We start from the raw sequence: 122281 nt of genomic DNA, 5'->3' as shown, positions 1-122281 counted from the left end.
TGACCACAGTACACAAACACCTGGAATACCACAACATTGGCCACAGCACACAGACACCTGGAATAAAACAACATCGACCACAGTACACAGACACCTGGAATACCACAACATCCAGCTTGATTATACAGACACCTATAATACCACAACATCCAGCTTGGTTACACAGAAACCTGGAATACCACAACATTGACCACAGTACACAGACACCAGGAATACCACAACATCCAGCTTGATTATACAGACACCTGGAATACCACAACACCGACCACAGTACACAGACACCTGGAATACCACAACATTGACCACAGTACACGGACACCTAGAATACCACAACATCGACCACAGTACACAGACACCTGGAATACCACAACATTGAAGACACAACACAGACACCTAGAATACCACAACATTGACCACAGTACATGGACACCTTGGATGCCAAAACATATATCTACAGTATTTGGATGCCTGGAATGCAAAAAAATCTCAAGCCACATTATTTACCACCTGGCATGTCCCAACATTCACCCACATTGCCGTGTTGTTCTGACACTTTGAATGCCACAACATCCAGCCGTGTTGTTCTGACACCTTCAATGCCACAACATCCAGCCGTGTTGTTCTGACATCTTGAATGCCACAACATCCAGCCGTGTTGTTCTGACACCTTCAATGCCACAACATCCAGCCATGTTGTTCTGACATCTTGAATGCCACAACATCCAGCCGTGTTGTTCTGACACCTTCAATGCCACAACATCCAACCGTGTTGTTCTGATATCTTGAATGCCACAACATCCAGCCGTGTTGTTCTGACATCTTGAATGCCACAACATCCAGCCGTGTTGTTCTGACACCTTCAATGCCACAACATCCAGCCGTGTTGTTCTGACATCTTGAATGCCACAACATCCAGCCGTGTTGTTCTGACATCTTGAATGCCACAACATCCAGCCGTGTTGTTCTGACACTAATACGCCACATCCTGCCATATTATACACATGAAATGCCAACTTACAATGTATGTACATAGTGCAACACTGACCGTGAGGCCTGGCATACCACACATCCAGCCACCTTTCTCTTGAGACTGGATATGGCATCCTGCCAGTCACGTACACGTATGTGTTTGCAGACACCATGCATGGAACGCACCCAATTCCCATTACAAGTCAACCCAATCTTCACGCATAAACACTAGACAACGCAACATAAACTGTTGCATTATCCACACAACAAACACTACCTCCTCCTGTTTTACAACAGTAGATGGACCTGTAATATTTGTCACTGACCAATGGTCTATTGTTTTTGACAAGCACATCTTAAATAAAAACTGGCACTGGCTTTTTTTTGAACATATGACACCAATGGCCATGGGTTTTTGACAAGCACAACATCTTGTTCAAAAACCACTGAGCCAGCCTGACCAAGAATAAAATCAAGTATATATGGTACACTTCAGAACACCAGTCAACTAGTGTGCATACATTGTGTTAACTGTTAAGTGCATAGGAAACCTAGTGGCCTAATGGTTAGACTGTCTGCCTCGATGTAGGGGGACCTGGGATCAAACCCAGGTAAGGTCATACGAAAAACTGAACTAAAATACTAAAAATCGTACTAACTGATACCTTGCTTTGTGCTCAGCATGAGGTTAGAGCAAGGAAATGAGGCTGGTTTGTCCGGTATCACCATAATGTGACTGATCTATTTGGGGTGTCATGTCTGGTGTCTTCAGCATGATACTTTAGTGGTGGCAAGACGTTAGTGACAGACACTACCACCAGAAGACAAGTATATGTAAACACACTGAATGACACATCATCATGTGACTGAAAGTGTCATCAAAGTACATCGTAAAACCCTAAGAATAATACATATGAAACCCCCCCAAAAAATAACACAGGTAAACCAATATGTAGAAGAAAATAAAGTGTCTTTAAGACCCCTGGTTAGTTGTGTTCTTTTACAGAGAGCAACCCGGTACATCACAAAAGTAACTAAAATATCTGATAAAAATAATTCAGGGCTTTAAATTGTTAAATTGGCCAAGTAAATTTCTTGAAAAAAGTTATTTAACTGCTTTAGATAAGCGGAAGAAGGAATAAATATAAATAAGTTATTTTCTCAATGAATTCTTATCTTCCTGATGACCAGGTCATTATTGAGTGACCACATCTATGTAATTTCATTTCACTTTTTCCTTCAAAAAAATGCCTATGAAACTGCAGTCTGAAGAATCAACACATTCTCACACACTGACAAGATTCTGAAGTGTTTTATAAAAGACGATGAACAGGATTTCAGTCCTGACAAGTGATAATACACAAATCATAGCTGTACATGTGCACACACACACTCATGTACATGTACCATAAGACAGACAGATTACAAAGATGTACACAAGACATTACACATGGTACCACTTTTAATATGAAATGAACAGAATACTGTAAAAATCAGAATACAAAATAAGACACTGGCAGTATCAATATACAACTGTATTTTAGTCTGTACAAACGTAAGACTGTTCAGAGACAATACAAAGAATAACAGTACAAAATTATACACCCTGGCTTTTTTCATTTCTCATGGACGGCTAACCAAATATCAAGACACACTCATACAGTTAAACAGGACATGTATTCATTTGCAGTACAACTGACTACATGTCTTTTTTTTTTCAACCTTTCAAACTATGCTGCCAACAGTGAAAGTCAATGTCTCTGTCTCTGACTTGTATACAGTAACATCCAACAGTGCATTAGCATAACACATTCACAATGAAACTCAATGTCTTTGTCTGGAACCTATCAGTACATATACAACCAACACAGTATTAGTGTGATTCCTTCATACACATCCACAGTGAAACTCAATGTCTTTGTCTCGAACCTGTTTATCAGCACATGTACAGCCAACGCAGTATTAGTGTGATTCCTTCATACACATCCACAGTGAAACTCAATGTCTTTGTCTGGGGCCTGTTTACCAGTACATATACAGCCAACACAGTATTAGTGTGATTCCTTCATACACATCCACAGTGAAACTCAATGTCTTTGTCTGGGACCTGTTCATCAGTACATGTACAGCCAACACAGTATTAGTGTGATTCCTTCATACACATCCACAGTGAAACTCAATGTCTTTGTCTGGGACCTGTTCATCAGTACATGTACAGCCAACACAGTATTAGTGTGATTCCTTCATACACATCCACAGTGAAACTCAATGTCTTTGTCTGGGACCTGTTCATCAGTACATGTACAGCCAACACAGTATTAGTGTGATTCCTTCATACACATCCACAGTGAAAATCAATGTCTTTGTCTGGGACCTGTTTATCAGTACATGTACAGCCAACACAGTATTAGTGTGATTCCTTCATACACATCCACAGTGAAACTCAATGTCTTTGTCTGGGACCTGTTTATCAGCACATGTACAGCCAACACAGTATTAGTGTGATTCCTTCATACACATCCACAGTGAAAATCAATGTCTTTGTCTGGGACCTGTTTATCAGTATGACAGCCAGTACAGTATTTGTGTGATTCCCTCATACACATCCACAGTGAAACTCAATGTCTTTGTCTGGGACCTGTTTATCAGCACATGTACAGCCAACACAGTATTAGTGTGATTCCTTCATACACATCCACAGTGAAACTCAATGTCTTTGTCTCGAACCTGTTTATCAGTACATGTACAGCCAACACAGTATTAGTGTGATTCCTTCATACACATCCACAGTGAAAATCAATGTCTTTGTCTGGGACCTGTTTATCAGTACATGTACAGCCAACACAGTATTAGTGTGATTCCTTCATACACATCCACAGTGAAAATCAATGTCTTTGTCTGGGACCTGTTTATCAGTACTTGTACAGCCAGTACAGTATTTGTGTAATGCCTTCATACACATCCACAGTGAAAATCAATGTCTTTGTCTGGGACCTGTTCATCAGTACATGTACAGCCAACACAGTATTAGTGTGATTCCTTCATACACATCCACAGTGAAACTCAATGTCTTTGTCTCGGACCTGTTTGTAAGTACAGCCAACACAGGTTGTGTGATACCATTGGTCACAGCTATCACACTGCACCTACAATAACAAAGAAAAGACAAATGAACTATTCATCACATTTATACTGAATAAGAATTTAAAATGATTTTTACAGGTACACACATATAGTCTGGTTTCTCCATGGCAAATGACAAACAGATTCCAGGATATCTTGCCAGTGTGAAGCTGAAAATGAGACAATGCAAATTCTAATACATGTATTTACTCTTATCCCGTATCAGATGAAATACTCCCCTTTTCATTGGACAAAACGGTCACATACAGATATGTCCTCGAAATTGATGACAACAAACATGTCTGATGAATAGGTTATCTCCCTTTGCTGGGTTGTGAATACAATGGTCACATCTTTGAAGCGATTCAACTTATACATCAGTCTTCTAAACTGAATTGATGGTTCTTTGCAGGATGAGTTCGTTACAAGATTACTCAGTGATGGAAATATATGATGTCTTTAACCTTCATAATGAGGATTACAGACACCATATACAGTGTACGTGGGTATCCTATTACTGAGTAACCATATAACTAATATTATGAGCAAAATAAAAGTAAGTCCAACATCATATTTTATGCGGAAGGTATGGGCATTTAATAACACTGCATGAATTGTGGAGACTCTTCAAAAGTATGCTTGCCATATATGTACATGTGACTAGAACAGATGTACTGCTATAATCACTGTACATAGCTGAAACTGGACAAAGGCTCAACATCATTATGAGCAACGTAATAGTGATAAATGTTGAACAGTCTCCATGTCAGCTTCAAAACTCAAATCTCATAATCTTTATTTAACAATGGTTACAACAAATTAACATTAGCCAAAGGCTACTTATGTCGAAAGGACAAACAATGACTGGTATGATAAGAAAACAACTGTGTAAATGACATCCAACATTATTTTTTCCACAGTTTTTTCTTTCTTTAAAAGAAAAACATAATAAGATATTTGGAAAAGAAACAGAGCTTTGAACTCTTCAACTGTGTCCACGACCTTCCTTTCTGGAGGCTAGACAACTCTGCACCTTGGTTGCTAAGAGAGTTACATGTATACCCATATGCTCTTGTTTTGTATTTAGGTAAACTAACAATAGGGTTATCTTGGAGGTTGTAGTGGCTCTCCTTTATCTCACCACTTCAGAGAAAACCATATTACATATAAATTCGAGTGTCCTTGTCATTTTCATGATGTAACACTTACCCAACCTATTTTACTGGAATTGGGTTTTTGGCAATCAAGAGATGCACAAGTGGCGACCTCATACAACTGCACTTCATCTTCATTATCTGTGCTTTTTTTGAATCTCTTTTTCCTCCTTCCTACAATATGAAAACCATTTCGTAATTTATATCCCAAATTCTAGAATGTTGACTTAAATGCTCTTGTTTTGTTATTTTGTACATCAATTTTCTCATATTTCATTGCATAAAATATACATATCTCGTAACATCATCAGACAACAAGTTACTGTGTTCAACTGTGAAAAATTGCTTCTCAAAATTTTGAGAGAATGTTACCTGCAAACTTCCATATTATTGTTGTTGAACACTAGATACACAGAGGACATTGCTGAGTGAAGGTTGAGTATCATAAATACTTTTCCAATGAGAGGTGAGAATTATAACTCACGAGATGCGGAACATTGAAAAATATTTACTGCTTTCGAAAAATATTTATTGCTCAGTGACAGCTTTGCGTCTCTTGAGTTATCGTCCTATCCTCTCACTCAACAAAATATTTATGATATTCAACCTTCACTGTGTAAAATTGTATTTATTATTTATGTTTTGAAAAAGTTTAAACAATATATTTTGCTGTGTAATGTATTTTGGCTTGTTTATATAACGTGACGTTGTACATGACATCTTGTAAGACATTGTCTCGTACTGTGTGACATAGGAATGTTACTGAAGTTGACTGAACTGGTATTATGACCTCAATCCACAGAGCTTGGAATGGATCGTCATAAAACAAAATGTCTCTTTTTTGTCATCATGGCATCTGGGTGTGTACTATAAATTATATTAGTGATATCTAACTGAGCCAATGAGTGAAGGAAACTGAAAGACATCAGTCAATAAGTGGTGAATATTTTGTAGATGTGTTGCAATTTGTAACTTATTCATGGCCAGAAACGAACAATGCAAACGTAGACAGACTACAATTTGTTCAAAATGCCTTGGCTTGTTGCCCTTGATTTTTGGAACATTACAACAAAAGCATTACACTTCTGTTAACATTTAATGATGGCACCACAAATGACACTGCGACATTCTAAATGCATAGAGATAAGCTGTGAACATTTTCCTTACAATATTATGTTGGATAATCATAAATAATTACATGAAGAATAATTAAAGTATTAGTTTCCACAATAGAAACTTCCACAATCTTATACAGAAAAAAAGCAGTTTGCAGACAACAATTTTTACTGAAGACTGAAATCACTGTATTTCACCTTTACGGGCCCATAATGCACTTTCACATGCTTGGAATTTATATCATTCCTTTCCAATGCCCTTTTTAGGTAGGTACACTTGTATATGAATTACCTCTCCTTTGGCAGTTCCTTTTGTGTGGTTTTTGCGATACTGAAGCCATGTTGAGGGATAAATTACCATCTACAGAATCATCATCACCATCTTCACTAGCACTGCAGGACACAAAACCAGCATCACCAGGAAGTCTTGGGCTTGTGGAACAACTGCAATTATGGCAAACAGACAACTTGTGCAAAACAAGGCTAATCTAACCTGTGAGAAATTATAAACATCAGCATTATTTCATCAGACAAAATCTGACTGACACAACTATGGTTTAACTGTAGTACTTGAAAAAACCTCACTTATACAACAGAGGTCAGGTTTAAGGGTAGTCCACAAGAAACTGAAAAATGAGCCAAGCTTTAACCTAAAAACTGAAAAACAGCCAAAAAGGGTTCCTGCTAGGCATACATGTAAATGGAATACATGTAGCAAAAGCTCTCTTTGTTTCAAACAAGGCCTTCTGTTTATTTATTTCACTGGTGTTCTGTACCATACTCAAGAATATTTCACTTAAATGACAGCCGCCAGCATGCTACACACTCGGCCACCGAGGTCCCCCACAAGGGCTTCCAAACAAGGAAAGACAAGCAAAGACAATAGCCATCTTATGGTCCTATAACATTCCTGTATTTTACATCACTGTCAGTTGTTCACTGCTGATGGAGAAATTGGCATAGATCTATCCTATATAGGATATTACCAGTAGTGATGACATTAAAACTTTAGTACTGGGATTAATACATTCACTACATGTACAGTACAAGCGCATTACTTTCATGTTGCTTTCCACATCAGCATTTTAGGAGGAGATTTAGATTAAATCCTGTCTAATAATGCTATAATTATGATAATACGTGTACACTATCACTAACAGTTGGTAACTGGGGATGTCTACAGTTGCTACTTTTGAGAAGGAAGCCAAAAACTTCCATTCAATGCTCCTCCTGTGAAAGGTGTACTATGCCTTTCACCATTATTGTAATCACATTTTCTGATATACCAATGTTTAAGTCAGATAGAACAAGCCCAATGAACTTTACTCCTGCCAAGTTTACCCTTAATTCAACCCACATTTCGACATAATGTTCCTCTATCACCAGTGGCTTAACAGCAGACACTCATAAATCATACTTACCCTTGAAGGTGTTCAGGAGAGGCAGCCCCTGGAAAAGTCAGCTGAATTTTGCATCCAGCAATCACCTGTTTTCCATACAGAATGGGCGTCTGTGATCCGTTGGACATATCAGGAATAATAGGACTGCTAGACCTCTCTTGGTTTATCACTGATGTGGATCCACTGAGCAAATTAGAATCCTGAGCACTGATTGGTGGGTCAGCTATGGCTAAGTCACATGATGAGGTCAGGACAACATATGCCTGTTGGTCTGTGTCACTGCCACATGATGGATGCCCACTGTCATTTCTCTCAATAGGCGCCAGGCTCTGGCTGTGCGGACGGTCATCCTTATCTGAATCAGAGTCATCTGAAATATCCAACACAATGACCGAGTCATCTTTACTTGCTGATGAAGCAAGCTGAACTGGGATGTTTTCCACTGAACTGTCTTCCACTGGGGTCCTGAGCAAAACCGTAGGCGAGGCAGTTTGATTTCCTGGTTCACAAAATGGCACTTGTTTGTCATAGCTGTCTCTCCTGGAGGCAAACTTATCATTGACGATGCACTCTGATCGTCCAGGAATATCGTCACATTTGTCTGGGTGTTCAAACTTCAGCTCGATCTTACACAGACTGTCTTCTTCACCAATGTCAACAGACTTGACAGACTTGCTACATGGTTTACTCCTTTCAAACTGAAGGAACAAATAATGTATATCATTTTTGACAATTGAGAATAATTTCAATACATACATGTATAATCTTGGTATTTATTTATTGGTGGTGTGTGCCAAACTTCAGAGTATCAGATGATCTTGGTAACATATTACTGTAATTCTTCAACCTTTTTACATGTTTGCAAGATGTTTATTCAAGCATATTCTCAAGGCATTAGTCTAGATTGATAAAATTATACTTTTTGTGAAGCCCTGAAATTGCCCAATCAATACATGTGGCTTTGTTTCCAAGTCAAATTATAAATGTACACAACACGCCCTGAAAGTTGCTCTTTCATACGTGAAAAGGTTGAAGAATTGGGGTAATATTTAGGGTAATATCAGCAACTGTTATTTTTAGTGACTGAGTCAAACTCCAAAGGCTTGGAACCTGCTAACAATGTCCAGCATTCTTCATTATTTCACCTAAAGTTTAGCTTTTTTAAAGTGACAAATTCTGCTTGATTCTGATTCTTTTATCCACCTTATATTTATTTATTTATTTGACTGGTGTTTTACAATGTAAATAACAGGATAAGTGAATATTTCACTTATAAGCCGGTGGCCAGAATTGTGGTGGGAGGAAACCGGGCAGAGCCCAAAGGAAACCAACAACCATCTTATAAGGCCACTGACAATGAACGGTTGATTTACAAAGTCTGAATAATTTATTTTATCAGACAAATTTAAGTGTTGGCATCAATTGTATCATTTTAAGGCCTTTATGTGCTTCTGAAAGCACATAAATATCAACCTTTGTTATTAGTTTTCTACATGTGCATGTACCCTATTTCTTCTAACTATCGTCTTGTCAAATTCCTCAGGTGGACTAATAAAAGGACTAATGGATGTCATAAGCCCCCCCTCTCCGGCCATATGTGGAAAGGTCTGCAGCAACCTGTGGATGGTCTTGGGTTTCCCCCAGGCTCTGCCCGGTTTCTACCCACCATTATGCTGGCCGCCGTTGCATAAAATATTCTTGACAACGGTGTAAAACACCAATCAAATAAAGAAATACATGTCAGCCCCCTTCAGATGCTATAAGTTAAATGCTACAACTGCATAAAATAACACTTATTTTCATCTGACTAGTCAAATTGGATGGGTCAACTCAAGAATGGTATGGTAGCCAACACATAAATGAGTACACATAACTACTGACACTAGAAGATGAAAATACATACAATAAACTGGAATTCAGAATTGGGCTCAGGTGCAAAAGATCCAGGTTTGATGCTCATTCCTCTGATATGTCCAAAAGTGACTCTGTCATCCAGGTGTAACGAACACTTCCCATCTACCTGTGTGACATATAGGGAATACCATCATGCTACTGGTACAAACAACTGGTTTTCATAATGCGTTATGGACACATTCATAGTCTATAATCAGTGTTCAGCTCAATATACATTTATATATATTATATCTGAACAGTTATGAGACAAGTGTGTGTACAATGTCAATTGTCAACCTAATATGCAAAAACTTTTCTGGAACTATTACTAATATATCTAAATTTAAATCTCCAGACCACAGTCTGGTCCAAACGAGGAAATTAGTTTTTGATTTGAAATCTCTGGCAAAGTTCAAAGATTGGTGAAAAAACAATTACTGTATTTGTATGCAAAATGTCTTGTGACTCAAAAAAAAGTAGTTCAAACCAGATTTTCAGTTTTAAACATGTTCGTTTCTTTGTCTTATTTTTGATGTTCATCATATCAAAAACCATTCACTCCCTCCTGCTTTGAACATGTTCTCTCCACAATATGGCCTTAATATTGCCGGTGTGGTGTTAAGCCATTGTCATTCATTCATTAATTCAAACCAGATTTTAAGCGTCTAGTCTCCACCACATGACATGGTACATGAAGCCTTGCTGTTTGTATGTCTGTATGCTTGGGGATTTACATCGTACTCAATACTATATATATGACCATGAGGAATCCTAAGATGTGTGATCCTTGCTGGAGGACCAAAGGCATAACAAAGCATTGGCGAGTACAAGTTTAAAATTATAAGTGTACTTGTATCTCCTCTTCTGGCCACTCCCTGACTGACTGTTGCTATCGCAACAGCCAAATGGTCATTCATCAATGCTCTCATACACATGAATGCAATTTCCATGAATTTGGCTGCATTTTTAGGTCATGTGCTTGTGTGACCCATCATTCTTATTAAGTTTACAAAAAATGTGCCTTTATATCGCCACCCTCAATTATGATCAATACTCATGATTACACTGTTAAAGCCAATCAAAAAGTAATTAATGCTAGAAGTGGAACGAGGGGCAATGAGATAGTTATATGGGCTCAAAAACTGTGGACAATCCATCATTCCGTCACCATGAAAAAGTGCTGAAAAATATCCTCTGCACAAGTATCTTGCAATCAAATAAGATACTTTGGAAATGAATGCTTATTAATGGTCGTACATATACAGTCTGTATTAGACTTCCTGCAATGCCTGTTAGCTTCCTGTAGATACAAGTACAACATAATGGTTACTAGAGAGAACTGATCATCGAAGCTGGAACAAATTTACAAACAGTTGAGCACAGACACACAAAAACAATCTCAAGCAAGGTTTCATTCAAAGGCTAAATTTTAGACCAATTCGAAAAGCCTGGCCAATATATCACCCAAACACAAAATACTGCGCAGTCTGATATTAAATGCATTAGGACGAACAAGCAAAAAACTGTATAACCACACACATCCCCTAATTATATCTGTTTGAGTGGGTAATTTAAGCCATCAATAAAATACTGTTTATTAAAGGTTACTCAATCAAGCCACCAAAAAAGGGTCCAGCTTTAAAGTATTTAATGGATTTTTTTCTTTCAATGTTAATTTATTTAGAATACACTTTCCATTAGGTCAGATTACGCACTACAAAGAATTTTTGGAGGAAGGCCTAGTTATAGGGAAACCTATAACTATCATAACTCTCTGCAGGTTGCTGCCAGACCGTCCTATGATGAGGTACGATTAGAGACGAAGGCAGTCTGAGCATGACTTAAAGGTGAACTACACTGCTTTAAATTGTTGCAAAAACTCTTACCAACAGGATTCTTCAGTTATAATATCTTGGTCAAAACAATTCATTAAATATTTTAACATAAATTATCCTGTGTAATGTTGTACTAAAATGTTTTTATCTCCTTTAAGTCAGTCATGTTCACAAAAATGGAACAGATTTTGTGAAGTCGTTAACAGTCAGATGAAGTACCAGGGCAGGTTTGATGACACGATCTCCCGAAATGCCGGGGCAAAATCTCCCCGAAAAACCATAACTTTTTAAGCAAATTATAGACTTACATATCTGTGCAAGTCATTTCTGGTACACAAAAATATGCAACAAATTATGCACACATAAAAAATTAAAGGAAAATGTAACATGCTCATCCCCATGTATTAACCCCGGAACTAAGCTCACATTTACATTACAGTGGCTGCATGACTGCCTTTAAAATACCTACAGAAGATAACATTTGTGTATACACGTACATGTTTGCATTACATAAGACTAAGACGATAATCACAATAGAATTTCAAACTAACCCGTATATCATTAACAAAGGTTCCGTTCAGTCCTAGGTCCACCAGAACACATTCACCATCTGCTTTGACATAGATTTCAGCATGCCGTCTTGAGATGAAGTTTTTCATTTTGGAGGAATCCAGGAAAAATTCGTTTGGTCCCCCGTTTAGGTAACTCCTCCCAAACCTCGCACATCCGTAGCTGAGCCTATAAAATACATTTTATTGTTGTGTAAAGTAAGAGATATAAGTCTCATTAACTTATCAGGAACAAGTTATTTATAAGGAAATAAATGTCCTCATAAATTGCTTTTGGTGCTGAAATTTCCTTTTCTCCAGCTGGTATCTTGTCTGGTACCTTGTTTCCTGACAGCTGCACTACTTCAAACAGGACACATCAGGGACCACACTAAAAAAGAATTCTTTTAATGCTGCAGAAAGAGAAGCCTATCTCCTGCCACCTCTCACCTTCATGTGCAAGAGCTTGGTGTGAAGTGGACTATTTTCATCTTCCTGCAAAGCAGATGATTTTTATCCGTGAAGAACAGCCATTAGCATAGTGAAAAGTCTCCATCATGGAGAACAGTCGGCAAAGGTTCGAGAGGGCAAACATGGCTTAAAAGTTTTGCCATGTTAAAACTTACCAATTTGAGCAGAACACAAGCCAATTTGGTTCATTAAAACTGCATTCACATGGACAATGGATTGCCAATTGAGTAAATGTCAAGTAGAAAACATTACTAAGATTTAAAGTGCCTATAGAAAAGTACCCAGCATTTTTGGAAGGGACCTCTGTTTATGGACATTGTATTGTTTGTATACAGTGTCTAATTCATTAGGCTAAGTGTTAAGTACATGCATTTTGTAGGCAACACTGGAAGTTCAGTAATCCTCATGAGCTATCAACTACTTGTACTCCAGGTTTATCTTTGAACACTTACAGTACTACGTACAATATATGACATGTGGTGTATGCTGAGAGACCAAACTGGAGAACAGGCGCATCAGATGACAGTTCCTGTGCTGTAATCAGTACAATTTGTCCGACATTACTTTGACGTTAGGTTCATGGCTGATCTCTTGGCTAGAGAGGAAGTCAGCATGAGCTGGACTTGAACTCACAGTGACCCTATCTGGGAGGATCCTGGGTCATTGCTCCGTGCTGGCCTGCTAATCCCCTCGGTCACAGAGGCCCCCCTGCTGTAATGAGGCCAGGTCTAAATTAAAAGGGGAGAGGATGACCTTCTAGCTTTAAATTGGGTACCATTTGCGATGATGGTATGTATGTTAGTTCAGCAACCATCAATACATATTCAAAATCTTACCGGTCCTGTGGTGTGCTAACACTGTAGTTATTTATTTTTAGGTTATTCTTCCCAGATCAGCAAGACAATTATTTAATTCCTTCATGATCAACACCCTACTCTGGAATAGACAGATGATGGAGCAACCTACATGTATATATCCCTATATTGATTACTTTCTTACTGTTCAATGCCGTATACTTGAATACACAGATGAATGTACGGCATATATTTCTCTGTATATCCATTCATGCTGGGATGGTAACTTTTGAGTATTAACTTTGCGTATATATCTGGCATATTAGTAACATGTTTTAGTTTTGACTTATTCTATGCCAGACAAGGTTCTGTGAAGTGTCATGTGAGTTGTAGATACATGGTCTGTGTATCAGCCAACACCCTGACGTGACTACCTGACCTGGTCTCTCATGTGCCGTGGTTAAGGGAAATCTTACCTCCCCTCTCGTAGAAGAAGGATCTGCTGTGTGCCGTAGTTATTTATTTTTAGGTTATTTTTCCCAGGTCAGCAAAACCATTATTTAATTCTGTCATCTTCTCTTGAATAAATAGATGATCGTGCAGACTATTATATTTCTCTATATTAATCACTTTCTTCTGTTACACACCATACAATGGTTTAAAGAGATAGTGTGTCTTACATATATTTAGTTACTGACCAAGGCTATAATGATATTATCTGACATAGAACAGCATGCACATGTATTCATCTTATAAATTTTACTGCAGCTTATACATGCATACAGCGCATGCGCCTCTCCGAACGTGTGTGCGCTAACAGGGTAACCCTGGCGGGGCATTGGCAGTTTTGACTATTGTCCCCTCAGGTGCCTCACTGAGGGCTTTAAGATTTGAACCCTGTTGAATCCATCGAGGCAGGTGAGGCTACCATCTGAGCTGCACCATACAATTTACGACTAATGAACTATAAAGCGTCCCTACAGTCCCGAATACGTAATGATGTTACAAATGAAGAGTGTGATGCTTATGTGATCTAGTATTACACGAAAACGATAAAGGAATTCTGAATTCATTTTCAATTTCAGCAGGAGTCTATGTAAACCACTACAACACAACTGAGTCAGCTCAGCGGGAATTCCCCGATAGCAATAAGTGTTTCAGCGGACCGTACCTCATGATATCCTGGACATCTTCTAGAGACTTTGGGGGACCTATTCGCCTTAACTGATACCCACAGTCGATAGGATCCCCCATCCTCAAACTCTCACTTTCCGTTTATCATTGACAAGGAAGAAAATATCGAAATTACCGCTACGACGTGCGACATGACGAAAATCACACTGCCTCTCCCACTTCCGGGATGGCTCCCAGAGGTAGTTTCCGTAGAAAAAAATAAAGCAAAAGTAATAATAAAAATAAAAGCGATAAAGCAAAGCAATCAATTAGATGAATGTTATTATTCTGTTAATTTCTTCATTTTTTACAATTTCAATTTAACTTGCATAACACCACACAACCACAAGTACACAAGCGCAAGGCCAAGGTTGTTGAAAGGGAGTGGTCCGTGAGTAAGATATTTCAGATTATCGAGCCTAGTAGGATATCAAATGCATCTGTACTTATTAGGTCAAAGTAAAGTATTTTTTTCCTTCAATACAATACTTATTTATCTCCAAAACGTTAACAAGGAAGGTATAGAGATCAAATTCCTTCCAATACTGGCTAAATAATGAACACTCCCAAGTAAATAATAACAACACCAATGGATGACACCGAGAAACTCGGCGGACGAAGTAGCCGTCCTACATCCTCGGATTCAGAACGTACCTCGATCAGCATGTACAGCAACACTCCTCTACATGCAGCTCACATTATAGATCACAAAGCTCAAAGATATCCGCACAGTATCGTCTGGACGCCCATTCCTTGCCTCACGTAAGGACTACATTTTCTCCATGTTGTTGTTGTTGTGAGAGCATGGACTGCCGCATTTGGCAGAAGCTCATCGTCTGTCATCATGAAGTTTCCTGAAGTTCTGGTGCGTGTGAACTGAACTGAAACATAGACAAAATTCTAAGAGTTGTAAAGTTTATGGCACTGCCTTTCTGTTGACCCACTGATAGATTTGTCATTGTGCAAAGTAACATTTCAGTGATTGTAGGTGAAACGAGATTTAGGGGGGTAATTTTATTTAACATTAGTTGCGTAAATTTCGAAACTCTTATTCATTCTAAATGGAGCAACTTTTGACTAGAGCTCTGGCTTGCCATTAGGCTCATTATAATATCTGCTGTAAGTTCTAGTCAGAAAATTTGGACTATTCATTTCACCCCCTCAATAATTAGAGCTGATTAATTTATTTTTTGTTTCAAAATAATGAAGTAGTAGTGTTAGCACTACTTAAATTCTCAGAGCTCTACAGTCTATAGCTTTCATAATCCTATTCATCTAACCTTTTGTGAACATGCCTCATACTTGTAAAACAATTTTTTTTTTCCTATTTGGTTATTTGTGTTATCTCATTTGACCCTGGGTAAATCTGAACTATCTCCAGTGAAGGGATGGAAACAGTTATGTGTGGCAGCCATGCTAAAACATTTGAACAAAACAAATTCATTTCTGCTCTACTTGAATTTGAACTGCTTGCAGTACGGAGAAACTTGGCAGAAGTATAAGTTGCTTTAGAAATTTAAGGCAAAGATTGTCTGCAAAAGGCAAAATAAATATATGTGTGGTATTGAAAGATCTGGATTGGAGATGTTGATCTGTCGTAGTTTCCAGACCTTGCCATTGTGTGTTTGCATACATATATTCCTAAATTATTTCTTTACCTTTCAGAGAAAAAAGCATCTGGTAGGTTATATATATTTGAATATGTGCACTTTAAGTGTGAAGCTATAAAGTCAGGTGCATCAGAAGTTCTGTGAGCAACCTGCGGATGGTCGTGGATTTCTGCCGGGCTCCTCCCACCATAATGCTGGCCACAGTCCAGTGGTGAAATATTCTTGAGTATGGTGTAAAACACCAATGAAATAAATAAATAGATATAAAGTCAAGTGAGTTTCGCAGTGGGTTGGGTTGACTGCTGCAAAGTATTAAAGTAAAAGCAGTCTTTCTGGGCTTCCATCATACATACATGCAAGTTTACCCTACTAACCTTTGGTCTGTATCTTCCACAGATGGCTGTTTCCAATTATAGGTCACATGGGCATTGCCATGACATCAGGGGTGATTCGTGACTTTGCTGGTCCTTATTATGTCTCCGTAAGTACTTATAAATATATTATAATGTGTTCAATTGGCAACCTGTCCTCAGACATGTCAGAATATTAAAACTGAATGTTGATTCATTTAGTTGGGTATGTTGCAAAGTGTGTTGTTACATACTACTGTATTTAGACATACTCTGTCTGTTTTAAGAACTGTTCAAAGATTCAGTGTCTCATGTTTCAGGAAGACTGCATGGCCTTTGGAAGACCAACAAAGTAAGGATATGCACATGTGTCACATTTGTGTTGTTTAACTTTTGATTACTCTAGATTTAAAACGTAAAATTTCAACAAACTTGACCAATAAACTACAACTTTTGATACCATTTGTAAACAAAATTCTTTAGATTTTGAAGAGTAAAATGTAAAGTTCAGGTAGGGGAACTTCACAGAAATTATATAATAAACTGTGCAGATCAGGTAACATGCCTGTAACATGACTAAACATGCACTCTATGTCTATGGTCGAATTTGTTGAAGATTTAGTGTAGATTATCTTACTGTAAGTTCACATGGCTGCTGATATAATGCTCATGGTATTGAGGATAACAATGAAAATGTTTAAACCAAAGTTAGTTTAAAGTGGTGCATATAAGTATGAGATACATGTTTAAGCAGAAATGAGGAAAATTTTATTAGACATGTTGATTCCAATTTACCATTTACCCCACACTTTATGCCATGTATTGTTGGCAAATACTTGTATTTGTACAGTAAACATGCTTTTAAACATCATACAATTTTTTTTTTCCTCCGGCCATACGTGAGAAGGTCTCTCAGCAACCTGCGAATCGTCGTGGGACTTCCCAGGCTCTGTCCGGTTCCCACCCACCAGAATGTTGACCGCTGTCGTATAAGTGAAATATTCTTGAGTACGACATAAAACACCAAACAAATAAATAATTACAGTTTTTTATACCATTGTTAGAGATGATAATTTGATTTGCTTAGGGTGTTATTCTTGCATCGTCACTTAATTAGAAGTTTTCAGGATAATATAATAAGATCAAGTAAAACCTAAGCTATTATTCTATGCTACATAATTTTTAAAACCAAGGATACGGTAAATGACCTACAGTTTCGCATGTGAGTTGCTGTCATTTACTTTCGCACGATTTGAGTTGGCGGCAAGATGACACAAGAGAGTGATAATCCCCATGCCCATTTCATTACCCTACATGGCACTTAGCAGCTAAAGTGACAGTGACTGACAGTGCGGTGTACAGGTCTCACAACTAGCAGGCCTAAATGTACATCTCTAAATATACCCATGAATAAAATCGAAAAAAGTATTAAGACAGGCAGTGTCTATTACAAACGTTGTCTGAAAGCATGCCAGGCCAAACAAGGAATGTACATGCACAATGTACACTGCAGACAAACTGACTACTCGGGGTAGGCGTACGTAGAAGTCACCTCACACCGCTATTTGTTGAACGGTTGTTTGCCTAGAGCCCCCATTATGAATATGTGTACAAATGTATTTTAGCTATAAAAGAATTTCACCAAGAAATATATGTCATCAGCTTCCTGTGTCCATCTAATTCCAATTTAGCATGTCAGTTGACATGTACATTTTGTTTTTTGCGGTTAAAACTGTCCTCCTATTGCAGAAGAGTTCCTTTTCCTGCATTTTTATATCGGGAACCTCCATTAAGCACAGAAAACCATACTACATGCAAGGTTTCCGAAAAGTACCACGATTTACTTTTACCCCTTTTCTTTAGCACTGTGTGGGATTCAGCCACATAGGGAGACAGGATTTGTTTGAGTTAATGTCACATTTAGGAGTTTGCTCAACTCCGTTACTGGCTTTATAAACAAAATGTGTTAGGATTTCTTGTATACAGTTTTGCCCAGATGTGATTTATGTGTTGCCAGCGGCAGATAAAATGATTGTTTTGCCTTTCACCAGCAAGAATCACATGATTCATGGGTAGACTCATGGAAATTTCGAGCCCTGTGACTGCAAGTGGCATGATATCTACAACATGTAGATAAAAGCAATCTGTATGACTAAAATTTCATCTGAGGGGACTTGATTAAATATTAAGTAAATTAAGTATTCATGGTTACATAATACGGGTAGACGTTGACAGTCTTTTAAATTACTCCAGAATGAACAAGAAATGTTTAGTGGCAGCATTGCAAAAGCAAGTGTGTAGGTGTCGCTTTGATTGCAGTTTGACCTCCTCATCTCGTCTGCTGATAGGCTTAGTTTGCAAGTATAGATTTGTTGTGTGCTAAATTCTGGTACAACTTTGTAAACGGAGAGCCCTTGCATGTTAAAAACGGATATTTGACATGACACTCCACATGGATAAAGGTACTGGTTTGTCACACCTAATCTCCAGAAAGGTTTCTCCCAAATTCCCATTTATCACAAAATAACGATAATAAGACAGTGGACCTGTTGCGAAGTGCGTGTACTAAAATTATTATGATTAAACTGGTGGTAGGAACATAGTCTGACTGCTCAGTGAAGCGTGAGCTTGTTTATTACACACCTGAACTGGCGGTATAATCCCCCGACCATCCTTGATGCTCTCCAGTGGTGCTCAATCATTAACAATCACAGTTAGCGCAATGAATCCTGGCATACACTTTCCGAGTCCCAGTGCAAATCTTTATGCGATTTACCATACATTTATGTAGTTGTGGTGTAAGACTGGAAAGAAAAGTAAACACAATTTGAAACAGTAGTCACTTTATAACTTTCTGTCAGTGATCTTATGTGAACAGGTGTGTATAAAACCGGTTGGTTTATTTCTGAAGGTTTACATTTGTGTGAATGTCTGCTAAAATCACAACAAAAAATTTATAGTATTCATACTTACGCCCTAAATGACCTAAAATTTCCCCTACAACTGCGTGTGTTCACAGGCAGATAAATGTCACAAAATACATGTATTATTTTTGTTTGCTGAAACTTACTATTTTCCAGTGGAAAATCTTCCCATGTTTCAAGCAAACCTAAAAACACCTTTCTAAACTCAGTAGAACTCTCAGAATCAGGAAAAGTGGGCCAGTTAGTCATGGAGGAAATTTATGGTCATTTAGGGCAGGTGAAATTTTCTGAAATATACATATATCATCATATGAGGCAAAGTGAGTATGCTGACTGCAAATCCTGCTAATGTGTGAAAACTTCTGTTGGTGTGATTAATGAGTTGTCTCCCCTGATGATAGATACTGGCAGCTGGACATGAGTCAGGTGAAGGGGGGTAAGGACAGCTGGGATAGAGCGGTGGCTGATGCGTCTGAGGAATACAAGCACAGAATGGTAAGTATATCGCTATCTGGTGATCATCATCTTGGCCACTATTCAACAAAATAGTGGGCTGGGCTGATCACTACATGCGATACTTATTTACCACTAAGCATTACAACCCAGTTCCTCAGCCTTTTCACATATGAAAGATAAACTTTCAGTGCAATTTATGTACATTCTTTAGTTGATTTTGAGACAAAACTACATTTGTTGGTTTGACCAATATAAGGCCTTCACGAAAAGTGTAATTTTATCAGTCTACGGGGAATAATGCTTTCAGAATATGCTTGAATAAACACTTTGCAACATGTGAAAAGGTTGAAGACTTACAGTACTGACCATTGATATGACCAGTTTGAATCCATTTCCCTCTGGTTTGATTATGTCATGTACTCAACTTTACATTTACGTGTAATTTACATCTAGATGTTCAAGACTTACTTCACCAGGCACTAGGTACTGCAGTCAGTATGAGTGACACTGTCAAGTAAATAAAATCTTTGAACACAATTTTTGTAGGCATCTATTGCACTCAGTAGATTTGCAAAGCTGAGTAAAGTTAAACGCGCAAATTATCTTATTTTGAGGCGAAATGTACACAAATGGGGTATTACAATCATATTGTGTGTCACAGCCTCAAGCTGTAGGATATGCCTGACTCAGGTAGCTGTTGCCTGCCTAAGCCAGGTGTGAATTTTAAACCCGGGTAAGCGTGATGTGAAGGTCTAGTTATGACTACTTGACAACAAAGTTAACTGCCAAAACTAGTTGATCCAAAAGCAGTGTGCTCTTCTGTTCTTTGCTGCTAAACATGACTACAGAGCATCTACATATTAATGCTCATAAAGGCGTAGCTCATGAGCAAAATTGGGAGACCCAGGATGAAACCCAGGTCAGATCATACCAAAGATCCTGCATGGTACTTGTTACTACTTGGCGCTCAGCACTGAGAGTTTAGAGTAAGGAAACATGACTGGTTGGCCTGGTGTCAGTATAATGTGACTAGGTGGGGTGTCATGTTTGGTGTCTTCTTCAGTGGTCCTGCCACAAGAAGACACAATTTATGTACAAAAACCTAATTACTCCTCCTCGACATATGACTGAAAAATCGTTAAGTACGATGTTAAGCATACATATGTGTATACATGTACACAAGCACAGCAGGATACCAGCAGAGAATGAGGAGTTAGAATCGTCTTGTCTTGCTTGTGTAAACAGTAACTTGAGTGAGTAGGATCATTCTTTCAGTGTTTTTTTTTTCTAAATTTTGAAGTAATTTATATAGATACACATGTATAACTAACATAGAATATAGTGCATACATTTGGAATATTTCCAGGGTTCTAATAAACTTAGTAATATGTTGTAGTATTCATTTGAGTATTGATGTAAAATCTGTGCAATTGCTGTACTTGTGCTCATGTATTGTGTTTTCAGCACAACTTGTGTTGTGACAATTGTCATTCACATGTTGCCATGGCGCTTAACCTCATGCACTACAGTGACAGCTCTACCTGGAATATGGTCAAACTCTGTTTTCTCATGTTGATCCATGGCAAATATGTCAGGTGAGTACACAGGACTACATTGTCTTAAGGTTCTTTTAGAAAACATCTGTATATTTATAAACAAATGGGCCAGAATTTAGTTGTGAATATGCACATAGCTTATTCTTAAGAAGTCACGCCCTGCATAAGTGATCATAAAGAGTTTAATTTGTTTGTTCAGGTGATTGCTCTACCTGTGATAACTTTTAAGATAGATTTTCCGAAATTATATACAAGTAGTTTAAACCTTTGAAATATGAATTTGCTTTTGGTTTGTTTTAGGTGGTTTTAAAAATACCCCTCTTTTATTTTGTGATTTTGGGTGTGATCATTAAAAAGATTTCGTACACTTTGGATAGAAAGTTTTGATCAAAAAATATCTGGACTTGGTTCCAAAGTGCCAAAAATGACCAGAAAGAAATACTTGTACACAGAGATTATGTCATAGAGCACAGGCGTTCAGTAAGAGTTCAGATGATAAGGGTGGTATCTCACAAGGTGCTGCTTGTATTGACTGAAGGATTAGCATACATGTAGAACAAAATAACACAAGGGGGCAAATCTGTCATTGATTAGTTATCACTTTAATTCATGACTGAGTGTCTCGTGTATTGGAATTAGTCTTAGGGTAAATATTAAGAGTGGTGCCCTAAGGGCCATTGTTGTGTTAAAGCCAAAAACTGTTTATCATAATTAGATTGTTTAAAATCGTGAAATATTAATGTCTCCTCCACAGTGCATGCGGTTTCATCAAGACGTGGCTGCCATTTTTTATAATGGTGGGAGTGATTTTAACCATTGTTCTGGCCGTTCAGTTGTAACCTGGGCAGGTCAACCTCTCAACTCGGATTTCAGGGAATTAATCGTCACCACGAGCAGAACAGCGGGAATCCAATCCCCTACCTGCTCCTAGTTACTTCTGCCTTTCTACACCCACCTTTTATAGACCTTACCATTGTCAGGCCTTGCATTTGGCTGAACATTCACCTTAACTTTCATCGGCTTAAAGTCAATCAAATTGACAGAGATAGTTGCTGTGACTAGTTTTTCATAACTTAATTAGAACTGCACATGTAGAGGCATTAATTGTAATTTGTTGTGCAGAGATGAATGTTTCAGGAATCTGAATTAAAACCAGATCATTGTAACCTGCTAGGCTAAACAACAATCTAGCTGTTTTCCGTTTTAAGAGAAGCAGGTTACGGGCGTATGGGATCTGATTTTAAACAGATTGAATGTGTCTTGTGGCAAAGACTGGTGATCATTATATCTGTAAATTTCTTCGATTTAGTTTGTTCAAGGAACTTTAATAATTATCAGAATTATCATGAAAAATTCCAGGTAATAGATTTTTGACCATGGCACAATTTTCAGGTATCAAACTGGACATCACATAGAGTTGTTTTACTTTGTAACCGTATTTTCTTCATTTGGGATTGGGTAGCCTCCGCAGGTGAGAGGTAAGGGTGCCAGTGCCATGCAGTGACTCAGGAGCCTCTCGTACGGTTGCTGTGAGTTCAAATCCAGCTTATGATGGCTTCCTCTCAGGTCGTGTGTGGGAAGATCTGCCAATAACCTGCGGATGGTCATGGACTTCCCCTGGGCTATACCCTCTACTTCCTCCTACCATAATGCTGGCTACCGTTGTTTAAGTGAAATATTCTTCAGTACGGCAATAAGACCAATCAAATAAATAAATTAAAAAATATAGATAGAGAAAAACACAGCTTCTCAGAAATCTGCCACAGTTCTAAACTTGATTGTTTCTAATAGATTAATACTTTTTAGTTTTCAGTGTAGCATTGTGAAAATATGGTGATGTCCACAAATCCCATGGCAGCTCACCTGCAAACTGATAGTTGGGCTGCAGTTGAAAATGATTGTTGTCATAGAGGATCATTGATTCTAAGCTCATGGATTCAGTGGTTATTTTGTAAAGTCTACCATACTTTGCATCGACATCATTTTGAATTCTTATGTGGAATGTGTTAAATTTCCTAGATGAACTAATTGGCATCTGGTGCAAGAATATCTTTTTCAAGGGAAAATTATTCTAGGTGGCAAATATTTGGGGTTTGGAAGGGGAGAGTGTGGGGAAGGGTATGGTGACCTTATCTGGTTTTATTGTTATTCTACCTTTAGATTGTTCTAAATGTGGTATTCATTTTTGTGACGTGTTCTTTTTATCTTACAACATGTACAAAGACTACGTTGTTCAGATGAGAAATGAATATACAGTTCATCTAGTCACAATTTGGATGGATTTACATGTATGAACTATGAATCCATTTAGACTTCTGCATGAAAATGGAATAGAAAATTTATAGATCTGAGAGATGTTAATTTTCTTTGAAAAAATTTCTTGATTTGTACTTTACATACATGTTTATTATCAGTATGTCTCAGATATGTAAAATCGTTGTGGTGAATGTTGTAGATGCGTGTACCTGTACAGTTTGGTCTCCCTTTCAGATGTATTTATGTGTTGCTTTTAATAAACTAATTTCAAAATTTTGCTTCATTGAACTCACAAAAAATTTGAATTTCTGAAATTGGATTCCTTTGAATGATATCTACAACATGTTCCACAGATCATATGTTTTGGTTGGACATTTGTACCAGATGTGTTAGAAGAGCCTGTGTTGTGTTGACAGTGCATATGTAAACATAAGACACCCTGCTTCTAGTACTTTGCCTATCCTTGTTAACAACCATGCGCTACTTTTCCCCTCATGCCAGAGATTCTTTGTAGAGATAACAGGGAGTTGATGTCACAAAACTTTGTGAATTAAATTTCTGTGGAATGTTTTTCAGAAACCGTATTGTTTGGAGGCTTTTAAGATTATCCTGAAAGTGTGATCGGAATTTGAAGAAAAATTGTTACCTATTAGATCACCATGTTGATTTAATGTTAAAGGGAGAAGTGAGTGCTAGGCAAATGGGAATTATGGGGAAAATTGCAAAAAAAAAAAAAATGATTCAGAAAGCTTTGTGAAAGGATGCCTAGACTATAATCTGTGGCTGTGTACATAAGACAAACCACTGCTTGTTCTCTTCTTATACACAGTGAATACATCTTGACCAAATTAAACAGAGTTATTATTCCCTTTAGAATGTGAACACTTGTGAAGTTGACAGGCTGAAAAATGTTATACTGGTAATCCACTTTGGTTGCTGTCTTATGCATAATTCATTACCGGTAATCTAATTCCATGGGTTTTTGGCTTTTTTGCTAATACATGTACATTGTAATAGTTTGTTAAATTAACTTATTATATGTGTATAGGTTTTGCCTGTTCGCTTGTTGTGTATTTACTCATAGTTTTACTCAAATGCTTATCAAGGTGTTGATATCGTGATCATGGGTTTGCTCATGTAGGGTGTACAACTTTTTATATTTATGTTGAAAATTATTTGAGTAATTGTGTTGAAATTTAATATTTAGTCATAAAAGTTTGTGTTGAAATGTAATTAGGCTTGATGTACATTTAGAGTCTTTCGTTACATATTACATGTGTATTGATTTTAGGTGTAATGTAATCTATGTGTATTTATGTCTTCTGAAATAAAGAACAAGTGTAATCAGAAGTCTGAATTCGTCTAACTTGCATTCATCTATACAATAGTTACTTTCTTGACTTTCTCAGAATTTATCACAAATATGTGACTGCATGTAAAACTTGGTACTGTAATACGGTGTTCTTAACAAATATCAAGGTATTTATCATGAGAGCTATATAAGTTATGTTGTGGTGTTTTGGTGCCCTTTGTGCACTGGTAGTGGCAATGGGAGATTCAACAAGCTGCACAGGAAGCCAATAGATAACAGTAGAACACACCCTTGTCTTCTGTGATGTTGCAGTGTGTGTGTATTTCATGTGCACAGATTTGGACTGTCTTGATACAGGTGGAAAGGAGTTTTGTGAATTCCGCATTACATTATCTGTCCTGATATGTTACAATGCTGGACACTGTCTAAATATCTAGGTTATATAATATTAAATATTAATACTTGGCTCATTGTTATATAACATAACGTGGGCAATAAAGCTATTATTACTCTACAAGAAACCTCTTCTAGCTGGACTTAGCCCATGTTACAAACACTGCAGCTCAGGAAACCTCTTACAGCCGAATGGAGCCTAGGGTTTTGCATATAGGAACACTGCGCTCAAGGGACAGCTAATGCAGTTGTACTGAGGCCGTTCAAGAGAACCCTTTTGCAGCTGGACTGCACCCACGGAGGAGCACTGCACCTCATCCGAACCCTCTTGCAGCTGAACCGAGCCCATGGAGAAGCAATCCAGCTTAGGGGAACCTTCTTGCAGCTGGACTTTCCATGGAGGAGCACTGCAGCTCATGCAGCTGGACTGAGTACATAAAGTAGGAAGGGAATGTCTAAATATAATGTTTAAATGAGAAAACCACCTGCAGCTTGACTGCATCAGCCCATGGAAGAGCCTGGCAGATCAAGAGAACCCAGTTGCAGCTCCTAAAGTAATCCATCAGAAATGAGTTTGTGGAAATTTATTTTTAAAATGTCCCCGTAGACAAGTAATGGGAAATTTTATGAAGATGTGACGTCATCACTTGGATGTAATCTGAATAGGTCACCTTAGTTTATGGTCAGGTTTTAAGCTAGAATGCTTTCCATGGTGCTTCAAAAATTCTCAAATATTAAATAGTTTCAAGGAAACCATACCTAGACATCACATTAACAAGATCTGATGCAGATTTCCTCTAGGATGGGTATATCCAACCCTCAATAATGTTGATTACAAATCTAAGTAATGAATAAATCAGATAAACTGTAAGAAAGATTCAAGAGTTTTTTTGCAAGTTTTTATTATTTCCACCAATGAAGACCACACTACTTTACAGTTAACTGTATTACATGACTGCACACAATGGTCATGATTGAAGTTTCAACATTCAATCCTCATCAATCCACAATGGAGAAAAAGAAACTCACTGGATAAACGGTGTATTTTTTTTCCCCCTTCAACATCTTCAATTCGTAAATCTAAACCCGACGATGGTCATGAATGAAACACTACAGGCTTGTTTACGCCATTACAATCCACCACAGCAATCATGAACAATATGATTAGAACAGATCAGATGGCTTTACATATCATTTGGGCGGAGAAGATTCAGTTAACATGTGGGGACATTCATCCAACAGCAGTGAGCATCCCTTGTAGACAGGTACCTGGCCAATCCTCCACCACGTACTCTGCGCTCTGCTGATAGGTCCTTGGCTTATCATGCCAAGTGTTCATGACTGCTGATATAGTTAGCAAACACTAAGAAGCTAACACTAAGAAACTAGCACTAACACAGATTCTCTCTTAGTTCTGAATAAAGTCAATTCCTCACGATTACTGGTTTCCAACTGACGACTGGAGATGCATGCTAAAACTCACTGAAAGCAGAGGTTGTACCCATCAGTAAGGGATGCACAAGCTGCTGTGTAGAGAATGGGCGGGTAATACATGAAGACACTGACACACGTACAATAATGCTGTAGCAATATTAAGAATAGTTATGAATTACATACATGTACACGTGTTTACCTTGAATAACATTTGGATACGCAAAGGATAAAAATGTCACAACTCCCAGTCATACATTTACACAGGCTTTTATTCTCCCACTATTGCCGGAAAAAAAAAACCCAACTTGGTTGTTGACCAAGGTAACCTAAATAACCATAAATTTTGTCCATGAATAACTTGCCCATTTTCTTACTGATTCTGAGAGTTTTATTGGTCTATTGGACTTAAGGTTTTCTTAAAACATGGGATTATATTCTACTGAAAAATTGTAAAAATCCAGCAACAGAAGTAATACTTGAGACATTTATTTGCCTCTAAACATGCACTTTTGTGGGAAAAATTCTAGGTCATTTAGGGTAAACACATCCTTTCCTTGTAAAATGGCTATTCGACCTCAATAATAAATGGCAGTGGAAATTTCAAGCTTAATGTAAGCTGACATGCCAATCCACCAGACAGTGCGCGGTTTCCTGCATATTTATTACTACTTTGACTTTACAGTAACGCAATATTGACCCTCATTCCATCTTCTGGAACTGTCAACGTCACAAGACAGGGATTGCTTTTTTTTTTTGTACCCTGTAGCCTAAATGCAAAATAGGGATGAAATACATGTATGCCTACCGATGTGGATTTTTTTTTCTTTTTGTTCCTTGTAGCCTAAATGCAAAATAGGGATGAAATACATGTACTGTCATGCAAGGTGCAAATTATCCATCTCATTCTTTTTTCAACAAAAAATAATCATTACATTAACAAAATTGTCAAATAGATGAAAGTGGGTATACTTTATATGTACATATATGTAGCAAAATATATGCACATGTTTAAAGCAGATGCTAACTGTGTAAAACATAGCTGTAAATATCATTATATACAAACATCCTATACCTTCTGTTTTTCATGTTACCAAAAGTTAAAAATTGTTTACTCCTGGCTTTGAACCCCAACCATTATAGTGTAAATTCTACAAATGCGCATTATAAGACAATTAAATATAAAGTTTTTTTAGTACATTTCCAGTTTTATACAAGCTTATTCCAAACATTACAGATTTCAAGTGAAGACCAGAGATGATAAAATGCATGGAGAAGATGAAAAGTTTGAAAACAGATATAGCTGTCAGTCACACATCTACAATTATTTCACAGCAAACATCAAGGGACATAACTCTGCCAAATGCTCTCGCACAACACAGTGATGAAATTACAGCCAATAAAAGACTTCCACGCATATATATATTTATATTCAATTGGATTTAACTGATGAGTAAGTTGGCAATGATCTTATAAAACTTCCAATTCTTCCCGAATTTAAACAAAATGAATTGCATTGTACTCTAAGTAATGGATATCTTTTGTTTCACATTACGTTAAAACTTATTTTGTGGCCAAACATTGCCCAAAATGGACAATTATATACACGCAAACATAATGAAGGTTGTACAATGTATAACTCATCGTAATATAAATGCAAAAAGAAAAAAAACTGACTCAGTTGTTGAATCCCCTGTAAATAACTTCAGCTTCTTATTTTTTCCCATGTAAGGTGACAGAATGTAAACTTACACAAAACTTACAACTCTATCTTCTATTTATTGTTTTTATTCATTTATTCATTTGATTGGTGTTTTACGCCATACTCAAGAATATTTCACTTATACTACAGCGGCCAGCATTATGTTGGGGAAAAAACCAGGCAGAGACCCACGACCATCTGCAGGTTCTCTACCTTCTAAAAATCCAGAAAACAAAGCTGAGTATATGTACATAATACAAACAGTAATGACCATTGTACACACGTCAAACAGTACTTCACATCACCTGTGAATTAGTAACAGTCAATACATGTTTTCTAACTTATACATGTTGCACTTCCGTCAAGCTTCCTCATTTCCACGCGATAAGACAGATCAGAATCAACGGCATACAAGCTGTTCAACCAACCAAATTCCATTGTAAAAGGAGAGTAATTACTAACAGATAATATTTCTGTAACGAGAAATAATAAAATGAGAGATGGTCCTCATTTTCCAGTGAGACTCGTCGTAAAGTCATGGCAAACACATGGCAATTTTTTCCAAAAACACCAAACACGAAAAAAAAAAAATGATTTTCTGCTACTGAAGTATGTTAAATAACTCCACTTTACCCTCTTATTTCAACGGTAGGTCAGTCTAAAAATAAGACTTCATTTGTGGAGGGAACAGCGCTTAATTTGTATCAACTGTTCTCTCCTTTTTCTCTTTTACCACATTTCTTGCCTGCCCTGTGTAGTTTTTAACACACCATGTTCAGATTGATTTATGTATTTGATTTGTGTTTTATGCCATACTTGAGAATATTTCATTTACACGACAATGTCCAGCATTATGGTGGGAGGAAATCAGGAAATGGGAAAACCCATGGCTATCTGCAGGTTGGTGACAGGCCTTCCCATGTTACGGCCAGAGAAGAAGCGCGCATGAGTTTCACTTGAGCTCACAGCGACAGAATCGGTGAGAAGCTCCTGGGTTTTTCAGACGGACTTCAACAGAACTATATATACGTATAAAGCAGCATCAATGTACTAACTCACTGTGCTTTGTACATAGTAAAATCTGTGAGCAGACGTGCTGTCCACATTATTGGTGAATTAACCACTTGTTAACTTTGCCCTCAAGTAGCTGAGAAAGCTGTCCCATAAACATTCTAAGATCTCATGATAGAGAATTGCAGAACAGATGGAACATGTCAATTCCATCAAGAGACAGAATGTTAAAATAAAAGAACACACATCTAATATTTGCATTCCACCAGGAATTAGAGTAATAAAACGAGAGTAGTAAAACTTCTAATATTAGCATTCTACCATAATTACAAGACCTTCCACTTTTGCATTCTACCACAAGATAGAACAATAGAGTACTATAGCAGACATCTCATACTGGTTTTCTAACATCCACAGACTCGGAGAAAATGAAAGTGGTTATCTGACAAAACGAAATTCATACCCTTAAGAGACTGATTAAAAATTGACTGACACTTCTCAAAAAGAGGAAAAATTAGCCAGCCCTCGTGTTGAACTTGATACCAGGCCATTAAAACTTGGCACTAAATATCCTAAATATCAGTACCTCACCTGCACTCTGCAACAACTTTTCCCAGCTTCCTACTGATCAAGGTAAGTACAAACTGCTACATTTTCTATCTGCAGTCTGTAGCGTTTAACATGCAAAGGGCGAAGAGCAGACATGCATGAGATATTCACCCTGTAGTTTGCGTTCGCTCCTTGGTGAGATAAGACATTTTGGTTACAGTTACACAACTGTAACATCAACAATGCAGCTCATGCAGCAACAGAGCTTGACCTTGACATTCAAGTACAAATGTATGTACATGTAAATTTCTGTGCACATAAACAATACATTTTCTTACAATATTAAGAAAAACAAAATGAAAACATTTTTCACCTACACATTTGACCAAGCTATGGATAATACATGTATTTTGTACAGCCTGTGGGCATATATCCAAGGCATGTTCCATATGGTCATAGGGAGATTTCAAATACATCTGAGTGAGTGAGTGAGTGCGTGCTAGGGGTTTAACGTCGTGCTCAACAATTTTTCAGTCCTATAATAACGAAGGAATCCTTACGGTGTATGTAATGTACCTCCTTGTTGCAGGACGGATTTCCACCACCCTTTTATCTAGCGCTGCTTCACTGAGACAACTTACCGAAGGCAAGTAATCCGCCCCGTCCGAGCCATTATCCTGATACGGGTCAACCAGTTGTTGCACTATCCCCTTCATGCTGAACACCATACTGTTACCCCATACAAGAATCACCACTGTTACAATCATCTTACAGATAACACCACATTTGTCATCATTGTGCAACACCACCAGAAACACTGTTGTAATAGGCATGATGTTTCTGTTACATGTACATTGTACACTTATATCATCATCCTGATAATGGAGTAATGGTGTCAGTGATGGCACTGTTACACTCATCCTGCACTGACAATGCTGTCAGGTAGATGCTAGTACTGCGATAATCAACATTCAATAATATCATCAATGGGAATAACATTGACGCATTATATATTTATTCTTACCATTGCACGTTGGTTACTACGAACATTTTAGAATAATTTTATAACATTCTCACTTCATGATGTCACTGTTAACAACAAAAAATAAACAAAAAACATGACGATCATACTGCAGACAGCATTTCCTACACTTGTTTGTACGTGTGTTTGAACAATCTATCTTGAACATCTACGGCTACATGTAAATTAGCCATTGTGCATGTACACTATGGCTCCCATTTGATAACTGGTGTATATTAGGAGTATGAGTACAATCCGATACATAAGTGTACTTATGCAGTACTACATGTAACCTGTAACTTGGAAACAAACACATCACCTGAAATTATCCATACTTCTACAGGAAGTAATAAATTAAGGTCACATTAACACGGATGACTCAAAATTCATTAAAATCATCCCAGAATGCTTCGAGACACTACACCTCTATCTGCATTAACACTGATCTATGTCTGAAAACACATCTGTACCTGTTTTAATGTATCAGGATTAACAATTTGTACATGAGCATTGTATCAAGCTTAACAACTACTTCAGTTAGCCTGCGTACAGTGTATCTACACTCTACAATGAGTACTAGCACATGATTTGCTACTGTCATGTAAAGTCAACGCTATTATTAACTATGATATGATCTTAAAAAAGGTTTCTTTGACATTTTCCAGCATGAGATGACAATGGTGTTTCTACACCAATAAAGATTTGACTAGTGACTGGAGTACAAGTCCTGAAGAATAACTTCCACCTGTACATGTCATCCTAAGCTTATCAACTCACTCTGTTGTCACAAACACTCATAATTACATCGCATTTTAAAGATAGGCAAAGTAGCTGTAAATCAGTAACAGTGTTCAGAATTTCAAACTGTTAATACGGTAAAACAACATCAAAAGATCCATCTACTTTTTACCACCATTTAATTTTGCCTTTTTTATCTATGGGCAGCTTCTTTTTACTTCAGATTGTTTGTTTTTTTTTTGTTTTTTTTTTTATCTCCTTGGAGTTTCCCACTACTTTTTTCCTCTTTTCTCTCTTTTTCGCACATCCTATATCAAAACTGCTACTAGTATAATAGTATGTATGTACATGTATTTCATTTAATGCCAGTTTTAAATAGAAAACATGAACAAAACCAATGAAAGAAAAGAACACTGTGGCCTAATAAATAATGAAAAAAAACCCCAATAAAAATATGATTTTTTAACACTTCAAACCTATGTCTTTAAAAATCTGTCAAAATCCTTTTGGGATTTAAACTCTTTCATCATGCATACAACTATATCTAACATACACCTGTTTTAAAACCACAAATCTACCCACAAGATTTTACATGTAGCCTTCATCACACACATTTTCTTCTCTGGTCTAGAAGTGTGCCCAACCAGTTGATTGGCCTTTCAAGATACCTTCAACAATTAAGAAAACATCCTAAACTAGATTGTTCTCAAGCTTTGGCTGAATCCATGAGTTCAACTTCATCTTTGGACGAGCCTCCCAGGTTGACCGTCCTGGATTTGCCCCGGGCACGGCCCATGGACACAGACTGGGCAATCTCCTCAAATGTTTTGTTCTTCGTCTCGGGCACAAAGAAGAAGATGAAGAGGATGCTGGCCACGAGGATAACAATGAAGACCACAAATGTGTAGGGTCCAGCAGCCTCCTGTGGAAGTGACACACAAAAATCGCTTACAGAATACATGCATATACTTAACACTTTGAACACAGAATTTGTTTTTATATTTGAAACAATCCAAAAAATACCACACAAACCTCAGAAGACAATTCCCTTTTGCACAGTAGCAGTGAATAATATCTAACAACCATGACAACCAATGAAAAAAAAAAAATGAAAAAAAAAAAAACAGTCAAGGACACACATTTACCATAATCAGGTGCAGGTTTCAAATAAGTTTGGCAACAAAAGTCCTTCAAGGTATTATCAAGACATTATCAAGAGGAATTTATGGGTCTTGGCAAGGTGAACAATACCAAAAGTATTCTTTTGCTTTTGCGTTGCCTTACTTTTGTGAACATAACTTTGGTACCTCTAAAGGACTTAAAGTGAAAGACAGCACCTGATTAATGTTTATGTCCACTGAAAAACTACCATTCAAAGTATTTTAAACCGACATTAAATATTTTTTTAGATTTCTTTCAACGCAGTAAAAGTTTAGTGAAACTTCATCTTGTCACAGCTTCAGCACGTCTCCATTATCAACAGCAAGGTGACGTCAAATTTACTCTAGCTCTCTAAAGTCGAAGGTATTTCATGTACCATAATAGTCTAAGCAATAGACTAGGGCAGATTAAAGTTGTGAACTTTGGCGATGATGGACCAAGTGATAAATAGCTTTCTCAGAAATTAGACGTACTGGAAGAATATTTCTTCCACTGCTTGAACTGTTGATACATTGTCCCTACTATATCATTTACAGAGTTTACGAGTAGCCTGCAGATGCACGGCCGGGGTATTTCTGGTTAAGTCGTAGCTTCCAGAGGGACTGTCCTGGTACAGCTATTCTGACCCTTCTTTAATGTTTACAAAATTACGATAGGATCGATGTACAATTGGATTAATGCTCAATTCTGACACAAATGAAAATAAATCTAAGCACCACTGAGGTTGATCTAGGGATTCGACTGTCGCTGGATTTTATACTTCAATTTTGTTGAGGTGGCTTCTAAGATGACAGCAGTGCTGATCTAGTTATCGTGGATATCAAATAAGCACTTCGGTTTAAACACGGCGTTTTACTGGATTTTACAAAAGAAAACAGGAAAAAAAAATCCCTTGTATGTGAGAAAGGCAAAGGGCAAAATTTTAATTCTTCAGTTCTAATAAATTCAGAGAAAAAAAGTGGTATCATAAGGTTTAATTAATTTTAAGCATGAATCGATGAGATGGCGTCTTTTCATTCCCATAAACCTTTGGCATCCCTGATGAATTTTTCACTTACTCTGACATCTGTTATTTAGCAATTGCATTCTGACTACAGACTATCATGAACGACAAAAAATGTATTTGTATAATTTGAACAGCGTGCCTAAGTACATCTAGATCTAGAGACGCGGTTTTTGGCCGAAAAAGTATGCTGCTATCTGACATAATTTGTGATACCGTTGTTGAATATTACACGGCTTTTAAATCAACTGAGTTTACGTCTGTGGCAAAGAAGAATACGTACATGTAAATTATCCATAAATAATACAGACCTGTCCCAGAACACTGCGTAAAATGGCCCTTTTGCTACACGTAAATAAATCTTTGTAAACAATCTCAAAATGATGTTTTATACAGTAGTTCTGTGTTATCATATGTGACTTCATGGAGTGAATGGATAAAGGCTACATCACAGCCTAGGCCGTGCAATCTGATAGCAACGTGTTTTACTGGATTAAATTCTCAAAATGGATGCCTCGATTCACACTAGCCATTTGAGCACTATTGTCATTTTGTTATTTGGTGAAATCTCATTAAAATAATAAAGTATGATAATTTTTAGAAAGTTTGAGTATCCTGTTTTTGATTGAAATATGTTTTAGCCAGACGCTGTCTTGCCTTCAACAAGACTTATGAATAAAGAAGTCATTATTTAAATAAAATGTTATCAGAATTTTGCCCTTACACATACATATTCCTTTACTTGAGCTATTGTTATCTGTGAACTAGTGAAAAAAAAGCTTAACTTTGCAACTGTTTACTTCAACAATGTGTCCTTGGGTGAAATGCAACAAGGTCTGAGGGCTATTAAAAAGTAAACCAACGCTTTATCTGCATATTCATAAGCTCAACCGGGAATCTCAACACTGTTATCACATTACAAAAAATTCTTCATTATAGAATGCCAAACTATGTATTGCTGGGCGAAACAAAAAGGCATAAAACCTAAAAAATTATTTTGCCATGCTTTAGTTTTGTGAGATTAAATCTCGCACTACTATCAGATGGTGACCTTAAACTCAGATTGCACTTTGGATTTTGTGCCCTGAAATGTCTTGCAATCTTACCTGAAGGAATCGGAAGCAAAGAGCTAAAACGAAGTTACACATCCACTGGAAGACGAGCGCGACGCTCATGGCAGTGGAGCGAGGGGCTTGGCGGAAGAGCTCGGAGACTACGATGAAGGGGATGGGACCTGCAGTGAGAACACGATCAGATCAGGTGATTACAACATAGCAAGTTCAGTAGCCAATAGGAATCAAATGTTTAGTTTTAAAAATGACTGGTTTCCGCACAACTGTAAAAAATTTTAAGGTGATATGAATCCAAGTCAGCTTATTTATTTCTTTCATTGGTATTTTTCATCTTACTCAAGAATATTTCACTTATACGATGGCAGCCAGCATTATGGAGTAAGAAAACTGGGCAGAGTTCGGGGGAAACCCACGGCCATCCCCAGGATGAGCTGGACTTCAATTCACAGCAACTGCATTGGTGAAAATCTCCTGGGTCATTACGCTCTGCTAGCGCTCTAACCAACTGAGCCACGGCGGCCCCCGCCACAGCATTGATGAGAGGCTCCCGGGTCACTGGGCCTTGCTGGCACGCTAACCACCTCTGTCATGGAAGCTTGTTGAATGAGCAGATTAAATACATGAAACTTGAAGACTTTGACACAATTATCCTACTCACCGAGCCCCAGAGCAAATCCCACCACGTAGGTGTGCATACAGATGATGCTGACGTAAGCCATAGCATTAACCTTGGCCTGCAGGAGAAAACATACATGTTGGTGTATCAGGTGTGCTTGATCCAAGTATTGTCAAGTCTGAAGACATCTAAATACATTACAGATGTACATATTATATCCCTTTCTCACAGCACGGCCATATCAGATCAAAATCGGTGACTGCTATCCACAAGCACTTCCTGAAGTCGCTGCGTGAAAAAGGACCTACATGTATGCATGTACATAAATCAAACTTTTCAACCTTCTTGACCCCTGATCTAACAGTTCTGATTATGAAAGTCCATTAAAGATGGACAACTGGAGGTTCTGATTATGCAAGTCCATTAAAGATGGACAACTGAAGGTAACAATAGGTTTCTTCTAAAGCTGTTTGTTGGACATATTTTATTAGGGGATTTTAAACTTACCTCCATATGGTTTAAAATTTACATAACGTTTATCCTGGGCTTTCGAAATCAGTATACAAAAGGAAAGCCTATCTTAAGAGTAGATCCTTGTGCCTCATGTCGTTTTAGTTTCGAAGCTCGCCATTAGCGATTTCAGAGATTCCACCCAACAGCAGCTTGCTCCTAAAAACAAGCTGTTTAAATGGGTGGGTGACCTTAAGGACAATAATTTGGTAGGGAGTTACCATTCAAAATCCTTAATGAAGCTCTTAAAAAGTTGGTTGAATTTTATAACATTTTCATTCAAGTTTAATTCATCTTAACACTATACACAGCAGAGGTACAAGTGAGATATTTACTGAAATTCAATTATTCCAGCTTTTCTTGGTTTGAGGACACTTTCACTTCAACCCCTGACTCACATTGGAGCCACTTTGGAACCCCTGACTCACAATGGAGCCACTTAAGCTGTTTCCAGAGAACCTAAGCCCCTGAGACCAAATTGAACAACCGCATTTTTCAGATAATACATTTTGTTCAATAATTCTGAATGAATTAAATCCACCATACATGTGTATACTGTCACTTGGAAGTTTTATGTGATGTTTGATTTAATTATACTGAGAAAAAATAGTGTTGGCACACAAAGTATCCTTTCAATGGCTTTATGTGCTTATAAAAGTGTTGTTTTCTTTTTCTTGCATACCAAACTTTAGGTGAAATACAGCTTGTCATGCACAAGGCAATCAATCAGGGCACTACAAATGCTACCCAGGGAATGCCACATGTCAAGCCTGAAGTACTGTGCAAGTTTGGTCTCAATGTCACATTAAAGCGGAAGCTAAGCGGAAACGCCTTACCTGAAGATTAAGTGAGATGGTAAGGACAAGCATAGAGATGGCCATGACACACATAGGCCAGATCAGGAGAGGTCGGCGGCCTGCCTTCTCCATGAGAGGAACCTGTAAAAAAAACCAGCACAAGGATAACACAAGCACAGGTACTTCTATGATAAGCCTCATGTAATGAGTCTGAGGATCCTGTAACAAAACCACCCCATGATCTATACAACTACACATACTTGTAAAACAGGTTTAACGGATAATCATACATGAAACGTTAGGATGTGTCGTAACAAATATACATTGTGAGTACAAAAAAAAGCTTCCTTCTCCATCTTGGGACGCAAAATATAAACTACTGTTTTTTCTAAGGCCCCAGTGGTCAGTCCAAAAACTCAGTAACCTGCAGTCATGAAGTTAAGGGTGATAGCTGTCAAAACAACTTTGAGGTGGGAAGAGCCCAAATGGGTGGCGCTACACTTGTCCTGCATTCCCACCAACTTCACTGATAGTTTCATGTCAAAACTTTTTTTAACAACTACTGACAGAAATTATGAACAAAACAGAGGGGTTATTAAAAAATAAAATATGTGTCAAAATATTTTAACAGCTTTATATTTTTGGCATAACATTCTTCACTGCCCTTATAAAAACTCTTTGTTTTAGAGTTCATTTTCCTCAAACTGCTACCAGTCTGCTCCATGAAAGGAACCTGAACCCGACAAATAAAACTGTGATAAGCTTCACATCTTCTGTGTTCCTCAACTACATCAGCTTGAACAGTGAGAGGAAAACAGAGAAAACAATCGACCATTGGCAACTCTGTTTCTAACTGTTTTTCCTATAAGCAAACATCACTCAAGGAGACATGGGATGACACATGGTTGTTATTACTTAACGATTTAACGTCACGCTCAAGAATTGTTCACTTTTATGATGATGGTCAGCTTTAGGGGTGGACGACCTCTGGCAAGTTACTAACGACTATTTCCCCCTGTGGGGTGCACCCCACATAGATGGAAGGCAAGTGATCTTCAATGATGGATGCTACGAACACAACTGGGTTGTCAACCACTTAGTTTTAACAAGACCTCACAAGCAATTGACAAGGGAATCTACAAATTCCCCGTCTAAAGTCAGTTTTGAGGCTTCACCTTGAACCTCCCAGCGATTGAATAGCAAATGCTACAGGCCTAATAGTCATACTGTTTGAAACGAAATAAGTGTTTTTTTTTTTTTTTGGCTGTTACTTGTGAACATACCGAGATAATGGTGGTGATGACATTGATGGTTCCTGTACCAACAATAGCGTATGGAATGGCTGATTTAGCTACACCGGCTCCAGTGAAGATAAACTCTGAGTAGTAGAACACCTAGTAAAAATAGATCACATACAGCAATGTCAACCATAGTAAATCTGTTATAACGCAAATGAAATGCTTGTTTTTTATTTCTTAATACACAGCATATGGTAGGGTCAAACTAATAAAACCAACAAAAAAGCTTCTAGGCTTTCTTCTTGGGGCGTGAAAATTCTTTAAAGGGATACACTGATTGGCTGGCAGTGGAGATAAGCTTTCCTGGGTTAATTCTTGCAGCTATGGTCACATTTCAATAAATGTACCATACCTAAAATTCAGCTGAAACAAGGGATAACTTGCCTATCTCTCACACCAGCCAATCAGAATCGATTCTGTACACCCTGAAACTAGAATTTCCTCAGGCCCCATTGGTCAGTACAGAAATTAAGTAGCCTGCTGGGTGACAGTGATAGCTGTCAAAACAACTCTGTTGGAGGCAGAGCCCAAACTGGCAGCGGTTAGCTGGTCCTGCATTCCCTGTGCATTCAACAATGACATTTTCAAATATTTTTGACCACTGACAGAAAATATGCATAAAATGGAGGGGTTATTAAAAAATACAAAATGCACTGCAAAAACCAAAATTTTTTCCTCATGTTTTTACGCACATCTTTCTTCAGGTACCTTAAAAACCATACTCTTCGCTTTATGGTAGCTATTCATGTATCCTTCAACCTGACAAAACATACACACAAAAGAAAAATTCCAAGTGTAGATCTTCTTTGTATCTTACCGCATTGATTCCAGACCACTGCTGCGCCACCTGCAGGAGAACAGCAATGATGAGAGGCATCCTCAGTTCAGGGGAGGTAAGCAGCATCTTGGCAGAGAAGGCAGGCTGAGCCATGGCCTGTTTGCCCTCTGTTCTCATCTCCTCCATATCCTCCTCTACATTCTCTGTCCCTCGCAGTGTTACCAAAGCTGAGATGCAAACCAGGAGAAAAACATGAACACAATCCCTTAGCTATGGTACAGTTCATGACATTTAACCTAAATGCACATTGCACAGTTTAGATTGAGGATATTGCAAAGTGAAAGTGAAAGGTACCATAAATATTACTGGAGAGAGATCTGGAAATGATAACCAATGAAATGTTAAGTGATGCATCTTTCCAGCTTTCATGAGAACAATATTTATGGTATTCAACCTTAACTGTGCAAAATCCCATTTATTTTTTATAATTTGACAAAATCCTGATTTTGAATACCAGAAGAAGTTTGGGAATGTTTTTTTTTAACTGTAGGCGTATACTCAGTAGTATTGGTTACACAAAACTTTATAAAACATGTTTTAGAATGTCATCCAGACGAGTGCAGATTGGAACATCACGTGTCAGAATGTATCTTTTTCGATGTCACAGCATCTTGGTGTGGAATATAATAATGCATTTACAAATGTTTTATTTATTTATTTATTTGATTTATTTATTTATTTGGCGTTTTACGCTGTACTGAAGAATATTTCACTTATACGATGGCGGCCAGCATTATGCGCAGGTTGCTGGAAGACCCATTTACAAATGTGATTTTTCACCTTTGTATAAACAAAAGACATTACTAAATTTATCCTATCATTAAAATTGTTTTATTATTCCTTTATTATAACAATGTGCACTGGAGAATACAGAAATTCCTTGTCCAATGCTGGAACTGAACCCCAGGGGCTGGGAGTTGCACATCTTATCACTGAACAACCCCCAACTCCCCTAAAATCAATCAAAAGACTACAGTGAAAATGTGCTGCTTTCATCCTAGATATTAAGCAAATCACTTCATTAATATTTCTGACTTTTGCCATGCCGGTATTTCTCGCCAAACCCCATATTGATTGGAAAAAGAGTTTTTAATAAGCTGAACAAACATGAATTTATGAGTTATACAATGACAGCCAAACACATGACCTCCCCATTAATAATTCTCAGTTTTTCATAACCAGTACTCGTCATAAAACAAGATCAGATATTGATGTGAGATGTGAAAGGAGCTTTTAGTAATGCTTGCTATATAATATGAATTTGTCAGTTATGCTGTCATAGCCGTACCTTTACGGGCACCCTCCTCATCCTTTTTCTTCAGCAGGAGAAAGCGTGGGCTCTCAGGGCAGAAGAAGAAGAGAACAAGGGAGATAACACAGGGGATACCCTGGAAGCCAACAAGGACCGGCCACAAGAGCTCAGTACCTGAAACAAAGCAGAAGAACTCCATGCTGATCACTGTTTTCTAAATCACAGAGTACCAGACTCCAGGTTCTGGACTTGATGAAACCAACAAATGTTAAGAAAAGGGATTTCCCTTTTGGTATACAATATGGCATACAATAAGGCTACATATATCTGTAGCTAGTGTGAGTGTGTAGGTCGCACGTTCTGACTTAAGACCCGAGTTATACTCTACACTTCCAGTGAAAGGGGGTCCCTCCTCTCAATCTTCACATTACTATGGACATCCCACTGTGACAAGATGGTCCCGATGTCTTAAAATTGATACATGTAATGATGAGAGAAGCAACAAAACACGAATAGCCGTTGTGAGAACTTACCCATCAACGTGCAGGACAAAGATCTGGGCCAGAAGAGCAGACGTATTAAGAACTTAGCAGTCAACTCATGCAGGCCGCAGGCCTGGGCCAGAAGAACAGACGTTGTGAAAACTTAGCCATCAATTCATGCCGGCCAAAGATCTGGGCCAGAAGAGCAGACATTGTGAGAACTTACCTATCAACCTGTGCAGGCCAAAGATCTAGGCCACAAGAGCAGACGTTGTGAGAACTTACCCATCAACTCGCGCAGGCCAAAGATCTGGGCCAGAAGAATGCCCACAGTGATGGCCAGCTGGTGACATGTTCCGATGGCACCTCGGATACTCTTGGGGGAAATCTCCGCCAGATAGAGGGACGCTAAGCTTATACTACAACCTACAATGACAGAAAATAGAGAAAATAAATTACCAATATACATGTAGTGTATTATATTTATATGTTATTGAATGAATACCAGCTGATTTAGCGGAGTTCCAGAGCTGAACTATGCACAGGTCATGTTTCCATAGTGTACTTAACGAAAATTCCACATTAACCAGTATTACACAAGGGAGCAAAATGTAGTAAACTTTAAATAGTGAGAATTACAATTTTAGACAAAAATGTAAGACAGTGAACTAAAAGTTCTCTCTGAATGGTGCTGGTACGTGTACAGAGAGAAAATCTGCAACATTTGCTTATTTCATTCTTGATTTTACACCAACATGAGACAGGAAACGAGATGGAAATCAAGAAACAAAGTTTAATGTTTGAGATTTTTTCATTTTTTATTCTTGCTGGATTGTTTTTTAATGTTACACTCAAGAACTTTTCACAATTTACACTATGGAAGGAGAAAATCTGATTGCCCAAAGGCCCCTATCAATATTTCTGATCCACGTATCTAGACCGTTGTTTGCAATCTACAAAATATATCAAAAGATGATTACACCCAAATACATACAACAATCAAGATACTGTAAACACTATCAAATTCCAAGTGACTGAAAGTTATGGGAGCAGCCATTGCGCAAGTGGTTTTTTATCAATGTGCTGAAAAATGCTCTTATGAAATTAAACTGGCAGAGAAACACTGTAAAACAGGAAGTTGTCAATTTAAAGTATTCTAGTTTGTACCAAAGAAAATGGTAAAATGAAGAAAAAAAATTGCCCAAAATACATGTACAGGATTTACTTGAAGCTGTTTCAAAATACACGTACCATGAGATTGCAACCCATTTTACAGACTGTAAATAAATCATGATTTTTGAAACTACAATGAAAATGTTTCCAATTATACAAAACCAAAGGAATTTGAGTATCTCATACCCTAATGCATGTTTTAAGACCAGCACAGATTAGCAATGGATAAAAAAGAGATACATGAAAAAAAAAAATGCATACAGTGTCCTATCAAAGTGGATCTCTTACATCGGTTACGGTTCCTTATAAACAGTCTATTTAATAGACAAAGCAGACTGGATTTGATGCCAAAATCAATTCCCAAATTGTCAGCTATACTGTAGAGCCTAGGGATGGCCTTAGAGTACACAGCTGTGGAAGTGTGTGAATGTAGGGTAACAGATGGATAAGGAAGTGTACGTGGGCGAGCCACATTGATGTTCAGTTGTGCAGAACCTGTCTGTGTTTGAGACCAATCCTACTGTGGATTTTCTCATAGATTTACAGAGATTAAGATCTTGTTGATGTGAATATCGAATAAAAAGTGAAATATTCACTCCATGAATATCAAAATTACTTCAGATTTATACAGGACAGGTGTGCAAGCCCTTTTAAAGGAAATTCCAGTGTACATGTACCTGTATCTCATAAGCTTCTTAACACAGCAGTACCTTGTACAAGAAACAGTACACATACAATAATATCTGCATAGTGCATACATTCTACAAAAATCAGAAAGCAACAACACGGCCAAAACTTCCATGCTGACCATCTGAACCATGTTGTATGATGCATGGTTTGAAACATCACCCATGCTGTCCCTCTTAACCTGACAGTATACACAGTAGCCTACGCTCAAACCCACTCACAAACATGTACACGCACAAATAAGACACAGTCGAATCACCTCAACGTGTAAAACATATTGGCTAGTCAAGGTTATATGTGAAGGGGTTACGTGCAGGATGGGCAGCGCCAGCCTACGTGTTGCTGGTGAACAACACATAAGCCTAAATAATCAATACTGCCTACCTTACACGCAGGCAGGGTAATACTGGTCTCTAAAAACCCATCCAGTTAGATGGCTCTTAATGTTGTGGATTTCAATCAAATGAGATTGCCTATTTTTGGCAGCCCAAGGATATTTTCGTCCTTATGTCAACAAGTCCATATATTTATCACTGAAGACGGGACAATGAGCAGGAAAATAAGGAAATTGCGATGTCAATTCCTTCACGAAAGGAAATTGACTGTACAGACATCATGAAGTTAAGCCACAGAATGGAAAATGTAGGAATAATTTCACATAGGGAAATGTGTCTATATACCAAATTCTGTTACCACTGCCATCTTGGAAAGATTTAAAAGATGTGCCAGTGAGAAACTGTTCACAACCTGAGCTACACACTTCTTTTAGGAAGCTCAACAAGGACTGGATGAATCAGGGACATCCCCAGAGAGGCTGAGGTTAATCTTGAAGCTCCATTGGTAACACTATTTTTGTAGTCTCTGGCATCGAAATCCTGCATAATCTCACACAATGAATGTAATCCCTGACAACAGCCATCCTTAACTGACTTCTGTTAAAGATGAACAAGTGTCAGATTGCTCTCGGGAATAAGTCACTGTAGCATCCTGGTTGTAATCATAACCCTGTATTCATAACCTTGTAGTGCAACAGGCTTGTTAAATATTAAAATACATGATTCCCCTGGCAAACATGCAGAGCTTTGGCTTCAAAATGTCATGCCAAATTATCATAATTTATTACAAACATGGCTCAAATCTATATTTTGGACAGAATTCATTCATAATAACTTTCATTTCTGAACATGAAAATACAAATTAATTGAATTTGCAGAAATCCTGGATTCTTATGAAAGATAATATTATTACATATACCTTATTACACATATCTTATTACACATACCTTGCTCTCAAAATGTACCCTAAATGACCATAAATTTAGTCCATGACTAACGCCCATTTTTCCTGACTCAGAGTTCTATTGATTTTAGAAAGGTGTTTTGTAGTTTGCTTGGAACATGGGAACATTTATTTGCGATCAAAATGCACTTTTGTGGGTGACATTTTATAGTCATTTGGAGTGTTTGCTATGATTTGCACATTGGTTGTGTAAACTGGTGATAACCTGTCCATTTATGTACCAACATATGTACAAGAAATAACGTCCAAATGCTCTCAACACCTATCAACCGTAAGCACAATAAGCCTGGTTAACATGTTAAACATAATGATCTTTTAATTCCCTTCTACGACTGCAGCCAGCATTAAACTGGTCAGAGCCCGGCAGAAACCCACAACCATCTGCAGGTTGCTGACAGACCTTCCCACATACGGCTGGAGAGGATCGGTCATTATAAAGAAATAGACGTACTGGTCCTGATGGACTTTGGAAAATACCTGTAGGTTAAGATACCAAGAACTCAAATTTGATATAGACTCTTCAAGATCTTATTGTATGTTTAGCAGAAATCACAAGATCGATGCTGATGAACTGACCACTGTCTATAAAAATACCCCCAGACACTATACTGGCCAACGGCGAAATCAAAACAGAAAAACAGTAGCCATTTGAGGATCTACATCAACCAAAGCATTGTGACGATGAGATTTGAAATAAAACTATCCCATAATCAACCAGATGCCAGTTTCCATGGAAACAAGATTAATTAGCACCTCGCTGAGTGTTTTTGCCTCAATGGTTTAATATTCCTGTAGCAGTGGACCAAACAAAGTGTGGCTTTTCAGTGCAGGAATCTGAGGAGGCCATGCAACAAGCTGGCTTTACATCGTAATTACAGTCTGACTGAACAGCCGCGGGCAGAAATGGGTACTTCACTCCTCCACCAGGATCTGGCTATCTAGTATTATTATCAGGTAACTTGGGTATGCATAATGCCTGTGATAATTACTCAGTCATCATCTATATGTAACTGAATGCAGCATTGGGGATGATAGAAAAGGACTGCCCCACAGTAAAGAGAAAAAAACAGAACAGATGCTGTCATAAATTATGTTGGGCTGGTCATGGGGCTGTGTGGTTATTTTACCCCTTATCTATAATGCACGTCAGAATTATAATTGACTATAACCACAAGAACAACCTCACAGCGCCCTATCTCCATCACAGCCTACAATAATGGATGATCATACTGGCATGTGGCCGATTTATCTGTTAGAAGATGTGGAGACTGCTCCTGGTAACTGAACATGTTGTATGTATACTGCAGGCCACATTAACCATCAGCAAGGCAAGCTTCCCATAGCGATAGACATGTGGGCGCACAGTTTCATTCTTGTAGTAATGCTGTCTATTGTAAAGTTGTTTATTAATAATAATAATAATAATAATCGAAAAATGTAATTTGACTTAAGATGTCAATAAATAACCCTATCATAGGTTTGACCCTCCGGACTTTGTTGGCAGATCAACCCTAATATTAGATCGTTAAGCTTATTTTCAATCTGCAACGTTACATGTCAGGAATTTAACAAACTCCAAATTTTTAATCCTGAAACTGAATATTTTAGTATTTTTTTTTTTTTTACCAGAAATCAACATTTCTTGCATCCAGTATGTAAAAATAGAGTTTCACTCAAGTGTAGGCATGACCTGGCAGGGAAACTAAGTGGGTACACATGCAGCACCTTCTGTAATATCACTTTTAGATATTAAACCTCATAAACTAAAACTCCCCAGATTTGTTTTTATCACCTCAAATCACACACTGCATACTAAGTAGGACCCAAACCGAAGTCAGAACAGCATCCCTATTCCATACAAAACCCAGTCTTTCTTGTTACCTAAATCAAAGTGATGTGGACAAGTGACGGAAAGTGGACCCTGTTTAATGACCTACAAATGCACCGTAACTTCTTTTTTGACACAGTCAGCACTGAAATATTTTTTTGCAACTGGTGTACTGTTCATTTGTGTTTTTTAAAAGTGACAAATAATTTATAGAATAAAGAATGGGATTTACCCCAGTGGAAACATTTAGTGAAATGTCTTTTTCAGTTTTATTTTTCTTTGTGACGGTGAACATTTTACCAACCTGCAAAAATGTGAAAACCTGAACTGAAACGTTACTTGGTTCAAAGGCCTGCTGTGGTCAACTTTTCTCCACAACCTATGTTGTTTGAATTTCAACATTGCAGTAAGCATTGCTGATAAGTTCACCTACCATTGTGAATGCCCACAACTGCTCTATGAGCGATCAGCATCTCTGGTGCCATGGCAACCTTCGTCAATCCACCCAGGACACTAGCTATGATCATGACAACAGACACCAGCATACACCCACCACGCCTGAAAGTAACAATGGTGATATCAGTAGTGAAACCCAAACATTAGGAGTGAGTGAGTGCTTGGGGTTTAATGTTGTACTTAGCAATTTTTCGTCATACGACGATGAAGGAATCCTTAGAGTGCATGCAATGTGTCTCCTTGTTGCAGGACGGATTTCCACCGCTCTTTTACCTAGTGCTACCTCACTGAGGCGACTTGCCAAAGGCAAATTAGCCGCCCCACAGCCGCATTATACTGATACGGGTCAACCAGCCAATGCCACAAACATTAGGCATTAGTCATTAGAATTTTGGTGTTCACTGAGAGTGACAAAAATTTTAATTTTCAGATAAAACACCTCCATGTATTGAAAGTGATTATATCGGCAGCTTTATATTTGGGTGATTATAGAATTGGCTTACATCTGGCTGTAAGTCAAAAACCGTTATACCGAGGAGTTGGGGAAATTTTTTTCACAACTGGAAAGGAAGGGATTTTATGCTGTCTTTGCATCTGTCTATTAAACAAACTTTCAAATACCAGCCTTCAAAGTTCAGAATCACTTTTTGGGGTCAGATTGTGGTCAGGGACGGCGAAAGGGGTCTCTCTCACTCAGTTATCTCAGGGTTGGGGTTAAATGTTAAAATGTTAACCGCTGTACGAGAGAGAGGCTGAGCCTGGTCGGTCTAACTTTCGACATCATATCCTTTAACATTGATCATTTACTCAAGTTAGAGAGCTTTTTTTTTCTTTTGGCTATGTACAGTGTGCAAGTACATGCATGTGTAAAATTAAACTCACCTGCCAAAGACATCAGCAATTTTGCCGGACACAAAGGCACCAATCATGCCAAACGCTACAAAGATGGAGACCGTAACTGACCACAGCAGTTCTAGCTGAGCTGTGGTCAAACCTTCTTTCTTAAAGGCAGTGCCGTTGACAGGTTGGGTTGAGACATTCAGTGGGTTGCCTCCACGGTCATAATAAATGTCTTGGTAAAACTGACGAATTATCTGTAAACACAGATGCAGGTCGAACAAACAAATGAAACTGAAAATATATCTGGTACAAGTCTCACAACACTGGCCGCAATGCTGGCACATACCCCTTACAGCGTATGTTCCACTCGCTAGGTTTGCTTTACATCACTGCAATCACTAGTTTAGCTGGACATTTGAAGCCTGGGTGATGCATGTAGGCTTGTTTAGGCTTAGCCTTACCATTATTGAGCTTGGGCAGAGCTATTTATTCAGCATTCATCAATAAAATTGCTTCAAGTGTTGGTTAGAATCATATTGCACATACTTTAGATAAAGAAAATACAACTGTACAAAGTATAATTAGAAAGAAAGGTTGAGACGGGATTTTCCTGTTTTCTGACATCACTTCCTGCCACACTGACCTTGGTGTTGTTCAAGATATCTGTACAAAATTTGCTAGTCGTGGCAGTGGTGTAAAGCAAATGTTAGAGAGCGGTGCATGCACTGTTAGGAGTATGATGCCGGGATTATTTCAGTATAATTATAAATCACTATCATTTCAAATCATTGACACTTGTAAAATGCCCTAAAGGTGAAAAAAAAATAAATAAAAAAAATAAAACATTCTTCCAAACTTACAGACAGAATGGTCCCTATTGCATTTGTAAGAGGGCGCAAAAAGCCATCAACATGCTATAAGAATTATAAACAAAAAATGCGAAAGCTGACTGTTGAATGGACTTACCGGTGCAGGTGTGTTGAGTACACCAATGTTATATCCATACAGTAGAGAGTTGCCAACCACTGCCACAGCCGTGCTTAACACTAACATCAGAGTCACCCTCCCATCCTGATAAAAAAAAAACACAACAAAACAAGTAAAAATGAGAGGAAAGTAATATAGCAGCGCCCCATAATCTGGCATATTCACAATCATCGTGCACAGATACTTGTAACAGAGTCAAGTATGTTTTCATAATTTCCAACATGGTTTATACATTTCTTAAAAAGTTAAAGGTAATACACTTTCCCAGCTCAATGTGACAACGGATCATCTTTCATTTTCTAATTTTTAACAGGTTTTTAATTCTCGCCAAATTTATTCTTTAACCATTTTATTTATTTCTTTGATTGGTTTTACACTGTACTCAAGAATATTTCACTTCTACGATGGCAGTTAGCATTAGGTGGGAGGAAACCGGGCACAGTGCAGAGGAAACCCACGACCATCCGCAGGTTGCTGTCAGACCTTCCCACGTACGGCCGGAGAGGAAGCCAACATGAGCTGGACTGTAACTCACAGTGACTGCATTGGCGAGATGCTCCTGGGTCATTACTCTGCGCTAGCGCCCTAACCTACTGATCCACAAAGGCCCCTATTCTTTAATCAAGGTATGTGCACTCTACATGTACTACAGGTATACATACATGTATGCATCTACATCTACCCTAAATCTTCAAATTCGACCAGTAAAGAATAATTTTAGATGCAATTTGAAAACAAAATTCATTAGATTTTAAGAAGTAATAAAAAGAGTTGTATACATGTAGGCAGGGACATATATAAATGTGCCAGAAATTATAAAATAACCTAAACAATCCAGGTAACATTTCTCTCACATGTATATGTGACAAAAGTGCTCTATGTGTGTGGTCCAATTTCTTGAGGATTTAAGGTACATATTCAAGTGTAGCAGACGTATTTTAATTCGCCGTTCACGACATCTGTGCAATTCCACTTAAATTTTTCTACAGGTCACATGTACTTGCACATACTGTATGTATATACATTCCAATTTGTTTCCCCAGTATTATTCCACACTTGCTGACTTTCCCCAAATATACTTTTCATCATTACTTGATTAATAGTCTCTAAAAAGATGTACTGATAATCAACATGAGCATATTTTGTCCATTACTCATATCCTTCCTAAAAATAATATCATAGTGACATGTTAAATCATGGACGCAAAAGAGATGGAGGCACAACTATGAGGCCTCAAACTGTTCAGTGTAGGTTTCATACACCATTGGTCGGCTCTCTGTTGTGACAGGAGATTAGATCTGTCTGGTTTGGTCAGGCCTTGGCGCAGGAGCACATGAGGCTGTCTCGGGCAAACAGCCGTCTTGATAAGGACGAAGCAAGCTTGTGGAGATCTGCCGACAATGCCTGTAATTTTGTGTAATTCGGTTTGTGTTTTTTGGTTGAAATTAAAATAAATAAATGTTTTGGACACTGAAACCTGTCGTATATTGGCATATAAATAGATTAAGACAAAGACAGGACTGGCTGGCGTCTATACGTAATATTAGTTTCTTTGAAAATAATGCGAGTTGTTGATGGTTCTTCAATTAGCGTCCTTTATGCCTTCTACGCCATAATACACGGTAATTTTAGGAATTATAGGCCTATATGGTTACAAAAGTTGATCTAGAGTTACTGAAATTAATGGATTTATCAGACCACCTTATTACGATATACATACAGCAGAAAATGCTACACAGAGGCAATTCGTGTTTTCTTAGGGGAAAGCTCCTTTTCTGGGCGAGTCTAGCTGATCGTCAGTAATGTACAGTGTACATCAAAGTGGGACTGCATGAAGCCTTTTCATAATTCAATAGATCAGCATGCAGTTGGCAGGTCATCAAACCCGACAGGCAGAGTAGTGCCTCCTTCTATTCTACCTCCATAGTTACATACACACTTTGTACAATACATCTCTAAACTCTGCTGTCAGTTGTCTATATAAAGCTAAAGTTTAACCACATCAAATTTGGCAAACCAAATCAGCTAAAAATTTCTTGAAGGCTAAATGCCTCTTTGTTTCTGAGCATCACCAAACATATACATAATACCAGACAACACAATTTACATAAAAACATGTGAAGTATTAAATGGGTTTGTCATTTCGTCTTGTCAGAAAACTTTAGTTCATTAAACAAAGAGCCGAATAAACATGGTCACCAATATGTGTCTTAGAACACAACAGCGTGTAGAATGAAGAGGAAAATTCCATATATTCTGACAATACTTTAAAAAAGATGAGCAAATCATAACTTTCATTCAATATTCAACAAAACTGCTGGTAAACTTTTCATTATCACATGCACTCAACTCTAGCACCTTTACTCATGATTCATACTGGAATACCAGTACAGGTATTCCTTCATGATAATATTTTGTTCTTCCTTTCGGTAGGAATGCAATATTTACGGGAGGACATCGATGTTTCCAAAAGTTTCAGAAAAGTGTCAGGAAATTCAGCATACATGTAGAAAAGAGAAGTTTTCCAATCTGATTACATGTACTTATTTATTTAAATGGTGTTAAGCCACACTCAAGAATATGCCACTCATACATTGGCAGCCACTATTATGATGGGAGGAAACCAGGGGAAATCTGATTATCAAAATAATGAATATTCATGCATAATACTTGTCATGTAAAAATCTTGAAATTCCAGTGTAATTCTCTTGGGTTATTACGTATGGTACTTTGCATGTAACTCAGTGCATGCTGTATTACTACAGGACGTTGGTCAGGCACATGCAGATGTATCTTTATCAGTACATGACATAAGCAGACGGTTTTTCTCGGGACTGTGCCTTCAGTTTCCTTCACCCATAAATCTGAAAGTCACCATGTACATATACTTGTAAGTAAAATATCACAGTACCCCATTAAAACCCTATCAAGAAAATAAAACAAAACAATAAGAAAATATCAGTTCAGAGTGGCAAATTTATTGTTGATTTACTCCACCCACATATACACAGATTTCATCAGAAAACTGAATCGAGCTCTGGCAATCTGCCATAATCAATACAATCGCAGTCTGGCGACTGCATGCCACGTGTTCCACAAAATACACACCTCCCTCAGGGTGTGTTGGGGGTGTGTGGACCAACAGCCAATCAGAACTTGTCATGCTGCCAAGCCCCCCCAGCATTCATGCTGTAGTCACGACGACCCATGACATGAGTTTTTCTTTATTCCTTTATTTACATGCGCCCATTCAGACATGGTCCCTGAATGTATGTTTAAATCAAGTGTGTATGTATTGGGTAGTCCCACACTCTTGTACATGGTTTGCTTCCAAATAGAACAGTTCATCCTAGTACACCATACTTCTGGACTAGAGTAGACTACATGTATATGTACATGTAAATTTTATAACTGCTACATCCTTATTGTGTGCACTTCCTTAATACATGAAATTTTCTTCCTCAATACATGAAATTTTTCTTCCTCATGAAAATGAGTATGCAATATCCTCATCACAGACACAAAATTAATTATCCACCTAAATTTTAAAAATTCATTGATTAGTTTCTTAAAAACTGCATTTTAGCTAAATTCTGTTTCAACACTATACTTTTATTTCCACGCATGCATTTCATGTTTCCCTGCCTGCAGTTTACCACTTACGTGTAGCAGGCATGCAGTGCATAAATATGCCATGTATGTGTACATGTATGTGTACATGACATATGAACATAAAAAACTATATCTATGTGTATACACACACAGAATCACATAAAAAAAAAACATCACACAGAGCATCAAAGTGTTTTGTAGTAAACATGTCGTAAAGTTTGTGTTTGTCACGCAATTACGCATACACTTTGAGAATTCTCAATGTTTTTACATCACGGATAAGTCACACAGCACGCAAGCCTGTGACTTGCCAGCCAAATATAATGATATACATGCCACAACCACTTCTAGCACAGCCACTGCCAGACAGGTTAAGAGCTTGTGGCAGAAGACATCTATGCTATTTAAGGTGTTCAGGCAAAGCAAGCTTCTGTTGGCAACATTATGCTTTTTTTCTGAGCTTGTTTGTCTTTGTTCAACATCTACTTGCAGCATTAAACTGAACTATTGACTTGCCACAGGAAGGAACAAACATCAATATTCAAAGATGCTTTAAGGATGTAATTTTTTACTGTTTTCGCTTGTGGCTTGTGAAATGACCATGTACAGATTCAATTATAAATGCAGGCAATACATCATGAATATGAACTGACAAGTTTTATATTCAACAAAACTGAATGCCTAAACACATGTACTTTGTGCAAAAATGTTGTTCACATTAAACCCCAAGCACTCACTCACTCAAAACGTTGTTCGCTGTTTATTTTCTTAATTTGCTTCATATGAATGCTACTTTTTTTTTTAGATTGTTGGATGTCAAAAACTTTCCCAGGTTCAGGGCTTGTTTTTTATACACTTAACAATGTAAACCCAAATTTCATCAAAGATGAGCCCAAAAGTTTATAAAATGTGAAACAGTAGTAAGAATTTGGTGTTTAATCTTCTATTAATTATTCAATTTGCCTGCATGTAAATGTATGCTCAATGTCAAGGTAAGCTATATGACATGTACATGCACTGAAGGTACAGGCACAAGCACAGAAGTACATACACGTACACAGGAAATGAAGGCACATGTACATGCACAGGCACAGAAGGTACGTGTACAGGCAATGGGAGTACATGTACATGCACAGGCAATGAAGGTACATGTACATGGACAGTCAATGAAGGTACATGCACAGGCACAGAAGGTACGTGTACAGGCAATGGGAGTACATGTACATGCACAGGCAATGAAGGTACATGTACATGGACAGTCAATGAAGGTATATGTACATGGACAGTCAATGAAGGTACATGTACAGGCAGAGAAGGTACATGTACAGGCAATGAAGGCACATGCAGTCATTTACAAGTAGGCTTTTCACAGCCACTGTGCCACCTATATGCTCACAACAACGTGCCCACACGTGCATTTATGACCATGTACAGCAATACAGTCACATGTACATGTATATGTACATGTTAATATGATTCTGTATATAATATTTTCATTTTCACAAATATCTACCCAATTCCACATGCGTTTTTTTTTTTAAAAACCTAGACTGTAGTACATTATATGTATTTGTTGGTGAGAAAACCTCTGCCCATTCATGTACTACAGATAGATTTTGCACTCATCCACCCTTCACCAACTACCATTCATGCCGCAGACAACTGAATACCCTTGACATAATATCCGTGAACACTGCCCTGAACAAAAGTAAATCTACCTGCACCGTGTACCAGTGACACTCATCACTGAATAAACACAATCCTACTCTCTACCCTTCAGTTTATTCACTATTACTTTATAATAACAGCACTCAAAGACCATAAAACTCACTCGACCAATTACATGTATGTTGTCAAGGAAACTTGAAAACGCTACATAGGTATTTACCATATGCAAGTGCCATACCAAGGACCAATCAGACAATAGTAAATCTGATCACTGGAACCAGAAATTTCCCTTAAATTATCATACTATATAGCTCAAACAATAACGATGAAAACTGTAACCGGAAACAAGGAATCCAGAGCCATTGGCCTAACCCTTGGCATCCATGTTCTAACCCCTGGCCCTAGTCAGGTGTCTGAGTGTTGTTAACACACACTGACCTTAACCCTCAACCTTCGAGTGTGGGTCTGTATTTGTTTACACCTGGACAAAATGGCAAGTTAGGGTTCAGACAAAGGGCAGGTCACTCTGGCCCCTCTGCTTTGTACTGCTTGTTTGCTCAGGGTTTACAGTTTTTAACACTGTTTTATGCCAAGTGAAAATCACTCAGTTGTCTCACCAGGTGAAAGGATTGGCTGTGCTAATAACTGAATGCAGCAGATCAAGAATCCCTTTCAAGGCATTATCAGGTACAATAATATATTTTTAATGAAAATCTGCAGTATTTCCACTTGCTGGATGTTGCAGTACTGGATGCCTGTCTCACCCTTTTCATAGATCTACACATGTGAATGTATTGCACTCTATTTACAAGGATATTTTATTATAAGGCCTCTGTTTATATATTTAATTATACGTTTCTTGTTACACTGTTTCACAAAGCAGACAAGCTACTGAAGTGCAATAATTATTAATATTAATTAATAATTATTTACTAACTGAAAAAAAATGTATGTGAATTCCAGGAAAAATGTTGTTTGACAGCTCAATCCTGCTTCTAATTTTAGATGTGAGAAAGTCAAATAAGAAATAACAATTAACAGTGGTCAAAATACTCTGATACTAGCCAGTGGCCAGTTCATGTTGTAATGCAATTAGGAATGCCCGGAGGAAACCATGGCACCTCGGACAAATGCTCTAAAGAGTAACTAACTCCTGTCTAAAACTTAAAAGCCACTTGAAACCAGTAGCTGGTGATTTAAACATACAACTTGAATAAACGTAAAGCCTTGTGATGTTGTGGGTGGATTTGAATTACACATCACACAAGCTCCATACCTGTTCTCATAATGTGGATAATGTGCACCTGAGTAAACGACTTCTGGGTACATACAGACAAAAAGAACAATCAAAAGATACCCTTAACTTCCACCTAGATCAATGCCACATGACACAGCACGGGCAGATTCATAATCACCAGTTGTTCTCGTGAAGCTGATCCCATTATCAATCATAGTAATCAGGTTCCCATGGTAACTAATTCTGTACGGGGATAAAATCTTTGAAACTGAACACCCTGTTATGTTAAGGCCTGACAGGTCACACAGTACATGTATGTAATCACTTGTTAATGGGAAAAAAATATGCAAATTTCAGACAAAGGGTAGAAAAAAAGCTACCAATAACTTACATGCATGAAACTTCCAATGTTCCAAGTCGGCGAATGGCCAGGTTCAAGTTTGAATCTGAAAGCCTTCATGTTCACTTTTACAGGTACTGCTTAAAAAGTTACATGTAATGGAGTTTTCAAAATGGTAGTTTTTTTCATTTGAATGAAAACAGCCTCAGAAATGTACATATTTTACACTAATGAGGACTTTTAGCACAGTCTTTTTATCTTCAGTTTCAGCACCAAAAAAAATATTTTGTCATATTTATTGGCCTCTAAAGATTGCAGGGGAAATTTGAGATCATTTAGGGCATATGTACTGTATGCTTCACTAGACCAGGTCAGGTTAAGTACATGTAATGTAGGTCTGTAGGTTACTATACATGAACAAACATGTATTATCACCAGTCTGTAGAGATTATCTGGCCCATTGGATCAGGTCAACTTTGGCAGGTGAATGGTTTGTTCACGCCTCACTGGTGTTAAACAGTAGCTTATCACAAATTATCTCAAATCATCACAATGCTATAATGTTGTAATTTACCTTAACTACACCCCGGGACAGGGCAAAACCTGAGTGCTGTGCAAATGAAACTATGTGAGAATTACACAAATACCAATAAGTACACGTATCCTAGTTACTGACCAGTGCTGCAGTTTCATTCACTCACCCTTTTCAAACTGACCTGCCTAAAGTCACTAATTCAATTTTGATGCAGACTTCAAACATTTACGCAAACATGTACAGTTTTAGTCCAAGCCAGGACTTCTAAATAAAAGTACAATGTCAAGCCAAGACAGGATTATTTAGATGTACATGTATAGTACATGTATGAAGTATACACTGGGTTCTACAGTCCTGTCCACCCCAGCTCAATGTGCCATACAGTAGACCTGTTCCCACTGACACACTAAAACAAACAGGCTTTCATAACTACAAGTTCATGTACAGCCAGACACATTCTCATAAAAAAAGCAAGCCCCTGAGGATACAATCTGCCAGTGCGCTAGCACTAAAAGAGGTGACATTACAAAAGTCAAAAACAAAGTGTAATTATGTCTGTTACACATGGAGTAAATTACATGCATACGTGTATGGCCTACATTATCAAGTTTCCCATGAAAATTTATCCATTATTACCTCACATCAGCACGTACACAAATTTACATTTTTACTGACCTATAGGTTGACTGCAATATTTACAATTGTTAGTACAGGTTTTAAGATTTAATTACCAAAATGTTCCCTACGTAGCCAGACTGGTTTGCCTGACATACCCATCACTGTACATCTGGATTAACCAATGTTCTGTGACTCCAGGTCTTCAGCAAGAACACTGCTAATCAATGAACTAGCAAGGACCCTCATTAATACTCTGGGGGGTTGTAACTGTACATCTCTTTTAATCCAGCCAGTGTTAATACTTGTCATACAAGAACTGATCCCCTCAATAGTTGAATTCAGGTAATAATTAAATATAATTAAATTTTATCATGTACAATAATGTGGAAATCCACTATATATGTAGATGGCAATAAATGTCGATCACATGCTATCAGCTAAACTTCCCATGAATGTACACTCTTACACAGCCTTAGTCACAATCCTGAGAACATAGTAAACATGATCAGAACTTTGGAATAATGAAATTTACACATGAAAGGAAATTTGGGACATACACAAAGGGATGACCTCTGGTATAGCCAGAACAGTACTTTGAGGCTGAACCACCTTTCTACAGCTAATAAAACAGCAAACATTTCAAAGCAGCCCTTTCTACATAGTATTGTTCATCCCTTGAATGCTATTGCCACAAGTTACTGCAGACGGAAAATATCATTTGCAATGTAGAATTTCAACGAAATGGACATTTACCATCGGAAACATGCTGCCCCTAGGTTAAATTTTATCTCCTGGAGAATAAACACTCAGTCCTGAATAATACATCTTGCAAGATTTCAGCTTAAATTAAAGACATGAATGTGAATGTGGTTTCTTGAACTACATATTCACATCACATGGCCAGATCAGTCTACTAACTTTAAACCTTAACACACCATACTGAAAAGAAAATAATTTTGCATTGAAGTGAAAAAGGCTGATTAGTAACAACCAAGGGTTGCTGGGTAGAGTGGCCAACTGCAGAAGGTCAAGACATGGACAGATATTTCACTGTCATTAAGTAGATGGCACCAACTGCCCACTTCACAAAGTAAATGTAATGTTACGTGCACTTAACTTCCATGGCGACCATCACTGTAGGAGGTATAACATGTCCATGGTAGTTATGTGAATGTAGCATCCCCCCCCCCCCCCAGACGAGTAAACCTGAAATTACTCATCTAACAGTTGGTATCAATCATTTAGCAACCACAATCTTTTGTTCAGGAACAGCTAGATACCTAACATAAGAAATAATATGAGAATAACAACAACAGATTCCAACCATGACTTGGTCTATTACTATTTTTTAAAACAGGATCTGTTATCATAATGTCTACCTGCCCAGTTCTATACCATCGTAATACTCCAGCCAATGGCAGAAGTCATTTGAATGTCACAGTATGTTAATGCTAAACATGAAGGTTAAACTACAGTCACAGAACTTCTTGCCATTATACACACTGTTAAAATCCATATGTAACAGATAAATGTGACTCAAAATGATGCCTATGTCACAAAATTTTGGCTCTTCCTGCTGACCAAAAAGAAAGTGTTGATTACGTTCGAGACTTGAGAAGACAAAATGTTCCTACAGCGTCGCTAAAGTACAGCCAGGTACGATCGCGATTCTGGGTTTTCCATGAAGCCCACATATACACATGCAGTTTTCAGATAGGTGGCATGTCTGAAACTAGCTCATTTCAACGTTCACACGACTAATCTCAAAACAATTTCGAAAGTAAATTCATAATACGAGTTAATATCATGTCAAGGTCAAATTAATGGAGGTGTGTCTCTGTAGACGTTTTGATTGGCCTTGGTTAGACTTTACTACTGTCATCCTGGGCCGATACGAGTGCACGAAATGTGAACATGTTCAACGTCAGCCCCATGCAAGAGACCGTGTAGACCGCGTCCCTCACACGTGTAGCGTGCACGCCTCTGATCTAACAACGATCTCAGCTCCTGGATGAACAGAAAACGATACTCACCGTTGATTCTGGCATTTTGAAGACTGGTTAAGCTTGATTCGTGCAATCGTCCGTTAAATTCCCACTCCTAAAAGTGTATTTCTATCCGGTGACCTTCGCTTAGCCTTGAGCTTGCTCCGGATAAATTTACAAATGGTGATCTGGAAAACACAGAGTGAGACTGGTTCATTCAACGTGAATGTAGCGTAGCGTACTGTGCTTCAAATCTCGTTGAATACGAGATCACGATTGAGTACAGGGCGCGTAAAATAGTCTCGGCGAGGCCATTGCTATAGGGGTGAATCGTCATAATCCAACTAAATGTGTGCAAAAATAAAAAGAAAGGAAAGAAAAAAAAAGGGAATCAGACTTCAAGTATGTGGTAAAATCCGGTACGGTGAAATGCACTTTCTTAAACTTTGCTGGGCTATGGAGGTACATATGACTGGGCATGACACATCGTAATCCTTTAATCGTAGTGGACTTCTAAAAGACGTACACTCATGTGAAATTGTGAAATTTGAAACTAAATAAGTAAAACAGGCCTATTTAACACTATGCTCCAGCATATCTAGTTTGAATGTATTGTTTGTGTACTAGAGAACCGTGTAAGAAGAACTTGAAGAACGGTAGTACAAATTTAAAAAGGAAATGAATAGGCGAAAAGTAAAAGTAAAAATAATAAAATAAAGGAAACATTGCTACTACACGTATTTTTGGAAATTTTGAAAAAAATCTAAATCTAAATATTACGCCATACAGTCTGAAAAAAAAGATAATGGAAGCGACCGTGTTGTAACGTGTGTGTGTGTGTGTTTTTTTTTTTTCTCTTTTTTGGTTTTTGTTTTTTTTTTCCAAACGTTCCTTTAGCGGCTCCAATAGACATTGACAAAAATACCTCCAAATACCTCCATTGAAAAAAATACCTCCAAAATAACTATAACCATTAAGCAGGTAGTATTTAAGAAAGGTACGAGTACTTATACATTTGCATCAAAGATGCACGGTTGAATATCAAAACGCTGATCTTATTTTCTGTTTCTGCATGTCAGTTAATACAATGATCAGGTTTTGTATTTCGGTTAGATTACGACTGTGTGTAAACAGAAGAACGTGTCTGTAATGTGGAGGAGCCCACGTACCCTTTCGCAGCAAAATGGGCAAACCCTACAATGAATGCTATAACCGTTGGCGTAGAATTTATCACATACATCATGATAACATCGGCGTACCGTATTTCATCATTCCAAGAAAGAAAACAAATGTATACAGAAAAGACAGACCTGTTGGCTTACGAAAATGCAATAAACACTGAGTAGTATTTAAAGTCAGACGAAATATAAATTAAAACAAAATGTCAATTTTACCATCACCATAATTGGACAAGCGGCGTCATCAACGACGAGTGTCCAATCAAATGCTTGCTATTCAACCACACCTTCGACATGCCCCCAGATGACGTCTGAAAGGCACAACATGCCTGGTTTGTTTATAGGGACAGCTGGTCTGCACTTTTTGACAGAAGTGTGCTTTACAGGGAAATATAACCAGCTGTTTGTCGGCAACATCTGTACGGCAGCAGATAGACAAGCAGTTCGGGACAGTTTCAACTGGCACCCAGATTATTAACATTCAATATATTGATTTTCTTTGAACTTCCACGCAGTAACATGTATACGTATTCCCACGGTCTGATACATGGTATGTACATGCACAATATGACATCCCCATCTCGATAAAACATATCAAACAATATGCTGAACAACAACAACATGTAAAGAAAAAAGGAATCTTCGACTCTAATAAAATTGAAGGCAGATAAGATTTACGTACATACACAGGCCTACATGTAGTATAAAGAGCCATGTACACGTATATCGACAGAATCAATGCATGAACACAGGCAGCAGTAAAGCATGGTCACTTTTACTTTAGCTGGGACGTTTTATTCTATTAGTTTAAAAGTTAAAAGACCCCTTACATATCTAAAATGTAACACTGCGGACACATTCACCAAGGCTTAAATAGGTCTATACACCGGGTGAGCGGCTGCGGGTTTATCCAGTAGGCCGAGGCTTAAATAAAGCCATCTTTAAGGCTATACATAACTCATCAGGCCTCATAAATATACATCTATATATGGGCCGACACACAGTTCTAAATTTATTATCTATATAACTAAATATTATTTGAACAGACGCCACTATTAGGCCTATATACACATATATACAGACCCTTAATGCGGGCATGAATCTTCATGTAAGAAAACGCTGACATTTACATTTATTTATTTATTCAGTTATTTGATTGTCAGTTTTATGAATAGCCCAAGGAAACCACAGTGTCTGGGTTAAATCAGCGAACTTTTCTACATATGACCGACTTTATATATGTACACCCTGGAATTAAGATAGTCTTTTTATCCCATGTACACCATGTCGTTGGAAGAACGTTAACTGCGCCAACGGCTTCTCAAGCAGTCGTCGAGCATTTAGGCCTACATTGTCACCAAGGCCTCATCAAGAGCGGCGAGAATCTACAAACTCACTATCCATGCCCGGGTATGCAAAAAGTACCATGAAATCCTACATATGTAATATATAAAGAAACCAACTCACAAGATTCAGTTATAACCTCTATTCACTATATCGAGATGAATACCAGGAGCAATCATAACTGACACATCTATGTCTTCATAACCGTTCTTGACAATGCACTTGCATCGGAAATGGTTTTAAATTTATAAGCCTATATAGGTCTATATATAGGGAAGTTTTCCAGAAGGTGAGACGTGCCAAAAAGTCTCCGGTTTCTTCCCTTAAATTCTTGTCCGGAACTTAATTGTCGGATACAGATGGGCTTTGAAATGATTGTTGCTCAAAGAAAGGGTGATAAATCAGAAGGGTCTTAGTCCGTTCCTTTTCTAAGAAATCCATATAAAATGAAAAAGCGCACAAAGGAAAAGCATTCTGGTGCACAACTATACTAGAGGTGGGGGTCCTACACCTAATTTCATACGCCTACCCATTTTTACCAATGTTATGCTGCTACCAGACCAATCTGTGAACAATAAAATGTCTTAAGACTGGTAGTATATAATACCCAACAAGGTTCCTGTTTTCCTAATATATAGGTTTGTTGTATTACCCACTAAAAACGTACTTACACGTCACGCATTTACCAAATAGCATCAGCCAAGTTTAATATTTACCAAGTGCACTGAGATCCGGATTTCCAACATTTGTTTAGGGATGCAGTATGCAAGGCTTCCATCTATACACACGTACGCTATATAGAAACTAGAGTTCCGGGATTAAGACAAATGAATATACGTTTAGGCGTTCCTAATCACATATGAAGAGTGAGTTCTACACGGAATGGGTTAGCTGGGAGGGGTGCGGGTGGGTTGGTTTTTGTGTGTGTGTGTCCGGGAGGTGGGGGGGGATGTCTATTTTACGACTATTTCGACCTTGTATGACATATATATGTCGCTGTGTATTTGTTATCATGCAATGTCATCCTGCAAGCTTTCATGCGTGTCTTTGGCACCTTGCCATTGATATCAACACCCGGACCCTTCCTCTCTGAAATAATTATAGAGCCATAACATTGATATGTGTGCTACTTAGTATTTTTTAACACGCATATAATTACCTTCAAAGGGGCATAACGTCCTACAGAAGGATTGTACATACAGTCTGGTAAATGACGCCATGATGTGTATATAATATGTGTTACTCGAGGCTTGGCGCTGGTAATTGACAAGGGGTATATAAATTATACATGTATATGCAACATAAGCTGACACTGGAATCTTTGCACATACTTTGTGTACAAAACAAAAGCCTCTGCTTTCGATGGAAGGCATGTTACTGCGGTTCCCGTAATAATGTGTGCGCATGGAAACACAGAAAGGCAACTGTCACATGGTTATTATTTCAGATGTGTAATACAAATTTTATTACAGAAAATAGTAACTTTATAAATATTGAAGTGATTATCATGAAAATTTAGAAACGACAAATTTAGGTCATAGGAAGGATATAGAAACGCTCTGATGAGTATAAACCTCTAATTCAGTATTCAGTAACAAATATCAGACATTGTTATAGGTTATAGGCAACTATAAACTTTAGCTCGAACAAAAGGGCCAATACATTCCTGCTTATATAACAGTTAATATGGGACCTGTTCATGGGAGTTCTGGCGATAAAACGTGAGACCCCTCAGCTAAACCAAGGGATAAAAGTAACCTATAAGGGCTTTGGTGCTGACCGCTGACTGGCTACCGCCTTTCCCCTGATATGTATATAAGGCTAACATCGTCTAGCCAGATTGTAATTGCTAAATTTTGAAAATGGCATAGGCCTAAGTTTAATGCTGAAGCCCTGAACACCTAAAATGGAGACTTTTTGATTTCGTCGGAGCTGCTTTCCTACTATTCTTGACATAGGTCCTTCTCTAACCCATATTAGGACGTGTTGATGGACTAAGCATTTCGGTGGACTAAGCATCCCGGTGAACTAAGCATTCCGATGGACTAAGCATCTCGGTGGACTAAACATCACAGTGGACTAAGCATCCCAGAGGCCTTGTCCCTTTGCATTGTTTTCATGTTACAGTTTGCTAAATGTGACGGCAACACAGCGTGTCGAGTAATTCTAGACCAATGATATCTAATAAATTGCTTTTAACATCACCGCAAATTTTGCATTTTAGGCATCTACACATGAATAGTTAGAGTAAAACCGTAATTGAGGTAAATTGAAAAGGGGTCGGATTTCACCAGTTACGTGTGACCCTTTGCGAGCTATCACACTATTGTCAATACTCTTTTATTCTATATATTTTATATGTGCAATTCCATTGAGAGGTTTAGCTATACAAGCTGCATCAAACGGTATAAGATTAAGCTTTGTTGCAAAATCACGATGTTTCACTAAATTACATGTTATAGAACGAAATTTCTACAAATAATGCTACAACTGTGTGCTGTGAGACTCATAGTTTTGAAATTTCATGTCAGCGACTCTTTGTGTTGCTATCCATATGCATCGAACACACCTCGAAATGAAAGCAATACATATTCAACTCGCCTTACAGCCTCAAACTGCTGCCGAAGCTACAAGTCAGCCTGATCTATGCAACACACACTACCACTACCGTCAACCAATGAATACTGAGTACATGTAGTAGCCTGATGTACAGGCCTGTAACCAAGGGCATTGATGACGTATTTGTACACATCACCGATGCGTACATCGGGACCCACTTTTACGGTGAAATGCAGCATACACGCCAAGCTTGCGAATAATGTACGCGCCTGTCAGTCAGGCTCTGTGACGTCACGCTGCAGCTTGCATACCATCTTGTCTATTTCAGTCACAAACAAACAGCCGAAACTGAAAACTGGTGTTAGCAAGTTCTGTTTCCAGTTAACTTAAATGTCAGTTAGCATCGCTCCTTACCGTTATAACCACGTGCTTTTTACGCTCCAACACCTGTGAACTGCTGTGGGCGGGGGGAGAATGTTACGCCGGGAGTTTTGCTTGGAACATTCGGGTTTAAAGGTATACTGACTCAAAACAACTATTTTAACATCGTGAAAGTGATAAGTGTGCTAAATTCCATGAGAAGGAATTCTTGAGAGAGCTGAGCTTATGTCAATTAAGTCGGAGCATTCAGGTACAAACTACCATGTATATAGCGGTATATAACTACTGACAACCGCACCAGTAAATCATCGTGGTCTACACATCATATAGCATGAATGGACATCACTCTGGGATATTAAGTATACATGTAGTTAAGTTTTCATTTATATTCCAGTTGAAAATGATCTAAAGGTTTTGAAGCTTAGGGGCGGGGGGATGGGGAGGGTGGGGGCATTGTCATGAATAGTAGATGTGGAGAACCTGCTTTGCAGAATACTTACCTCAAATATTGATATAGGGCCTGTCCTACATAGGAATCGTATAGGCTGAGTTGATACAGTAACATGAGTTGATAACACGGAGACATCGAACGGGTTGAGGCCGAGAATTTCAGACGTTTGTGATTTACATGTATATGTAACTGTACAGCGTATGCAGATAAGTCGGATTGTAGCATTTGTTGGATCCTATGAAAACTCCGATGATTTCAGTCTACATCACAAGATAACGATTCAAAAACTGGTATGTTCAGGAAACTTCAAGTTTCTTAAATTCTGCAGTGAGCATAACACTCTAAATCTCTGGCGATTGTTGTATCTAATTCTGTTTAACCCATGTTTAGGGGAGTATTATAGCATCCATGTTTATTACATGAGCTTCGTGCTATTATGAGCAGCTGAAGTCAAAGCGCGACAGAAATATACCTATATTTGCATTCGACCTGGAAATTATCCACGGAATATGAGTTCAAAATTTTAACTGTATGTCATGCCTAAAATGTCTGCTTGTCCCGTATCCTTGAAAACTGATGACTACTTTTCTCATACATATCACCAGCAATATTTACTATCAATGCAGTATTTCACCTGATTCTGCTTAAGAGGCGGTACGACGGGGCGTGTCCATTGCTACCCTTGATAGTTTACAACGCTATATGTGCATCACTGCATTGTTTAACCTGATTGTGCTTAAGAGACGACGGGGCGTGTTCATTGCTACCCTTGATAGTTTACAACACTATATGTGCATCGCTGCATTGTTTAACCTGATTCTGCTTAAGAGATGGCACGACGGGGAGTGTCCATTGCTACTCTTGAGTATATGCATGAACAATCGGAACAAATCCTGACAAAACGCCGGATTTCAACCAGTAACCATTTCCAAAGTGGCACACTGTCCGCACTGCTCTGGTTTTAGTCTCTAGGATACTGTTTTTCATTTCACATTTCATCATTGAAAAAAAAAGACAGGATTCAAAATGCTGTTTTCAACATTATAGTTAGTCGAATTGTTTTTCTCTCAGTTACCTTCTTCAGCAAGGTTCTTAGAATAGAAGGCATGCATGACATATAACAAGACATGCATGACATATATCAAGACATGCATGACATATATCAAGACATGCATGGCATATATCAAGACATGCATGGCATATATCAAGACATTGCGCTTTGCCCACCAGTTAGCCTCTATAGGCTGGCTTTGATTTATTTGAACGGTATTTTACGCCGAACACATCTGCAGGTTGCTGCCGGTCCTTCCTATATACGAGTTGGGAGGAAGCCAGCATCAGATAGACTTGAGGTCACAGTGATTGGTTAAAAGCTAAAGCCTCGTCCAGACTACTCAACATCACTCAATTGTTGTTGACTCAACAGGAGTCAACTTGAAGTTGAATCAACAAGTTGAGCCATGTTGAGTAGTCTGGACGCGCTCTTCAACTTCGTTCAAAAACACCCAACACCATCCAACGATGCTGAATCGGAAATGTGCTCGTGTATTTTTTTAGTCAACCTGATTGAAAGTAGCCAATCAGCGGGAGTGTAGAAATAACGTGACCGTCTTAAGGCCAGTGACCTGGTCAAAATGGTGGCACCAAAGGCGAAAGAGAGAAACTGGTCTCATTATGTCACAGTTTCGTTGATACAGGAGTATGAAAAATACTCTTGGGTTTACAACACTCTCTCTAAAGATTATAAAGACAGGTTCAAAGGAAAATCATTGTGCCTTATGCATTGGAGAGAAAGTTGGGAATTTCTCGAAAGTTTGATAAAAAACACACAGCTCAACATACGACAACAGTGTTGGACAATGTTGACATATCTGATTTGTAGTGTGGACGTGATATAAATAAAGCGTTTTTATTTTTGGATGTCCCAACAACTGACTACAGAATTACATAAAACAGTTAATATCCCTGTAAAAATATTTTCAAAGTGTCGTGTGATGAGATTTAAAAATTTCTTTGATCACAGATATGGATCAAGTGGTGGTTGTGGCTGATATCACGAAACAACAATACTCACTTGCACATACACACACAAAAAGCATTGGCTACAACAAGGGCTTTGTTGTCAGAAAAAAAGAATCAGTAGAAGTCTATTTTAAATACAGGTGTTCGAGACGTGTTGGTTAAGGACTAGGTACTAGAAGAATTTCTATACACAGAATGTACAAGCATTGCCGGCAGAAATGTTTTAATGTACTGACAGTTTGATATAACACACTGATTTGGAGCGCGCACAAAATTATGGTACAGGACATTTCACTTGGTTTTCAAAGATCCATTCAGCGAGCGAGAAATTTTTTTGGCATGATCCACAGTATGATCTAGAACAATGATCCTAGAGCTAATATAACGAATATGTGATCTACGATCACATGGTCTAACGTCATGTGATGATAGACTGACTTGGACGAAACGTCAGTTTACCACAGCTAGCTTTTCAGAGCTGTTTCCAATGACTGTTTCGGAATATTATTCTGTTTACAAGATTGTGTTTTTTTTAACGACACTACTTTATTATATTTCATTTCTCCCATATCCTTGTTTTGTGGTTAATGTTGGTATTTGTTTCAACTGATAACAGGCATATGTGGATGAATATCGGTCTTCGAGTTAAGTGGCCTGAAGTATCATAACTGGAATTTTTTTTTGCAAAACTTGTACCTGAGGCAACCGGATTTCTGCCATGGGAGTGGAGACGCAGTAGGCTTCTCTCAGTTAGTCTCACGATAAACGACACAGACACTGGGTGCTAAATCATATCTTCTATAACAGGATACATCATTTCATGACCTTTCGTGCACGCAAACATGGGACTAGATGACAGTCGCTGTTACATTGAGTGTCTGTGGGAACGTCCTGGTCGTAACCACGGGTCGTCGCGGCCGGTACAGTACATGTGCCAAACCATAGCCGGAGATAGAGACTTAAAACTGTGAACGATTCCTGTCATGTACGGCATTTGCCGTAATGTCTGTAAAATTTGGACATCAAATTTAGGATTTTAAAGTAAAACTATTACCGCTGGAGATTTTATAATATTTTGGCAGTTATACGTAAACAATTAAGATAACGAATAAACAGAATAAAAAATAAAATCTTGAAAGTCATGATTTGACCTTATACGTTTTGTTTATCTTTTTTGTTGCATGATCGTTCTGCATAAGTTGGTGAAATTGAAATTTTTTGTTACGCATTAGATATATTTAAAATAAGCGATAAATTTTGTTTCCACAATCTAACAATGGCGAATAGACGAATTAGAAGAAGTTTTAGAATGACATAAGAGACTATTACAAGTTCTTTACGATGTACATGTAGGCTATACCTATTTAGTGAGAAAACAGGTCTTGCACACCTCTAGCGCAAAAAAAGATAAACAATAAGTATAAGGTAAAATCATGACTTTTAAGACTTTATTTTTTATTCTGTTTATTCGTTACCTTAATTGTTTACCTATAACTGAGTGATTTATTCATTTACATGCACTTAAGCGTTCATTCATATCTCACATCGATATCGACTCATTGTCCTTTTGTTTATGCCGTCATATATATGCACGCTGTAGTGCATGTCCATAACATCAATTGTACAGTATATAGACACAGTATATACACATGCAGAAAACCAGGGCAGCAAGAACGCAGCATCTCTTACCAGGGGTTTTCTCTCAAAGCCTTGACCCTAGACTAGGGTAACAAATGTACGTGTTTTAGTGGCTGGTCAGCAGTATACCCCTAATAGGGCACTTTACAAACCAGCAGGCCATGAATAAATAAGCGTATAATATATTCCACTTAATAATGAAATGTTTATTTATTTATTTATTTGATCGACATTTAACGCCATACTCAAGAATTTCTCACTTATACGATGAGGATCAGTTATATGATTTGAGAAAACCGAAAAGCAAAATGAAAGACCTTCTCAATTCTTGGATACAGATCGAGGATGGAAACTCAAAGAACTCTAATTTATATATCCGGGTATTCAACCTGATGAAAAGATCGAGTTATAAGATCTCTCTAGACATAGTATATAATGTCAGTGATGGTGTGAGATTGAATAACCACAATGAAGTAAAGCTGTGTTGTGCTGTTCAGTTTGCAACAACAGTGGAAGATGGGAATACATGCAAATGTTCATCTCCAGGTAATTGACGCGAAACACATACAACGTGAATCGTAAGTTTTCCACAGCATTTAGAAAACATCCACATGTGATGGTGCTACATAGACAGCAGATAATGTATCAGGTCAGATACACATTATATTTGTCATATTAGGATAGGACTTTGAAGTAATGTTCATCTCAGCATTACATCAAGGCGGTTTTACAGCTTCTGATCGGTTGAAAGTGATTGCTTAAATGTTACAATAAAAATCGATTACATAAGGACGAAATATGCATATTTAAATAACAGCCTTAACGTCCAAAATCGAACCTAAGTTTGTACAGCGAGGTGATTAGATGTTTTATACAAATCCTCTAAAAAGATGACTGTTGTCATCATTCCAGCTGTTGGTTTTCTTGAGTGATGGTGTAACAAACGCACTGCAGTGAGGCAACAAACGCGCTGAAATGCCACACTGCTCAGCTTCCCATAGTCTGAGTACACTGATTGTCGATTGAGGGATACTTGGACACGCAAAATTCATGGTTGATTGATACGAAACTATAAGCCTATACAGTCAGAGATGTGCGCTGCTGTCTAAATGGTAAAGAACAGATGGCGGCGCGAATGAGCGCTCCATTGACATATATATATATAAATCTACCTGATCAAATCCATGTCGTATATGCAACAACTCCTCTTCCCATAGATGCACACTATTTTGAAGTTATAAAAAAATTACAACGGGGCTGGTATATATATCTATATGTTGAGCAGCTATGAATATAGCTTATCCAAATATTTCTCAACCAACAGTCAGTGTACTGGGTCTAAACTTCCCCACACTCTAAAATGGACCAAACCGTGACGTCACTTATGTGACTGCCAAAACGAGATAAAAGACATCGGGTACTTGACATACAAACCTGAGTTTGTAGGTAAGAATCAGTAGACCGTAAAACATACACATTGTTTAGCAGATATTATCGTAAGTACGATCTAGTATTTACTGAATGAATGTACTCTAAGCTGACGTACTTGTCAGCTTAGAGGAAAACAGGGGAGTTGGCTGTTTTCTAGTGATAAGAGGCCTTTCCATGGCAGGGACATGTACACGAGTTGCAGGTTCGGAACCGGCCTTGGACAGGATATTTGAAATACACTTCTTGTGGCCTGAAGCCTTTGTGTCAGTGAGCGGGCGACGGCACTCGTGTGGCGTGTTGTGTTACGACACATGTGGCATTGTTCATCAATAGCTTGCCGTAAGTCGGCGGTTAACCTCATCGTGTTCATGGAAACTTTTGGACAAAGAACAGCAACAGCAACAAAATAAAATAAATAAATACTAACCAGTGTGGTACACGTTCCCTCCATCGCCATAATAATACTGATAGTAATCAAGTTTTCTTTCCCATGTATGGGACAGTCCTATACCAAAATACACTATAAATTACGTACCAGAAATCGCTTAAAAACAATCTATGCCTCGAAGCAGACATTTGCATACCAGCCATCAACCAACATGGACGTTCCAGGGCAATATGGCCAATTCACAAAACGATGTTTAGCACAAATCACCACAGAGCTAAGAAACTATATAAAGTACGAAATTAGGACGAAATCATGCAATGAGAAGCAGTCAACAGTTTTCAAAGATGTTGGAAAGACGAAAGGAATATTCTAGGCGAATAAATAAAATCAGTATTTGAATCGTGTACCATGCTAGTACATAATTTGTCGATTATAAAATTCGTACATGTATCTCAGTTTCGCTTTGTTTATTTATTTAATTGATTGGTGCTTTACGCCGTCAGTTTCGCTTTGATTGCAACAGTTCCTAGCCCCAGGTTAAGCGGAAGTTACATACTATAAAAGCTAATTGTAGTGCTAATTAACACTATAAAAGCTCATTTTCATACGCCACATATTTATAGATCATTTCAGTTTCACAATATATGGCTGTTCATAATATGGTAATTGTTTTCAACGAAATGTTTTTCACCAAAATGTATAACTACCCGCTACTGCTAACTGACAGGTGGAGATTGCTCCATTTGCAGAGGGTCACATTTAACGCCATTGATAGACAATGTGTAACATCACATTAAATATGAACTAAAGCTTCTGCTATTATACTTTGACTTTGGAGAACTGCATTAACCGCTGTGTGTGGCTAAAAATGTAAATATAAAATATAACTTAATACCAGTATTAGCTAGTACACATTCGAACTACTGGGCCCAGAAGCTAAGTCGAACTTAACGATTGGTGACGTTAATTGACGCGGACATTTCTCATTTTCAGGCATAATGACTAAGACCGAATTTCAGAAAAGTGAATTCAGAGCTAAAGTTAAACTTTAGTATATATTACTAATTTTATGGTCCCAAATACTGAAATTAGAATACATGTACATTCGTCAGAACATCATATCCATTACAGGTACAGACGGTTTTAATTTTGCTTGTCGAAAATCACGTTTCAAAATTTTACTGGCAAAAGCAACTGTGAAATCGACTACAGATCTAATTATCTCAAATATTTCAAAAGATTTATTATCCATAGTTACTTTGCACGTTGAGAATGTTTCTATATTGTCCGACAGACAACGTTATAACGCATGCATGGTACCCTACGATATATAGGTCTACGGTACCGTAATATTGCTAAGATATATAAGAGACTGGATAGCAGTTCATTCATGGTATGTCTCTGTCACAAAACGTAGCACTAAATTCGGCGTATGTCATTTATTCACATTCATATTGACAGTTATTTAGGACCTACTAACATATGTACGTGTGTCTTCAGCTGAGTGTACATAAATGAAACTGTTACTTACATTTTCTCTCAAACATTTGGACACTCATTAACGGTGTTCAACATGTACACACAATTAGGTCCCTTTATATACGTACGTATAGCCATTGCCCATAAGTAGAGGTCGCGGACTATTTAACGATTGTTATGCCACTGGCTTTATTTGCTTTCAGTTATTTGAAATTATTTAGTTTTATTTTCGATTTATTTATTTATTTATTTATTTATTTATTTATTTATTTATTTATTTATTCACAATCAGCAATAACCCATTTATAACTGGTATGATAACGATCATAGAGAGCAATAGGTAATACAAAGTAAAACAGGTCAATAGCTAGATATGTATGTACGTTGCCTTCAAACGCATGCGCCGGTAACAGTTAACTGTAATCTGTTGTGAGATAACTGACCAATGTTGTTGCAGGCGATAGTTTAAGCGCCTTCCTTTTTTTTTTGCCAAAGTCAAAGTAAAGAAAAATATAGAAACAAAAGGAGCGATACCATTGGCCCAGTATACCTGATCCACTGAATGGCATATCCATGGAGTACAAGTTTGGAGTGGATCCAGTAAACGTAGATTTATTAGGAACTTTGGCACACGATAGAAGAACAGTAAGAAGACAATGGCGGGACTTGCCTCCGCGTGCGCTATCATCTGACAGATAACACAAGTGTGAACAAGCTCACACAAATATGTACAGTCTGGATTAACGTCACTTTGAGGGCATTAACCGATTTACTATAGGCATAAATACCTGTGTAAATACCCATTTCGGATCCAGATGTCCCAAGGCAGTAGAACTGCATGGAATTCGTCAGTCCTTTTCCGTGCTGAATGTCGTTAGGGGGTTCGAATCTCACACACACTTAATTATTCGTCAGCAGTTTTTTTTTCGTTCATGATGTTTTCAGGATCTTTACAAGAATTTTCACTTCCACAAAATCGAAACAAGGTCACATTGCACAGTACTAATTATGTTAATCCACAAGCAAAAATGTGCAGGACAAAGCAAGTAAACTGCAAAGTACTCACAAAAGCAAATGCACCATGTATTTTACGTGCTAAAGCTGGTGTGTGGCAAAATACCTAACATTACCCGATCTATCATCATGACAACATGCTCGGTGTTGTCTGTACTTTCGGAAGACTTGGATATCAATGTGACCAAACACAAAGGGCACACGAGCTTGTTGTGGTTACAAATACACATAGACACAGACATACACATGTACATATAAGTGTGAAATTCTACCGAAGAAAGCCATTTTAGACCATTTGCATTTCAGTTCGATACACCATTTATTTCTATACACAATGTACAACCGCCTTACTGAACATCCACGTTGTGAGAAGTGAACCGTCAGTATAAAGATTTGGCGTTCCTCTTGGTCTCCAATATAACCCTTGACTTTGTTATATGTACATGTACGTTGGAGAGGAGAACCTATTGTTTACTAATTGTTGAGGGTCACCATCGTTAAGTTAGGAAAGTATAAATATGAAGCATACAAGTCCATGTACACGTATCGCCTATCGCGCTGGAATGATTTCCATTTCAAATGCTTCCAAGTCGATACTGTTCAATTTGGGGGAAGCTCCAAGTGCTTTATATTCTACTAGTCTGAAAGGTGCGTAGCCTATTTCTGACTGATATTTGTAACAATAGACTGTTATTTCCGTGCGACCAGACACACTTTCCCGTGGCTAGGTCGACCATATATAAACAATAGCTGTAAGGTACTCAGTGTAGGTCACATCCTGTGATTAACATATGGTTAACATATGCCAAGGTAACATTATGTAAGCAACTGTGTTAGAGTTCCATGTGGCTAACACACTGAACTGTGTTAAGATAAGTAGGACGCAGAATAAGGGTGCATTTATTGATTTATTTATGTATTCATTTATTTGATTGTTATTGAACTACCAAGTAAAAAAATCTCTTATACTATATACATGTATCATGGTTAGTTTTTAAGGGTGAAGTTCCAGGAAATAAACATCGACCTTTGGGACACCATTGACTAACTCTTTAACATATTAATTAGTAGATGACAAGTGATCGTGAACAACTGCCGCAGAACAGCGTAAATGCCGTCGACCACTTAGTGTAACCAAGGGCTCACGAACAACGAGTGCAGAAAAAACTAGAAATATCTTATACAAGCATCCACGAACACGGCTACGACGTGATCCCGAATTAGTGGTTCATGTCTACATATACCCACATGTATAAAGGCCTATATTCATTTGTGCATGGTCCTCCATGGCCGAAGGGTTTAGTATGCCAGCACGGCACATTGACCCAGGAGCCACTCACCAAGGCGGTCGCTTTGAGCTCCAACTCTTGCTGGCTCCCTCTCCGGCCGTACGTGGGAAGGTCTTCAACAACCAGCGGATGGTCGTGGTTATGCCCGATTACCTCCAATCATAATGCTGGCGGCTGTCGTATAAGTGAAATATTTTTAAGTACGGCGAAAAACACCAATCAAATAAATAAATAAATGTATTAAACATTTTAGTATAATGCAACTGCTAATTAATAGTCATAAATCATAAACCTATGTACTTACATATAAGGAAATGAAACGAAATAAAGTATGAAATATAAACTTTGGGGTTACACATCAATTGCTGCTTATCAGTTTGTATTATTTTGTGTTAATTTACAATGTACGTTCCACATCTAGAACATTTCAGGTTTATGTGGTATGGATGGTAGTGGGTCTTAGGCATGCAGTCGCTTGAGCCAAGAACCTTTTTATGGGCTATAGGTTTGCATTGTGTCGATTTCCAGCTTATTTTGACTGTATCATTCACGATGGTGTCCAATTAAAACAGACCACTTTCAGTGCTGTCGTATTTATAACACTACCTCACTGAATCATCATGCTGGAACTTATAAAGTGAATTAGATTGAATACTTACATATATAGGTTGACTACATATCGTAAAAAATATCATCTGGTCTATTTAATTAAAAAAAAACAAAAAAACAAACGCGATATGTTCCTTAATAACTCATTTCTAGTGAACTAGGTCCCGCACAAATAGACTGAGAGGTTTTCAAGAGCAAGTACAAATATAACTCAAAGCACGCGCGGAACGGCTGATTTTAAAATTTGACACTAGTGTAATATTTGCTTTATTTGTACATCGCCACGATTCCACTATAAAAGAGCAGAATGTAGGTTATGCTGACAACCGTGAAAGCTACACTAGGGTCAAGGTGATGGTCTTATGAAACATTACCATAGTCTGGGGCTAAGGGCAAGATTTAAACGAGGGCCCGGGGCAAGGCGTATTGACCTGGTAAGCCTGAGTGAAAGCGTAAAGCAGGAGTAACGATCTCCTCAAGCAAGTTTTACACCGTTGAGTAAAGAAGCACAGAAAATTCCATGGTTATCTGCTCTGCTACAGATTTATTTAACTTCTTTGCACGGTTGTAATATTAGTTTGGCGTTTAAAACATATTTTGGTTGATCTGCTGATTCAATGGCTCAGAACTTTATTTTGTTGGGAAAATGTTGCTTGATTCGTCCCTCAAACGTTTACTTTGTTGCTCATAGTCGGTAGAAAGTTTGTTTCAACCGCTGGCGGAGGTGTTTCAAAATTTACTTTGTTGCTTGGTCGTCAGAAGAGTCACCCAAGAGTAATTTAAAGTTTACTTTGTTGCTTATAAGCGGAAAAACTTTACTTGATTCATAGGTTGCTGAATGGCTGAAGGTTTACTGATTTCTTTATTTGTTCGGCAAAGGGTTTGCTTGATTAATTCCCCAATAGGAGAGTTACAAGTTTTCATCGTTGCTTATATAGATAGGAAAACTCAGATAGGTAGGAAAACTTAATACTTGATTCATGCATTGGTGAATGACTCAAAGTTTACTTGTTTTATTGTTTGATCGGTAAAAGGTTTGCTTGATTCACTGATAGGAGGGTTAAAACTTTTCATTGTTTTGTTTTGTCTGTAAAATTTTCTTGTTTCATATGTTAGAGTGTATAACTGGGTTTACTTGTAGTGTTGTTTGGTTTGCAGAAGGGTTACAGGATTCGCCGACGGGTGGTGCAAAGTTTACATTGTTGCTTGATTCACAGGTTGGTTTCTGGCCCAAGGTTTACTTCCAGTGTTGCCTGGTTAGCAGAAACTTTGCTTGATTCAACGAGGAATGGTTCAAGATTTAGGTCCTTTGTGAGAATATTCACTATAGCTGATGGCTCGAAAACTTTTACTTGGTTATACTTGGTCTGGAAAAACTTTGTTCGATTCACCGGCCGGTAGTTTACTCTACTTTAATATGAAAGACAATTGAGTAAAACCAGAGCAGTGATAGCAATGACTGTACAAGTTGCCAATGTTCGCACGTAACCAGTGAAATTACGGCTTCCTGGCAATTTGCATCACTTGGAGTTTCGTTCTTTTTTTTGTAAGTATTAACAACGTATATGTACATCCCCTATAATACCACAGCATAAGCAGAGATAAGTAAAAGAAAAGGCACTGTTGTAATATATTAGACGTCTGTGGTCTAGCATTTAGGCTGATAAAGGTTTGCTTGTTTGGATCTATGAATGTCTGTATACACTTATTCAATAATTTTAGTGTCTGTGAATTTTTACATATACGATGATGGCCAGCATTATTCCGTTGGATATGCCAGACATACATAAGCCTACAACAGCCAAGACTGGGTCAAATTATATTAAGAACATAATAAGAATTATATTCGAACAACCGGTAAATTCCGGATATGATAACAAATTATCATATCAGCCGTGAAATTTTCGTATCACGTCGCTAATCAGCAACCACTCAGACAATGCCAGTCGCTCAGTCTTGGAGGTGACGTTTCTTTTGTTTTTGTTTTTTGTTGTTGTTGTGCGGTGTCATATATTTAAAATCCTGATTCCAAAGGTCTACATGTAGCTTTCAGTATAGCGTTATTCTGCACGGGTAAGTACTGCAGTATAAACGTGGCGTCCATCACCCCTCTAGTGTCCATGTCTTTAATTGTGTACATTGTGCGACAGGTGTGTATAACTTAATCTTAATTGTTTGCCATATAATCAACATATTCCTTTGCGAAAAGATAGAATACAAGTGCTCGACCTCAAAGGTTTGTCGTCTTTCGCGATAACCAGTAACGCGAGTGACCCAATTCTGTACTCAAGCGCCCATCGTCTGTTGCAAGAAACCGTAAGACCTCACCTGATTCTGTAGTCAAGTGCTCATCGTCTTTTGCGACAACCCGTAATCAATCAATTTAACGCTGGTAATCTTTTGCGACATCCCTTGAACACTTGGCTTAACTATAGTCATGTGCGATCTATAATTGGTCAAGTGGTAGCTATAGTCCTCTTGCGTGACAACCTCTTATACCGCGCGCTCAGCCATCCTACCTCCTATATATGTATACATGTACGTGTACGTAAATCGCCTTTTCATTGGGCATCGATATCGTTATCCACGTTTTCATGAAAATTTTATCTGCATGATCCATCAGTCCAACCCATAGTCGGAAATGATGTTAAGTTTCAGCATCACACGTATCTGCCGGGGTCACACGTACTATACCACAGTATCTGCTGGCGTCACACGTATCTACCGGCATCACACGTACTGTATCACAAGTATCTGATTACACGTATCTACCGACATCACACGTACTGTATCCCACGTATCTGCCGGCATCACTCGTACTGTATCACATGTATCTGCATCACACGTATCAGCCGACATCACAAGTACTGAATCATACGTATCTGCCGGCATCACACGTACTGTATCACACGTATCTGGATCGCAAATATCTGTCGACATCACACGTACTGTATCACACGTATCTGCTGGCATCACACGTATTGTATCACACGTATTTGCCGACATCACACGTACTGTATCACAGATATCTGCCTCACATGTATATGCATCACACGTATCTGCCGGCATCACATGTACTGTGTCAAACGTATCTATCGGTATCACACTAACTGTATCACAGATATCTGCATCACACGTATCTGTTAGCATCACACGTACTGTATCACACGTATTTGCCAGCACCACACGCATTGTATCACATGTATCTGCATCGCACGCATCTGTCGGAATCACACGTATTGTATTACAGGTATCTGCATAGCACGTATATGCATAACACGGATCTGCATCAAACGTTTCTGTATCAAGGGGTTTCACATTTATCTAATCTGTGCTAAATACTGTCCTATAAAACGCATCATTATCAGTTGTGGTCTACTTTCAAACGGAAGAAGCAAAGCTATACCTAATTTTACTTTGCAAAATATATGGGTTTTCTGTTATTACAAAATATATGGGGATATACTTTAATAAGATATAATTATTAGGCCTATTTTATGCAGTATACTGTGCTAATTACATTGTGCTAATTACACTGTGCTAACTGCACTGACAGGGCACACAGCGGCTTTCTCACGGGCATGTACCGGTGACCCTAAGTAAAACAGCTGGTTAGGGCAAGGGAAATGCGGTCAGTAAGACAGATACGATAAACCCACACCAGTAACCACTGAGGATTCTAGTCAGTACATAGTCACAGACTCATTACGTACATATATCTACATTCTGACCACAATTATTTCCTACTGGCACAATATGTTTGTTATGCGCTAGCACGTGTATCACTCACCTCTCCAGGCAGCGGATCTGGTCTGTGTGGCCACTTATTCCAGCCGTCACTCTTCGGACGCTACTGCATGTGGCGAAATGAGACCTGCAGATCGACCTGCAAAAGCGCAGTCGACCCACATGCGAATCACGTGATGGGGTCCCCTCCGACCGACTATTATAAACAGACAGAATAACCTTTCTTCAATGAGTGGCATAATTTCATCGCTTGTCAAGTTGGAATGGGTCATTCTTACCAAATATCTTATCTCTTAAGGCGTTCTTCGTAAAGTACGTGTAGGCTAAGTTTCGGAGGACCGTGTTCTACGTTGTCTTTCACAAACGTCTCTGAGAGAACATGCAGTACTACATGCAGTGTTTGAATGAACTGATTAGTGTTTTGCTATGTCACACTATGATTAGTGTTTTTCTATGTTACACTAAATTAGTGTTTTCCTAATTACAATTCCTAATGTTAGTTAATTACACTCAGTACTTCGCATTTCACTTACCTCGTCCTCACCATGCACTCAAGATTAACCAAAATTCTGTGCTCGATAAAATCAATCAACCCCCCCCCCCCCCAAAAAAAAACAAACAAACCAAAAACAAAAACAAAAAAACAACAACAAAAAAAACAACAACAAAAAAACAATCAACAACCCATTACCAACTGACGAAATCAACGAATCAGTTGATTTACTCGATACTGTTCTTTGGTCACGAACTAGATCTTGGCAAAATGGAATGTGATTTCCACCTTCCCCAATGCGCTCTGTTTGAAAAGTCGACTGTGTGAAAATCGAACGAGAAGACGAGCTCAGGTGCATGCCAACGACTGGTCGACCCCGTGAAAGTGTGGACAGACGAGCTCAGCCAGATGGCAATGTTTGGTCGACTTTTTGAAAGCGGGATGAGAAGACCAGCTCAGGTTGCAACGGCTGGTCGACTCGTTGGAACGGAGATGAGAAGACGAGCTCAGGTAGCAAAGAATGGTCGACTGCGAAAACTTGGCGAGAAAGCGAGCTCAGGTGACAAGGAGTGGTCAACTTTGTAAAAACGGGGCGTGAAGACGAGTTCAGGTGACAAGGACTGGTTGACTCTTTGAAAGCTGAATGAGAAGGCGAGCACAGGTGGGAAGAGCAGGTCGTCTGTGAAAACGGGGTGTGAAGACGAGCTCAGGTGACAAGGGCTGGTCAGCTCTGTAAAAAAAGAGGTGAGAAGACGAGCTCAGATGGCAAGGAGTGGACAACTCTGTGAAAACGGGATGAGAAGACGAACTCAGGTGGTAAGAAGTGGTCTACTCTGTGAAAACGGGGTGTAAAGACGACCTCACGTAGCAAGGAGTAGGTCGACTTTGAAAACGGGATGAGAAGACGAGCTCAGGTGGCAAGGATTGGTCAACTCTGTAAAAACTGGATGTGAAGACGAACTCAGGTGGCAAGGAGTGGTTGACTTTGGAAACAGGGTGAGAAGATGAGCTCACGTGGTAACGAGTGGTCAACTCTGTGAAAACGGTGAGAGAAGACGAGGTCAGGTGGGAAGGACTGGTCAACACTGTAAAGGGTGAAAGAAGATGATCTCAGGTGGCAAAGACTGGTCGACTCTTCGAAAACGCCGAGAGAAGAAGGGCTCAGGTGACACCGACTGGTCAACTGTGAAAACGGGGTGTGAAAACAAGCTCAGGTGACAAAAACTGGACAGTACTGAAAACGGTGAGAGAAGACGAGCTCTGGAAACAAAAACTGGTCATTACTGAAACCGGTGAGAGAAGACGAGCTCAGGTAACAAAAACTGGTCAATACTGAAAACGGTGAGAGAAGACGAACTCAGCTGGCAAAGACTGGTCGACTCCGTGAAAACGAAGTGAGGTGTCAACATAGACTTGCCTGAGTGAGAAAACGAACTGAGATATCCAGAACGAGCCTATAACGAAGCAAATGTTATAGTCAGCACAGCGTCTGTCAAAGTATTGAGTTCAAAATATCTTTCAAACGAACTTCTCGGTAGCCGTTGGAGTCTGCCCCGTGATGAACCCGTTTAGCATTCAAGAGCTGTTCAGCACACTTTGTAGATATAAGTGATTTTAGAGACAGTGCCTGTGGATATGCCGACGTGAATACGACATTTTACCATTCCCTCTCGACCTAATCCACTTGATCTACATTTTAATCCGTACATTGGATGTTTTACGATACGGTCGACAACAGCCGGTGCGAATCACAACCATCATCCATGATGACAATGACAAGGCACTACCCAAATTTACAAGCAATCCCTTGATTTGATTTAATGTATGGCATTCACAGAAAAGGAAACAACATATTTCGCCAACTGTGAGACAAGCTTAATGAAATAAAATCACCACCCACGTAGATCCTTGATTCAGTCTGCATGAAATGCGGCACTATGTGGAATTTTTCACAAGATTTTATACTGTCACTCAAGAAAGCTCACATTGTGAAAGTCATAAAACATTCAACAGCAGTGACCTTCCATTTTACGAATACAGGCCATGCGTTTCAACATATAGACATTCCTGGATATACCTCGCGACTGAAATCCGCTAAGGAATGGTGGCACCAATGAATGTGCTAAAACGGGCCGCACTTACACATGTACCTCGATATGTTTGCACACGAATAGCTACGTATCCCAGTTTTACTGGCCTCATATGGCCTTAAACAATTATCGAAGATACAATGTGAAATTCATTGCCTGTTTCACTGTCACGCAGTGTCACTCTGTAAATTATCAACGAGATATAGAATTGGGATACAACATCTCGGAACAAAAAAAAAACATAAAAGAAGAACAGACAAACATTGCTTAATTTCTAACAAATTGCAATGTTTCTGAATTAATCTAAACATTTGGAAAACGCCAAGACAAAGTCCGCAGGCCTGTACTGAAGAAAGCGTCAACATTCAATCTTCATACTTCCGAAAAAGATAGCATGTAAGGGTCTACCATAGTATTTTCAGCTAAAGAATGACCGGCCGATGTTTTGAAAACTATAGGCCTTATTAACTTACGACGTAAACTGACAAGTCTGAAGAATACATGCATTTCGAAATTCACAGTTTCTTGTAGAAATATATGCATGTACATGTATATGTCAGTACACTAAGCAAGTGGAACTGCACGTGCAGCTGGCGCGAGGTACTGTGTGGCTCACCACCGTGCACTTCCGCACGACTGCCACAAAATACAGTGTACCATGCGGTTGACCTACAGTACAGTAAGGTTCATGAGTGCACTGTACCGTGCTCTTGCGGGCATTGACTGCTCGCAAGCAATACGAAATTGACACACAATATAGATCTATGTAGCAGCTTCTACACAGAACGTCAACTGCCTAAGATTGTTTAGTTCTCTGAACAGTACCGCAAACGCTCACCACCCCCCAACCCCACCCCACCCCCGCCCGTTCCGTTCAGTAGCGTGCTGTCATAGCTTGTCAGTGATGGCAGCGGTATCCCGAAGTGATCTTACACTTACGACAAAATTTCAAATCGCTTAAAAATAATTATGTTTGATACAACAAGGTCAAAATATTGCTCGATGATGTAAATTCTGAGTAAGTTATTGAACAATACACTTCAATTAAAATAACGGAAAGGAACATCCCAGATTTTAGGAGTAAACTTTTGACTTAAGTTTCAAATAAGTTCGTGATCCCGGATCCATGTTTATAAAACGCTAAATTTCCACACCGGAGTCGATCCTACTCGTAATAATAAACACAAAATTCACGCAGGTGACTGACTCGGGTGATTCGTATTGGTACATGGAACAGGCTCGGGTGATTCGTGTTGGTACATGTAACAGACTCAGGTCATTCGTGCTGGTAACAGACTCGGGTAAGTTGTATTGGTACTTACAATAGGTAATTCGTAGTACATGTAACTGGCTTGGATAATTCGTGCTGGTACGTGTAACAGACTCGGGTAAGTTGTATTGGTACTTGCAACAGACTCAGGTAATTCGTAGTACATGTAACTGACTCGGACAATTCATATTGCTACGTGTCACAGACTCGGGTAAGTTGTATTGGCACTTACAACAGGTAATTCGTAGTACATGTAACTGGCTCGGATCATTCGTATTGGTACATGTTACTCAAACGTGAATTTTCCCCCACTCAACCCTAGACAAACCACTGGGCAAGAAATTACAACTGGTCCTTATTACATTACATCCACGTGGACTGGGTTACAGGGTATATTGCTGTAACAATCATGGTGTATCCATATGTATACAATGTTTCAATATTACAATTTGGCAGTTTAGTGTAGCGAAACACTAATCAACTTCAGCACTGTGTTTGTTCCCCCAATAAAAGGGTATAAAGGTTATTCAGAATTCTTTAATCTCAAAAACTTAAAACTAGTCATAAATCAAAAATAAACCTATGTTTCAAGGCAATATTATTTCGATTCTAGTTATATGTCTATCGTAAAATTGTACTCTATCCAATTTTGAAAGAAATTCATCATCAAAATGTTTGCCCCTCCGCGACACATGGCCGATGTTCTTGCTTCTTAGAGTTGCCTCCCCTTTAAACATTTACACTTTGCCTGGTTAAGGGGGGCAGGTAATGAGCCCCGACTGTTGCCCCAATTCGTCACTATTAAAAGCTTATTCTGGAAAGCAAAGGATAGAATCTGCATGCATATGTATGAACCATTTGTAACATTAAAACATTTTCAGTTGTTTGTTGATCGTCCATAAGCTCATAAGTAGTCTTATTAGTATTTAATTTTTTGGTAAGAAGAAACAAGCAAGTCACCATCGTATCTATTGTGATAAATGAAAATCTTTCTGAAATGTGCATGCGAGTCAGCAAGGATTCAATACATTCCAAGACATAACACTGGATTTTGAATGAGACTTTGATATTACTGTCGTCAACTTAGCAACAGAGGAAAATGTGACTAGTTAGAGCAGAAAGAAAAATAAATAAAAAAATAAAATAAAAGCATTTCAAAGCAGTTAAGTAAAATACCGTATGAAATAATTTTATTGTATTTCATCTATTATATCACTCTCACAGGGCTTGATAAACAGGACATCAACCTTACCTATCTTCTGGTTTTACTGTAAAATTTGGGAAACAAAATGAACTATATTTGTAATATATATATATATATATACATTTAATACAACTGCTTATTATCTTCACATGAGTTAATTGGTTGGTTAAAAAACAGTGAGTTGCTTAAAAACATTGGGTAAGAGACGAATCATATTAAAACTTTGAACTTAACTTAGTTTTGTAAATTTGACAAAACTGGAAATCCAGGTGATATGGCACAAATTAACACTGGTATAACATAACAGGTGTTAAAACCTCAAAAAAACAAAAAACACACATTGTGAGAAAACATAGGAAAATGTCCCAAACATAACACACAAGATGTATATCTGCTGGTTAACATGTACACTACACAAGAAAACACAGGAGTAAAATCAGCCCATCTGTAAAATCCTCCATGTTGAAGCACTTACTCCTATTCCGAAGTTAACAGCATAAGTTGCTATAACTCAAAGGGATGCAAAATCGACACTAATTCATTGACAGTGTAGATACTGTGCAATTACCTGGGTTAAACCTTCCAGTCTTGGTCAAGCTTGAATAAATCTGCCATGCCTAAAATTCAGCTAAGGCTAGACATAGACTGGACAGGCCTGGACATCTGCCACAACAGCCAATCCTTTCTGTATCCCTTTAAGGTATCAGAGGTCATTCTATGGATTCATGGTCATTCATCTGTCATGATAACAGATATTCAGATTACAACTTCTGTAAAACTTTCCCAATCAGTACATCAAGTCTGAGGAGCTCATCTATATAAACACGGCATTTAATCCCTAACTCACCGCATCGAACATGTAAAGGAGTCTTTTACCTACGAAAGCTCTGTAGATACGCCTAACCATAACAAGCCCAAAACAGGCCATCTGTCAAGTTTCATATCTATGAAACTGGCGGTCCCTATATACACTGCTTTAAAGTAAAGTCTGTCAAGGTAGGACGTCGCCAAATAATCGGGTAATTTAACATGTATAATTTGCAAGATCGTATAATTCTGAAATATAAATCAGTACGATATTCCCTATATCACTTTTATGATGATAAAAGTTCATCTTAATTTTCTAAAATTAATATATGTAATCAATTAGTTAATAAAATAATAAAAGTATAATAGAAATAACTTGAAAAATCCTTTCAGAAAACAGAACAAATACAGCACGAGCCGTAATTTATACAAAACCTCAGTGTACACACAGCCAAAAAGGAAAAAAACAAAGAATGCTGAAATAAAACATGAGGTAATTCACACAAGCATATTTGCATACACTGTTTGTTCATATTACACGTTAGCTGATACAAGAAATACTATCAAAACGTAAGAAACATTCTTGGTCATTTGCCCAATCTAAAAGTTTTCAAAAGATTTTTTTTACTGAAGGTCATAATATGTATTCTTCTCTCTAACTGAAGAGTTTCTTAGCGTTTGATGTATGCGAGTCCTTTTGCTAACAGGAGGACAGTAAATCACACTTTATACAAGCCTAGCACTTTCCTGTACAATGGTCTAGTACAGCCTCCATACACCCACATGCTCTACTGCATTAGGCCATGGTGCCATGAGGCATAAGTGTATAACATAGGGTCACCCTGTTTATTAATAGAAGCCGTCTCGAGATGATTTCATACTCCACATTTACCATAAATGACATTAACTCTTCAAAAACACGTGTTTAGAACAAATTTAGACAGGATTCTCACCCCAGGCACTTAACCCATAAGCGTCAAATTGTGTCACTGAATAACAAATACTCAGGTGTACACACAGAAATATACACAGAAAAGGGTAAAAAGTAATCCTAGAGTGGAAGCTTGCCTGTAAAGTCAACACACAACACTAGTACAGCCAAATATAACACTTTTCCTGCTACAATTCATGTACAGTGCCACAGTAAAGTATTCTGAACGTTGGAAGTCAAATCAAAGTTTATGCATTTCACAGAAATGACAGGGCGATGTATCTCACATGTAACCAACAATTGTTACCTACATGTATACTTACCTAGAGACTGAATGCATGTGAAGGCCCTTAATGGATGAAATAACCTCAAATGATGGATTCCGTGCAGTTAATTAACATCCGTCTGACGAATCCGCCAACAAGACTGCATGTATCTTAAGTTGATTTAAACTACGGTCTCCCAAGTTTTCACTACATTTCATCAAAAATTAAATAGCTCACTGCATAATTACCAGCAGAAAGCTTACAGTCAACCTTTCTAAAGCTTTGCACTGGCTGGATATATGCACATAAGCTACACAAACAAATAAGTCAAATTACACAAAAATGGACAAGTCAAACAGTTCAAGAAGTTGACATAATATGTACATAATCCGCAATATACAATTGTAAGTATACAACATATACAAAATCAAATATTAAAATTTCAGTCGATATCAGTTTCCATCACTTCACCTAAAGTATTGCCCTAATACTGATTTGTGAGTATGTTATTTTAAGAGCAAATTCCATGACATACCGGCCATAAGTGGGAAGGTCTGCAGCAACCTGCGGATGGTCGTGGGTTTCCCCCGGGCTCTGCCCGGTTTCCACCCACCATAATGCTGGCCGCCGTCGTATAAGTGAAATATTCTTGAGTACGGCGTAAAACACCAATCAAAAAAAAAAAAAAAAAAAAAAAATCCATGACATACAATATCTAAATCGTAAAATAACCTTACAAAATTTTAATTATGGGCTAACGTAATATCGCGCCTAACAGCAATATTAAAGTCTTAATAGCATTCTGTTATGCAGGCCAGTAATTATAAAGCTTACATGTTTGTTCATGTATATATGTACACAAAATTTCATTCAAATGCAATCTGCAAATGTATATCTACTATAAAAACATTCTTTTGTCCTGCTGACATTTCATCACCTTAGGGGTGTGCATATATGCCAATGCTTCAGTACAGTAACTACTGTATTGAAGTTCTAACATGTGAGGTTAGTAAGACAATTCTGTGACCAACATTATTAGCCATGTGTGTTTTTGTCATATTTGAAAACTGCGTCATATCTGGACGAGTGACTGGCTTATAAAAAAGTTTTCCCGTGTTCACATTCAGGTACCCCCTGCTGAGTATTTGGTGTATGACTTTGTAACGTCGGTAGATGATGCCATTCACATCATGAGTTGTGGCCTCTATATTTCCCCACCCACTTAAACATCCATGGAGGGGTATCGCCAGCCCCGTTGTTCCACCTTGCTTTCTTTCATAGCCTGAGGGGAGGCAAACTTGAGCAGGTAGTGAGGGCCCCCAGCCTTGTCATTTGTACCTGTCAATTACATGCACACAGCTGAGTACAGTTTATTCATTTAGTTCATTGGCATTTTACACAGTACTCGAAAATACAACGGCGACAAGCACCGAAGTCGAAGGAAACCAGGGTAACCCCATGGTGATCTACAGGCTGCTGGCAGACAACCCCACGTATGACCTTAGACGAAGCCAAAAAGCCGGACTTGATCTCACAGTGACCACAATGGTAAGAGACTCCTCTGTCACTATGCTGTGCTCGCACAACCACCAGGCTGCAGGGGTCCACCAGCTGAGTGCAAGGATTTTCTTATCTCACAACAAAGTGTTTGCCATTGATTCTTCCCAATCATAGATTTGTTATTCAACACCAAAATATTCCAAATGTCTTGTGTTGACTGTAAGCCATTACAATTAGTGTTCTAAAGAAATTTGCTAGAAATATTCACTGTTAAATCTCTTTCTTTAAATAAATATTCTGCTTTTCATTTCTTCTTTCCTTCGTTTCATTTTTCTCACAAACCAATGACTCCATTCTTAAACAATCATCTACCAGCAATATGTTTTACTGGTATATAACCATTATCCATAAGAAACAATCACATCTGGAGGTCAGTTTTGAAGGTGGAAACACTCATGATTATTGGTTCCTCTTCCATAATGTGACAGAACATACCATTTTGTTGTGAGTGAAAGTGCCAGTATGAGTGTGTACATGAGAGCAATGAGCCAGTCTCACCTGATAATCTTGTGCCCCCAAACGGCTGTTGCCCCACCACAGAGCCTGTACACTTGTCATTCAGATAGACATTGCCCGCAGCATCTCGCAGAACTTCCAGTAACTGTTCCGTCACTTGTCTACACAATACAACGATACAGTAGAATATTCTATCTTACATCTGCCCAAACGTTCTGATGTTATCCTTCAGCCTTATCAAAAGAGAGTCTAGCTACATATACTCATGGGAGAAAATAAGAAAATCTTCAGTTTGAATATGTGAAATTACATCTGGATCAATTTCAAAGACCTAAGTGACATAACTGGTGACATAAAAACAACTGTAGTAATTACAAACTTCAGCTACAATTTCAGCCCTTAAACATACAACAGAATACATGCGCCTGGAAACTGCTTCCAATTTTGAACAAGAACCTGAATTCAGGCAAAATCTTGAAATGTACATTGCTTTTCCCTATACTTGTAGGACTGTTACACTATTAAGAGTGTACGATTAAACTATCTATCATATTCAATTCAACTATCTATCATATTCAATTCAACTATCTATCATATTCAATTCAACTATCTATCATATTCAATTAACTTTTCATTCAATAAAATCTACTAATGTATGGATATTTTATGACATTTTAAAATGCACATGTCTTAAATGGTGTGATTTAATTAAAAAGATTTGATCTGCTTTAAGAATTCCCCATTAAACAGTTTCAGGGATACTGTCACAAAGGTTTGTATGTTAAACTAAGGCAAAGTGATTTACAAGGCAAAGTGATTTACAACGAAAGTGCCAGACATTTAATTTTACTATAAAGGTACCGGGTGTCACTGGCCATTTGTACCTTACTAAGCTACAAATGATATAATATATCAGTTGTAACTTACCACTCAATTACATCTACCTGAATCCATTTATTTATCAGCTACATGTACTTTATATAATTAAGACAAGCTAGCATCTCCCTGCCTAGAAATGGCACCCAGCCGATAAGCCTACCACTGACAAGCGACAATGGTAACAGGCATGACAGGTGACAGGGGTATTAACAGGCCCAGCAGGTATTACCTGTCTTTGGAGAAGATGGATCCTGTGAGCGAGTAGACAGTAGTAGAATCTACCAATCTTGCCACATCCATGATCTTATCATCAGGGTAGACGTACACAGTGAGGATAGGTCCAAAGATTTCCTGTAGGGGTAAACATCACAGCTATCAGTGTTGACCTCCACATCCCGCTATCAAAATCATGTCAACTTTTAGAAAGTCCAACCAAAAGACATTTGAATAAATTGACGACATGCACATTAGGAGTAGTAAAGCAGAACTGACAGATCATCTGCCACATTAAAAAAACAGCAACCTCAGTTTTACTGCTCCCTTACACATTTGACGATTGAAAATTCTTGATGTTAAGTTTAATTTGCAATTTTCAGGACATGTGGAAAGAAAAAAAGAGGTTCTCTGGCCCTCTACAAAGGGAAGCAACTAAAAAAAAACAGCGTGCCTAATACCTGCATGAATAACAATGTCAACTATGATTTTTCAAAATATTTACACTGAAATCAGCGATTGTAGCGTGTTGGTGACCCTGTTGTCCAAGTATCGTAAGATTCATACACTACCAGCATGGAGCTTGCTTACCTCTTGCATAATTGGATCTTTTGGATCTGTAGTTTCTACAATTGTTGGCTGAACAAAGTAGCCTTTTCTGAAAATAATCCAGATTATCACCATTACTATCAAGTACATGTAGTGCTTCCAAATGGTTTGGAAATCATTGGCGGTGAATGAAATTCTGAGAAACCCTGGGAAAAAATCTAAAGTCAATAAACACTACACAGGCCAGAATACAACAAGTTTTTCCTCACTGTCTTCTGATGTTTCAAAAGTCAAAGATTTAAATATTCTTACCAACCCTATGCCAGAGGCTCTCGTCATAAAATCGAATACAACACACAAATACAACAGAATTTTTGCTATTATCTCAGAATGGTACAAATAAAACCTTTCACACAACTGTCTGTGAACATATTACCGTTCAACACCAGTAATAAAGTCCCTAAAATTAATTAAACGGGTTTGCATTTCAGCTTTTTCAAACTTTAGAATTCATGTAACAGTTTAAGTAGTATAGGTATATGAAATATGTAGATCTAAATACAGAAAATTTGTTCTTTTTAGCCGAATATTATCTGTATAGCCCCTTAAGCACCTGGAAAATCTGTATGTACAAGTGTAATGACACGGTTTCCATAACAGCAGAATAAAAGTTGACTTTTTCCGATGAACCAAGAGCAAATGAACTTTCTACTGATTTCAAGCATGTATCAAACTCCAGTATCAGAAACAAAAACGAAAAGTGTTTATTTTGGTACTGTGTGTTGTTAGATGTGCTATTCACTCACTTGTGAGATATCATAACATACCTAGGCCCTGTTTACATTTATACCCAAAATCATCTTAATATGGATTGGAAGCCTTTTTACCTACAGTATACTGTCTGTGAATCTCAAAAGCATTCCCAACAATGACCACAAAAGGATAGTTTAATGCTTACTTTTTATCACAATCTCCTCCAGCGATAACTGTCAAGTTTGGTGATGATTTAGCATGATCCAGCCAGCCCTTGATTCTGTCAAATGACTGAAATCAGGGCACAATTTTCCATAAGAGAATTTTTAATATAACTGTAAATGCTTCCATTTTCATAACTACATGTATATCATATTTACTAACAAAGTACAATATATTTAATACATCTTAAGTTTTAGATAACCTTGGCTCAGACCCCTTTATAACTACGTATTTTGTGGTTCACAGTATTGGAATGTCTACTTAACACAGAAAATTCATTACCAAATGCCCTCATATCTTTTCAAGAAGGTACATGTACATGTAGTAATCTTCAAGAAAAAGAATGCCAAAGAATTTTCAAGTAAGTGAAATTTTACTAACAGGTAGTGGCACATTTTCACGAGCATACCTTCTCATCAATAACAGCAGATAAGAAGTTCTTGTAATCCAAGGGAGACCCGTATGTCACATCTTTGTGTATGTCCAGCATCAGCTGTTTGACCTTTGGCCACATAGACTGGGGAATGTACAGACGAGAGCACGCTGAACATTTCTGTCCCCCAAACTCGAATGCTGCTTTGTATGTCGCTACAGCAACTGTTTCAGCATCTGCACTACTGTGAATCAGGTGATAATTTTTTCCACCACATTCTGTGTAAGAGAAGAAATTTGAATTGTAGGCTAGGCAGTCAAACTGTATACATTAGGTAGACAAGCTGATGGATACTTCAGCCTACTATCCAACTTCTGGCTTGACTGTCCAACTGCTGGCCAGTCTCAACAACTGCTGGCTAGATTCTACAACTGGTGACTACTTTCCAACTGTTAACTAGATTCTCAAACTGCTGGCCAGTCTTTCCAACTGTCTACTCTGTCAAACTGCTGCTAGTCTGCCCAGCTACTGACCAGTCTGTCCTCTTACTGGTTAGACTGCCTTTGTATTGGGCTGAATGATGTCCCACTGGACTGTCCAACTGCTGGCCAGTCTCACCAACTGCTGATTAGTCTGTCCAACTACTGGCTAGATTGCCTTGGTGCTGGGCTAAACTATCTAACTGCTGGCTGGTATGTCCAACTGTTGGCTAAACTATCCAACTGCTGACTGGACTGTCCCATTGGACTGTCCAACTGCTGGCCAGTCTCACCAACTGCTGATTAGTCTTTCCAACTACTGGCTAGATTGCCATGGTGCTGGGCTAAACTGTCCAACTGCTGACTGGACTGTCTAACTGCTGGCTGGTATGTCCAACTGTTGGCTAAACTATCCAACTGCTGACTGGACTGTCCCATTGGGCTGTCCAACTGCTGGCCAGTCTCACCAACTTCTGATTAGTCTTTCCAACTACTGGCTAGATTGCCATGGTGCTGGGCTAAACTATCCAACTGCTGACTGGACTGTAACACTGCTGGCAAAACTGTCCAACAACTGGTGACTCCAAGTTACTGGCAAACTCTCCCATGTGTGACATGTGATATTCATGGAATGGAAGCAAACAGGAGAAGGCACTAGCCCACTAGAACATAGGAGGAAGGGGAATCTAAAACAATTCCTGTTCAAGAATTGGACTGAACCCATGTAACTTGTGACTTAACCATAATGCCACAACTCGCTCCAAAGTTTGACTACAAAACCGAAAAACCTGTCAACATACAGTACTTGATAGATGGATGGGCTGTTCATCACACATCTTTATAACCCCAAATTACTAATCATCATACATCCTTATCACAAAACACTGATCACTCACCTCCAATCAGCCGTGGGTAGGTTTTGTAGTTGTCAATATTCTGGCCAACTTGTTTCCAGAGATGTCGGAAAGTCCTGTCAGTCAAGTAAATTACGTAAAGGTTACATATAATATCAAACGGGACTGTTGCTATAAATGAGTTCTCCATTCACAAGTGGCATGCACAAATAAACACAATTTGACGCATTGCTTAAGAATTTGTAGGAAGTGTTTTTCTTTTTTCAAATAATTTCAGGAGAATTCCTACAAATCTAAGATGGCCATGGCACCATTCATCTAGTTGGTAAAGTAAGACTAAGCCACTATATTCACAAAAGGCTTCACCCAATCTGCTGAAGGACAAAATTGTTTTAACAGCCCCCTGTACCATACTTTGGAAAATACATGTAGCTGACTAAGTTTGAGTGAGTGAGTGAATGCTTGGTGTTTGACATCATACTGAACAATCTTTCTGTCATATGACGATGACCCAATTTTGAGTTATATCCAGGCATGTGTAAGTTGGTGAATAACTCACCCGCACCAACTCTTCTCTGAAACTGTTCCATTTGCAAATAACTGGGGGATTATACCTAAACCTGGACAACAAAACAGCTTTTACCTGACACTTCCTGTGAAGTTGATGCCACAAAGATCTGGAGATGATGTCACTGTATCACCAAACACAGGGCCATCAGCCGGTACAAAGTTTATCACACCAGGTGGAAGGCCAGCCTCACGGAGTACTCGAAACACAGTCCAGTTGGACAACATGGCAGTGTCAGACGGTTTCCAAACTGAGACATTACCCTATAAATACACGTATATAATTCCTGAACCCTTTGACAACATCATGCAGTCATGAACTGTCTCTTTCATATCATGCTTTATACACATCAGGCTAGTAGGTGTAACATATTTGAAAATCACAAAACACTGAAAAAGGAAGAAACCATTTGGGAACAACACTTCACTATTTCCACAATTCCCCGTTATCTTAGACAAATGCTTTAAATTCTGGTTTTGGTTGGACTTAGGACATAGGACATTTCAAAGAGCCAGAGAGCCAGCCATCCTTATGTAAAAAAAGTCAAGTAACCATTTACACGTTATTATTTTTTTGCTACTATTTGAGCCATTGCGGTCACTGTGAATTGAAGTCCAGCTCCTGCTGGCTTCTTTTCTGCTCGTACGTTGGAAGGTGTGGCAACAACCTGCAGATGGTTGTGGGTTCTGTCTGGGCTCTGCCCCATTTCCTCCCTCCATAATGCTGGGCGCCGTAGTACAAGTGATATTTTCTTGAGTATGGCATAAACACCAATCAAATAAATAAATAAGTAATTTTAAAACTACCAATCTGGACAGCGCACATGTATTACTCTGTGTCATACAAAATTGACTGAATAACAACATTACAGACATGACCAGTCCCACACAAAAAAAGGGGGGGGGGGGGGGGGGGTTGTATCAGTGCATATAATAGTATTCAGACCAGTATGAACTGAGGAGTCCTTCCCAAAAGTTACAAACTCTCACCTGCAGAGTGAGCTGAGTTTGTACATGTACATCATCTTGGTAAAAGGCAAGTCCTATAGATGGAAGTTTTAAAACTGCTAATCAGAACTTACAACTATGGCTGGACCAACAGGCAAATGACCACCGATAGCTGTGAAGTTGAAGGGTGAGATTGCTGCCCAAAAGCCCTAAAAATAAAATGCAGGAAACACAGATGAGAAATGAAGTGAAAGACAGCACCTGACTAAAGTTTATGTCCAACTGAAAATTAAAATATTTTTTACAACCGAGTAAAAGTTTACTGAAACTTCGCCTTGACACAGCTTCAGTATGTCCCCATTGTCAACAGCAAGGTTGACGTCACATTTACTATAGCTCTCTAACTTCGAGGGTATTTTCCGAATTAGTAAATAGCTTTCTCGGAAATTGGACATATTGGAAGGTTATTTTTTCCACTGCTTGAACTATTCATGGAGTAAGCCTACTATATCATGTACAGTATAAGTATTTGACTGTGGCTGAATTTTATGCTTCAATGTTTTAGTGGTGGCTTCTGAGATGAGAACAATGCTGACCTAGTTATCACTAATGCCAGAGAAAGCACCTTGGCTTAAACACAGCGTTTCAACAATTTTACTGTATTTTATAAAAGAAAACAGAAAAAAAATCATCCCTTATGTGCAAGAAAGACAAAGGAGGACAATTTAATTCTTAAATTCTCATAAAATTAGAGAAAAAAAAATTATGTCATAAGATCTGATGAATTGTAAGCATTGTCCGGTGTCTTCTCGTTCCCATCAACCTCTGGCTTGAATTTTTCACTGACTCTGATACTTGTTATTCAGAATCTGCTGACTACATGGTAAAATAAACGACAAAAAATGTATTTGTACAATTTGAACAGCGTGTCTAAGCAGTCCTATAGTCTACTGAATGTGGTTTTAGGCCGAGACGGTATGCTTCTCTCTCACATAATTTGTGATACCATCGTTGAAGCTTGTCAATCAACTAATTTTACCTCTTTGGTGGTCTGTAAATGATACAGACCTATAGCACAACACTGTGTGAAACGGCCCCTGGGCAATACATAACTAAATCGTTGTAAATGATCTCAAAATGATATCATATGCAGTAGTTCTGTGTTATCATATGTCACTTCATGAAGTGTATGGGTAAGTGCTAAGGCTTAGGCCATTAAACCTGATAGCAACGTGTTTCATTGGATAAAATTCTCAAGATGTCTGCCTGGATTCACACCACCCATTTGTACACTATTGTCATTTTGTTCTATATATCATTTGGTGAAATCCCATTAACTGAATAAATATTAATGTATTAATATATTACTTCTTCAGAATTCTGCTTTCGATTGAAATATGTTTTAGCCAGGCGCTGTCTTGTCCTTTAACAGTCAGTTTTACTGGCTAAACATCTTTACACATTTACATAAAACACAGAAAGCCAACAAAATGTATAGGCTTACACTTCCATCTTTATCAAGTGGTTTTAATTACATGTATTTGAATAGGCTACATAGAAAATTTTAAAATTTATAAAAATAATACTTTCTACATACTTTAGGACGATATTAACACAACTCAGAGTACATGCACCCACACTGTATCTAGTGGAAGGCAATAATTTTAGCTATTTTTGGTAATATATTTTATGAGATCAGCGAATATGGATTTGTTGCCAAAACTCACTTACATAGCCTTTTTAAAATAACTCAAACTTGAACATGTAACCTGTAACTCAAACACTGGGATCTTCATCCAAGTTTTTATTGGGCTATTGGTGTAATTTTGTTTTTTTTTTCTTCTTCTCAATGTTAATTTCTTTAAAATCCGTATCTTTTTCATAAGTCAGAAATAAAATAAAATTTCTTCCGACCTACTCTACTTTTTCAGTTTATCATATAAGTGTTTTTTATCAGGTGCATTAACAACTTACATGAAACTTGAAATAATTCCAACAGATAACTTGCTCTTACCTCCATTCCTCTGAAGTTTAATTTATTGGTAATCTCACTGGATGGGCTGACTGGCTGGACCTTCTGTAACTCCTGAAACAAAAGAACTATAAAGATGAGATTTCTGATGGACATTTTTCTGATGCACTTTATATCATGATGTTTTGTGCATTTGATTTTAAAGTTTAAGGTCTAGAATGAATTGTAAATTGGTCACAAAGAATCACACATTCATATTCTGAAATCTTTAATGTCATACTCAAGAAGTTTCCACTTATACGATGGTGGTCAGTTTAAGGCGGGGAAATCTGGAGAAAACCACCAATCATCGCGAAATCACTGACAAACTTTCCCACATCTGATGAAGAGATTTGCACTTCACAGACAAGTGGTCTTCAATGTATGCTAAACTGCAATAACAGCCACACAGCTTGCCTTTATGAACTGATCTATGAATGAATGAGTGAAATATGAATTGATTTATTTGACTGGCACTTTTATGGTGTACTCAAGAACATTTCACTTATATAGTTGCAACCAGCGTAAGTTGGGAGGAAACCGATGACAATAAAAAGGTTGCTGATAGACCTTCCCACATACGGCCCAAGAGGAAGCCAGCATAAACTCATAGTAACCACACTGGTGACAGGTTCTCCACACAAGAGACAGGTTCTCCACACGAGAGACAGGTTCTCCACACGAGAGATAGGTTCTCAAGTCATTATGCTGCAGCAAGGACGCGAGCCGCTTGGTTCTTGAGGCGCGTCTTTTATGAATGAAAGAATGATCATGGCTTAATGCCACACCGGCAATATTTCAGTTAAAATGTGATGTTAAATTATGCTAAAATTTAACAAGAGAAAAATCTTGACAGTAAAGGAGGAAAGAAAATATTTGATTTGACATACTTATTTGATTGATGTTTTACGCTGCACTCAAGAATATTTCACTTATACGACAGGGGCCAGCATTATGGTGAGAGGAAACTGGACAGTGCCCAGGGGAAACACACAACCAGGTTGCTGCTGGGCCTTGCCAGGCAAGGGAAAACAGGAAGACAGCATGATCTGGACTTGAACTCACAGCGACTGACTTGATGAGAGGCTCCTGGATCATTGCACCTCGCTGACATGCTAACTGTCTCCACCACAGAGGCCCCGGACTCCAGAATATAATTCTGTCAAAATACTTGCAGCCAATGTTCACCAAAGATAAAATTTACAAATTGCTTACCAAACCAAAATGAACATTAAATCTGTAAAAATCAGCCAGCTCTGCTGCAGCATCAATCTCAGCTTGAAATATTGTCTTTGCCTGAAAAACAGAAGACCAATATCAAATTTCACATGTATATTTGCAATACCCACAATATAAAATAATTATAAAATCCACTAATTTATTCATATTTACTTCCGGTTTTCCAACATATTTTCTGAGCAACTGAGATATGGACAGCCAATTTCGATGGAAATAAATCACCGGGTGATTTCACTGAGTGAATTATTTCCATCGAAAGTCTACTGTACAATGCGCATCCTCAATCAAAAGTTTGATTCTAAGGGGGAAAAAGTTTGAAATATACTGGTGCAATTATGGTATTAATCTAGCGACAGGAGAGTTCAAACTGGCACATTTGGCTAAAATAGATTATTATGTGCAAATGTGTAAAAAAATTGGTTTGATCAACTGATTGGTGTTAAATGGTGTGCTGAAGAAATGTCTCCTTAATTAAGAGTAGCTATGTTAACGGGTAAAAGGAAACGTTACGCCAAGGGTAAACCACACACCTACACGTGACACAGTCAAATCAGCAAGAGTTGCATTTGAAAACCTGACATCTTTAGTGATGGGCTCGATGATCACAGTAAACTAGACACTCAGGCACAAAACACAATTATCAACCAGGTTTCAAGCATCTTCATCTCTTATAAAATCGGAGTTTTATATGTAATTAGCTTTCATCTATGTAAGACCTCCCCCAGGAGAGTTAATTCCCCTGAACTAGGATCCACCAAAAAGCCCAACACTGGTAACATTTAGGGGGTTTAAGTTGGCCATTAACTACCCTATCTTTGAGATATTTTATCCTCTGTGATTTTGTTATATTATCCACTCTTTTTGGAACACAAACTTTGTTAATATTAAAACCAATAAAACTTTTGATCAGAATTATTTTGTAACAAACATTTTCAGTTACGTGATGAAAAATGATCTACAATGCTTACCTGTCCCAGCATGGTGGTTGCCAGCAGATCCATTCTGTACGTTCCTCCTACCAGATCGGCAGCCTTTAGGAAAACCTGCGCCCGTTTGTCAAACGATTTGCGTTCCCATTCCTTACGCGCCTTTAAGGAGGAGTCTATTGCTTTCTGTACTAAATCCTGTCATACCAAATATTAGGACTACGTTACAAACAGTGGGGTACAGAATGCAAACATCAATGTTCACTGAAAATATTGCAGAACACAAAGTCTTCTAGTATCTTGAAAAATTGTGCATGTTAAGTGTACACAATACTGAACAATGTTATGCTGATGAAATTTTGTACTCTACCTGTAGGCTACATTCATCTACATGATGTCTGAGAGTGCTCTTGATGACCCTAGATGTACAATTACCATTGCTACCATACTACAGTAATCATCTTTCCTCACTGTTTGTATAATTCAGTTGAAACATTTACAATTATTTAATTAATGCCACACTTATTTGGAATATTTCACTTATCCTATGGGATGACCAGAAATTAAATAGAGAACGGAGAAAACCACAGCCCTTTGGCAGCTACACGATACCCCTTCCTGACATAAAAGTCTCAGCCAAACTAGTGGCCGATGGATTTGGACACTTTACATCATATAACCTCGTTGATCAAGGCTGGCTGATCAACTGTCATTAGACCACAAGTGTAAAATATATAGATGATTACCACAGAGTAAATATTGTGCAGTATTGTGCAATAAGCACGATATGCCACAATAGCACAAATTATACTCACCGCTGATGCATAGTGGTACTTTGCTATTTTTTTCTGATGATCAAAAGGCTGAAAACAAAAGAGCAAAGTATGATGTACCATATCCAACCAGACATTTTTGGTTTTCACAAATAACGTGAAGTAAGAAAAGTATTCCAAATTATGTTAAGAAGGTCTTTCTTTTCTATCTATCAATCAGAAAAGTCTCTTTTATGATGCCTTTTTACACAGTGAAAATATTTCACCTCATCTGTGGCTGTCATATAGAAATAACACCTTGGCATCCCTTGGACCCTCGCCTTATGTGCTCAAACAGAATTTTACACTGCCATCCTCCGCCCGGCTCTTAAGAAATGTTAGTAACGAAGTCTCTATTACGGCTCTGTAATCTTTGAACCATGTCTCACTGCCTAAACTTTGAATCTTTCCTCAAGAATGTGTCTATGGTGATCTAAGGTCCGGGAGCATCTGGGTCCCCAAAAAGCGGCCTCTTAACCCTCCTCTAAGGTAAGCTTTTAAAACTCTTTCACTTTCAGCATGTAAATTTTTTAGCTATATACTCTTTTTATGTGAAGTGAATGTTGCCGCCTATCGCCTCCCCATCCCAATATCTTAATTTCCTTCTGACGCCACTGCTTATGCAGCCATTCTTGGTGATAACATTTTATTTTGATTTTCTTTCTTGTAAACTTTCCTCATGACATGCAAGAAAATGTTGAAGAAATAACCAAGGTCATTTTGTCTCAGCTACTTACTGCCATAGAAACTTACCGCCACCTGGTATCTGACATCACTAGTCCTGATCTCCTCTCCACCAATCACAATGGGTATATCAGTCACCTGACCATCATACTGTTTAATGGCCGCCTCCAGCTTGGCCCTCTCCTCACTGCCAGGGCCGTAATCAAACATGGGCTCATTCCAGGCCTTGAAGTCTGACAGACTGCTAGACGACATGACCCTTGTCATGCTTACTGAGCTACAACACACGCACACACCAAAGTTCTCATCAAGAGTTCTCATATATGCCTATTTATTTCTTTGATTGATGAAACCAAGTAATACTTCGGAATAAAAAAAACCCATAAGCAAGTAAACAAGTACGGGTACACAATCACTTAGCAGATTATTCAATCACACACCTACAAAATGCAACACACTTTACTTTTCTTTCCTAATTTTTCTTAATTGAAAAAGAAAAAAAAACACCTTGGGCTTGAACCAGAGGTCAAGACAAGCAAAACAAGGCCATCAATAAAAAATATGTTTTTTGGGCCTAACCCAACCAAAACTCCAAAAACTTTTTAAGAGTTTTCTTGTGATTCAAAGAGGTACTTTTTCTTTTCAATGTTGAAATTTCTACATGTATCTTCTTCATTGATCAGAATAAGAAAAAATGAAAAAGATAAGAATTCCTTGGTGACCTACAGCTGATGCATTCCAGAGCATCAACATTGTAACACATCACATTCAAACCATTGTACAAACTAGAGATCTGCATACTTACCAATGTATCTTACCACCACAGAAATATAACACACAGTCTCAAGATAAAATCAGTACAGCAATATTGTACTTATTAAAACTTATGCACATGATTAACTTTATCACAGCTTGATTCATTATACATGCACATGGGCATATATAAATATATAATGATTCTGTTCATGTTTTCACATATGTTATACCTAAATGAACATATACAATGTAGGCTTAGGTCAGGGCCATGGAATTTATAAAATGTGCATGTCATGCATGTGTAAATTGCAGGCAAAATTAGCCAATTTAGGAAAACACACTTTTGTTTATCTGATAACATTCTCAAGAATGTTTAATTTGTAAGGTGGGGTCAGGTTTATGGGTGGAGGAAATCTTGCAGAGCCCAACACATGGTTGCAAGCATAAACATAAGACTTAATGAATTTCAAAAACAGTATTTCAGTCACACGTATTAAATGTAGCTTCTTGTGGAGGGCCTGTCTCAGTCAAATTGCCAACTTTAATACTATCTGTCTCCATCGTGCTGCCTCACTGAAATACCATGCTGCAGACACTGACACTAGCCACTACAATTGTATACCCTTCTGCTGAGCTGCATGACTGTCTGATCTGTGGCCATATACAGGCCTTTTTCTTGGGCCTGATTTCAACTTTGTATACATGCTGCTCCATATTTCATGTACAGTCTGCAGCATGCCTAACAGACCAGTCACACAAACGCACCTCTTCTATAAGGTTTGATTAAAATGAACTTCTTTCCATCTTGGTATTTGTTTATTCTGTCTAAGGGAAAATAGTGAGACTTAAAGAAATTAACATTGAGAGAAAAAATAATTTATCAAAAACCAGAGATAATTATATTTGGAGTAGGTTTGGGCCCTTTTTGGAGGGAGTCGCTCAGATTATGTCAACAAACATCTACTTAAGGATGGCCTTAGTGTGATAATTTTCTCACAACTACAAAGTTTTATCAATCACCATATATAGACATGTATTCTTGTATCCATGATACACACTAGTCCTCAAAATACCTGGCTCCTGTTTCTCAAAACTTCTGAAGTTATTTTGCTTAAGCAAAAGTATTTTGTTTAAGCAATATAATACTAAACCTAGGAAGTGTTTGATTAAGTTTTGTCAAGAAACACTCCATCCTAGAAGGCAAAAAAATGGGCCCTGACCTATACATGACACGATGACAATGTTGGGGAACCAGGAATACATGAGCCCCCATATTCAAACTTTATATATTGTTTGATAAACACATCAATCAACATGAAAACCACCAAAGCCAAGGTGACCTTGACCTCATGCTTATTTTAACAGATTGCAGCTTAGAGATAATACTGATAGCAAGGTACACATGATGGAGGTATGGGAAGTTATCTCACCCATTTCACAAACTGACCCATTGTTCATACGTCAACATGCATAGGTCAGACAATGCTACAGACTTTCACCTATACCGATTTACTGAACACTGATGTCTCATGTCGTTTTCAAGGATATTTAAGTGTACAAAAAGTGGCATGAACCCAGACAGATTTACTAGTGAAGAAAACCACTGCACCCAGTCGAGACAAATCTCAGTCCTGACTTGAGCAACATTTATTTATTTATTTGATTGGGATTTTATGCCGTACTCAAGAATATTTCACTTACATGACAGCGGACAGCAATATGGTGAGCGCAAAACGGGCAGAGCTCGGGGGAAACCCACGGCCATCCACGGGTTGCTGTCAGACCTTCCCACATACAGCCGGAGAGGAAGCCAGCATGAGCTACATTTGAACTCACAGCGACCACATTGGTGAGAGGCGCCTGAGTCATGCGCTGTGCTGGCGTGCTGGCGTGCTAGCCCCCTCCGCCACTGAAACCCCGGAATTGAGCCACCTACCAGCTCACATGCATACTCTAAATTCTTACTGGTTTCTTGTAGAAATCTGTAGACCCCTCAACAAGATATACCAGACTACGCTCTTTAGTCTGCTTCCACTCTGATGCAGATTCCAATTTACTCTTGTACTGTATTCAAACGCAGTAATATCTAATACATGTACAAATGTCTTGTTGATGCATCTGTAACAATGGTGATTATGAATGGTCACATCCATGTTCTTGAGTTACAGTTCAGAAAACAGTAAAGCTTGAACAGTTATGAGTTCTAATGGCATTGCATTACAGTTGCGCATATCACAGGGAAAGAGCCAGAGAAAGAGTTTTCTATAAAACTAATTCATCCTCAAATACTTATATTTAAAGCCTACAACAAACAAAGCTACTTCATTTATAATTCAAGACATAAAACAAATCATGATATAGAAAATAAGACTTTTTAAGATTCATATGTATTATATATAGATATACAAGTACTTATCTGTACCATATTTCTGAGCAAAGCTCCGCTACTCGAACAACACGTAACCATCATCAGATTTATCTTTGTGACCTGACCCATGTTAGAGGTCCCTAGAGTAAAATGCTCTTGTTCCATATTCATTCTCATGTTTAATGACCTTGTGGACAGTTATATCAGGGGTGTTACGATATAGCCAGGTACAATGTGTATTAGGGCAAACCACTTCCAACCAGATATCTCCACCTGTGGCCACTGATTATGTAAACTCAGTGTGTAAACATAAAATCAGGAGCAATTATGTATCAGGCATGTGGGTAAAGCAGATGTCACACAAAACACACCAGGGAGTAGCAATCTATCCTTGTCTTCATGGAATGCTCATGTGGCTTCATACAAATCTCCACAAATATATGGTTTTGTTTGCATATTCATGTTCATCATGTATGCTAAATACATGTTGGTTGTTCCCTATCTATGGGAAACTGTTGGTTAAAAGTGAATAACCAAACACAAACAAATCCTGGCTGTATTATTTACAACACACATAATCGTAGCCCTTGTATTTAAACATGGGCATGGTACCCTTAAATATCACAACTTAAATCCTTCCACTTTCATCTTACGCATCAAAAATGTATGGTTACGACTTATAGGACTCTGAATGTTCTCCCTGTGCTGAGTACAGGCCCATGACTTGCTGCTTGAGTAGTTTGGCATATTTGATTGATCTATTTATTTATTTGACTGGTGTTTTACGCCGTACTCAAGAATATTTCTCTTCTTCTACCGCGGTCAGCATTATGGTGGGAGGAAAGCGGGCAGAGCCCGGGGGAAACCCACGACCATCCGCAGGTTGATGGAAGACCTTCCCATGTACGGCCGGAGAGGAAGCCAGCATGAGCTGGACTTGAACTCACAGCGACCGCATTGGTGAGAGACTCCTGGGTCATTACGCTGCGCTAACGCGCTAACCGACTGAGCCACGGAGGCCCCTGGAATATTTGGATACGTCATATTCATGCCTGCTCAACGAATATGGCGTACCCAAATAATCCTCAACCAGTCAGTACTACCAATCCAACAGATGCTGTGTGCTAACAATACGCCTAACAGTGGTCCCTTTCTAAATTTAACGCTGGTCATTTTTCTATCCGCACTTAAAACCTCCGTAGCGTTTCCCACCTGACATTTTTTCAAACAGCCATCTTTACTGGAGTAAAACCGACTGCATTTATGGTGATCTCCAGCATTTCTAGTCCACAACATAGCAGAAACTTTGAACAACCAGCCATGTTCGCCATCTGATGATATCTAAATTTTGCGTGTGGGCACACGTCTACTTCATTAGGTTAACGCTTTGACACAGCACATTATCTAACTTACACCTACATTTATGCTAAATTCATGTTGTTTGACGTGAACAACTACGTTTGAAGACATCGACAGAGCCAAACAAGAAACACTGCCAACGTTTGGCTGCTCTAACTTAATGCGTATCCTGTATATGCGTCTAAGGTTATCTTAAAGCTGACCGATTTTATGGAAACAACAACAACATCGTACTTGGTTGAGTGAAAGCGGATGTATAATCCGTCTGCAAACACACGCATGCTAGAAGGACAACCTGCGTAAATCACATACCTTCTGCTGCAGTATAAGACACATTTCTTCATAGCCAACATGTTGAATGGGATTTAGTCGTCTGGCTGTATTTATGCTTGACAGCTTCGCTGATAATCATTTACAACCTCATTCACTCAGCGCACTCCGTTTGACATTCAACCATGTGCAATAGCCGAACTCCCGCCAAATAATGGGCATAAAAAAATAGGTCGGCATTGAACATGACTCAAACAAAATTTATGCCGTATTTATGAAGTCTCTTCTGAAAAGTTTTTGTAAACAAGGTCTTCCTTTAGAAGTTACTGACTTTTGCTGAAAAACAGGATGAAAAATAATTAGGTCAGCAATGGAGGTGTGGTATTTTCGACCAATGGATTGTTATGTTTGTTGCAAGGTCAAGAGATTGTCCAATCACCATTTAAACAAATGGCTCATCAGCTCCTTCCGCGAAAAGTGCTCAAAAAGTCGGTCAATTTTATTTTATATCCAATGACTTGAAAATTTTCTTATATATATATATATATATTAATCGTTAGTTACAAAAAAAAAAAAATAAAATAATAATAATAATAATAAACTGGAGGCAGCTTGGGAACTGAATCTGATTCTCTTCCCTGGAGGCAACTATGGCAAATAAACGTATTATTCTAGTATTTATTCTAGAATTACGCATATGTTCAGTTGCTGTATTTAAAGTGCCTGTACAAACATTTGACTAATATGTATGTCTGAAAGATCCAGTGTACATGTACAGCGATAGCCCTACATATGAAAACTGTACACCTGAAATACACAGATTCAGTTTATACGCCTTAAATTTTACACACGCAGACCTACAGACTTGTTTGTTACCGGACGGACAGTCCCTTCAGTTAAGATAGCCACAGGCAATTAAAGTGATGACGCTACCATGACAAAGTACAACTTTCACATAGGCCCTATAAACATATAATTACAGAAGGAAAGAACTTGAAAGTTCAGTTTCCCCATTCAAAATCCTTGCTTAACATTTTCCGTAAAGTGATTGCGGGCAGGCAGACAAATATAAATGACTGCAAAAACATCTGATCTCTTGACGGAAGTAATGGTATGGGGTCTAACAATAAACCATGTTTAATGACTGCGGCTTCAACCACACGTGGAAGGTCTGCAGCAACCTGCGGATGGTCATGGGTTTCTCCCAGGCTGTGCCCAGATTCCTCCCAATAACATACTGCTGGGCGCTATCTTATAAGTGAAATATCATTGAGTACAGCGTAAAACACCAATCAGATAAATCAATCAATCAAATCAACCATATCATTAACCATGCGATTACCATTGCCTGTATTTTCTCATATACGTTAAACACAATCCTTTTATTTCGTTATTTATAATAAGGTGAAGATAATGGGAGAGAACTACTCTGAAATGAGGAAAAAGTTCGAGTTATTCCCCTTGCATCAAAAGGAAACTTTTGAGGCCCTGTGACTCTTGCACAACAATCGTACCTTGTGATCCATTTAAAGCAATAATCAAAATAATGGTGGTATGATTTATCTATAAAAAAACCTATTTCCTAATAACCTGTAAGGAGAACATTTGAAGTGTATTTGATCAGGGACAAAGGCAGCAAATATCAAGGGTGGGGGAGACATTATCCCAACCAATGAGGCGAGGGTCCAGAGGGTCCGCTAAGTCCCCGGAAACTCTTGGATCTATATAGCCGCACATGCGTTTGAGCATGTTTCAAGAGGAAAAATATCCATCTTCAAGCTCGTGAACAAGCATACACTGCACATTTCGGCACAAATAACCCCTTGCAACCAGATGGGAAATCGCCCCCCCCCCCCCCCACCCGGTCGCTCAGGTCAAATGCCAACCTGCTCACAGTGAGAGATCGTCTGCGAAATGAGGCATGGGCTTCGCCGGTATGCGGTTAAAGTTTGTATGTAGCCTATCAAACCACCAGCTTACTGCATGCCGTTAAATGTATAGGATAATATCCTTTTCCCTCTATAATGTTGGTATTTGAAACAAGTTTTGTCTTACGAATTGTACCGTGATACAGGCCTATGACAGTCTTTAACAGACATTTATTAGGAAGCTAAACTGATAAACAGGTGCCACATTCTCAATGTAATTGTCTGATATGCTGTTAGTTGCAGTAAATAGCCACTGACCTTTCATTGGAGGAATACTGTATATTATTTGTGCACGTTTACAATAATGTATCTAACCTTGTCTAACATGTAGCTTTACACTTTATGAAGACAAACCAAAATAATTTCTTGTTGATTTAAATTACCTGCATGAAGAAAAATTACACCTCACTGGTGCAATGAAGTGGGACGATTTCCTACCTACAGTAGTTGCAAGGGGTCCTATAGTTATCGGGTCGCTTCCATATGTAGGCCGCCCAGTCCCGGAAGCTCTGAGATTTCAGACGCCTGGAGACATGTCCTAAATGCCGCTTTGAAAACTTAAAGTAAATACAAAGAGATGTACCGAGACTTGAACATGAAAAATATTGAAGATTTGTGTGCTAAGAAGGAGTTCGGCCCTCTGAACGGGGAGTAAGGGGCATCCGCAAAATCGTAAAAACAAAAAAGAATTCCTAATCGGCATTATAATTAAAATCCAGCGTTAGTGATAGAAGACATGCAGACATAAACATTAGCTTAGTAAGTATTATCACCTTGCTGAAAATATACCATGAAATATTGCAACTACTGCATTGATTTTTTGCAGACGGCTGGCAGATGTGCATGTTTTCGCTTCGTTTGAAAGTTGAGTCACGTTTCCTGATTTTGCAAATTACCAAATTTCAGATACCAACTTTTAACAACGACATGATCGCTGGGGAAACTCCCGACCATCTGCAGGTTGCAGCAGACCTTCTCGGCCGGGAAGGGAGCCAGCATGGGCTGGACTTGAACTCCCGACGACCGCATTGATGCCCAATTCAATAAAAGCATTGAAAGAAATCATTTGGAGAAATGTCTCTGTGCACGCATGGTTTATGTACATGCATGGATACTGAATGATAGCTTTATTTAAGGTGACGTAAAAATGTTCCAAAAGCTAGATTCAGCTGTGTTTCCATTGAGCACTGTACTTAAAAAATGTGGCAGTATTTTTTATCTGGTGAGTATACACGTGTGCCTTCGGGGCAAAATCTGGGGAATGACTCTCTCACTAATGAAAACGAAGACTGCCAAAAACCCGTGCAGTAAACAAGCACTTGGTCGCAAAGAATTAAGCCCGAGGCCGAAATGCTCTTATAAATAGTGTGCAATTCGTTTCGTGAAAGTTTACAGGCTATAGCGATGCACCCATACTTCAATATAGACCCTTCAAGTGACCACTTTTTAAAGTGACCACGTTCTGAAAATGCTACACCTGATCGTGCGGATTTGTGATTGGTTCGTTGTGGTAAAGATGAAGACGTTTCTCGACATATAATGTAGCTATACTTGTCCTATATATTGATTTGAAGAATTTATCGCCATCAGAAACCATCGATTTTTCTCTTGTGCATGTGCCCCCATTACAGGCTTAATTATTATCTTGGCTGCTGTTGACCTACAGTCACAAGACAAAATTAAAGTGATATTCTTCAATCTTTAATTACTCAGGTAATCAATACAGAGAACTCTGAAATAATAACTCCATTATTATTTCTTTTCCCATTATTTGATGCATGTCTTATCAAACTGGCCCATGGCTATATCATGTATGTATCAATGATGATAGTCATGGTTATCTGCACAGTGATTATAACTCGTCTAAACCGGTCCCCAGGGTGAGAAGCTTGTACAAGTGGGTTAAAATAAAGTAGACTATGTATGGGTCAGAGTGACCGGACTGAACTGAACTGACAGGGTCAAGTGGACAACAGGTAAGATGTCGTCTCTCATCCCCTACCCCTCTCCCCGTATTGACAACGCATATATCTTGACGTAAAACACCAATCAAATAAAAAAATAAATGAATATCCTGCAAGCAGCTCTCTTGTATATATGATGTAAGGGGCCCTCTCTGGCTCTAGCCTTTAAATTTATTTATTTATTTATTTGATTGGTATTTTACGTCGTACTCCAGAATATTTCACTTACACGATGGCGGCCTGCATTATGGTGGGTGGAAACCGGGTAGAGCCCGGGGGAGACCCACGGCCATCCGTAGGTTGCTGGACAGACCTTCCCACGTACGGCCGGAGAGGAAGCCAGCATGAGCTGTACTTGAACTCACAGCGACCGCATTGGTGAGAGGCTTAAGCCTTTAAAGCGTTGGATATGTAGGAAGGTCCGCCAGCAACCTGTGGGTGCAAGGTCTTGGGTTTTGCTCAAGCTCTGCCCGGTTTCCGCCTACCATAATGCCGATCACCCGGTCGTGTTAGTGACATATTCTGGAGTTCGACGTAAAACACCCATCAAATAAACAAATCAATCAAAAACGTCGGCTCGCTGCATCTATCTTTGACCACTGAGTTCGCGAAGGTCAATGTGGTTTTCTCTCATTCCCACGCCTCCCCGCTCTTGTAAACCCTTGCCAACGTTATTTCTGAGAACAATGTTGGACACAAATCCAATAAAGCAATTAAATCTATAAATGCACGATATAATATTATTAATCAATCATAGTCATATTTAACTAATAACGACAGATTTAACACTGCGTATTTCTAAACTAATTTTCTACACAAAAAGTACAGGCTTGTTTATTGCAATTGTACAAGTGTGACAGTACTAAAACTATGACTACAATACATACAGCATGTACATGAAACGTCTGCACACCTCAAATTATAAGTAATCCCAGTGATCAGGATACGATCAGTTTCTCGCTGTTTCTCGCCTTTTCTCACTTACATATGCCCAATAAGCTACGAGAATAGGACGAAACAGAAGTTCCCCTCCACAAAACAAAATAGCCTTTGAAACTCAACGCTTTGAATTGCTAAAGTCTGGCGAATACGAAACTGTGAGAAGACAGAGGCGAAAGTCAATAGCGGCAGGAAAAACTTTGTGACCTTCAAAGATCTGTGAGTTTGATGGATTGTTAATATACTCTTCACTCCGGCTTTTTCTTCCTTAAATCGAAATAATCTGAAAGGAAAAAAATTCAAGCAAAACATTCTCTATATATATATAGATACATAGATTTCTCTATACTTAGCTTTGAAGTTCCCGCACACGACATGAAGTTTGAAAAGATAAGGGCTGTACAGTCATTAGTAGTACATATACCACAAAATGCGTACACTTTCAGTGATGCTTAGGCCTCACGTGATATCAAAATGGTGATCTCTTTTCAGTCCTATCAGCCGCATGGTATTTTGAGAACTTCTGAAAAAAACTTATATAGCCATGGATTAAATAAGACACTGACAAAACTTAACTTTGGTTTTACATTTGAAATTTGATTACCTTGGTATATGTCTATACACAGTTGCAAATCACTAAGATGAAGCGCTTTAAAGTAGAAGATAACACAGAAAAATAGTTTTATCACAGGATAATGTGAAGAAAAGTTCTAAAATGGAGCATATTAACAGCATCGAAGGAGTATTTGTGAGTATATGCATTCATGAGTACAGATATAACAGCATTTCACAACAGTATCACAATACAAAGTTGAAAATATACACAAAATTCTTGTGATATCATCTCTCCATAGGAGGGCGAAAGGCTTAAATTTGCGGTCTGTTAGATGTGCTATAATGATGTTTTTTTTAATTGCAGATAATGCAAATCGGGTGGTACAAAAATAATTCATGACGTTAGTCTAAATATTTATATATAGTTTCTTTCATATAGTAAATGCCCTATATACTTGTACATTGACACTTTAAGCAAACTCGTATATAGCGTTATGTGTGACCTTATTGCGCACATGTCGTCTGTCTTCATTACCCTTGCAGAAGAACACGACGCACGCTGTAAACATAAACAACCCAGCAACACCTGCTATCACTACAAATATCAAATTCTTTTGAGAGACTGTAATGCGCTCAGTTTTGAATAGTGTTAAAATTTGTTCTCTTCTCGTCGTGATGATTTTCTCTATAGCATTGTTCACATTGTCCATCGTGGTCGGTTTTTACCTCTCGGGGAGTGAATGCGTCCTCTTGAGAATTTGTGTAGTTTACCTCAAGCTTTTCACCACTGATGAGCGTCATCTGCATTTGGCCGTTTTTCGAGCCCTGCTTAAGACGTCGATTTTCAGTGGCTAAAGCGCAGGTGTAGTTTCCAAGGCTGGAACATGTTAATCTCCGATGAGGGTGTGGGATGTTTTGTCCACTGCAAGGCCTGATACAGACTCAGAAAATAAACATCTCCAAGTCGTAAGGTTGTGTGAATAAAATCTCTCACAACCTTTAATACGGCTGGCTGGGACAACCAGCTGGCTTGTAAATGTAAGACCATCGGAGAGCGATCAATGAAATAATGTCGGCGAAATGTCTGTAAGACAGACTGAAAGGCGTCCGCCACGTGGGGAATATCTGTGGTGCAGGCTCAGAAATTGCACAGAACGTGTTGTCTTGCGCAACCGGAACTGGAATCTCCCAAAAACCACTGTGCGTGGCTGACAGGCAAAATGCGTCCGTGCACAGTGATCCCCAGCCAAAGTCCAGGTGAAAGGGTAGGTTCCTAGCCGTGGTGGAGACTGGTGTTGCCATAAGTCCACCAACAGGGACGAGTCGTACTCAAAGCCATGTTCCCGTAGGATGCTCAACTCAATTTCACCTAAAGGCACATGCGCGCTATTCCTCCAGCCCCGAATCGACCACCTCGGTATTCCCGCCTCTCTCTCAAGGGCATTCAGTGACTTCCGTATACTGGCACTAGCTTCCTGTTTTGTGAAGGCATTTCCGAAGTTGCCTAGTAGACCTATTTCCGTTCCTTGCTGGTATAAATCCCTGACCCTGCCTAAAGCCGGGTTTGCCAGTGAAACGAAGAACGTCATAGAAGAAGGACAGCCGTTAGGGTTGATTTCATCCTGGAGCAGAAGTTTAGCTTGTTGGTACTCCGACTCCCCCAGACTTCCGTCTACGGAAATGAGAATCATTTGCGGGATTCTGTCTGTTCTCAACTGTCCCGGAACACCACTCTCTCGGCATCGGCAATTTGGCAAAGTACAACTTTGTCCCTGTACGCAGACAGGCATCACCGAGGCACAACGCGCGCCAAATACACCGTACTCCAGTAGTACAATTGTAGTTACGATCACATTCCAAGCCATTGTTAGCATTCGGAACCTAAGGAATCATAGATATGTACACAATATGGAGACATCGACTTAACTGTGGATTTAATTTTCCAGTTTTCGTCTAGTTAATTCGTCTTTTATCACACATTACGGAAATTAGATTCAATAACACTTCGCCAACGCCAAAATATTTAGATGTTAGTTGCACGCCGTTGTTTTCGCATGAAATTTCTCAACGACCTGAAGTGGAGTGCGCATGTTGACGTGACAAAAGCTCTCTTTTTCTTTCGATTCAGTTTTTCGAAGGACCATGGTAATACTCTGGTAAATGTTCCTTTCCAGTCCATCAAACGGCTGAACCATACGAGAAAATTTCCTTGTAAGTGAATCCAGTTGGAGGATTGATTCACTGATCAAGCTATTCGGTGCTACAGTATTTTGCAATGTGACACGAGATCCATACCACCCTGGCGCAAAACCGTGCTGCGGGCATGCCTTTCACCGCTCCAGTCCTGTACACACACTGTTACACTGATCACATCAATACATACACTGATGGGTAAACCACTGCTCACCTATCCAAGGCTTGTATAATTCATGGATGACTAGGTTTCTAAGAGTTGTTATCGTTTTTTTTTAAACTACTTTCAGGGCAAACTGTACTCAGTCGAATGGTGGATGATAAATATATAACAACAGATATTATCCAGCTAGCTGATCACTTCGACTTTTACCCCTTTAACGCCTTGAGGTATATTGTTTCCTCAAATTAGCATATAACAACATTCGCCGCCAATCGCCGAATGGTAACGAGACCAGATCTTTTCTCTCAAACGAATGTTATGAGCCCTGGGCATAAGGCGGTCCAGTGAGAGGTCTCATTCAGTGGAGCAAATGACAGATCTGATCGCCATTTACTGGAAATCGCTTCCGGCTGAACAGAGCAGATGACCAGTAGATCGTCAACATGAGTGTACAACACAGCATGTATAAACGCACTGTGTTTCAAAGCATGTACCAATAAAATTCAACTGATCTACATTTTTTCGACACACCCGTGGGGCGATTCGTCAAACCGGAAACTAGCAATACTTTTATCTTGGCCATTTATAGTTTGATAAAATGAAATAAATGTGAACATAAGTTCACCAGTTCAACTTAGGTACATGAACTGTATTTCACCTGAAGATTTGTGCGCAAAAATTCCTTTTCTGGCCTCCACAAAGGCCTTAAAATGGTACTTTGGATGCCAACACTTACGTTTTTTAAGAAACTAATCAAACTTCAGGAATCTGTCAGGATCAGGCAGAATGTGTCACTTGGAAAATGTTAAACTTTAGATAAAATACAGTATATAAACTACATGTAAGTATACCTTTGTTCTGACTGTCACGACGACTGTTTGTTGCACACTCTGCAGCAAGGCAAAAAAAAAAATTAAAAAAGAAGACAGCTATAAGATTACCATATACACCTTAGTTAAAGTCTTTCTAAGGTAAATCACCAGCTTGAAAAAAAGCATTTACACGAGCATAAAACAAAATGAAATTACATTAGAGCGATTTACTGGTAATTTTTTTTTTTCTTGGTTGCCTTATCACACTAACTGACGCCAAATGCACCGTGTTTAGGCTACTTTCTGGCTAATGAAGCATATCGAATCAAAACAAAATATCGATTAGATTAAAGCAAGATAAAGCATCGGTAGCCACCTCCTTTTTGTAACTCAAATTTGTTATCTTAGAATACATGGTGCCGTCTTCATATTTTGCAGAATGCCCATCTAGCTTGTCTACATAATATGTAGGTATTGTAACTTAATGCGCATGTAGTGTGTCTACATTATATTGTATATATATTGTACTGAATGCGTATCTAGTGTAACTTCATGATACGCATATATTGTAACTGAACGCGTATGTAGTGTGTCGACATGACACCTATATATCGTAACTGAATGCGTATCTAGTGTGTCTTCATGACACATATATATTGTAACTGAATGCGTATCTAATGTGTCGACATGACACGTATAAATTGTAACTGAACGCGTATCTAGTGTGTCTACATGACACGTATATATTGTAACTGAATGCTTATCTTGTGTGTCTACATGATACGTATATATTGTAACTAAACGCGTATCTAGTGTGTCGACATGATACGTATATATTGTACCTGAATGCGTATCTAGTGTGTCTACATGACACCTATATATTGTAACTGAATGCGTATCTAGTGTGTCGACATGACACATATATATATATTGTAACTGATATGCGTATCTAGTGTGTCTATATTATACCTATATATTGTAACTGAATGCGTATCTAGTGTATCTACATAATACGCATATATTGTAACTGAACGCGTATCTAGTGTGTCGACATGATACGTATATATTGTAACTGATTGCGAATCTAGTGTGTCTACATGACACGTATATATTGTAACTGAATGCGTACCTAGTGTGTCTAAATGATACGTATATATTGTAACTGAATGCGTATCTAGTGTATCTACATGATACGCATATATTGTAACTGAATGCGTATCTAGTGTGTTGACATGACACATATATATTGTTACTGAATGCGTATCTAGTGTGTTTAGAACTGGTCCGGATACCACAGTTGGTAGAGCGTCCGCTTCGGGAGCGGTAGATTCAGGATCAATCGTGGGTCGAGTCACACCTAAGACTTTGAAAGAAGGAAGTTGTAACTTTCTCGCATGGTGTTCAGCATGAAGGGGATAGTACAACGATTGTTTGACCCGTATCAGTATAATGGCTCGGGCGGGGCAGCTTACTTGCCTTTGGTGAGTCGTCTCAGTGAAGCAGCATTAGATAAAAGAGCGGTGGAAATCCGTCCTGCGACAACGACGCACATTACATACACCCTAAGGATTCTTTCGTCGTCATATGACTGAAAAATTGCTGAGTACGACGTTAAACTCCAAGCACTCACTCACTCTAGTGTGTCTACATGACACCTATATATTGTAACTGAATAGGTATCTAGGGTGTCTACATGATATGTATATATTGTAGCAGAATGCGTATCTAATGTGTCTGCATGATACGTATAGAATGTAAATGAATAATATAATACATGTATATGGGCATGTGAATAATGCCGTTATGGTTAAGTGGTATAGGCTACATCATCACAGCATTTTGAAATGCTTTTATAATATTAAGCCTGGTTTCCTTCTGCCATAATGCTGGTCGCCCTCATATATAAGTGGAATATTCTTGAGTACAGAGTAAAACACCAGTCAACATGTCCACAACATGAAAATATATACTTACTTTTCATGATAGCTTAACTCCACGGAGAGGTGTTTAGACCTATCAGCTACAGTGACGTTACATAGAGGTAAAGTGTTACATGCAACTTTGTAGCTAGTCCCCCATGCTGCCTCTCTTGGCATGACTAGTCCTTTCAGAACTTGACTTGTGCCCATATACCTAAAGGTAATTAGGGCCCTGTAATCTGAACTCTCCCAATGACAAGACGAATGAATACAAAAATCATCGGTAGTAAACACAAGTCTATGGCGTAAACCGTAGAACGTGTCAGTGACGTATACGTGTAACACGTGTGGATGATATGTAATTAGTTTTGTAGCGTATTGTTTCCGTAACGCGGCTTACCGTTACTGAAAATATAGGGTTGTGATACGATAAACGATAATAAGATAAAACAAATTGCTACTGTTTATTCTAAAACTTATATTCCTCTCACCATAACGATGATAACCAAAATAAATAAATAGATAAATAAAAAATTAAATAAATACAACATCCATCAAATAAACATCAATCAAATAAATAAACATCAATCAAATAAATAAATGATTCGAGCAGCAATGGAAACAAATCTAACATTATTAAAATAAATAATCAATACTAACTAAGCGGAATAGCTTCACACTGGAAGAAAAAAAATGTATATTTTCCTGACTATTTTGTCCGTTATTTAACCCGTACGTTAAACAAACTTGTTTTAAGTCGTTTTCTTCTAACGCACTTCCTTCCTCGTACTTAATAATAAGGCATAGATATTTTTCTCCACGTTCTACGCCATAAATGTGATATTACTACTACCATGTCAACAATAAAATTTTACAGTTACAGTTATTAAGCTATACCTACAACTCAAGCTATCGCCAGCATTTTGATAAGAATAATGAAAGTTGTATGCAAAGCGGGCTCACGATTTAAAGATGGCATAGGAAATACCGAACTAAATATACATGTATATACTATAATATTACCACACTATGAAGTCCTTCTTGTTTTCGGTGTTTTATCGATCCATGTAGAAAGGAACCAAACAACTGTCCAGTTTACAAAAAGAATAGGTTCCTTTTGTAAACAAACCTACCATTTGTAAGGCCTGACATACACAGCTGATTCACTTGGAGGTTTGCAAAGGGAAAACATTTTGTAGTTTCACAATGATTATTTAATTATGTATAACGTTCACATCTCATTCTTCAAATACAGCTGATCAATTGTTTGATACAGAGACATATTCATCAACTGATCTTTGGTAAAAACAAAGGATGTCCAGCTTTTGAAGATATATGTGGAACTATAGGTGTGATGGCCGATAAACACAAAAATCCCAGGGCCGGGACTTACTAAACTGGTTCTTACTAATCTGTGGTTATAAAATTCTCTGCGTATGAGGTGTATTGAGTTTGTAAAGCTGGTTTCTCGAGTTCATCACTTCGCACAAGTCTATACCCGTCTGGACTGGGAAGTAATCCAAGCACCAGATATAACTGCTGTGCCGTTATTTTCCGGTGATCTGGAAACAGGGCAGTCTTAGCACTTAATCCCTGAGACTGAAGCTATATGATTAGTTTGCTGCATGCCATCAGATAATTACTGACTTACTGATGGGGTGATATCTGATTGAATGAGTAAAAGCTAGACGGCACATGTTATTATTATAGTGATATTCTCGATGTTATATGTTGTATGTAGGCACTGACTATGGCTACTGAAATAAGTACATACATTTTATAAATCAAAATTTTGACGATCAAACTACAAGGTTTATCTAATAGCAGTTTCAGAAACTGGAGTAAAGTAGTATAACGATCTTGGTATATTTGGGCCTTGGTTACAGCACCAAACTTCAAAATTATCAATTATATGGAATTATATATTATATGGTTTGGCAGCTTCTTGGCGTACTTAGGCAGTTTCGCACGGGTTTTGATCAATTTTCTTTCCCAATAAAACTGACAGCCATGGTATTAGTGGAATAATATTTGAGTATACGATGATGTAGTCGCCTGTAACGCATATAATTGTTCATTAGGGAGAGAAACTCCAGACACTGACCACATATTTTCATTCAACGAAATGATGCCTGGTGGTAATTATTACCCAGAGCGTACAATAACTATTTTGTGTTTCCTGAAATAAAGTCGATAATGTCAAACTTTTCATGACGGTTATTCACTATTTGATCAAAGAGTTGTTTATTATTATCTTTAGGCCTGTTTTATAGATTAAAATAAAATATAGACTAAGATTAAGACATTTGATTTCTGTGATTTCTGAATAAAGTAATTTGTATTTAACAAATAGTGCGCCCAAAGTGTTATTTTTCATATAATTAAGAATACAGTTAACTATGTTTGATTCCGGCGGAAATGAATGAGAAAACTGGGGATGGCAGTTGGGCCTGAGGGTAGTATAATTTTAGAATCCTGCAAAATAACGCACCACGTGCGAGGAAGTGCTTTAGCCTTTACCTTAGCTAAACCCATTATTCATACACTTGATGTTGCATTCTTACAGAGTGTCTGCTTTTATTAACAAACAGGGCTCCAGGTAAATATAGACAACCTTTTCGATTGTTATCAAAAATATAGGCGGTTGTTAGAAAGCGATAATTTGGAATTCTAGATGTCGCCATTACATTAATTGAAGCTTGTACAGTGTAAGTTTGAGTGTATTGTTGTGGTTTACTGTGGCGATGTTACGCCCATCAAAAGACACATAGAAAGTGTAGGATCACAAGTTAAGGCTCCAATATTGGTTCACACGCGAGATATTTATAAACAAAATAATAAAATAGTAATTGACTTCTGATGTGATGAACACGATGTTATATCGAACAGATAAAGCAATATTGGCAGCGGTCTTAGTCAGTATTGCTTTTAACTGATGGATAACATGTTTTGTACGAAACGTCTGCAATGGATAATTATTTTATTATTTTGTGTATAAATATCTCATATTTATGAATTCCACTATCTCAGCTTAATCGTACTACTTCTTGAATGATATGCGACAAGTTGTTTTTGAAGAGAGATGCTAAATGTTTAACAAAACTGGTTACCGCTAAATTATCGTACAAAACAACCAGACCTTCTTCATTTCAACTGCATTCTATGGTTACTATTCATGGCATGTTTCGCTGATTATGGCGTTACTTGAATTTCTCATTAAAAACATCTACTTGAATTTGGAGAAACCATATATCAGCAGTGTATAGATATGAATACGAGTTTTAAAGTTTTACAATGAGTATAATTCTCTTGTAAGTACATGTGAACAGAGCGTCAGAATCACTGGCACTCTGCGTCTTGATGATGTCTCATTCTTCACCACTGGCTAGAGGATGTATATTCATCGCGTTGAATTATATTGTCACGCTAGATATATGAACAGTTGCAATCAAAGTGCACACATTTTATTATCCACAACTTATATATTAGCATCGTATACGATTTGAATATACTGATTTCACTCAAACGCCGAGAATATTCCTTGGGTCTTTCCACTATTACTGAAAACTGCAGACTGTGTGATTCCGTCAGAATCTTTGTTCTTTAGTGGTTTGTGTTGGGCGTTGTTTGGGGAAATGGCCTTGGAATTATTCATCTTGAACGTCCAATCTGGTATACAAATGTCTGTTTCGACCTACAGATTTGAACCCTTAAACATTACTTGGCAAATACAGTGTACATTAAACTAATGAGAGGAATGGGTACAGAAGTCTACTTATTACAACCTGAACGTTCCGACCAGCGTTTATTGCTAACTGCGTCTCAAGGTCAACACTTCAGGAGGCGGTAGATCCAGGGTCAATCCTGAGTCGAGTGACACCAAAGACTTTAAAATAGGAAGTTGTAACTTCCTCGCTTGGCGTTCAGCATGGGATAGTGCAAAGACTGGTTGACTCATATCAGTTTAATATAATCAGGTTGGATCGGGCGGGGCGGCTTAGTTGCCTTTGGTAAGGCGTCTCAGTGAAGCAGCACTAGATGAAAGATGAAAGAAATGAGTCCTGCAACAAGGGGTCATGTTACATGCACTCTAAGGATTCCTTCGTCGTCATATGACTGAAAAATTGTTAAATACGACGTTAGCACTCACTCACTCACTCAAATAAGGCCAACATATTAATAGTGCTGTCTCACTAAAACGCCATACCGCAGACACGGAAGACCACAAACAACCCAGTGGCATTATGTTGATACCTGGCCGGCCAGCACTTGAGCCAATTCACTTGACCAAGGTACCAAGATTACACACTAAAATGAAGACTTTAGTTCTTAAGCAAAATTGTGTTACAGTTTAGAAATTCGTCCCGGTGTCCGTACATTAAAAGTATGTTTAGTAACTAAAGGGACCTGCTTCATTTATTTGTCTTTGTCTTTGGTATGACTCACTCCGGAATTGAATTTAGTACTATATATCATAGGTATATGTTGAAACCCAGCAGCTGCACGAGGGAAGTTTGTTCTCATAAAGAAATCTGAGTCCTTTTGAAGAAACATGGAATATTTTGCTGAATGGAAAAATCAAATACATGTCTTACGAAACAATCCGATTGCTGAAGTAGTTACTGTAATGCCTTGTTTGCGCCGGTGCTTGTCAAACTTATTTATGCCCTTCTCATTCATACAAGACTCCACTTGCTCTAATCCGTACGATCTTGACATTTTATATTACTCCTGTCATGTTATTCATATTACTCACCGCTAGTGATCAGGGAAACTCAGAAAAAATCCAACAATCCATTAGAATGATAGGCATAGATCTGCAATCTGAACCCACGGACAGGATATGTAGGGATTGCCACGGAGCGACTGACAAAAAGGCTTATACCTTTATCATTTCATATTGTGCATCTACCTGTCAAAAAGGAGCGGAAAATAATAGCTTGGGATAAATTGACTACATGAGAATTGAAACTCCTTAGCATCGTATATCTAGGGGGCTGTATTCCACACGATAAAGTATAAACCTGAGAATATATCCTCGTAGTGAGGGAGTAAGTATATAATGAAGCAAGAAGTGATGTCTCATATATTAACCTTACCACCGTCAAAAGAATCCTCTAAATCTAGTCGTTATTATTCATTTATGCAGCCGTATAAAGTCATTCCTGATTGGGACATAGTTTTGAAGTAAGGAGGTTTATGTACATGCAGAATCCATGTTCATATGTGTAAAATAAACGCACTTTTATCCAGTTTTTGCGGTAGTCATTTTGGGGATTTCCAAACTGTGGGCGCAGACAGTTACATGTTGCATACAAAATAGAGGAAGAGACAGGAAGCAGATGTCAGAGTTTAGCAAAGGTAACTTTGATTTGCGTCCAACCCCTGAGTCTCCCAACAGAAAAACTCAAGCCCTGGATGTGTCCCAACATTTCCTTCAAATAGTTCATCCTGCTCGAAACTGTATGAAATAATGTAGCAAATTTTGGCACCTGACGCTTTTCTGATGTCGATCAGATCAATTTTGGGCCAATTTTCGGGTTTCATCACCCACAGGTCGAGGAGTCCAAGCATCAAATCCAACACTGCATAACTACCATTCATTACTATTCCCCCCCAAAATAATGAAAAACAAAAATTGTCTAGAAAAAGATATACGCATTACATACGAATAGTTGATAAAACAACTGCAATTTTACAAGAAGAAAATCCGTCAGATGTGATAAAGCGGTCTACTGATCGAACCCACGTCACGATAAACATCTGACTTCTGCCGATTTTCAAGATTGACAGTCGGTACCGAGCGGACAAATCTGTCACTATAAACCCTTGTTTGTGTCAGAGTTTACAAACATATTTCTGTAACTTTCCGTCATATAAAACCCTGCCTGCTCTAATCAGTATGGTCTTTGTATTTCATATTACTCCTGTAGCGTTCTTATTTGAGCCATGACAAAGACTGCTTGGATACAAGGAAACTCAGAAAAAAACATAAAAACAATCCATTAGAAATAATGAGAATCCTAGATCTGCAACCTGAAACCACGAACAGGAAATACACGGCTGCCACGTGGGGAATAACAAACGGATTTTTACCTTTGTCATTTGATATCGTGAATACAGCTGCCAAAACGTAGCGCAAAGTACATAGTTTGGAATAAATTGACAACATGGAAACTGAAACCCTTTAAATCCGTTTTTAGCTCAACAAATCTTCAGCTTGGTAAACGATACCCAGGCCCAATAAGAGAGGCACTGCCGTCATCATAGATGTACGGGCATCTGTATCTCACTGTCGTAGGAGAAATCTGAGGTTATATCCTTGTAGTGAGGTGATCTGCATATAAGGAAGCAAAGATTAATGGATCACATATTAATCTTAACACCATTAAAATGATCTTATACATTATAGATTTAGTAAATTGTATTCTTTAATACAGAGATATAAGGTCTTTTCTCGATCGGAAATATACTTTGAGCTGGTTTCATACACTGAGAATGTTTCTGTAATGAGACTATACAGTCCGTTTTAGAACTCTGCTATGAACATTGTACTGATACAAGCGAAATACTGTTCAAAGCAAATTATAAAAATCAGTTATCAAGTATAATACATGTATTTCTTCATTATTTATGAAATGTATATGCTTTCTATCATTTGAACTATTCTAAATAGATTATTATTCGCCTTTGTAAGTAAGCTTGGCATGCCGATGTTCATCGCATGATGTGGGGAACTACGGAAATGACCACTGGTCTCTAGATGTAAGTCTAATTCCAACCTGCCTGTAATCATTAACACAGGCATAGAATTATGTCTATCACATCAGATCAAAATAACCGATTTGAATTTCTTGCACGAATTCTGGATAATTTTCCGGAATAGGAGATTTGGTGAATATCAGCTTGGAATCAGAAGGGATGCGCCAACGATGCTTGTACATCCTACATGTTCTTCCGGTTTCACTTCTAACGCAATTCGCCAAAGAGTGTAACATTACACTGCATGATTTATTGAAAAAGATAACTTTGTATCATATTATTTATTTATTTGGTTGGTGTTTTACGCCGTACTGGATATATGAACAGTTGCAATCAAAGCACAACTGAGGCACATATTTTGTTATCGACAATTTATATTCTACGATGGTACACGATTTGAATAAAGAGTTCACTCTGTCGCCTAGAACATACCTTGTGTCTTTCCAACATCACTGAAAACTGTTGACTGCTTCTCTTTGCATGATTCTGTCCTATTTACGTACTTCATATACTTTCTTAGTTCTTTGGTGGTTTGTGTTAAACGTCGTTTTGGGAATTGGCCTTGCGATTATTGACCTGGAGCGTCCATGTTGGTTGACGGTTGGTATACGAATGTCGACGCAGTGAGATTATTTCACTTATACAACGGCGACCAGACCTGTCATATGACATTATAGTTTCGGTTTTTTAGTCGCGAATTTAATCCTATAATCGTTTTTACAGTACTGCATTCATTTTTAGTCATTGACGGCATTTCTTACATAGATTAAGACGGTATATCGTGTGAATCAAAGGTATTTAAATATTTTTCCCATTTGTCCAATTGGACATAAGTTTTTTTGTTTTGGTAATAAATTACTGAGTATCTTCAGAAACACGAGCTGGTGCCCTTGTAAATATATATAGTTCTAGTGCGAAAAGTGTTCCATTAATATTAATACAAACGTGCGTCGTTTTTGTTGGTTGTTAAGTAGACTAAATTGTGCACTTTGCGATTTAATGTTTGTCATTTCCGACTGAGATCCACTGAGGTCTTATATCTACTCCTGACCTATAATAACGCTGGGGCCATAGTCGTATTATAAACTACAGAAACGCGTGTACAGCTAACTCCACTGCGGGGTCGTGTGCAATGCTGCAGCACAGTCGGTTGATGCACATCTCTGTTAGCTTCTGAGCAATGGTATCATATGATTGAATCCAGCTCCCGTTAACTTAAATGCGTCATAGATCTTGCCTGGAGCAGAGGTTTTCTCTGGGGTCCGTTCCATTTGCTCCCCGGTGGCCACTGGAGGAGGTAGTGTCGACAGACGTTCCATTGACGTCGGCTGGAGACCAGTGGCGCCCCTGCCTTCACCAAGCCTGACGTCGGTGGAGTCGGTGGCGTGTGTTGTAAAGTGTCACCAGCCAGATCGACCAATGGAACGCACCCCTTGACTTTTTTTTTGCCAGTCATATATAAGCCTGTCCGCCTGTATAAAACTAATGACAAAAACAGAAAAGTTCATTGCTATAGGGGTGAAGTTTGATGCCGTTTCTTCCAGACAACTTGCTCCAGAATGGTGTTACATGGTAATATGTTAAAACCAATTAATTATGGTTCCAATTGCTGACTGTCAAATAATGTTAAAGAACTATCCACCGAATTTACATGTAACAAAACAATAAACGTAAGATATATGGTTTTCATGGTGAACAGGTTTTATTCGGATGTTGTTTTAACTGTTTTCTGTCAGATTGTGGCTTTACCCTAAAACTCGTTTATTTTCGGAAATTTCAGTAAGCATTCTTGAATGACAAAGCAAATAGACATCTACCCTCGTAAGGTTTGTTGTAAGCAATGCAGACAAGATAAAAATCTGCGGCAAAAAAAAAAAAAAAAAAAAAAAAAAAAAAACGACGACGGGGTGAAGTGAAGTTAAGGCCAATGGTTCGAAAATGTGTTAATGTTATCCATCACACACAAGGACCAGGCATCAGAAAAACGCGAAGATATTCACAGATGTTGACCAGGCCAAGCGGGCCCATTAGAATTTACATTATACACACATATGTAACACGATTGACCATAAGAATAACAGGAAAGCGTCAAGCGACG

The 122281-nt window shown here is 38.3% G+C and overlaps 4 protein-coding genes across 9 annotated transcripts; 1 reads left to right on the top strand and 3 right to left on the bottom strand.

Moving 5' to 3' along the window:
- Positions 1-1955: 1955 nt before the first annotated feature.
- LOC135475254 (uncharacterized) lies at positions 1956-14615 on the bottom strand. Of its 2 annotated transcripts, XR_010445033.1 has the most exons (8): positions 14474-14615; positions 12041-12227; positions 9665-9781; positions 7783-8459; positions 6654-6805; positions 5302-5420; positions 3608-4115; positions 1956-3521 (listed from the first exon to the last, which is right to left on the bottom strand). XR_010445033.1 is itself a non-coding variant. In XM_064755079.1 (7 exons), the coding sequence occupies exons 1-7, from the start codon at positions 14554-14556 to the stop codon at positions 4011-4013; spliced, it is 1440 nt and encodes a 479-aa protein (XP_064611149.1). In that variant the 5' UTR covers positions 14557-14615; the 3' UTR covers positions 1956-4010. The 2 variants fall into 2 exon arrangements, 1 of the variants encoding a protein (XP_064611149.1); XM_064755079.1 differs by having other exon boundaries at positions 1956-4115.
- Positions 14616-15059: 444 nt separating this feature from the next.
- On the top strand, positions 15060-24122 carry LOC135474834 (transmembrane protein 222-like). The gene is made up of 6 exons (XM_064754448.1): positions 15060-15237; positions 16482-16566; positions 16756-16787; positions 19761-19854; positions 21280-21410; positions 22126-24122. The coding sequence occupies exons 1-6, from the start codon at positions 15065-15067 to the stop codon at positions 22208-22210; spliced, it is 600 nt and encodes a 199-aa protein (XP_064610518.1). The 5' UTR covers positions 15060-15064; the 3' UTR covers positions 22211-24122.
- Positions 24123-26204: 2082 nt separating this feature from the next.
- On the bottom strand, positions 26205-77706 carry LOC135475904 (solute carrier family 2, facilitated glucose transporter member 1-like). Of its 5 annotated transcripts, none has more exons than XM_064755856.1 (13): positions 77653-77706; positions 58128-58267; positions 48064-48168; positions 47140-47351; positions 46235-46359; positions 41100-41240; positions 40369-40506; positions 39060-39247; positions 38228-38338; positions 36984-37085; positions 35680-35755; positions 35055-35182; positions 26205-32706 (listed from the first exon to the last, which is right to left on the bottom strand). In XM_064755856.1, exons 2-13 carry the CDS (start codon positions 58140-58142, stop codon positions 32491-32493), a joined length of 1557 nt encoding a protein of 518 aa, XP_064611926.1. In that variant the 5' UTR covers positions 58143-58267; positions 77653-77706; the 3' UTR covers positions 26205-32490. The 5 variants fall into 5 exon arrangements, with proteins under 5 accessions (XP_064611926.1, XP_064611930.1, XP_064611929.1 ...); XM_064755860.1 differs by lacking the exon at positions 77653-77706 and adding an exon at positions 64806-64826; XM_064755859.1 differs by lacking the exon at positions 77653-77706 and adding an exon at positions 61318-61466.
- Positions 77707-85371: 7665 nt separating this feature from the next.
- LOC135474813 (delta-1-pyrroline-5-carboxylate dehydrogenase, mitochondrial-like) lies at positions 85372-103165 on the bottom strand. The gene is made up of 15 exons (XM_064754411.1): positions 102991-103165; positions 98265-98472; positions 97515-97562; positions 96742-96897; positions 95750-95830; positions 94538-94609; positions 92658-92732; positions 91652-91839; positions 91051-91124; positions 89712-89953; positions 89286-89371; positions 88370-88436; positions 87795-87916; positions 86729-86847; positions 85372-86008 (listed from the first exon to the last, which is right to left on the bottom strand). Exons 1-15 carry the CDS (start codon positions 103029-103031, stop codon positions 85893-85895), a joined length of 1695 nt encoding a protein of 564 aa, XP_064610481.1. The 5' UTR covers positions 103032-103165; the 3' UTR covers positions 85372-85892.
- Between the last annotated feature and the right edge of the window lie 19116 nt (positions 103166-122281).

This window comes from Liolophura sinensis, chromosome 9, assembly GCF_032854445.1.
Source record: "Liolophura sinensis isolate JHLJ2023 chromosome 9, CUHK_Ljap_v2, whole genome shotgun sequence".
NCBI lineage: Eukaryota > Metazoa > Mollusca > Polyplacophora > Chitonida > Chitonidae > Liolophura > Liolophura sinensis.
Note: the sequence above shows the minus strand (reverse complement) of the source record. Positions and strands in the feature narration are given on the sequence as shown.

What these genes read in the sequence shown, in the direction of transcription:
- LOC135475254 (XM_064755079.1), bottom strand. Translation starts at nt 14,556, where the DNA reads ATGGGGGATCCTATCGACTGTGGGTATCAGTTAAGGCGAATAGGTCCC. An exon ending in GATGTCCAGGATATCATGAG is followed by an intron (nt 12,228 to 14,473) that starts GTACGGTCCGCT and finishes TGTATTTTATAG; the next exon opens with GCTCAGCTACGGATGTGCGA. An exon ending in AAGGAACTGCCAAAGGAGAG is followed by an intron (nt 5,421 to 6,653) that starts GTAATTCATATA and finishes TTCATATTGTAG; the next exon opens with GAAGGAGGAAAAAGAGATTC.
- LOC135474834 (XM_064754448.1), top strand. Translation starts at nt 15,065, where the DNA reads ATGGATGACACCGAGAAACTCGGCGGACGAAGTAGCCGTCCTACATCC. An exon ending in CTGGTCCTTATTATGTCTCC is followed by an intron (nt 16,567 to 16,755) that starts GTAAGTACTTAT and finishes CTCATGTTTCAG; the next exon opens with GAAGACTGCATGGCCTTTGG. An exon ending in ATCCATGGCAAATATGTCAG is followed by an intron (nt 21,411 to 22,125) that starts GTGAGTACACAG and finishes TCTCCTCCACAG; the next exon opens with TGCATGCGGTTTCATCAAGA.
- LOC135474813 (XM_064754411.1), bottom strand. Translation starts at nt 103,031, where the DNA reads ATGTTGGCTATGAAGAAATGTGTCTTATACTGCAGCAGAAG. An exon ending in GGAGGAGATTGTGATAAAAA is followed by an intron (nt 88,437 to 89,285) that starts GTAAGCATTAAA and finishes GATTATTTTCAG; the next exon opens with AAAAGGCTACTTTGTTCAGC. An exon ending in TGGGGGCACAAGATTATCAG is followed by an intron (nt 86,009 to 86,728) that starts GTGAGACTGGCT and finishes TGTAATTGACAG; the next exon opens with GTACAAATGACAAGGCTGGG.
- LOC135475904 (XM_064755856.1), bottom strand. An exon ending in ATTGCTGATGTCTTTGGCAG is followed by an intron (nt 46,360 to 47,139) that starts GTGAGTTTAATT and finishes TGTTACTTTCAG; the next exon opens with GCGTGGTGGGTGTATGCTGG. An exon ending in GGGATTTGCTCTGGGGCTCG is followed by an intron (nt 35,183 to 35,679) that starts GTGAGTAGGATA and finishes TTCTCACTGCAG; the next exon opens with GTCCCATCCCCTTCATCGTA.